The following is a 144,179-nucleotide window of genomic DNA, read 5'->3' on the forward strand; positions in this document are numbered from 1 at the left end:
TTCCATTTTTAGAGCTGTGACAAATTGCATTTTTAAACTAAATGTTTTTGTCATGGGTAGTCTATTATTATTGTTTTGCAGTTTTGGCACGACTTAATTGTAATATCAGTGTTATCAACAAGTAAGAACATATTGTAATACCTGTTAGTCCTATTGTAGATTTATTTGTATTGCCATTCTAAGTCAGCTGAACTATTTTACCCAGTGCCACCATACTAAACAGCTATTTGCAAAACTTTTATATTAATCCCTTATTTGAAATTGCATATATAAAATTGGTGTTTGATGCTGAATAAACAAATTTTTAAAGCATAGAAAATATGTATGAGAGATAACATAGCTAAATATGTAAGAAAGTCTACAGTTTTAAAAGATTTCTATAGGAATTTTAAGTTTTTCCTTTATTAAACAAGTTCATAAAATAATAAAATAAATATTCAAAGGGTTTGGGCTGAGATGTTTTCACATTGAAATACAGTAAGTCCCCTACAAACGAACGTTCAAATTGCAAACTTTCAAAGATGGGAATATGCATTCCAATGTCCAACCACGTAAGTTAATTCACATGTCTGGCGTACATTACCATGTGTGTGCATCCTCTACAAGCGGTTGTACTTTTGTGTACTTTACTGTACGGTACTGTATAGAGTACAGTAGTACAGCCTCTTTATTTCAAACCCAGGATGTCTGGAAGCAAGCGTAAAAGCAGCAGTGATGTAGCTGGTACTGTTAAGAAGCACCAGCTGTTGTACTGTACTACTGTACTTTTCAAGGTACTGTACTGTAAGATTAAAAATGTTTACTTTTCTTGTTTGTTTTTTATGTATTATTTGTGTGAAAAGTATTGTAAACCTATTACAGTACAGTACTATAGAGCCGATTGTGTTAGTTGGGTACCTAGGCTAACTTTATCAGACTTACAAACAAATTGGACTTACAAATGTGCTCTCAGAACAGAAGTCGTTCATGTGTAGGGGACTTACTGTATTCTTCCTTATGAAAATATCCAAGGTAAAAAAGATTAGATTGAGAGATAACAATAAAAAAGAGAATAAAATATATAAATACATATTTTATCAACTAAAAGTTCAGTGAGATAGCAATTTGAGGTCAAATGGCAGTTTCATCCTATGTTCCTATTCCAAGCATATAGAAATAATTGATAGCTTATAAAAAAATATAAATACACAATGGGGTTTCTATACCAAAAAGAGACATGACTGTGGATCAGAAACAGAGAGGGGGACTTCCCTGGTGGCGTGGTGGTTAAGAATCCTCCTGCCAATGCAGGAGACGTGGGTTGGATCCCTGGTCCTGGAAGATCCCACTGCTGTGGAGCAACTAAGCCTGTGCACCACAACTACTGAGCCTTTGCTCTAGAGCCTGTGTGCTACAACTACTGAGCCCGTGTGCTACAACTACTGAAGCCCATGGGCCTAGAGCCCATGCTCTGCAATAAGAAAAGTCACCGCAATGAGAAGCCTGTGCACCGCAACAAAGAGTAGCCCTTGCTCGTTGCAACTAGAGAAAGCCCATGCACAGCAACAAAGATCCAATGCAGCCAAAATATAAATTAAATTAAAAATAAAATAAAAAAGAAAAGAAACAGAGAAGGAACCCACGGTGTGAGTATGGACTGCTTACTGGAAGCCAGACCTTGAAACAAGTCATCTCAGTCTGGTCCCAAAGCCCAGGTGAACATGGAGGGAGCTGGATGGTCAAAACTGTAGGTGCCCCCATGAGGTCTCACTCTGTTTGCTTGTGAATAGGACCTAGAATGCCACCTACCAGGCTGGGGAAGAGACAGAGTCACCCAATGGGAATAAAAATCCATGCCAGGATGTCCCATGTTGCCACATCAGCAGCCTGATCTGCTACATGGTAAACCTGGGCTCTAAACTTAAAAACTTCATACAGGGAGAAGCACACTAGAGAAAAATCCCTGGAGAGATGAGTGACTAAAATGAATTAAAACCATGTGAGGAAATTCAGTAACATGAAAGAGAGAAGATGGACTCAACAGACTTAACAAATTCCTATCTAAGGAAATAATGATAATGAAACAATTTGGAAAAGACTATATAACATAGACTCTTTAAATTTTCTATAGCTATAATAGAGGAAGTAGTCCCCATGAAATAAGAGAAACACAATCCATCAAAAAGTAAGAAATTATTATTTTAAAAGTATAGGTTTCTGTGAAAAATAATCTGTTAGAAATATTAGTAATGAAACATATGGTCAAAATATTTTTTAAAAGAATAGATGAGTTTAAAGTCACCCAGAAGCAACTAAAGAAATAGTTATTAAATTAGAAGACAGGGCTTCCCTGGTGGCGCAGTGGTTGAGAGTCCGCCTGCCGATGCAGGGGACACGGGTTTGTGCCCCGGTCTGGGAAGATACCACATGCCGCGGAGCGGCTGGGCCCGTGAGCCATGGCCGCTGAGCCTGCGCGTCTGGAGCCTGTGCTCCACAGCGGGAGAGGCCACAACAGAGAGAGGCCCGCGTACCCCCCGAAAAAAAAAAAATTAGAAGATAGAACCTAGGATACCTGCAATAGTGTACCACAAAAAGATAGAAAATATGAAAGAAAAATTGATATTCTAAGATTAATTAAGAAGTTCCATTTCATGTTTAACATTTCAGAAAAAGAGAATGGGAATAAATTTAAATAGAAAATATTCAAAAGTTTCACAGCTAAGAACTGTCCATACTAAAATATCATCACATTGAAAAAGCCCGAAAGTATGGTAATTATGTTCAATTCACATCTGAACACATCATAACAAAATTGTAGGATATCAGAGATAAAAGAAATCCTAAAAGCCACAAGAAAGAAAAATTGTGTTGCTTACAATGAATGTCAAAAAGACCAACAGCAGATTTCTCATCAGCAACTAGGATACCCAAATACAGTAGAGTGATAGTTTTAAAACCATTATGAAGAAATAAAACACATAAACTTAAATTTTTTTACCCAGTCAAATAACTATTTCAGAGAGATAGGCATTTGTTATATTTTCTGACTGCCTCTTTGTTGCTTCAAGAAGCAAGAAGTAAAATGAAAATAGGAAAACTGTGAGGCAACAGGAAATGATGAGAAAAAAATTAGTAGAGTCCAATAGTAAACCGAAATGAATAGAGATCACAATAAATTAAGAAAATAAAATATACAAATTTGTGTATATTTAGCTAAGGGAATCTTTGTTGTTTCTGAGTTTTCTACTCCTTTTGCGAATTCTCAAAACTTGTATAATTGGATTTAAAATGAAATTAGAAACATTAATAACAGAAATAAAACTGAAGAAAATCAAATCAAACATTAATATCAGGTAAAAAGTACAGAAAATTGAAGACTAAAGTAAAAAAGTAGGTATTGTAAATAATGAGTAAGAAAAAGATTTAATGATGATAAAATATGATAACTACAGAAGAAAAAGATAGAAGATAGTCTAAACATTTACAAATTGGTGTCCCTAAACGAGATCAGAAAAAAATTAAATTGAAGTAATAATCAAGTCACAAGAAGAGAATTTACTACCCAAGTCTTCAAATTATGCAAAGAGAATTAAAATACATGCATATCGGTTACATTTTCTGAAATTCCAGAATAAAGAAACTATAAAGAAGCAAAAAGTTGTCCTTAAAAGAACAAAAATTAAGCTTGCTTGAGACTTACCTTTTATGACATTAAATACCAGAAGGTAATGGATTAAATAAAGGAGAAAATTGTAGGACTCAATTTTCAATATTCTGTGAAGTTGTTGGTAATAGAATAAAATAATCAAAAGGTACTTTGATTTATATAAAGATTCAGAAATTATTGTGCTTAAATATTTTTCCTGAATAAAGTCTCAAAGATTCAGTGTAACTGTTTGAGAAAGAAACCAAAATAAGTTGAAAATGGGAAAGCTGTATTAGAAAAGGACTGGTAATGATCATTGAAAGCAACCATTAAAATTTCAAAAAAGCTTAATTTTTATATATAATTTCAGACAAATTTAGTTGCTAAAACAGAGGAAGATAAATAATGTAAAATTAAAAAAAATAACATATTCCTCTGCGTCTGGAATCTCTAAGTGAAATAAACCATACCAGGAAATAGGAGAGGAGAGAAGAGAACTCATGTAAACAGAATCCAAAAATTCGTATTTCATTCAGGACCTGATAGGTAGAAAACTATTGTCTTAAGGTTTTGATGAAAAGGTAATCATGAAAAGAATGATAATCAAGATCTATTTAAATCAAATCCATATAAATCATAATGAAATAAATATTTGATCCAATTATCACAATTATGATCCAAATTATGATCCAAATCCATAATTTGATCCAAATTATGATTTGATCCAAATTATAACATAGAAATTATGTAAAATAGAAGGCATAAATATGTGACATACCAGTTGTGAAAATAAATATTATAGGGTTAACACTTCAATTATAAGTTAATAATTTCGGCCTCATTCAAAACCCAGAAATCCACCCATAACCTATCTATAGGAGGTAAATCTAAAACAAAACAGCATAAAGGTTAAAAGAAAGAGAATTGCAGTGACATATCATAAATGTTATTTTAAAAAAAGTAATTGGGGTTCTATTTTAATATAGCCAAATCTGATTTTACTTATGCCAGCTCTGGTGGGCCAGCACAGTCGGGGGATGGGAGGTGAACTCTTTTGTTCTTGTAAATGAAGAATAATATAACCATTGGAAGGAAAAAAAATGCAATATGGGCAGATTGTCTACCCAGAAACCTCAAGAAATCAATCACAAAAATTTTTTTTAAAAAAGAAACAAAACAGAGGAATGAGTTTAGTAAATTAGATGTTTCAGAAATCAAGAAGAGTTCTTAAATATCAGTAATAATACAATACAATGAGAAACATAATAGCATCACAGATCATTCTTCAATTTTCAAGTATAGGTGGGGATGCCCCAAATCTGTTTGCAAATTGCTGACAGTGGTACCCACAGGGCTAATGTGTCTGGGAAAATTTAACAGGAATGTGCTGTTGCCTGACCTGGCTGCTGCCACTGGTGACTAGATTTTCATGCAACACAGAACAGCCAGTATGGAGGAAGTTGCATGAACCTACAGAAAATTTTTTCCAGGTTTCTTGTCTACATGGCAGTTTTCAAATTATAATTTTCATATACTTTGGTAACTAGGAATTTTAATTTATATATTCTAAAACTTTGACATATGTAGGGAAATTAAGATTATACAGCACTGAGGTAATAGGGACTAAAGGCCAGTTTAGTTGATCAGTTAAGAAAAACATATTAAATTCATATATACACACTAATGGTATGGTAGATTGAAAACCATAAGCAGGAAAGAGAAGAGATTTAGATTGTGAGTCTCAAGAGAAAAAAATCAACACAAAACTTTAGTTCGTATCTCAAGATAGTGTGCATTTTGTTATTTAAAAATTTCTATATTATTATTCTGCTTTTCTATTATTTCTTATTAGTAGGATGGCAATTCCATTTGTAGTACTATATGTGAATTACTTTTGATTTTCTTTCCCTTTCATATAATACGTGCCATTAAACATAACAGAGATCAAAAGGGTCATTGGGATTTCTAGTCTTTGCAGTCAATTTTCTGGAGTCTTCAGCAAAAGTGTAAAGAAAAGGAGAGGACGAATATAGAGAATTCTAAACTTGGGGACAATTCACTATAATTTAATACATGATTTGGCATGACAATAACTGGGAATATCAAGGTTAGGGGATAAAAGGAAGAAAACAGTAGCTAAAAAAGGAAAGCTTTTTTTTTTTTTTTTGGCAATCAATTGAAACAGGTTGAGTTGCTTAAAGGAGTTGTGACTGGTTATTATAGAAGTGAAAGGTCAGGTACAATGTGATAAAAGCTTTTTGAAATACTCACATGAATTCCCTTACTGCAAACCAAAATGCCATGTATTGATCAACATAATGTGAGTAGCTTGAAGAAATTTTGGTCAACAACCTGGTTATCCATTCCAAATGGTGGACAAACTTGAAAAGCATGTGTTTCAAGTGTAAAATGAAGAAAAGAGCTAATCGGAAGATGGAAAATGTGGAAGGTGGGCTTTTTTGAATAGGGAGATTAGAACTTAAACATATGTAAAAAGTGATGTAATGTTGAATGACAAACATGAATACAAAGGAAAAATTTTTTCCTCCGGAAGAGAAATGCATTAGTCCAGTTAGTAGAGCTAATTCACACCATACAAAATAAACAGCAATTGGTTCAAGCAGTTAAGTCTAGAAAAATAAAAACATAAATATTTTAAAAGTACATACACCCATTATATTTTCTCAGAGAATGAAAGATATTTTAAAGGATATAAGATAACTATGAAAAAAGTAATCAGTCAAAAAGAGAAAAATATTAAACACTAAAATAAAAGACATAAAACACAATGGGAAAGTAATTTGCATTGTACAGACCAAAGTTACTTTTCCTACATGCAAAGCATTTACAATCACTAAAGCACACAGACACATATACATTGACATACAAGTGCAAGCATACACATAGAAAAATGATATATTTTCCAAAGAAAATATTCAAAGACAATAAACATGCAAACTATAGTTAACATTACTTGTAAGCAAAGAAATGAAAAGCAAAGATCAACAAAATGAGGTATTGTTTTTATGTATCAATATGGCAATACAAAATAATCAGCATTTAATGTTGGTCAAAACGTCAGGCTGCAAACATTCTTCACACCTGTGGGGTTGCATCTATTAATGCAGTTTCCCAGAAGAAAATATTTGAAAATCTATATCAAATGTAATTTTGTAACAGGACTATACCATAAGGAAACCAGAAGACCCATACAAAAATATGATCTACAATATCATACACAATAGTCTTACATAAAAAACAGAGACAATCTAAATAACTGTCAGCTAACTATAATTTATATCTAAAACAGAACATTCTGTATCCATAAATATCATATTTAGAAAAATAGTTACATGAAAGAATATTTATGATACAAACTTAAGTTTAAAAAATTGTACTAAAATATTTTGTAGAGTAAAATCCAAATATATTAAATGTATTTTATAGGTGTGTATAGTAAAATATTAGCATATTGGTAATAGTAATTGCTGGTGGTAAATTTCGAGCATTTATTAAAGTTTATATGATAAATAAGCAATTACTGATAATCCAGTAAGTGTTCTATGGTTTTTAAAAAGCTGAAATAACTTTGAATTGTATCCAAATAAAAATAGGTAGAAAGAGAGGTAGATGGATACACAGATACATGACACAGCAAATACAGTGAAATGCTAGTAGTAGAATCTAGGTGATAGGCATATGGGCCTTCACTGTAAAAGTCTTTCAACTTAGTGGTATGTTTGAACATTTTCATAATAAAATTTCACAAAAAATTAAAAGATATAGCAACAAAATTGTGATATGCCCACTATGATGTGTTAAAATTATATTTCTTTTTATTGCATTTATTGAAATATTGATGTATTTAACCTGAGCAAAATATTATTTTTATTAGTTTTAATACTCTGCTGGTTGGGAGTCAGAGGAAAAAAAAGAGATTTTCACAGCAGCAGATTCATAGAGGATGAACAATAACAATGTTAACCAGCAAATAGTTAAAATATAAGTTCATCTCTCTTTGAAAAAACTAAAATTATATTATAAGTTATATATTATAAAACTATATTTTACTAAACTCAGTTCTTTGTAAGAACTTAATTTTTGCTTTGTTTTCCTAGTTTTTCAAATCTGTTAATGCATATATGATCATTAATAGCTCTGAACTTTTACCTACTCAGGCAAGCAGGATAGTCCCTGCACTGGTATTTTCCTCCCTAATTACGTGGAGCATTCTCCCCAAGTCCCTTACATGGGACCATTAGTTGGTCTGGGTTATTGCATTCTACTAAAGCTAACCACTCCAGGACTCAGGCCCTGCACCTGAGAACATCAAAGTGCATTGAGGCTAGGTTGCCACCACTGTCTCTTTCTTATGGTGCCACTGAGATAGTACTTCACTCTTCACATCTATGTCACCCTTGCCAATGAGGCTATTGCAAAGTGAAAACAAAACTTCCCCTTGTTCTATTAAATTCAGTTGGCATGCACAGCAAAGATGACTGGCTCCATCTGAATTTCAAGAAAATGTTACCTCCACTTAATTCATTGGCATCATTCCTTCTGTAGCCTCTCTTGTTCACATTGGAAGTCTATTCCCCCTTTTACCAGGCACTGGTGTGGCTGGAACTTCACTAGTACAACCTGAGAGTCCAGAGAGCTGGGCTTCATTGCCACTGTCCCTGTCTTGGCTTTAGCATCAGTTTAGCTGTATATACATAACCACTGCAGTGCACGTTCCTGCCAACTCATCCTGACCAACCTCGAATTTGCAGAGACAATACTCCTTCCTTCTGTTTCACGTTTAAACAGCAAAATGTTAGAGACTTTAGGGAGAAAGTCCTTTGGGTTCACATTGACACAGTTATTTTCCTCACTAGCAAGTATCCACTCTCATTGAACCCAAAACCACCAGCCTCTTGTGGTCCTTCCATACTTGACTGTCGTCCATACTTGAATCTGCTGAAGCTATTGAGGGGTGGGAGGGGGGCAGGGATATTCATATGAAGGGTATTCAAGAAGATAAACACCCAAGGCATCCATTCAGAGAGGTAAAAATAAGTTGTATAAGGGTGCTCTGTGTAGATGTACCCTGTTGGGTTGAGTATACCATATACAGATGTGTTCTGTTAAACTGGAAAGACATACTTACTGTGAGTTATAAACTAAGAAAGGGAATACGAGGCAACTAAGGAATAGGTGGGCAGCCTCTCACGCTTAACAGAATCTGTATATTTGATGAGATCCATCTCAGCAAACCACTGGCAAGTGATGCCTTGTGAAATCTAGATGGTTAGTTGGTCAGCTAAACATCCTTTATGAGTTGTCTTTCTCTTTTCCATATGCACTGAGTAAATTTTGGAACTATTTTACATGTGACAATCTTCTCCCTGGAATGTAGCTTGATGGGAAGTCTCTTACATGTTTGTTACATGGACTGAAGTCCCCCGCAGACACTGCCAGCATCTCAGTCTCCAAGTAAATGGGATAATTCAGCTCCCCACACTAGACTTATCCAAGTGCCAATTCCAGTCTAGCTGAGACTTCCCCTCCTGGTCAGGTAGCTCATGTGTCAACAGGTATAAACTAGAGCTAAGAATTTTGTGCAAAGATCTCTCTGCTGTGTTCACCTTATTGTATTAAACCTACATACCAATTAATGTTTAGGAAATTTGATATTAGTGACCCAACTTTAGGATGGTTTATGTACTAATGGCTTACACATTTAGAAATCCTTTTTCTCCTCCTCTGATAACCAAACCTTCCCTCTTTAACATGGCTACTATAACCATTATCTCTTTTTTCCACTTGGCCTTATACAGGCTCTACATTTTTTTTTTTTGGTTATTAGGGTAGCTACCTGGAAGACTAGCCCTTCAAATGTAGCTCCCCAGCTTCTCAAAGCACACTAACTTGAGCCTCTCATCCCTCAAATAGAAGAACTCTACCTTGAAGATCCTAAAAGTAGAAACAATAGAGTTGAGTGCCCCATTGAAGTCTAGGTGTGGTTTCCTTGGTGACTTAGAAAGTTAGGTAAATAACATAGGTCAGAGCACTCCTATTTCCAATCTGTGATAAGAGCTTAGAGACCAGGTCCTCTTCACTCTTGCACCCAACACAATGCTGTTGATACATTCCTGAAATATAACCCTAAACTAGGTGTAGATCCCAAAGACTGAAGTGTCTGCTTTGTACTACACCTGATAGATGGAAGATCTCTAATTAACCTGGTTGGAATATCCAGGAGGCTCAGTATCTGACACTTTTGGATTATTTGCATTTAATACTAAGCATTTTTATATTCTAAAATTATTGTTTCTACAATCCAGAAGTTTTACTAAAATCATTAACACTTATTTTTGGTAAATGAAAATATCATTTTCAGGGGATTTTAAACTGTTAAAATATATTTTTTAAATGGTATTTTAGTCAAAATCTAACTTAGAGTTATACTTAAAAGTAAGTCTAAATTACTGAGTTAATCACTGTTCATTATTTTTAATGCAACCAGAGTACATTGTGCCAAAACAAGTTTTCTAAATCAGATAAACATTGCCATAAGCACTAAAACACATATTTTAAAAATTTATAGCCATGGCTATACTACTGTGTAATTTGTAATTTGTGTTATTTGTGAAACTTCAAAATAACACTTGATTTTTTTACTCTTTCCATTAAGAGAAGTCCTATCTGATATCAAAAATATTGACTTCAATATTGTTTACCAAGTATGCATTACACTTTTTTAAAAAATAATCAAATAATATGTGAATTTGAAAACTGATTGAAGCACACTAGAGTGGAGAACATTTCCAACCACACAGAAATAACAAATTGTAATGATTTTCACTATTCTCAATCAAATTGAAAGTCCATTTTCTGATTCTGCTTCATTTTTAAAGCTCATTTGACTCAAATTAATTTTTCTTTGCCCATGTGCATGCCCTCTAATTTGACCAATGGCTCTTGCTAATTCACAGTGACAGGTTTGAATGATGTCATCACTTTTTTATTATTTCTGAATTCACTGAAAAATATGGTGAAACTATCATAATAAGAGGTACAATCCCAGGAAAGTCTTAACAAATATCATTTCTAAGTTGTTTCCACTGAACAACTGTAAAATTTTGCTTCATCTTTTCTATATATTTATAGTTCAGTTAAAACCAAATAGTGCTGCCAGACCAAGGCCACAACTCATTTGGATAAGACACTGAACTCAGCAAGGTCAGACAACAGTGCTCAAGGTCATATGACAAGTTCATAGCATAACTGGGGCTATAATGCCCCTTACTAGGGCTGCCCTGAATACTTACCCAGTGGTGTTTCATCAAAATAAAAACAATTCTGGGGACAGGCCTGTATTCATCTGGTCATAACTGTGACAGTGGTTTTTCTGGTTCTGTTATTTTATTTTATTTTTTATTGTTTTAATTTTTATTGGAGTATAGTTGATTTACACTGTTGTGTTAGTTTCAGGTGTACAGCAAAGTGAATCAGTTATACATATACATATATCTACTCTTTTTTAGATTCTTTTCCCATATAGGTCATTACAGAGTATTGAGTAGAGTTCCCTGTGCTATACAGTAGGTTCTTATTTGTTATCAATTTTATATATAGTAGTGTGTATATGTCAATCCCAATCTTCCACTTTATCCCTCCCCCTACTTACCCCCTGGTAACTGTAAGTTTGTTTTCTACACCTGTAACTCTATTTCTGTTTTGTAGATAAGTTCATTTGTACCCACATATAAGCGATATCCTATGATATTTGTCTTTCTCTGGCTTATTTCACTCAGTATGACAATCTCTAGGTTCATCCATGTTGCTGCAAATGGCATTGTTTCATTAATTTTTATGGCTGAGTAATATTCCATTGTATATATGCACCACAGCTTCTTTATCCATTCCTCAGCTGATGGACATGTAGGTTGCTTCCATGTCCTGGCTATTGTAAATAGTGCTGCAATGAACACTGGGGTGCATGTATCTTTTTGAATTATGGTTTTCTCCAGATATATGCCCAGGAGTAAGATTGCTGGATCATATGGTAGCTCTATTTTTAATTTTTTGAGGCACCTCAATACTGTTCTCCATAGTGGTTGTACCAATTTACATTCCCACCAACAGTGTAGGAGGGTTTCCTTTTCTCCACACCCTCTCCAGCATTTATTGTTTGTAGATCTTTTGATGATGGCCATTCTGACTGGTGTGAGGTGGTACCTCATTGTAGTTTTGATTTACATTTCTCTAATGATTAGTGATGTTGAGTATCCTTTCATGTGTTTGTTGGCAATCCATATATCTTCTTTGGAGAAATGTCTATTTAGGTCTTCTGCCCATTTTTGGATTGGGTTGTTTGGTTTTTGATATTGAGCTGCATGAGCTGCTTATAAATTTTGGAGATTAATCCTTTGTCAGTTGCTTCATTTGCAAATATTTTCTCTCATTCTGAGGTTTGTCTTTTCATCTTATTTATGGTTTCCTTCACTGTGCAAAAGCTTTTAAGTTTCATTAGGTTCCATTTGTTTATTTTTGGTTTTATTTCCCTTTCTCTAGGAGGTGGGTCAAAAAGGATCTTGCTGTGATTTATGTCAAAGAGTGTTCTTCCTATGTTTTCCTCTAAGAGTTTTGTTGTTGTTGTTGTTGTTGTTGTTGTTGTGGTATGCAGGCCTCTCACTGTTGTGGCCTCTCCCGTTGCGGAGCACAGCCTCCGGACGCGCAGGCTCAGGGGCCATGGCTCACGGGCCCAGCCGTGGCATGTGGGATCTTCCTGGACCGGAGCACAAACCCGTGTCCCCTGCATCAGCAGGTGGACTCTCAACCACTGTGCCACCAGGGAAGCCCCCTCTAAGACTATGATAGTGTCTGGCCTTACATTTAGGTCTTTATTCCATTTTGAGTTTATTTTTGTGTATGGTGTTAGGCAGTGTTGTAATTTCATTCTTTTACATGGAGCTGTCCAGTTTTCCCAGCACCACTTATTGAAGATGCTGTCTATTCTCCATTGTATATTCTTGCCTCCTTTATCATAAATAAGGTGACCATATGTGTGTGGGTTTATCTCTGGGCTTTCTATCCTGTTCCATTGATCTATATTTCTGTTTTTGTGCCAGTACCATACTGTCTTGATTACTGCAGCTTTGTAGTATAGTCTGGAAAAGAGATTGTGATGTCTACTTCTTGTTTTCCTTTTTGTTTTGATTCCTAGGTACACTCAGCACTGGTGTAATAGTTAAAAATTTGACAACCCTTTCAGGATAAATCATGCTCAAACTAGACTATGCTGAGTCACTTATACAGCCTTTTACTCCTGCTTTCATTTTACTCACTCCTTCCCTTCCTAAATGCTCACAAACAGATATCTGACACTCTGCTAGCAGAGATTCTGATTTATGAGGTTTTAAATGGATGCCTCTCCTATATAGACACAGTCTTCAGGTTCTTGGTTTGGCTAGCAGAAGGGTACTCCCTGATTCTCCCCTGAACCCCCAAAAAATATCCTCCCTTCACTAGGCTGAGGCAGTCCTCTATGGGCCCACATATCTTAGCTCATCAGGTGAAAGGTGGTCGGATATCAATGCCCTCTCAGCTGCTCTGACAGTGACTTTTGATCAGTGCAAAACTGCACATCAACACACCCAGTCCTCGGGAAAGCTGTCTTGTTAATATCCTTACAGCTTTCTTTCCCTTCCATGTTTAAGTATGTATAATTAAGAAAAATGACCTTAACTATATGTAATTACTCAATTTCTATTTCCAAATATTGCTTTTCTAATAATAATAACAAATTCAGGAGAAAATTTGGTTAGAAATTAATGAGAATTTCTTGATCATCAGAATAACAAAATACTAAAACAATACTTTGGGAAATGTAACAAGAAAACAATTGACCCATCTAAACGTTTTAGCTGAAGTCTAGGTACTAAATTAAATAATCTGCTTAGATCCTTTTCTTTTAGGATTCTGCTACCTAGATATACTTCAGTCTATTGCAGTATCCAAGAAATGAGGGAGATGTGGTTTAGTTTTGAATGTGCTTGAACCAGTTCTGGGGACAAGCATTTTGATTATAGATAAAAGGGAAGTTTTTCAAAAAATTAAAATTTCAGGTCTTTTGTAAGTTCTAGTGTGATATTAACAGTTTATTTGCATAATGTCAATCTTTGTATTGAGTTTACTCAATTTTATTATTATATGAAAATGGTTTTTTGAGAGCTTTACACTCTACATTATTCCTGTAAGAAATTTGAAAGGGAGAAATATGTAAAAATGACTACTTGAGATTCGATAAGTATATATGGGTGATTTTCTGATTATATTTCTAAAATATTATTCCCAGATTCATGTACATATTTGGGTAAACTAGCTGCACATAGTTATTATGTATATTTTAAATGGGAGGCATACCATTAAAGTCCACAGAGTAAATATATAGTCATTTTGTAAATTATTTATCTGGAAACCACAAGAGCTTTTTGCTACTGTTTCATCTGTCAGTTAAATTTGTTTTAGTGGCATAATAGTTATGTGATATTATTGTATAAAGTAGCCATGAAAATATGTACAACTTACTTGTAAGAATGATCAAATAAATAGACACAAAGGTGTATCCTATCTTGATCAATGCATGTAATTCTGCAGTGTTAATCAGTTTTTGCTTGTTCTTCTATGTGAAATTGTACACCCTAATTTAACATATGCTTTTCTATTCATTTAAAAAAATGAATATATTTAGCATTTTTAAAGTTTGCAGATGCATACAATCTTATACATTCTTAACCAAGTTGGGTTTAAAGAGTTTTGTAGATTCCTAAAACAACTTATTATTGAAACATTATGAAAAATAATGAAACAACCTAAAAATAATCCATCAGCTTTTTAAATGCACCAACCAAAATACCTAGAGATAATGCATTTATATTAATATGTGTTAAAAGAATAAACTTAAGACTTATTGGTACCCTCTTTATTAACATAACCTAAAATTAGCAATTTTCTATTAAAGTTTTCCCTAAAAGATATAAAATTAGAGAAAATTAAGTAATAATTCACAGGTTATTCTACGGGAAGCTTATATAAGACAATTTAAGTGTATGACCTAGGGACTTGAGAAAGCCTATAGAAAATTTGTCTTTGAGTCTCAGTTCTTGTAGTTGTCCATTTCTTACCAAATCATCTGATTTCCAGGTCAGGAAGACAGAATGAGCATACCCAGAAACATCCCCATTCCAAACATATACAAATAGGATTTCCCTGGCAGTCCAGTCGTTAAGACACCACGCTTTCACTGCAAGGGTACGCGGGTTTGATCCCTGGTTGGGGAACTAACATCCCACATGCCGCGGGGCACACACACACACACACACACACACACACACATGCACACACACAAATATATATATATATATGTAATAAAAAGATAGTTTTAAAAATTATCTCCAAATACTTTATACAAATGGTGATAGCAATTAAGCAATTTGCTATATGAGTCTATGGTTCAGGCAAAGAAATGAGAGCTAGAGATGTAAAGTTGAGAGCCATCAACAAATAAATGCTACTTTATCTGTAGAATAGGATTAGGTTTTATAGAGAAAGTAAAAACGGAGAGGATAACAGGAGCCAGGATGGAGGCCTGGATTAGACCCATGTCTTTAACGTTTAATGCTTAGACGGTGGAAGAGGAGGAAATAATAACAACAAACACTGAAAAGGAATAACCACTGGAATTGGGGGGAAAAGTAAAAGAATGAGGCATCAAAAAACAAACACAGTAAAGCAACTATACACCAATTAAAAAATAAATAAAAAAAACATGCAAAGTGTTTCAGCAAAGAAGGTGTTTCACTATGTCAGGCATTCCTAAGAGGTTGAAGAAGATTACAGGGACAGAGAAATGACCACTGGGTTTAGCAAGATGGAGGTCAATGGTGAAACTAACAAGATCAGTTTCAATGGGAGCAGAGAGCATAGACACAAAAGTAGTATGACTGCTTGGCCAATGGTGAATACAAAGAAGACATGAGTATAATCATGAATTTGAGTAAGACCAGTTGACATAAGTATGTAATGTTTTATACATATGCAATATATAATTAATTTCTATAGAGATTTTTACCTGCTTGAGTGAAACCACATGCATTACTTTGCTGGCACTGTCATAACAAAATACCACAGACGGGGTGATGAAACAATGGAAATTTATTTCTCACGGTTCTGAAGGCTGGAAGTCCAAGATCAAGCTGTCGGTAGGTTTGGTTTCTCCTAAGCCCTCTCTCCTTGGCTTGCGGAGGTCTGCCTTCTCACTGTGTCCTCACATGACCTTTTCTCTATGCATGGATGTCCCTGGTGCCTTATTTCTTAAAAGAATATCAGTCTTACTAGATTAGAAACCCACCCTTATGACCTCATTTAACCTTAATTACCTCCTTAAAGGCCCTATCTACAAATACAGTCATTTTGGGGGTTAAAGCTTCAACACATGACCATTGAAGGGACACAATTTTGGTCCATAACACCACATAATAGTTTTAACTTTGTTGGTATTGGATATACCCCAGTAGCAGAGAAAAGAAAATAAATAAAGAAGTAAGGTTATTAATGAAGCTGACTATAGAATCTAAATTTAGGACTGGGCAAGAAAGTTTTGGGGAACATAAAAGAAGTAGGTTCAATGGATGAAATTCCCAATGAAGATGAAGAATTGTTACAACAGGTAGCATTATTGTGATAATAATAGGTAATATTTACTGAAAACTTTCCTACGTGTCAGCTGGGTTTGTGCTAATGCTATAAGGAAGAGCTATTATTCCCATTTTGCAGATGAGGACACAGGCACAATGTGATTGAGTAACTTGCAAAGGTCACATATTTAGAAAGTGATGAGTCAGAATTTGAAGAATGTCAGTCTGCTTCCAGAGACCACTCTCTTCACCATGGTGCTGTAATTGATTTGGAGGATGAGATGGAAGTGATATCCACAGAGAAGAATTCCCAAGTGGTAGCTTATCGGGCATGACAAGCTCCAAGGCTGATCCTAAAAATTACTGGCTGAATTTGGACCAAGAAAAAAATAACTTGAGGAGAACAAGTTGCTGAGGGACTAGGGGCATGGATCATGTATATGAAAGAGAAATCAAAAAAATGATGATAGAATGTTGGTGCTCTAAGTCAATAAGCAAGACCATTCAGAAAAAGTGTGTAGAGGACATGGCAGACAATTTACAAAAGAAGTCCCTGTGACCATTAAACTTGAAAATGTCCTATCACCATAATCATCAAAAGATCCAAATTAAAATCTGTATTTAGAAATTGATGATTTTCATAATTCATGAGAAAGACTTTCTCAAACATTGCTTGTGGGAGGATAGCTTGTTATGTATACCTGTTACCCTAGTAATTCCACTTCTAGAAACCCACCCTGAATAAAACAGTGATTTAGAAAAAGACTTATGTACGTGGATAATCACAACAAAGTCATTTATAATAGAAAAAAATCCTGAAAATAACCTAAAGATTCCCAAACAGAAGAATTATTAAATAAAATACCCTCTCATTTCAAAATCATAATTTTTTAAAACAAAGTACTTTTTTAAAGATTGTTTTGATGTGGACGATTTTTAAAGCCTTTTATTGAATTTGCTATACTATTGCTTCTGGTTGTTTATATGTTTTGGTTTGTTAGCTGCGAGGTATGTGGGATCTTAGCTCCCTGACCAGGGATTGAACCCACACCTCCTGCATTGGAAGGTGAAGTCTTAACCACTGGGCCACCAGGGAAGCCTCTTCAAAATCGTAATTTTGAAGAATTTTCATATCAGTGAAGAAGACACTTTAAAGACTGGGGTCTCAAATTATATATACCTGTAGTACTGAATTTTGAAGGAAAATAAACAAAATACACCAAAATGATTATTAAGTAAAGGATGATAAGTGATTTTCCTTATATTCATTTTGCTTCTCTGTATTTTCTGAATTTTGTACAATGAGCATATATTATTTAACTAATCATAAAATGTATATGTTTTTAAATAATAATTCAAAAATATTGACTAGGAATATGAAGAGCATCATGAGAAACCACCAATTGATCTATTAACCTCTATTGAATTAAATGTGAGAATAATTAGACTTTAAGTAATAGAGATGTCGAATAGGAGTAGAAAAAGAATGGGTGGTGGAGAAAGAAGAACATTAAAAGCATAAAAAATGTTAAATGCATAGGAAAGTATCTAATACAGGCAACACCCTCTTAATCACAGCACATTTTTAAAGAGCATGTTTGGAGACAGAAAATTATAAACCACATCACAATTAGGTCTGTGGGACATAAAAGATCAAACAAAACATTCAGAATTCCCAATCGAGTAGTACAATGTGTTGGCTGACAGGCTGTGGTGTAGGCAGGGATTTTACATCAATTATTCCAGAGATGACTAAGCCTTGTTACATTTTTCTCAATCTTGTTTTGCCTAAGAAAAATCTGTGTGTGTGTGTGTGTGTGTGTACCAACCTCTCCAGCTCCTCAGGTCTTCTCAACCTCATAGGCCTGCACATAGTGGGATGGGGAAACGACCCTGATTCACTCTCTAGCATACAGAATCAACAATGCTCCATTTTTCTCTTTTCTTTCCCATCTATTTTGTATGTTGTGGTCTTGGAGGAGAGAGAAAACCTAGTTCTTCTCGTGTGCATAGTCTTCTCAATCATTTGTTTTTCTCACAACTGAGATGTGTGAACTTTGGGTAGATGTCTTTGTTCCTTGGGGTTGGGGATATGGTGAATAAAAGTAGATGGAAAAAGTGGATGAAAACTGTATGAAATCTTCTCTCACAGTGATGCAGATCCTTAATAAAATGATATATATGGTAATTCTCAGAGAAGAGCAAACACGTATAATTGGTTTATTTTGTAAAGTCTTATTAAACTGAAGACAACTTTTATTTATACACTAAACAGATTACCCACAGGAAATCTGGCTTTCAAATTTGACAGTTTTTTCAAAACTTTTCTTTTTTATTCTAACTCACCTGTGTAAGGACTCCAGCTAATCTACCTAGAAGATTGCAAGGTATTCCCTCTTCTAATTTTGCAGGCTGAGGTGTTCACTGAAAACCAGACGTATACCACTTCTTTGCCATCTCTATTGAAACTGTTCATGTTCTATCACAGAGAGTGATCTATTTCCAGCTCAAATTTAAGTGTCACTGGGCATGATAGGCAACTGTCATGTTTGATGTCTTACTTGTTCTCTTATCACCAAAAAACCAGGACATAATGAATACTCAATAAATGTTTCTTGAGATCATTTTCATGATATTCCATTTTATTGAATTGACACTTCATGGATGGTCTCTTTTGAGGCTATATTATTTTGCTGGGAATGAATTGTCTGATCATCAGTTGTGATTATCATGATACAAAAATTCTACTAGATAAAATACCAAAAAATTATATACATGTTTGTATTATCCATGTCACTACTCTCATCCTTTAATATGTAATTAAATTTACCTTTAAATTATTTTTTCAGGGATAGGGGAATTTCTATGAACTCAAATTTTAAAAGGAGATGAAAATTTATTTTCAAAAGCTTTCATATGTTAACATATACTGATTCCTCTCTCCCTCTCTCCTTCTCTCTCTCTTTAAAGACTAAGAAAGAAGATTCCCCAGTATTAATCATATGGCTGTCCTCTACTGGCATGGTGGGGATAAATATGACAACAAGCAACTTCTTTAAATGGACGGGACTTTCTTGGTAAAAGACTGATTTGGAATGTTCAAATGAGAAGTTTCAATACTGGATTCACATCTTGTCTGGAATGGCAGACTTCTGTATAGACCTCTAGTAAGCTAAGATTTACTATGAAGAGGGCATCTTGCTCCTATTCATGTGGCACAATTAGCCACAAGCCAAAGCAGGCAGGTCCCTGACTTTGCTCTTCCAGTGCTGAAAGAGAAGTGCTTCATGGTTGAGCTGGCATAGTTTCCCGTCTATTTTACCCAGAGAACATTTCAAAATGTTAATGCAAAACGCAGCTCAGTATTAGCATCAGTTAAAATTGGAGATAAAATTTTCTACCAAAATGACAGCATAAAGGCATGATTTGCTAAGTAATTAATAAATTATACCAACTGCTTTTTGTCCCTTGTAGCAGTCACATGTTATGTACAAAGAGATATAGGTTAATGTAAAAATTTTTAAACAATAAAACATCATACAAACGTAAGTGACTATTATCACCATCATCATCATCATTATGACTGTATGGCATGTGAATAATCAAAGCAACCGCACTGCATCTCTGCCTATGTAGCTATTTTGTTCCTGAGGTTTGTGCCACCTGGGACTCTACCAGGTAATCAGGGGAAGGTCTCCTTTGCTCTTGTACCCCACACCCTTCTGAGCTTTGGCCCCTGTTCAGGACCTCACTGGAACAAGACACAAGACCCCTCTATATGGGGCTCACTGACACCTTCACTCAGTTTTTTATTGTCCACAGAGCAGAGACTAGTTTTCTGGTCCCTAAGTGGGTAGAGTGGTCTTATTCATGATGTTCTCCAAGACTGTTAACTTTAAAATTTTGGAACTCGAAAGGCAGGGACAGATTTCCTTTCTTCCACTGTTTTCTTATATCACATCCTTTTACCAAAGAATACGCAATGCCTACCTGCCGCCTGTATGGGGACGGAAAAAAATCAAGGGAAGAAAAGAGAAAATTGGGGGAAAACAACCCAAATTAGTATTTCAATAATAGTATCCTGTCACTGCTGTAATAAAAACCCCAGGATGCCATAAAATTGAGAGGATTTTGCCTATTATTCTGAGGTTAAAGGAATCTTCAGGGAGATTAGGGATTGGGTAATATATCCTCATAAATGGTTACTCTAAACCTACATAAATTTTTAATTTCAAGGAGGTCTTGATCTTTGTATTTGTTACTGGGTCTCATCTGGAGGCTCTAATCCATTCCAGGGGTTCCTAGAGGGTTTAGATTCAATTCAAGTTCTCCAGAGTTTCTCCAACATATCAACAATAATAGCCCCTATTAACATAGAAGCCAACTGGACATTGCAGTATAACCAGAACCCCATGACCCAACAGAAGCAACCGTTAAAACTGCGACTGTGGGGCTTCCCTGGTGGCGCAGTTGTTGAGAGTCCGCCTGCCGATGCAGGGGACATGGGTTCGTGCCCCGGTCCGGGAAGATCCCACATGCCGTGGAGCGGCTGGGTCCGTGAGCCATGGCTACTGAGCCTGCGCATCCGGAGCCTGTGCTCTGCAACGGGAGAGGCCACAACAGTGAGAGGCCCGCGTACCACAAAAAAAAAAAAACAAAAACAAACAAACAAAAAAACCCTGAAACTGCATATAACTAATTCACCTCTCTCCTTATGCGCCAGACCTGCCTTCCATATAAGGATATCCTCAGTATCTACAGCAGCCCCTGGAACATATTAGATTCTCAAGAAATGCTTATTGGATTATTTTGGAAATAAACTTAATTTTTCATGTCTTCCCTAAATCAAATCTTTACTGTCTGCACAGCTGTGCAGTAGTTTCTAGAAGTCTTTCTACAGTAATTTAGATTTGAAAACTTTGTGCTATTGGATTTTACTGGCATGGTCAACCAGTAAAAGTCTGCTGGTTCAGACGCTAGGATGTTTTCTGATTCCTGCAGGGGAGCAAAGTGATTCCCTGAATGTAGAATTGCACTATTATTCCAACTCCTTTTACTTATCCTGAGAGCAGCTCAAATCTAGATGTTAAAGGAAAGCCCCAAATTTCAAACACAAGAGTGACAAGAACTTCCATTTTCTTGACATTCTCCTGGTGGATTAGTGGCTGTTATTAGGTTGGATTTGACAGCATTGATTGATTGTCAATTTGATTTAAGAGCACAATGCCACCCCCCTTTCATTTTATTCTTGCCAAGGACCCTTTAAGATTTGACTCTTTTTTTTTTTTTTTAATGCAGCCTTTCTTTCACCCACCCCCATATCCCTCCTTCCAACTTACAGACTTGGAAAGGGGATAGTTTAATAATATGCCAGTTTGAGCGGAAGCCATTTTTTATTTTCTTTTTCCTGGGCTTTGTTGTTGGCCAGCCTTTAAAAACTCCTTTCTATGTTTCTCTATCAAATAGGAGCTAAGTGAAGCTCCTGACTTAAATTATTCTTTGCAATACCTTTGCCTCATCCCAGTCCCTAGTGACGTTCTGATCCTTAGTCCATATTTGATTTGAGTCCTGTAGCTTTCCAGTTCAGTGAAAGTGGCCTAGAACCAAGGTGAATCTCCAGAAGCCATTGAATCCAATCCAGCGCATGCAGAAAAGCTCAATTCTAGACGAATGGTGTCTTTTCTATTCTTTAAAATTTCAGAAAGATCTTCCAATGTTCATCAAAGTTATGCTGTGTCTAAATGGAGTACTATGTTCCTCCCTATCTTTTATTTGAAAAATTTCAAACCTACAGAGGAAAAGAAAGTGTATGATGAATACTGTATACCCTTCACCTGGATTCACCGTCTATTAACATTATGCCGTATTTGCTTTCTCTCTCATGTTCATTCTTTCTCGTGATGTATAAATTCTCTCTTATCTATCTATCTATCTATCTATCTATCTATCTACCTATCATCTACCCATCTGTTTGTCTATTCTGGTGAGCACTTTGAAAAGTCATTGCAAACATCATAATACTTTACCTCAGGAAGATTCCTACAAAATACTGTAGACATGTAAGCTGTTTCTCCAATGCCTGACAAACTTATTAAAAAGCAAACAAGAAACCACATATCAGTAGGTTTATATAGAAAAAAAAATTTTTCTTTTAGTGAATCACTCATGTGCGTGTGTGCGTAGAGCCATAGTCTCTCTCTATTGATTTGGGAGCATATGGAAATAAATAACACTTGCATGAGATACACATGCATATAAAAAGAGTTATTTGACTTGTGAATAAAACATGCATGAAAGTTAAAAAAGCAGGGGCATACAAGAAATGCATTCCTGAGTTTTAAAATGCATCCCTTGCCAATTGATTCTGGACCCAAGAGAATTGAGCCAGAGTTGAGCTGGCACTTTGCCATGACGTGAAGAAAACTAGGGCTGTGATGAATTTTGACATGGCAGCACTTGCACTCTCCCAAGGGACTGCCATATACTGCTTTTGCTTCCTGAGGTAATAGGCACAAAACCTGCATTAAGTTATATTCTCTGTCCCAATCTTCCATACTAGAGAAATGGAGTTAAAACACATTGCAGCCCAGAAGGGAGGAGAGATAGCAAAAGTGAGTCTGCTGTCTAAGAGATGTGTGTGGAAGGGAAACAGAATCTGGTCATCAGAAAGACAGCCTTTGCCCTTTGTCAGTGAAAGAATATGTTTTCGTTCTGAGAATCTGCTGGCAGCACAGTTCTTTTTTCAATAATTAATGGGTAACTAGAATTGTTTAACCCCCATAGCACCCTGGGTCTCCAGGGCTTTTCAGGATCTGGAGCAATCACCATAAGAATAACTGAGAAGTCAGTGAAATGAAAAAAAAGCAAGGAAAATGTAGGGCAGATCTGCACCAGGAACATGACTCAGACAGGTCGTGTGTGTCTGACCTGATGAAACTGACAAGCACCATCTCAGTGACAGCCTGAGCTTCCCCTAAACCAGTGGGGCTTCCTAGGCACCTCCTTGGAGAAATCCCCTGGCTCACAAGGTAAACTGGGAAAAGGATGGCTAGGAATGTATTTGATAGAGATAGAGAAAGATGCAGGAGTAGCCTGTTGTACCAGACACCATGTTCTTACAGATGTGTCAAAGGAGCGCTTTAGTCTGCAGTCTGCAAACTGGGGTGTTTAGTTATTATTCTCTCTCTTTCTTCCTCTCACTCTCCTCCAACGCTTGGGCTGCTCAATTAAAAGTAAACTAAAAGGAAGGCCTCCAAAAGAAGTTTCATATAGTATTAGAATCTCAAAAACAAAAGCACACACACAGACACTATCCTTTTGCTATAGCTCAGTTAAGCCACCTAGCACAGAACTTCATAGGTGGTAAATATTCATTTTCTCGATTAGTTCAAAACATGTCATCATCACCCACCACCACAAATGTTATTGTATATAGTTCCTGCCTTGAATGGACTCAAAGTATATTTTGATACACATTTACATAGACACAAATGTATATATGTATATATATATATATATGTGAAAAAAAGACAACACATTAAATTTTAATGACTAGATCATTTGCCTGTTGCGCTCTTACTTGCACTTCAAAAGTGATTTCTGGGGCTTCCCTGGTGGCTCAGTGGTTGAGAGTCCGCCTGCCGATGCAGGGGACACGAGTTCGTGCCCCGGTCCGGGAAGATACCACATGCCACGGAGAGGCTAGGCCCGTGAGCCATGGCCACTGAGCCTGCGCGTCCGGAGCCTGTGCTCTGCAACGGGAGAGGCCACAACAGTGAGAGGCTCACATACCAAAAAAAAAAAAAAAAAAAAAACAACCCACCAAAACGAAACAGTTCATGTGCTATCAAAGATCAATCTTTTGAAACTTCCAAATCATCCACTCCAATCTGTTCAGCCTTTTGTCGGGGAGTAACCCTGTATAGCACGTTTTTCAGGTTTTCTCAGTTTTTCTTGTTTAATGTCTATGATTTCTTCATGAAGTCTTGCCCAAACTTTTGCATTCAAAAATTGTCTCCCATTTCTGAGTTCCAATAGAATGTTTTGTTTGATACTATTCATTCAACAGCTGTAGTAGATTTCATTCTTTAAAAAAAAAAATTTTATGAAGGACCTAATATAATTGCCCTTGCATAAAGAATAAATGTGAATAAGACACCATAACTGCACTTTCAGAAATCACTTTTGTGTGTGTGTGTGTGTGTGTGTGTGTGTGTGTGTGTTATGCAGACCTCTCACTGTTGTGCCCTCTCCCGTTGCGGAGCACAGGCTCCGGACGCTCAGGCTCAGCGGCCATGGCTCACGGGCCCAGCCACTCCGCGGCATGTGGGATCTTCCCGGACCGGGGCACGAACCCGTGTCCCCTAGCATCAGCAGGCAGACTCTCAAGCACTGCGCCACCAGGGAAGCCCCATTTTGGTTTTTAATGAAGCCTAAGAAAAGTTCTTGAGAGAGAGAGAAAGAAATATTAGAATGTTTTAGGAACTCACATTGGGTGTCACTATGCAGAACAGATTAAGCAGAGGAGATAACAGAGCCAAGAAGCTTACAGATATAGACTAGGAAATAATTAAGTGCTATGGAGAGAAAAGGAAGGAACACGAAGAAGGATATAGCAGCAGATAAAGTAATAACATTTAGTGGACGATTAAGGAGCAAGACAGAAAAAGGAGTCAAAGATAGCTGAGAAAAAGAAAGCTCTGAAGTATGGTGATAACATTAAGCCCTACAGGAAAATATAGTTAGAGCAAGATGGCCTTGGGCTAAAGAATATAAATTTGAGTTGCTTTTGTTGAACTGTTCAGTAAAAAATAAAGGATTCAGGGCTATTCAACATAGTAGTCAAGGCTGGAATGTATTTCTTAGAATCATGTATACAGGGTTGGTGATCTAAGCATCTCACATTGAATCCCTCTATCACTGGCTGCTTTCTCCCTTCTCTCCATGGTGTTGTACCTGTAATGGTCTCCGTTAGCAGCATGTTGGCTCATAGACTGTACAAATGATGAGACAAAGTAGTTTCTTCCACAGTTATACCTTCTTGTTCTGAAATGTGCAGTTGAATTTTTAAATGGGCGTTCACAGCTTCTCCTGCCGGCCTCTCAAGATCATATATCTTATTATTTTAATAAACATATCACAGGATAAGCTTTTCCAAACAAGTGCTGCTACTCTTAATAATGTCTGCTTGTGTCCCTTGTCATCTTCATTTATTCAATTTTAAACTTCATAGTTTGGGCCAGCCTCCTTTCCCAGTTTGGCGTTTGGTGTTATGGATATCTTCTTGTTTAATTGAAAATGAAGGGATTTTTTCCCCCATATACAACTTTTTCCTTTTACTGCTGTTTGCCTATTTCAGGAGGGGGAAGTGAATCAGAATGCTTGTTGGAACTATGTTTGAACGAAAGATTTACTTCATTTTAACTTACCTAGAAGATATTAAACGGCATAAAACTGAGGTGTGAGAGGAATTTCTAGACCCTACTTCATAAATTTCTGTATTAAGAAATTGGTCTCCCTTGAGAGCTGAAAAAGAGGATCCAAAGCCCTTTTATATATCCAACCATATGAAACAGTCTGAGTATTCCCTGTTGATATCTAAATGAACAGATGTGTAACAGAAAAGTGTTGCTTTTTCCTGGGACTTCTGTCACATAGAAAACATTGGAAAGCTATCACAGCTATTTTTTGTGGTAGCAGGATTTCTCTTCTGTATCCTATAGCTGTTCCTATGGGATTTTTGAGAAGGAGGGCATATCTATTGCCATATTCTAGAAAAACACTCTCTCTATTCCAGTATGCAAATGTTCATAGCATCATATCTGGATTATTAAAGTGGCTCAATTCAGTATCTATTAATGAAAGGCCAAGAGGGTTAAAATATATTTTGGATGAGTTATAAACCCTTTCATGCCTTTTTTGAACAGTTGAATAAAATTTGTAATAATGAATGTGTTTATGAAAACCTGAAACTATTATCCTCTACTTAGACCAAGTTGAAACTTAAGAATCCAAAGGAAGCAGAAAGTTTTATAGTAAAAACTTGATAAATAAAGAATAAGAGAATCAGCTGTTAGAATAAAAAATTAACCAGGACTTTAATTAAATTGTTTTCATAGAGTAAGGTTATTATTTTCCCTGAGGACTTGCCTTTTCCACTATTTCATTTTACCTCCATGGTTTCCTTTTCATGTTAAATGGAGGAACACTATAGCTTATATTTTTCTTTGGCAAAGACTACTTATTCTTTAATAAGGACAGATAGTGGTTTTTTTGTGGAGCTAATTGACTTTCTTGCTGTGCACATAGACTCTTAGATCTAAAGTAATGAGTTTTAGATAAATAATGGAAGTTTCTTAACTTTATAAAAGTTTCTTTCAAAAGATGCTGGTAATTAATCTGTTAGAGATCCAGTAAAGAAATTACTTATTAGAATTTTGTAAAACAAACATTTATTTGTAAGTCTTGTTTTAAACTCAAGTGCACTTCATGCAAGACATATGAGTGGTCCATAGGTGTTGTCCAGCACTTGAATGGACTCCATAATGAAACTGACAAACATATTAATACTCTTCATCTTAGTTTTGGATCCTGGAAAAAAGACCCATGTTCCAGAAAACAAAAACTATATGTGGTAGGTACAAAGAGTAAAATGAAGCTTAGAAATGTCAACTTGTCTACAATCACACAGCTAGTAAGTTTTGAAGTGTGTAGAAATAGAAGGGGAAGTAGCAGTTGGGTTAGCCAAGGAGCATGGGTTACAAAGGAATAATGGATTTTATACAAAGCTGGAAGTTACATTATCTGGAAGTCACTTCGGACAAGAGAAAGATGTTTATACAATATATTGAGACCAAGAATATCTTTTTCATCAACCTTACAAATCAGGCTTAATAGCAAGTTAAATTAAACATGTGTAATAAAGGCAATAAATTCTCCAAAAAAAGTATTGCTACTAGTGAGAATGTCTAACACAAATGCTGTCTAGGCTCTGAGAACAGCATCCACCTACCCCAACAGCAAAAATGAATAATATAAAGTAAAATAAAGTATATGATTGGGAGTAAATATCCACTTGAATGAATTTGCTAGAAAAGTATTTTGCTTAATTGCAACTTTAAAAAAATATGCTGTTTAATTGCAACATCAATAAAGAAAATTGTATAGATATTCTAAATAATTATTTGAAGAAGACTCACTTGAACACCTAAGTCCTAGGATGTTTACAACAAATTTACTACATTATGCATGCAGACCTTATACTTTTTAAGAGTATTGTATAATTTTAATACTAATTAAGAGTTTCTAAGATTGCTGTTAAAATAATTTTGTATTTCCTGTTCATACTACAGTTAAATATAGAAGGAAAAGAGCCTCAGGAACTTTGAGGTATCATAGCCCTTACACAAAGTGGATGATGTATATGTAAAGAAATCATGATGGATAGTACTTAAAATTGATATATAACTAATATAGAGTTAATTTTTTTCCTATCAGGTATCACCCATAAATTCAAGGTATGACTAATTTCATAATTTTACATGTAAAAAAATTATTTTAAAGATCTGTTTATATCTGCTGACACTTTTATTGGCTTTTGAAGTTGTTCCAGTTGAAATTAGAGAATTTTACTTTAGCTTACAAAACATGCTTGGATACCATTATTATACATATTTTCTTATTTATAAATCCCAATTGTGTCCACACATTTCTTGATCTTAATAGTTCCATGTTCAAAGCTTTAAAAAGAGAATGTGTTTTCATTATAAACAACCCGCATGTCAAATACCATTTATGGGGGTCCTACAGGCTCAGAGACTCTTACCTCTACTGCGGTTCTAGAACAGAAAGACAATATATAGCCCTGTAGCTTTACACTTGCCAATAAGTCTCTCTACCTCTTATTCCAAGCCCTGACTGCACAGAAGAAAGCATCCAAGTATTCTCAAGTATTACACTTATCTCCTACTGAGAAAACACTATATTCTACTACTTGTGATGAGAGTAGTTAATCATGAAATAAAGTGAGGTTTCTCTATAAATAAAATGACAGTTTAGTACAGAGAATAGAAGCAAATCAAGACACTAGTTCTTAGTGTTTCTCCAGGAAAGAACTACATCCACATTCACTTTAAAATAGTACTCTATAATAATTATTTTGGGTCAAACACGTTACCTTCTTCATGGACTTTTTAAAATCAGCTTTCTTAAGTACACCTGTGGTAGGCAAAAGTTGACACCCATTTCCTCCCCCCAACCAGACATGTGCCACCTAATCCCTAGAACCTGTTAATACAATGAGATATCACTTCTCATGATTATGTCATATTATTTAGCATATTTGACTTACAATAGGAGAATTCTCTATGGGCCTGACCTAATCATATGTGCCCTTAAAAGCACAAAAGAAAGGCAGCAAGGAAAGGAAGAAAGATTTGAAGCATGAGAAGGACTCAACTTGCTGCTGTTGGCTTTGAAGATGGAGAGAGCCATGTGGAAAGGAATATGGGCAGCCTCCTGGGGAAAAGATGGCCTCCCCTGCAGCCAGAATAGGACTGAGGACTTTGAAAGCAGATGGTCTATTCAAGAGGTGTTGAGACAATCACCTATCCATGTGGTATAAAAAATAAAATTAGATCCCTTGTTCCCACCATGAAGCTAAATGAATTCCAGAAATATTGAAAACCTAAATGACAAACAAAACTTTAAACTCTTAGATGGAAAAGTAGGACAATGCTTTTTTTTTTTAATAGGATGAATTTCTCAAAGAAAGAATAAAATCACATGAAGAAAAGAATGATTTTTAAAAGTCTGGTGTCATAAAAGACACCACAAACAATGTTTAAAACCAAGGATATTAAAATATATTTGACACATATATAATGTACAAATATAATTTTCCAAAATACATAAATAACTCCTATAAATAAAAGTGAAAAAGATAGACAATCCAGTAAATAGGAACCTGGTTAGAGTGAAAACAAAAAGAAAAACATGAATAAACAGAAAAAGAAGACCTAATGGCCAAAAAAGCAGGAAAAGATAATTGACCTCACCAGCAATCACAAAAATGCAAGCTAAAACAACTAATTGTGTCATGCTTGCAACCAACAGATTTGCAAAAATTAAAAGCTGAAAATAATAAAAATTGATGATTATGTGCATGTGTTACAAAGGGAGAAGGGTAGAATTCAATTTCTCATTCACTGATTATGGAGTTAAAAATTGGTACAAGCATTTTAAGATGAATTTTACAATATTTAGGAAGGTTGAATTACATGAGCCCAACAATTACACTTCTAGATGTTTTTCCCAGTTGACCTACAAAACAGGTCACAAAGTGACATCTACAAAAGATGTTCTATGCAGAATATATGCATAATGAAAAACTGAAAAGTATCTATTTATTTATAGGCTAAGAAATAAATAAAATATAGTATGTCAGGTTCAGAAGTACTATGCTAGAATGGCCTAATTAGATTTCTATGATTAAACGTGAAAAAAATTAAAAAAAATAAAATACAGTGAGCTCAATATCTAGTCACAAAATATTCTCTATGCTATTTATGAGTAATTTTATATAAAACTTTGGCTTTGAATTGATACAAAACAAGCCCAAGATCATGGCTGCCTCTTGGGATGGAAGAAATGTTTAAGCCTCAGAAAGATAAAAGTAATTTAATTACAGTGTAATGGTTTGCTTCTTTCTTGTATAGAAAGAAACATTTAAGGCAAATATGACAAAAGTTAACTCTTATTTTGGGTATTTGGTAGATGGCTATTTTAAAGAGAATACACTTGCAGGCAACTGGCTGCTGTTTTAATTCAATATATAGGCTGAATGTGAAGTTTCTCACATAATTTATTTCCCTCAGGCTTTTGAAAGATTAATTCCCAGTTCATAATACCTGGGATGATCAAGTAATATATGATGATTATAAAATAGCCCCAGTTTCTAATCAAATGTTCAGAGGATAGAGCCTGACTAAATATGGGGACAGGAAGAAAGTATGGACCCCTTGACAAGAGGACATGGTACATACAATACCCCCCTTACATCTCAAGACAAAATTCTGGAGAAATACCATGATTTTCTGTAAGAAAAAGAATGTATCATTGGAACATTCATCTCTAGTCAATATTCTCTGAAGCAGAAAACACATCAGCCACCTTCATGAAATTGGCAGGAACTCAACTATACTCTGGTAATTAGCTCAGGTTGAGCGAACACAATGGAGAGGATACAGAAAGGGTTTTTATTCCTCTCTAATCAGGGAATAGCCAAGGCCCCCTGTACAGGGAGAATCACGCTTTGTCAGATTTGTAGGTTCCTAAGCACAGGATACAAACCTTATGTCCTTGGGCAACGCTAAGCTCTTTATCTTATCTTTTCTTTCACTGACGCTGGAATGTCTTTGTCCCAATTGCTATTGCAATAATTATGAATGAAATTCGGTACAAAATGGTTGTGGAATTTCTGATTTATTAGATTCTAAAAGCATCCAATACTCTGTCATAATAGTGAATAGAGAAGAAATTAATTCTTTGCTGAATAGAATTGCTATTTAGCTGCTTTGTTTCTCTTTAAAGTATCACCCAAATTGGAGTAATTATCATTGGAAGTCAGGAACCTAAAGTGGCCCAAATTATTTTTCTTGTTCAATTCAGTAATTGTACTTGCATTAATAAGAGTATTTGTCTATAGAGCTCCAGACATTTCAGTTTGTTAGGAATTGTTTAAGCCAAATCAAATATTATTAATGTATGCACCAAAACAAAGGGGTAAAAGAGGTTTCAAACAAGAGAATTAGAGAAAGAAAAAAATTTAAAAAAAGGCTTTTATAGATTATACCTTTGGGTGAAATGTTACAGGCATAATGGTTTTAATATTTTTGTTTTTAACCCTATCTCGACTTCATCTTCACTTTGAAAAATAACCTACATGAATTTTTCACTAGCCCTTAATGTTAAATGATTTCAGATACAATTTCTTTCAAATTGTGAAAGCAGACTATTTCCTTATATTAGCTAATGCATGTGAGTGTGACCCATAATCATGTTTGGCAGCTTCTTGGCTCATCTGCATAATGAAAAAATTTAACGTAATACCTTGAATTCTGAATTGTGTCCTTCCTCTTGTGCTGGGAAATTCTTTGCATCACCCTTTTATTACTTAACTGATCATACAAATTTCAAGGTGTATGTTTACAAATATTTTGTTGTGTTTCTCATGCTATTAGCATTCTGAAGCTTTTTCTTTCCAGGTTTCTATGGCAACAAGGGTATAGCACATTCATTAAAGAGAAGTTCTGTTTAATTGATCTACTAATGTATTGCTTAATAGTAACTGTTAAGCAGTCTTTTGTTTCCAGGTCATATTTAGGGTTCACCTATTTGCATAAAAACATTTCATTAGCTGAAACCAATTATTAATAGTAATTTTCTTTCTTTAGTTTTAAATAACTAAACGCTCATTGAGGTTTTCTGAATAGCAAATATTTGTAGCTTTCAGAATACACTTGCTGTATGAGTTTGGCTTGCTTTGTTTCTGTGAGCAGCAAGAAAATTATAGAGCTTGAAAATTTTGATCCAAGAAGACAAAAATAAGGTGTCTCTTCTTTACAATTGAAAGTTAAATATTCAGGGATGCTAACTCTAGGCCACATCATATATTTGATAACAGTGATAGTTATTTGTTACTTCCGGTGTTAAAATACTCTAGGCATGAATACAAAATTTATATTAGAGGCTTTTATGGTACTCAAGGGAAAATCTGACACTGCATATATATTTAAAGATCTATGAACATATTTTAGAATTAATGCTTGTAGGTGTAAAGACTTTTTAGTAAAAGGGAAGTGCTGTTTCATTTAGGTTGAGATAATAAAGTATCTTAATGCAAGCCAAAAGCACTTATAATTGATACTTATCTCTGAGTAAAGTGAGGTTAAATTGTGTCTGTACATAGCGTGTGTACCAGAGTTTGTAAATGTTATGCATTTTTGAGTGTGAGACAGTGATTTGGATATATGTATCCATATGTAGATACGTATTAGATGCTTACTCCAAATGTTAGTTCTAATCACTTTGATAAATAGACACATTCTCAATTATATATATTAGTTATAATATTAAAGGATGTGATTCAAAAAATAAACTAGAAAACATAATAAAATGCCAAGTATACACCTCACTCACCAGATCTCTTTCTCAATATTATCAGTTCAATTTCTTTATGTTTACTTCCTTATAGTTTCAAAAAGTAATCTAAATCTTTTATATATTATCCTTGGAGTACTCTTGTCCAGCCAGTCTCTTGAATTATTTATATTCAAGGAATTGTCTTAAAATCAGATCATGTGCCAATAAATACAGTATTAATATAGTTTACTAAACGCAGTTACATCATCTTTCCAAACTCTCAGAAAATATAAACACACACCTTCTCTTTCTCTATTGCTCTCTCTCCTTGCATCCTTGACCTCTGTGTGTCTTCGCAGATACATTAATAGCATTAACATTATGCTACTATTAAAAAGCTAGATGGTACAACAATGCTGCTTGACAGGATATTTTCACAATTCTTTTTGATGTCATTCAGTTAAGAAGGGATATCCTTTGAACCCTTATAAATTAAGTGGATATTCTCTATGGATACCCTCAGATATCTGGTAGATGTTTCTATTTTATAGGGTGAAGCATTAGTCTCAGCTCATACTCAAGTCAACTCACCAACAATCTTGCTAAGTAATAATCACATACATATCACACAGGTTTCAAATTAGTTTAAAATTAAAAATATTTCTGAAATTCGTGAGAGTTACATTTGCAATTTTTTAGTGTGTGAGGTCAGTAAATAAATTAGTGAAGAATGTAAAAGCTTTTCACTCGGCTTGATTAAAAATATTTTTATACACAGCCATTAAAGTATAATTGTGTAAATGACAAAAAACTCAGTTACTGATTGTATTAGATAAAAATAGGGATTCTCTGTAAAGATGCACCTTGGGGAACATCATGACTGAGAAGAAGTTTAGCTTAAAATGACAACATGGGTGTAACTTAATGTAGCAAAAAAGAACAATATATCAGTATTATCTGGAATTTTCTTATTTATGGAAGATTAATAATACTCTTGAAAACATCCAAAATCTAAATTTGGACAATTATTTTTCCCAAGTTTACCATAAAACTAGAAGCAGGCTTTAACTCTAGAAGTTTCAAAAGTGAAATGACATCCTTTAAGTTTGTGTTAAAACCCTGAATAATTTCTGATCTTGAGATTTGAGTATTTCTTTTCCTTTTTTTAAAGCAAAATTATATTCAGTACATATTTATTTAAAACATGCTTTTGTTATGACAAATTAGTAATGTAAAATTTTACTAAGTAGACTTTAAATTTCAAAATTCTCAGGGAAAATTTAGAAAAAAAATAGATTAATCTGAAGTAACTCTGATCTTCTAATATATTTCCCATTAAAAATTCTTTCTATATTCTTTATTTGTGCTTCAACAAATATTTATTCAGCCATTTATATGTGTCAGGCATTCATTGTTACAAGCATTTGGGATACAATGAGATATACACATGCACACACACACACAGATGCCTCTTCCTTCATTGCTGTTATATTTTAGCAAGGAGAGATTGAAAGTGAATGATAGATATAATGAATACATATGTTAGAAGATGACAAGTGCTTAAAAAACTAAAAATAGAACTACCATATGACCCAGCAACCCCACTACTGGGCATATACCCTGAGAAAACCATAATTCAAAAGGAGTGATGGACCACAATGTTCATTGCAGCTCTATTTACAATAGCCAGGACATGGAAGCAACCTAAATGTCCATCAACAGATGAATGGATAAAGAAGATGTGACACATATATATAATGGAATATTACTTGGCCATAAAAAGAAATGAAATTGAGTTATATGTAGTGAGGTGGATGGACTTAAAGTCTGTCATACAGAGTGAAGTAAGTCAGAAAGAGAAAAACAAATACCATATGCTAACACATATATATGGAATCTAAAAAAAAAAGTTCATGAAGAACCTAGGGGTAAGATGGGAATAAAGACACAGACCTGCTAGAGAATGGACTTGAGGATATGGGGAGGTGGAAGGGTAAGCTGTGACAAAGTGAGAGAGTGGCATGGACATATATACACTACCAAACATAAAATAGATAGCTAGTGGGAAGCAGCCACATAGCACAGGGAGGTCAGCTCGGTGCTTTGTGACCATCTAGAGGGGTGGGGTAGGGAGGGTGGGAGGGAGACGCAAGAGGGAGGAGATATGGGGATATATGTATATGTATAGCTGATTCCCTTTGTTATAAAGCAGAAACAAACACACCATTGTGGAGCAATTATACTCAATAAAGATGTTAAATAAATAAATAAATACCATAAAAATAAAAGATAAGTGCTATAAAAAGTAAATAAAATGAAGAGAGTGCAGCTGGAGGACCAGGAGTGCCATAGATGAGGGACGGAGAGGCTCAGAGCAGACTTCAATAAAAGGTGAGATGTTATAACACAAAGGATGTATAGGAACTAGGCAAGTAGACGTTTGGATGTAGTAAGTTCCAGGCAAAGGGAACAGCTAGAGAAGAGGCCCTTGGGAGGGACTATCGGGGGCAGAATTTGTGAATAGTATGGAAGCTAGTGCAGCTGTAGCTGAGTGAGCTCAGGGAAGAGAGGAGCTAATGAGGTCAGAGAATGGGACTTTTCAGGTACAGTCTTGCAGCCTATTGCAAGAGTCCTGACATTTACTCTGATGAAATGGAGAGCCACTTTATGGCAGGTTCTTCCAGTGTAGATGTAACATGGTCTCGCTTAATTTGTAAAAATGATCATTCTGGCTGCTCTCTTGAGAATAAACTCTAGGGAGGCTTTCAGGTTCCTATTGTTTTATAACAAATTGTCCCAAAACTTAGTGGCTTTAAGCCATTTTATGTTGCCATAATTTTGTGGGTCAGAAATTCAGGACGGTTTCTGTTGGTTAGTTTCCACTTGTGGTTTCTCATGGCATTTGCATGCATAGAATGTCTGGGAAGGCACTCATGTGAAGGCTCAGCTAAGCAGGATATCAAAGAATGCCTCACTCACGTGTCTGGAAGATGATTCTGGCTGTTGGCGGGAGCTCAACTGACAACCAAAGCACTTCCATGTGGTCTTTCCAGAATGATGGTCTAAACTATTTATATGACATCTGGATTGATTCACAATAAGTGTCCCAAGAGAAGGGGACAAAGTAGCATCTTCATGGCTTTTATGACGTAGCTTCAGAAGACATATAGCATCAATTCCTCCATATTTTAGTGCTCAAAGCCATCCCCAGCCCAAACAAGCTCAAGAGAGGAGCGAAGAGTTTTTAGCCATTACGTTAAACGCTCCAGCTGGCCCTATGGCTACAAATTATTTACGTCCTCACAATATGTAAAATATGTTCACTCCTTGGAAGACCCTGCACTCCCAAATTCTCGTTGTATCACAGCATCAGGCTCAGGCTTGAGATCCAGGATCTTATCAACTAAATCTGGTCTGGATGCAGATGAGATTTCTCAGGTATAGTTCCTTGGATACAGCTCTTTGGGTATCATTCAAGTTGATCAGAAGACTTGTGAATAAAAAAACATGTTATTTAACCTCTGCCCATGTACTCACATACAGGTTGGGACAGGTGGAGGATCAATATAACAGGCATTGTCATTGACTGTGGGGAAAGGAGAGGCATACTGCAATCACTGAGCAAAGTTCAATCCCTTTTCTTTCAATCATACCACTGGGCATAAAGTGAAGAATCTTGTGATAGTGTGTGCATGAGGTCCAGATATGACTTCTCTTAGTCCAGAAATCTATGAACAATAATGAAAAAGACAAGTTATCAGCTCCACTTAGTCCCCTCCCCTCCCACCACTACCACACACACGCAGCAAATATACGGCTGTGGAATAGGAACAAAAACACTGTCAGAAATGGGAAGAAAGAGAGCAACACAGTGGTCACTAATCTGAAAGAATTTAAAAATCTCCCAGGCAGAAATTGTGAGAATGGCCATTGTTCTTCATGGTCCTTACCTTTAACCTTAAATAAGATCATTCTTTATTATCTTCCCAGACTACATATGGAATGGGTATTAGGAAATATGCTGTCCTTGGGAATTGAACACCTTTATTAGTCTGTTTCCCCATCATTTTCCCTTTGGCAATACCTTCTAAAAACTTATTCAGCTTCCTATGTATTTTATTTCATCCAATCCATGCACTAGTCACTTCCGCAACTTTTTTGAGACCTCTCTTCCTATCTATCTATCTGATCCATCTATGGATCAACTCTTTTTCTTTCTCTTTTTTTCCTCTCTCTCTCTCTCTCAGCTTCATTTTATTACTTTGACTGAATCAGTTGTCTGAAGAGAGTGAAGTCTTTTTTCTATAAGAAACTTTTTTCCCTGAGAAATTTTTTCCAACTGCAAGGATTCATTGTGAAGCATCTTAAGTTATTCAGCAATTGTAACAAGATGTGTACCATCAATTTTATCATTGCCACAAGACTAAGTTCTAATTGGCCTTTGTTATTCAAAGATGTTCTTAGTTTTATTCATTAAGGTTGAGAATAAATTCTGACTTGCAACTGCACAATTTTGGACTCTTGATATTCCCTTTTATATACACATGGAAAGCAGACAATTTTCTTTGACTTCCTCTCTTCCTTGTAGTACTTTCTCAAATGTAAGTAATAACAATAAACTCAAGCTATCAATATTTTATTTTCTGACATCTTTGACTAAAATGACAAGATATTTATGTCATTATTTGCCTTTCAAGTTATTATAACAATGTAATCAAATATTTCAACTTAGCATAAGATGAATGGTTAACTTAACGAGCCTCATATTTCTCTCCATCTCTTTCCCTACCCTAAAGCCATGCCACATATTTTAATTTTTTAAATGGTAGAACTCCACTTCTGAACAAATTTCTGTATGAGTCAGAAGAGACTAGATTATGCTTCAGTAGCAATCAGTTCAGAAAACTCAAAGGCTTAAAGTAACAAAGATTTATATCTCACTAACTCTATATGTCCCTTGAAGGGTAGCAGAGGCCTCTGTTCCATATTGGGCTTGCTTTCACTCTGAGACATGGTTTGATGGCCTAGAGTAATTGTTGGTCACAGTTTTATTTAGTTTTAAAAATAAAAGCAACATTCTGGGTCTCAAAGCTTCTGTCTTTAAATAATATGCATCACTTCTATTCATATTACTTTGGCCAAATCAAGTCATATAGCCACATTGAGTTCAAGTGAGTGAAATTCCCTAATATGTGCATAGTGATGACTTTTTTGACACAAATAGATGAAAGATATGACCCATGAAAGGAAGAATTGATAAATTGAATTTCATTTAAAAACTTCTGCTCTGCAAAAGACATTGTCAAGTGAATGAGAAGGCATACCATGGACTGGGAGAAAGCATCTGAGAAAGAAATATCTAATAAAGGACTGTTTCTTAAAATAGACAGAGACCTTTTAAAATTTAACTATAAGAAAATGAACAGCCTGATTTAAAATGGGCAAAAGACCTGAACAGACATCTCACTAAAGAAGATATACAGATAGCAAACAAGTATATGAAAAGATGCATGATATCATGTCATTAGGAAAATGCAAATTAAAAAAACAATGAGCTACTAATACAGGTCTATTAGAATGACCAAAATTCAGAACACTGACAACACCAAATACAGGTAAGCATGTGGAGCCACAGGAACTTTCATTCATTGCTGGCGGGAATGCAAAATGGTACAGGCATTTTAGAAGACAGTTTGACAGTTTCTTATGAAACTAAACATATTTTCACCATATAATCCCACTACAGATTTAAGACTCAGTTTTCTCCCTTGTGATAATAGAGAGGAACCACTTGCCTCTCAGCTGAAATCTTGACCCTATTCTCTCTGCCTTTGTTATTGTTCATTTATATGTTTGTTTTGTTTTGTTTTGCCTATTAAAAAATATCTTGCCAGTTTAGTGGTGTTCTGGGAAAGAGCAAGAGTAATAGAATCTTATGAAATTGATTATTTTCACCATTTTTATCTACAAAGAGATTTTTTCAATGTTGCACTTAAAAATTATGATCTCTTCAATCCCAGCTTTACAAAATTTCCAATTTTTTAAAATTATCATCAGTGAAAATATAATATTTTACACACTAGTTAAGAAAAAGCCATCATAATTAGCCATGTTATGCAATATAGACTGTGTAATTAAAAACACAAATCATTCATATTCCTCTTTCAAGGCTATATTTTTTTAAATACCTGATTTTTCCCAGAGATATTGTTTATTTGCTTCATTTGTTTGATTTAAGTAATATATCTCCTGAATATTTAAATAAGCATCACTGTTGACAGGTTTTGACTAGCCCAATCACAACCAAAATAGAACCATAGTGGACTAAAACCAGACTTGCTTTGATTCTCCACATCTTTTCTCAGATATCCAGTAGTGAGACAAGTTTGAACATTCATAGTCTAATCCAGATATGGAGCAGCCAGACAAAATTTGAGAAATGTTAAAAATGACCTTCTATTCCTTCAAAATATAATTTGTTAATTTAATGATATTCATTGGGTAGTGTCTACCACTTGCAGGGCAAGGTGCTAGGCATGAAGGACACCACAACAAAGAAAGATTGGGTCCGTATTTTCAGGGAGATAAATAATCTACCCGTTTTACAAGTACTTACTTAATAACACTTGAACTCTGCCCTTTATTAATACAGGGAGAAATAACATATTGCATGACATTAACTTGCTTGACAAACAGAAGTAGAAAATCCTGTGCACTGTCCAAGCTGTTCCTTCCTTCGCATATGAGTCTTATATACATGCTATACATAATCAGAAGTGGGTGGAGGGAGACACAAGAGTGAGGAGATATGGGGATATATGTATATGTATAGCTGATTCACTTTGTTATAAAGAGAAACTAACACAACATTGTAAAGCAATTATACTCCAATAAAGATGTTAAACAAAAAATTTCTTTCTCCTAGCAATATTTTGTAGTTTTTTCTTTTTTACAGATGTTGCACCTATAGTTGGTTAAATCTGCTTGTAATTATTCCATGTTTTTGGCATTTAAAATTTTAATTTTCAACAGTTTTTATTAATATATAGATATATAATTATTTTGTGTATATTTTATAATTTTGAACCTCTTTAAATTCACATATTAGTTCTAGTAACTCTTTATAAATTCCTTAGGATGGTCTACCAGCACAGTCTTACCATATGCAAATAAAAACATTCTGCTTTCAAAAAAAAAAGAAGTGGGTGGAGATTCAAATACTTGATTCTACTCCCCTGCACTACAATGCCTCAGCTCCTTCAATGGGCAGGCCTTAATTCTTGATTCTGGGGATGCTCCCATGTAACAAACACATCATTGTTGCTAGAAAAAAAAAAAATTCTCCGGAGCTCTCTCTATATTCCTTTCCTCCTTATCACTTATTTCTTCTAAACTCCCACTTCTTTTATGCTCAGCTTCTTATATGAGTTATCATTTATTTATCATTTCCACCAACAGATAGGGCCTCAGCATAGAAGACAGGAGAGAAGGAAGACAATTTCTCTGTAATTTAGCCTCAGGGTGAACCTTTCACTGAACCAAGATTAGCCTCCCATTGGCAAATCTCTCTGGCAGTTTTGTGCTAAAGAAATTTATATGTTTTGATTAGCTTGTCTTTCATTACCAAACCCTCTTCTCTTACACTGTAAATGTTAGGATGCAGGAAAGTGTACAAGATAGAAGAAAAACAAAATGTATACAACTTACACTTATGAAAAACATTCCAGAGGTAAAAGAGGGTGTTTTGAGGGTCTTTTTATAAGGGAAACTAATCTAATATAGGTGGTCAAGGAAGATCCCTGTGGAAGTGAGTTTTGTTCTTATCTTAAAGAAAGAGTACTAATTGATGGGCCTGGTAGATAAAAGTCAGGGAAGAGTTTGGCAAGCAGAGGTAACAGCATATTTCTACCCATAATGGGGGAGAGGTAGCAGGGTGGCTGGAATATGGTGATTTAGAAAAACAGCTAGTATAATAGGACAAAAACCAAAAAGGAAAAGTAAATAAGATGAGTTTCAAGGATGACACAAAATGAACAGTGCAAATATATGCGGGGTATGTTAGTGGGTTTGATCTTTATTGTAAGAATGACTAAGAGATCCATGGTGATTTTTATTGTGTTTTCTTTTTATTTTGATTGAGATGCAACTTAAATACTATAAATTTTCCAATTTTAAGTGTACAGTTTAATGAACTTTGATAAATGTATAAAACAATGGAACTATCACTAAAATCATGATGTAGAACATTTCCATCTCCCCCAAATTCCATTTTATAGTAATTTCATTTTTAGAATCTCATATAAATGGAATCCTATAGTATGTTGTCTTTTGTGCCTGGCTTAATTAACTTATCAAAATGTTTTTGAGATTCTTTAATGCTATTAAATGTATCATGACTTATTTATTATATTAATATCTGGATTAATAACAATTTGTTATTAATTATTCTCTAAGATTTATTTAATTTAATTTATTTAATTTTGAGTTCTTGGTCTGGAATTCAATCTGAAATTACAAAATTGTTTCTACAGAAAATGCAATCCACTTAATGCAATCCACTTTATTCTGCTCCAATTTTATGATATAGATCCCAGAATGTATAAAATGCAACACATAAGAAGTCAACATCCCAAAACCAAATCTTTTGCTGAAATATTAAATAAAAATCAATGTAGTTCTTCAACAAAGATGTCAAATTTTTTTTTCAACTAAATACAAATTTCTTTTTTATGTGTTCTAATCCATTTTGCTATAACTTTGTCACCTAAATATATTCCAAAAGGTTTTCACAATTTATTCTTTAAAAGATTTTAAACAGCATGATCTATTGAAGGGCAGATCCAAAGAGAAACTTGATTATTTTCCTACCTAGAGGATTTACAGAATATTTTGTAAAAATATCATCTATATTAAATCTATATTTTTTATTCCAGATCATTGAAGCTGGACTTTTCATAATTACATTTTTGTATAGATGTGAATGAAGAAATAAATGGTTGTTGAACTGTGCTTTGAAAACATAATGACAATCATTAGTGATGAAATGATATCTGTTTGCAATCATTGACTGTGATTCTGCTGGTGAGAATGACCCTCTGTGCATGAAGGAGAAATGAAAAGCTAAAATATTTTATTGGTTTACTTAGTTGTTAATCAATATTAAATATAACAGTCAGAAAAATCCAGAAATTAAAAGTGCTTCTTCATTTGGGTTACAAAAGTTTCTTAACAACATATTTATTTATTATTGGGCACTTGTTTTAAAGAACTTTTCTGTTGCCTTTCAAAGATGAATCAAAATTTATTTTCTGATGATGCTTATTGAGCACAATTATTTAACCCCTTTCCTCTCTTAAATCCTATTAAGATGACAGGATCAATATAAAAAAATGAGAAGAAAACCATGTATTTCTGCAAAGTCAAAAACAGTGCCAAAGGCAAACCTGAATATTAAGGGATTTCTGGAAGATATAATGCAAATGGACACTGACTAGTGGTGAAACTCCACAGAGCTCAGGGACTTAACAACCCTTACATAGGGAACAAAGAGATCTTCCAAATGAATGGATTTTCACAGGAAACAAAAACATAAAAATATTCCATGAGTGAAAAGCTGATGAGATAGTGATCAGTGATAAGTGATGGATTCACATGGAATTAAAGGACAGTGTAACAATTACACTAGTATCCATTTTCACAGGAGTTGCTATGGCATTTGCCTCAAGATGAAGTACAGTAATAGAGTTTTTAAGTGAATTGGGGCATGTGCTAAAGGCTGCAGATAGCAAAAAGGAAGGCAGAAAGAGCTCACACATTTAGAAGTCAAGCTACTTGCATACCCGACTCATTTGCACAGTCCCTAAAATTAGGGTACCTATAGTCATAATCACTATTTATCGATTGTGCTTAGCTTGTGCTGAGAAAATACTCTCCAGCTACCAATACTGATTAATCTAGACTTTTACTTAAAAATAGAAATAAATAATCAAGAATCAGGAAACATTAGAAGTTTTTAAATATCATTTAACAGTCTGAACAGAAGATATTTACTAGCCTGAACAGATAGAAATATCTTCAAGCAAATGGAGTTAAAAATAGACACCATAATAGTAGGTAAATTCAGAGAGATTCACAAAAATACAACACCTTTATAAGAACAATAATTAAAATCATAATAGCTGAAATCTCAAATAAAGAAAGAATCTGCAAGGAAACAGAGCAAATAAAAGGGACCAAATAATAAGAATTATAATAGAAATGATTAGTAAACTCAGAGTGGTACATTAAGGTATAACATTTAGAACACATGAAAAAGAATTTTGAAAATGATTGCTGAATTTAAAATCTCAATTGATAGGCTGAATAGGAGAATAGACATGACTGAAAATTATATTATTGAGCTGAAAAACATAGCTGAAAAAAATTTCCCAGAATCCAAGAATGAATGAAGGTGAAAGAGAGGAAAGAAACGTAGAAAACACAAAAGCGAGAGGCAGGAAACCCAACAATGCCGTTATATTTATTCCAGAAAGAGATGACTAAAAGAAGATATAATCAAAGAAAGAATACAAAATTTCCCTGAAATACTTGATTGTTTAGGTAGCAAGGACCCACCCATTTCTTTATAGAAATATTTTAAATATCTTTAAATATTTTAAAATAAATAATTTACATATTTTAAAATAATTATTGATAAATCTAAAAAATAATACTGATCTTTAAAAATGTAGAAATACAAACAAACAAAATCTTGAGAGAGTGTCAGAGTCAGAGAGAAATAGAGAAATTACCCAAACAGGTTTTATTGTTGTTCTACATTATGTCCTTTTTTTTTTTGAGCACTTGCCCTTCTACATGTGTTTGTTAATCAGAGTTCTGCATCCATTGAGTTTGAGCACCCAAATAAATCTGTCTGGCCAAACAGCCCCAATCCTTTGAATAAAATTATTAGTCCACAGGTGGGTATTTGACCCAAGTGGGTTTCCACAAAGTCATTTTGAGGGATAGATTAGAGCTCTGGGAGAGAAACTGTCTCTCTTCTTCTTTGATTGAAAGGTACAAAGAACTGGGTGTCAAGTGCCATGATTAGAGTTCAGATGTGTGTTGCTCTTATCTGATTTTGCTGGACCTAATTCTTTGACTTTCCAGGTTTCCTTGGCCATTTTTTCTGTATGATGTTTCTATGTTCCTCCGGGAAGATCACCTGGTACCAACAACATTCTGGTAGCCACACAGGAATGGTTTTGTTCTTTACTGAATGGAGGCTTTGGAGGCTCCTTGGTCACCATTGTTGGACAGAGGGGATGGAATGCCACTTGCTTAACAGATCAGGACTAATGTGGTAGCTGCTCCCATTCCCTCACGTCACTTAGGCTAGGGCACAACATGTCAGAGCCTTATCTCCACCTTCTAGACCTCTTGCCTTTTACCTCAGGCTTCTTTTGATTCTGAAGCTTAAAATGCCCTATAACCCACTCAACACCCACTCATGGATACGGGCTCACCAGGCTGTTCCCAGATGCAGGCTGAAGGCCAGAAGGAGAGAGCTACTACTGGCTTACTGGCTCTCCTGTGTCCTGTGACCCATACTGCTGTTGCTACTGCTAATTGGGAGGTTTCCCTATCAGTGCCCAAAGTGGGGGACAGATGGTGCAACCCAGGAGGGTTCACATAATGTATAGGAAACTTTGACCAAGGCAGTGCACATGGCAGTTGTCTCTTCTTCTCCTAATGTCATGTCTAGAGATGCAGTTCATAAGGTCTCCCTCAAGAGAGAATCATCACAAGAGAACAACTATGTTTTTTGTAAAGTTTTATACAACTCTTTAGTATAGAACCCTTTTATTGCTATATTTTCTTCCCTCCCTTATTTCCTTTTTTCTTTATTCTTATTTTGTTGACTCTCTCCCCCCCAAATAAAGCACTATCATGTGGAATCTTTTCTCAGACTCTGGATTCTAAAAAACCTGGGTTGAGATACTCTTGGATTTCAGTAATTCAGAACTAACAATAGTGATTTAAAAAATAAAACAAAACAAAACAACTGCAACACCAATAAAATAATAATAATAGGAGTAATTAACATTTATTGAGTACTTCTTATATATCAGACATTGCTTTAAATACCTTGCATATATTAACTCATTAATTCTCACCCATGAGTTAGGAACTGTTGCTACCCCTGCTTGGCAGATGAGGAAAATGAGAAAGAAAAGAAGCTGAGTCCAGGCAATGCTACAATGGCAGGGTGTATGTAGGAAAATACCACAAATGATTTGCGCAAAAGCGTTAGTTCTCAATACCCTCTGGTGAATGATGATGAAACTAACTAGAGCTGGTTGGCAGTGTGCACATGCCCTGAAGAAAAAGGGGTCATGTAAGTGGATTGAAAGAGTTGCTTCCCCAAAAGGACAAGAGCACTCAGATAACCTTGCAGGGGGCATCCGTTCACATTCTAACTACACACAACTGAGAACATTATAGTCCTTAGACTTCACAAGTGAAATGAAGTCTACCACGGATCTCAAGTACAGTGGCAGGTTGCCAACTCAACAGTCCAGCACCACTAGCTCTCCACATGCTGGAGGAAGAGCTTCTGCTCTGGGGTAGTCCCTCTGCAGAACTGGCAATCCTGGAGGCTTTGGTCCAGCCAGAGATGGTGGAGTGTTGAAGTGCTGCGTCGTCACTAACACTGGAGGAGCTGGTGCTTTAGAAATTCTTCTGCAGAACCACCCCACCCCCAACCAAGTGCAAGGCCAAAGCAGCAGTTCTGCCTGTGCAATTCCCCCAAATGCAGATCCAGATCTCTGGCTCTGGAAACCAAAGGCAGCATTCTGGTTTTGTGCCCTATTTACTGCCCCATAGACATTTCGGGGCCTGGCATAACAATCCTACTGTTGTGATTGCGAGGGTGATGGGAAAGGAGCAGATTTCCAACTCAGAACTTCACCTTTAAGGGAACAAGAGCTTCAAGCCATGGGTCTTGCCTTAGTTTGTTGATAGGAGTGAGCAGTAACCAGGACTGATTCAGGGGCACACAGGCACCCTTCTTTGTAATTCCTGAAAGCAAAACAAAACAAATTTTGAAAAGAACAAACTGATATTTCTGCATTTTTAAATGTAGGTGTTTATATGTAGGTAATAATGGCTTGAAGATTTAAAAGTCCAGAAATTTTCTGGCTTCAGACAAGTCTGGGCCAGTTGTTTAAACATTTTGCTGGGAATCTCAAAATCTTTCTCTCTCTCTCTCTCTCTCTCTCTCTCTCTCTGACTTTCACTCTCTCACTCATTCGCCAGATTTTCTCATTTCTCAAGTTGGTTTTGCTCTATGTTAAGTTCACATTTCAAAATTCAGAATTCAACCCCAAGGTTCTAGAATAATATAAGTAATTTAACATAGTTACTAAAGTAATTTGTCTCTTAAGAATGAAGACTGGGAAAGCAGGAGCAGAAAACCACTCAGGAAAAAATTTATTCCTATACCCCTATCCATACACTCTTTGAGAAAACGAGTTGACTTTAGAGTTATTTGAATTTTAACTTAATTTTATTGTGTCTGCTTGTGTTTGCAAACACTCCTGAGAATCTTTCCATAACTCTTGCTTTCTGTCAAATTTACAGGTGAAATTAGTGTGAAAACTCTGAATTATAGGTTCTGATTGAATCAGCATGTAGCAAGCTAGCACTAATTGATTTGACTGTAGATTAGATTTGGAACGTTTTTCAGAAATGTGTTGCTATCCATGTAAACATAGCCTTAGTGTGAACTGACACTGTATGTCAAGGTCCAGCACACTTATAAAATATGGTCTGATCACGAAATAGGAAAGGAAGTTTTTGATAGATGAAACACCTAAATATATTCATGTTCTTCAAAAAATAAATCTCTAGATAGGTCATTAAAAACCATACTTCAAAATGGAAACTGACAAGCTGAGAAAAAGTAAGCGTGGCTTGATTGTTAAAGCTTGCTCTAGCTCTCAAACCATTAAAAATGGAATTTTGATCTGCTAACGAAAGTGACGTTTTGATTTTACTGTCTCTTCTCACCATCCTTCTTACATTGACAATTTGTAGTCAAAAAAGAACAAATCACGCAGATAATTTGAATATTGGCTTTTGTCTTCCCTTCTGTCTACCTTTTCTAAATAGATGAACTGACAAATGATGCCTTGGTTTATCTAATCTCAACAAATCTCTTTTTGCTCTGCTCAATAATATCACTTGACACCTTTCGCAAGCTCATTTGCGTTAGCATGAAGATTGTTCCTCTACACAGATTTTATATCATATGAATAAGTTATTTAGTGTGGAATTTAAACGTATAATTAAAATGAAACAATGTGTTAGCTTCTGCTAACCTTTAATAACTTCTAATAAAACAAATGGGCATTGTTGCAATATAATCATTTAAATGATATTTTTAAACTGTCCTTCTGTTTAACTTTCCTTTCTGTGACTTTTGCTGTTTTGCATAAAAGTTTGAATACAATCTTATGTAATGTCTTCTACCAGAATGTAAAATCTAAATAAGTATTTCTCTGTGTGCATGTGTGAGAATATATACTATGTTTTATGAAACTGATTTCTTCATAAGGTATTAGCAAAGTAAATTTTAAAATTTAAAAATCATATATCTGTGTATATAACATTTTAAATTATAATATATATATGCCATTTTATAAAGACCCTACTCCCCCTAAAAAGGTCAGCACAGTTAACTTTTATGGATATATGTTAGATAATAAAAAGTATCTTCATCATTATATATGTATCTTTTATTTTCCATATTTATCATAATGTTCTGTACCTGGATTTTTTTCCCCTTTAGTAATGTTTCTTGAGAGTTATCTATAGTAACTTGGATATCTAAATTATCTTATTCCAGTAAATGGATGTAATCTAATTAATTTCACCATACACCTACAGTTAGATGTTTAAATTGCTTCTAGAGTTTTCTTTTTCTATTTCACAATAATGCTACAAGACCTATTTCTGAGTGTGTGTGTGTGTGTGCATGTCTCCACGTGTTTAATGATTTTCAGTTACTAATAAGAATATTATGCCACAGACTGCTGACTCTTCTTCTCTAGTTCAACCTAGAAATCTCACAGAAGTAAAAGTATATTGATTTGAAGAACTAAAGTAAAGCTCTGATAAATACTTAAGGAAGTGGACAGGGGAGAGTGGTTGTTAAGTCCCAAAGGAAGAGCAATGGCAGCCAGAGGCAGAGGCAGATGCAGGCTTGGTGTCATAGTCAGCAGGAAATTGGATGGGGGAACGTCTTAGTGACCTTTTCACTATCATATTTCCTATGTGGATAAGCCCCTACTACCTCACTACTTAAGAGAACAGTATCAGGCCAATACAGCCTTTACCAAGTAGGTAACAGGTGAGTGAAGACCAGCTGCTTACTGAGTGTTCTTTCCTTTTCCCCTCCTTCCAAACTATAGCTTGGCAACCATAGTGAATGAGAAAACTCTTTCAACGTAGAGCAGTGTCAGGCACGGGTAACCAAATTCCCTGAGGGACAGACTCACTTAGTGAGGAGAGAAGAAGCTTGTCAAACCCAGTTTATGACATTTTGGGAACATTTTCCAGGGGCATGCTTCACCTCCAAATCCATTAGATACTTCACAAGCTAGGGCTTGGTACTGCTACCATTTATAATCCTAGTCAAAATGACTGACATGTTCAGGGGAAATAATCTTACAGACAAAATAGTCAGACACAGAAGAGCACAACCAAAATAAAAGAGAAACACAAAACACTATATACTGTACTGGATAAACCAGAATTAACACAGCAGGTAAGTCAAGAATTGTTTAAAAACTATATCTGTGGAGCTACTGATATATTGAAGAAGAAATAGTCATTAAGAGGGTACACAGGTATAAAAATTATGATAGTTGAAATAAAGAACCTAATATGAGCTAAGTGCAAACAAGATAAGAGCCAAAGAGTGAGTTTTGGACCTGGAAGATAAAACTGTAGAAGGCAGTCAGGAAAGGCAAGACAGAAAATATAAACAAAATGTTAACAAATGTGGGGTATAGGAGTAGAAGTAGCAAAGTTAAAATAGACCCAGAATAATAGAAAAATATAACAAAGGATCAGATATAATGAAGAAATAATGACAGAATTTCAAAGAATTAAAAGATTAAAGGATGAATATCTAATATTGATGAGATACAGTGTCAAGCAGAATAGATGGAAAAGCTCTCATGTAGACAGATTAGAGTGTAATACAAACACAAGAAAAAACAGGAGAAATTCTAAAATTTCTAGTAAGAAAGACATCACCTAGAAAGAAGACATAATTAGATTGATGGCAAACTTCTCAACAGAGATACTACAGACAAGAAGACTTGGGGGCTTATTTATAAAGTTTCTAAAGAAAAGACTTTTGGAGCTAGAATTTTATATATATAGCCAAATTTTCCTTTAAATATAATAAGGGCTCAACAATGTGAAACCATGAAAGATTTAAAGTTTACTCCAAAAGTCTTTTTTTAAAATATCTTTACAAAAAGAACTGCCATAAGATGAGAAAAGCATCTACAGGAATGTTATGAGACATATGGAAAATTTATAAAGTGCCACCTGCTCCAAATAAGGTGGTCCATCAAATATATTCAGTCTATCCCATATGCAGAACTGCTCTAGCCCAATCTACCTAAAGCTGAAACCAGAGAAGACAGCTGTACTTCCTGTTGACCTGATGTAATCACTTTCAGCTTGGAGACTCCTGGGTCAGGTTTGGATCTCAGAAACGTAAATCATTGTCTCCCCTAAGGAATATTGCTACATCCTGTATTTTGGCTGGGCTGACTTCTTTCCGTGTTCTCTAAAAACCCTACTTGTTTTGTCAAAAAATGTCCGTGTTTAGATTTTACTTCCTTTAACCTAATCTGATATTCCTTAATTTTCAATAGCTAATTTTAAGCCATTTATATTTATGGTGAGTGATTACTAAAATTTTGAGTTTATTTCTGCCATATTATTTTGCATTTTATTTATTTATTTATTTTTGTGGTATGCGGGCCTCTCACTGTTGTGGCCTCTCCCGTTGTGGAGCACAGGCTCCGGATGCGCAGGCTCAGCGGCCATGGTTCACGGGCCTAGCCGCTCCACGGCATGTGGGATCTTCCCGAACCGGGGCACGAACCCGTGTCCCCTGCATCGGCAGGTGGACTCTCAACCACTGCGCTACCAGGGGAGCCCTGCATTTTATTTTAAGTGTACTTTCTTCTTGACATTTTAAAAAACCATTTTCTGCATTCTGTATGATTGAGATTAAATTTTTTTTTATTTTCTGATAAATTTAAATTACATATACTTGTTCTTTTCAAAAATACATGAGTTTATGTTTATAACAAGATTCCAGTGTTAATCACTATCTTCATCTTCCTCCCTGGAAAACAGAAGGAAGGCATTCTGGAAGCCCAGCTTTGATCCCATTCCTGTCTGAGGCTCTTTCTAACCTGTTCCCTCTCAGGGTGAAAGCTAGCTCCCACCAAGTGGTCTGGCTTACTCTAGGACTTATTTAGATTTCCTCTCTATTTACAGTTTATAGAGATTTTTTCCTTAGTTTTGGAACATGGCTATACACTTTTTAATATTTTCAATGTTATATTCAATATATTCAATATTTTCTTTCATTTTTTTAATGTTTCCAGTTGAGGTAGGCAATTTCAGTATATGCAAACTATCACTTTCACATGAAATTTGAAGAATTAACATCTCTATATTTTTTCAATTTCCCTACCCCAGGATGGTATGACATCTGTATATTTAAGTATCATTTTTCTATAATACATTTTATACCTTTCTTAAATATATGACTCTAACTACATTTTTATTAAAATATTATAAAAAGTTAAATAAGAGTTTTTGCACAAGACTTAATAACTTTTTAAAAGGAACACATATTAAATAAAACCAAACTACATATATAAAAGATATATATATATTCACACATTATACTAAACACATTAAATTAGTTGCCTATAAATATAAATGGAAAAGATATGAGAGTTGGGATTGTAGATAAAGGAATAAAATACATAAGTAAAACAGGAGAAGGACCTTGAACAATGATGAAAATAAAATGGGAACTACGGAGACTGTTTACCTTAATTCTTTGCAACTGATGCTTAGCATACATTTATATTGAATGTATGTGTATAGCTAGCAAACCTATGTTATTCCTGTATTCAACTATGTAATTCACCAGTAGTATAACAAACAACATTGTATTTAAAGGACTCATTAACAAGAAGTGTTCTGAGGTAGAGTTAGTATTTCTATGTTCATAATGACTTGTGATTATGGTTCTATTTCACATAATAAGATTCAAGGAACCTGAACTTGGTGTGGAATCTTGAGCTATCAATTCATTATTCATTTATTTCACTAAATCATGTTTTAAAAACCAACTTGTCAAAAGCCTAAGCAACTTACCCAGTGTTAATATCAATGGTCATTAAATAGAACTACAAAAGGAAAAATCTTAAATATTTTTCGGGTCCCTAAGTAATTACAAAGCCTCACCATTCTACAACTGAATAATATAAACAATGCACATTCTTTGTCCTGGAAAGAAAATCTCGGACTTTTCAGCGGTGTTCCATACGCCTCTATTTGTCTAGGTAACACATTTTTCCTTTAGTTTGAGTTCAAAAATCACAATGTCAGAAGTATCTCCTAGACATTCTTCTGATTTCCATAAGAAATTTGAAGATCACATTTATTTTTTCTCAGCTTAAGATTTTAAAAACAATTTGTCCTCACTGTGTGAGTCACAGAAGTATGACATTTAAGTGTTTAGCAGTACAAATTACTTTTCCCGTAAGTACATATTGGTGGCATCAGCATACACATCCTAAATTTATTAACAAACAGGAACAAGACCCAAATCACATTTTGTACTTCTAAAAATAAGTACCTTGGATAATATGGAAGAAGGACATTTGTGAAAGAGAGACACTTGCTACATTGGGAGCCAAGAGAACTGCATTTTAGTTTAGCTGGGCTAGAAATTAACTTGTTAACCAAAGATAAATTTGTTTCTTTAACACTTCAATACAAGTGAAGGGACTTCAACATCCTTATTTGTAAAATAGAGTGACTGAGCTGGTTGCTTGCTAAGGAATAGTCTCTAGTTCTATTATTTCATGAGATTATACATTCAACTTACAAATCTTTGAGCTGTGAACATTTTACTGGAGATTTTCTTGCCAATGAAATATAGATGATAGCTGGATTTCATTCTTAGCTCTAATATCCCTTAGCTCTAATACCTTAGATATTCATCTTCTCCAAGACTCTTTCTTCAAGAGTTAAAGATAATAATATCTAACTAGCAGAGACGATTTGAGCACCAACTGTAATAGTCTACACCATAACTATAAAGAACATATTGCATGTTTCTCGGCCCATAACATGTTCTCAATGTGTTATTAATAAATAATTATAATTTTATCATCCATATTCAACAAATGATAGAAAAGGTACTTTTTACAGTTCATTTTTGAAAAACAAGGTTAATTAATATATATGGCTTTTAGAATTATACAGCTAACCAGAAGTTGTGCATATTACTTAATTACAGCAACTGCTAGCTATCTCATAATTTCACATTGAGGATTATCAAGAGTAGAAGTCTCATGGAACTAGAAGGAACAGGGATGGTCACATATGTATGGGTGATTCACAAATAAATTACTGTCAAATAGGAATAACAATAAACAAAACATAAACCAATACATTTTACTTTAGCTGACATTCTAGACTAGAAATCCACATAAGGAAATAAGGCAAATTGTCTTTCTCAAAGGGATCCAGTGACATTTAGAAAAGTCTTCTCCAGTAGGATACTTATTTATCAGTAGATTTCTAACCCACTGAATTAGTTTATAGTTAAAGGAATATATTGCTATAAATTTTTCTCAAACACACATGAATGCTCAATCATAAACTACAAAAAATGAGAACAAATTCTTTCCAATATTAATATCAAAACTAATCCATTAATAATTTACATTTAGAATATACCTCAGAATGGCTTGTAGTAGCATAGGTTGAAAATGAACAGTTATATTTTTCTACAAATTGAATAAATGACCATAACTTGAAGAAATGTTTGAGTCTAGTTTATTCACTAATTATAAACTAAAGCAAACATCACATTCTTGATAGTCAGTTCAATTACCACTGACCACATCATTTATGGATGAACCAATTTGAAAAAAATTAATACTGAAGAAAAGGAGAAAGCCAAGAAAGGCATACTGACAAAAAATATTCATAATTATAACTGCATGAACTAATTTAAAAGCAAAATGAGTTGCTTCAAAGTAAAAGTCTCTGTATAAATGTAATAAGATGTTTTATTAAGTAGCATTAATTATAAAAACAAGAAATATTATTACCTTAAATTATGGGAAAAATTAAGGGAAAATTTCCTGAAATTTTTGCAAATATACTAAAATATTACCCTGATCAAGGCATGACAAAGTCTTCTTAAAACAAGGCTTGATGAGATTCAGGGGTTGAAAAACTTTTTCCATTAAGGGCCAGATAGTAAATATTTTTGGCTTTGTGGGTCATAATGTCACTGGGGTAACTACTCAATTCTGTATTTCAATAAAGCTTTCTTCACAAAAAGAGGTAGGCTGAATATGGCTCAAGAGCTGTAGTTTGCTGACCTAGGATGTAACTGATTCTTCCTGGAGTAAAGTGAATGAATACAAGGATAACTAAAAGAATTTATTGTCCGTTTACTATTCTCTCCTAATGTGGAAAAAGAAAAAACATCGAGTTTTCTTCAACTTTTGTACTTTACATTAGGTGATTATATTATTTAATGGTTGAGGTTATGAAATGAGAACTATTATTAGCCTCTTTCTCAGTTTTTGAAAGGACTCATTCTTTTTAGTCATTCCTTTCTTTTTCTTTTGGAGGAAGCCACAAAAGGAATGGACAATGAGGAAAGAAGCAGTGGATTATGAAGCTCCAGTAGCAATGGAAGAGAATCCTGAAAGGAAAGGAGTAAAATGAAAATGTATAGACAATAGTATGTACAAGTTAGTGAGTGAGAGAGAAAGCTACTAGAGAACAAGCATACAGTTTATTATTTCTTCCTTGGGTAGCTGAAACAGTAATGCAAAACCAAAAGGCTCTCGAGAAAATCATCTTCTCTAGGCCTTTGTCTTCAGACAAATGGATGTCTAGACCATTAACGACAGAGAGTTAAAAATTCCAAATCCCTCTGGAGATTTAACAAGTTTTGAAAGAAAACTGCAGAAGAAATGCATTTAAATATAAACCTCAGTGGTTTGAAAGAGTTAATGATCATCATATGATCTCAACATGTTACTAGGAATGACAGCTATACTTGACAAGTATACTAGGGAGAATTGGGCTCCCTAGTTGTCAGCTCTTCTTATGCTTTTATTTTTTTTTCACATCTTAATTTTTTTTCTTAAAAAACAATTCTCTATCCTTCATCATAATAGGTTTAAAATGTAATATAATTACTACAGCATAATGCAGTTTGATTAAAATATTTGCTAAGAAACTGCATTGCCATCTTTTCTCTACTGACATACACTAACATACTTCAAGGGAAATTGAAGTGTCTAAGATGGCTACTTTGAAACTGTAAAACAAAGATAAGTCAAGTCTACAATTACCACTTCAGTAATTGTTTCAAACTAAGATATAAAAAAAGTAGATATAAAGTATAGGTGACTATGCTTGTCAAACAAATGAAATCATGCTTGTTTAAATTTAGGTGACTATATAATGTAGTGTTCAAACTGGGACAATTAATAATGATATCAAGACAACAGATTTAAACAGCACACATGGCCACTCTCCTTGAACTGAAGAAGATGATGATGCTGTACACATTGGTGACCAACACATGCAACAGGAGAAAGATTATTCATTAAGGGTAAGCAGTTGAAAATACAAACTTTGTTTGCTTCTAAATCATATATACAGATATATGTATAATCACATCTTCTAAAGTAAATACACATGGGTATTCAGTTAACTGCAGCTGTGTAGAAAATACATTATCTATGCAAATAATCAGTAACTTATGTACGTAATAAGGGACTTACTAATCTTATGCAAAGGGGTATAATTAATATTCAACATACCAGAATAAAAGATTTATTTATATTAGTTAATTTGAAGTACTCAATATGATAAGAATGTCATAGGAGAAATTTCTTTACTAGAAAGAGGAATGGACTAGAATAGAAATCTTTTCAATGCTAAGATTTTGTGATAATATGTTGCATCTGTTGCTATAAGAAGATTCACAAGTCTGGTCACAGCACCAGAGACTCTATTCCCCATGGGTTACAAGATGCGTTTCTGTGAGCAGAATTCATGGTAGTACTGTATCTCAGCCATATGTACGCCTTATGGCAGGACCACCTGTTGTGAGTCCTGGAGCAGAAACTTGAGTCTAACATTCTGCTTCATGCTCTACATTTTTTCACACCCACCCAATTCTTCTAGAAAGACATGCTGTCTATTAACAGTTATAAAACTCTTGCAAAAAGTACTAGCTTTAAGGACTGCATTGCAGTCCCTCAATTTCTGGTCACTATATACATCTTACACTTAATCCCTAATAACAGGTTTTTAAAAGTAAAGAAGCAACTAAATGTACAGACTTTATGGGCTCTCCAGTGACCACCTGGACAGGTTTATTGTACTTAGTATATTGACTCTGGATAAAGACCACATAAGAGGAATATAATACTGGCAAATAGTATTCCCTAACAAGAAACTGGTCAATTCACTGGTGCTTGAATTTTGCCAAAACATCTTGAACTATTTTTTGAACATTTTAAGGCTGACAATCCTGAAAGATAGTTTTCCAAGTATTAGTCCACATGTATATTTCAATGGGGCTTTAATTCATAGGATTTTAATTAATTTACGTTCAAATCATCAAGATATTTCAAAAGAGCTTTTGGATGTTCTTTAAAAGTTCAAGATTATTTTCATTAGCTCTTTTTTGTATGAATCAGAAAACTGTGTTTCACCTTAGGTACAATTTCTAAAAGGGGTTTCAGTTGAGTTTTAGGTGAACTGAGATTTTAGAGAAGGTTCTTAACCTGCCACAATACTTCTAATATTAAAATATTATCAAATGAAAAAGTATTTATAAATCTAGCACAGTGCTGAGAATTATAGGGGCTGCATGTGCAGTACTTCTGCTCTGGGAACTTATAATGTAAATGGATAGACAAGGCCAAAGTTCATGAAGCATATACTAAAAACTTGTAGAATTCCTTTCTACAGATGTAGTTTTTGAATTCTCTGTATCAGCATTACTTGTGTGTTTATTTAAAATGCAGGTTCCTTGGGAACTTACTCTGAGCTTTGGATTCTCATGTATATTGATATTTGATAACACATTTGCTAATTAGTGTAATGAAGATAAAATATTCTAGAAAATCAGAGGTAAGTTAAATGCTTAATGATGAGAATAATTTGGAAGATTTTGTGGAGAAGCCCAACTAGGGCTAACCAGCAGAAGATGGTTCTAAATATGCAGAAAAGAAGATAGATCACATTTTTTAGATTTAACCAAAACTGTGAACTATAACATGGTGTTAGGATTCACTAACTAGTGATAATGGTGAGACCAGCCTAACTAGAGTAGAGGATTCATGTTAGAAACTGCTAGAAATCGTATAGAGAAGAGCCAAGTTCTAAAGGGAGATCTGTGCCAGACAGAGGAGCTTAGAGCATGAACTACATAACAGAGGCCAGAATAATAAAATGGTATCTAGGATAATCAGTCCCATAGCTCTATGTAGGATGGCTTGAGGACAGAAACCCCAGTTTTAGGGGCACAGCTGAGGTGATGTTTCAGTAATTCAGTTGGAAGATGATGATGACCTTGATCAGTCAGGACCAGCTACTTAATTTGTAGGTTTTAACTTATTCAAAACTTTAAATAATTTCAAGACGGTGACAGCAGAACTTTCTAAATGTAAGTGTTTTCTAAATGTGGGGCACTGAGTGTCCACACAAGGCACATACCCAGGAAGCAGGTCCTGTAAGTGGGTGCAATACAATGTTTCCACACAACGGAGCCCCTGAGAGCTAAATTCACCTTTCAAATAGGTTTTGTTTGTGGAAAAAAAATTGAAGTTTCAGTTTGAATAAAACACGAATTGCTCTTTTACATGGACTGGATTACTCATTATACTGGCTACTGGGGGCATTTTGGTGTGCAATCTTAGGATGGTGACAATTAATTGGAACCATAAAGGAGGGAAATCAAGAGCTCTTTTAAAGGAAGACATAATACTAGAGATAGGAGTTTGAGAAAAAGAAATTAAGAACACAAATGTACAGTTTTCTAGTCTGAGTGGCTTGATCAAAAAAATTATTTGGCAGAAAAAAATAGCAAGTTTGCTTCTATTCATTTTAGATTCGAAGACAGAGAGCTACATTCATTGAAAATATTATTGTAGTTAATTAGAGCCATGAGACCAAGACCTGGTAAGAGATAAAGATTTTATATGTAGATATGATGATAACATCTACAAAGATGAGGTTGAGGTAAGAAAAGTAAATAATTTTTTTTCTACTAAAATTGAAAAATTAGATGCTTCAGTTTAAAAGGTGAATTCATACACAATCCATGTAGAGTAGGGCGCTTGGAAACAAGACCCTGATTGAGCTAACTTGTGGAGGATGTGAAAATCGTCTTGGCATCCTTCTTTATTGTATATCTGGGTGCCTGGCCTCTCTCTGGCACCAGGTAACACCCTCTACTCTCTACAGCATCTCCCCACCTAAAATGCACACACACCTCACTCTGACTGCCACCTCATTTCTGCAAATCCTTGCTGAGGCATTAGCTGCTAAAACTAAACATTGAAGTGTTAGCTGAAAAGGGACTGGTGTATGAACTTTCTCACCTTACATTTTGACAGAGGTCTCCTAAAAATCCAACATCCATTATTTGAACCCAAGGAATGGAACTTTAATGCTGCAGGTATTAATAAAGGGCATGGGATCCTCCCCCAAATTACCTCACAGAAGGGTGAGGTTTTTTTTGTTCACAAGGCCAGTAAAGCCTGAAAGTGTCAATAACCCACATATCTATCACTGTCATGTTTGTCATCTTAAGCTCATAACTTGAAGACACAAGTTCTGTTGGTTTGAGAAGAAATAATTTGTGTTCATTCAACAAGTATTAGTCAAGTTGTTCTATGCTCCAGACGATGCGGTACTTCCCAGGGTCTCAAACAACAACTAATGGACATGAGCTTATGTCCTATTAGAAGAGATAAACAAGGAAAGAGGTCAACTTGATAGGCTGACAGAATATGCAGTGGCTGCCATGGGACATTAAGGAGGGACAACTCCACACTGAGATGGAGATGAGGGGCAGGGGCCAATCAGAATGGGTTTCTGATAGGAGGCAGGGTTAAAATTGATATAATGTCAAATTTTCTATCCAGAACTCAATCAATGGAGAGATTTACTGCTGGAATTACCAATATATGGTTCCAAGACTACTCACTCAGATCATTAAGGCCAAATGAAACAGCACTAAGAACAAACACTATAGGTCTTCCATCTCCCGATTGCCTTTCCTTCTGCCTTTGACTCCCTCTTACCTAACTCAGGCTATGCTATTTGTCTCATCCTTGGTTCATTTCTTTGGGAGTCGATTCCCCTAAATCATTTTACATACCAGTCTCTTCCTTTCAGTCAAATTCCCAGTGCTTGTTCATTCTAACCAATCCAACCATCTCTGATATCCCAGTCTACTAGGAATTTAAGACTTATTTATATTACTTGAATTTAATATAAGTACTATCACTAATTGAATGCATGATTTATTAATTAGCATTTCATGAATCTAAAGGTAAAGATGGAGCGTTCTAAATGTTTTAGTCCTACCTGTTTATTAGTATAACATTCTTTCTTTTAAGTAAAATTTAATCTTTATTCTTAAAGTTGGTCCACCTCTACTGATATTTCTTCAATTTTAACTTAATGATACGTGTTACAAAGGGCAAGTTGTTCAATCAGTTTTGCGTCATTATAAGAGCTAATACTTTCTGTGGGGTCACTCTATGCCAGGTACTATCTAAGCACATTATGGGTATTATCTAATTTGATACTTTCAGCAATCCTCTGAGGTTATCTCATTTATGTTCATTTTACAGATGAAGAAAGTGAGGCATAAAGAAGTTAAATTATTTATTTGCAGATACAGTAAATGTACAAGCTAGCTTTGAGCTCTGACAATCTGATTCCAGAGACCATGCTCTTAATCTCTACATTACAGTGCCTCCATGACACAGAGGATACAAATCATTCATAGGACAGAGAAACTATATCTTAAGGAAGCATACATGAATCAGCCAAAGACCTTGCACCCTTGTTCATTCAGAATGAATTCACTACTAAAATATATTCAATATAACGTTTATAACGTATTCCCAGTCACTTCTAAAATGTGATATCACATATCAATCAAGTATGGGAGTAATTTTTTAAAATATAAATTTTTTATAAAGACAAATTGTCACAAATGTTTTAGTGATACTTCGGAGATAGAATATTATAAATTTTACCTTGATGACTTTTTTTGCCAGAACAAAAGTAACATAAAGCTACAGTTCTATGTGTCAAGTTCTTAGTGACAATCATTTCCTACTGGTAATTAAGGCTTTAAATCAAAGGAAAGATAAAAGGCATCCATATGGCATCAATTTAAAAGTCATGAATGTGGTACAAAAGTAAAAACAACATTTGGAGCATTTGGAGGGGTTTATGTAATATTAAATTTTAAGGCAAGTTAATATGTACCTCTGTAGAAAAATAAACATCAGTAGACCCTCACATTCAGGCCATGGGTAAAAAAGTCATTTATAAAAATTATTTTTAAACAATTATTTAAATCTTTACTCTGACACAATATGGCATGAGAAGTATGCTTTTAGAAGAGTCCAGCCGTAAAAAACCTCCCATCATCCCAGATAGTCCTTACACTAAAAATAAAGTTATGGCTCTTATATACCTGCTTAAGTATCTCTCTTTAATGTAATTATATCTTTTTACTCAAAGCTATTTTTAGAGTGTAGTTTTAAAATAACCAGACCCACATTCACCCAGGTAGCACCCGAATACAGAAAATTTTATCACAAATTTTGAGTTTAAAATTCATATGCTGAAACTCTAATATGCTGGCATCTGGAAGTGGGACCTTTGGGAGGTAATTGGGTTTAGCTGAGGTCATGAGTGGGGTTCCATGATGGGATTAGTGTCCTTATAAGGAGGGACTCAGCCACGTCTCGCCCTTTGTCAGCTATGTGAGAATGACTATCGGCAAACCAGGAAGAGGGCCGTCCCACAGCCTGAACATGCTGGTTCCCTGATCTCAGATTTCTAGCCTCCAGAACTGTGAGAAATAAGTATCTCTTGGTTAAGTCATCCATCCAGTCTATGGTGTTTTGTTAGAACAGCCTGAGCAAACTAAAACAATTTACGTATTAGGTTTACCCCAGTACTCCTCGAAAGAAGATAATATAGTTTAAAATTTTTATTTTTATTGAAGCATAGTTGATTTACAATATCTTGTTAGTTTCAGGTGTACAGCATAGTGATTCAGGTATATATATATATATATGTATATTTCAGATTATTTTCCCTTATAGATTATTACAAAACATTGAGTATAGTTCCCTGTGCTATACTGTAGGTGAAAGAAGATAATATCAGCCTCGCTCTTTCTTTCTCTACGCCTCATTTCCCAAATCTTCAGAATGGAGACCATAAAATCTCCTGATGAAGATTTGGTGAGAAAATTAAACACATAAGTACATGTAAACTGCTTAGAACTGTGCCTAGCACAAAATAAGTAATAATTGTGTCACTTGGCTGTAATACCAGCAAAATGTAGAAATTTGGAGTAGTTTATGAGTTAGGGCTTTTTTGGTTTGTTTTTATTTTTGTTTTTGCCAAAAGCAACTAAAAAATAGGCAAATGGAGTGTTGCAATTTCCTAGTTTTCATGACCAGGGAATTCCCAGGAATAAAGTCCAGAATGATTCTGTTAAGCGATGCTGCTTTGGAACATTTTCAATTTTATGTTCACACCTTCATTTATAAGTAGTTTTCAATATTTATTATTTATTTTAGATTATGAACTCCTAAAGTTCAGAGTTTTACCTACGCAGCTTTACACAGAGTCCTATTCAGGACTCTGAATAGACTCATGAATATGTAATGTTTAAATACTACTTGAGAGCAAACACATCTATGTTTGTATATATCACAAGAAAGAAAGACACAATCTATAAGACCTACTTTTACAGTATTGATTTATGTTGACCTGGTAAAACAAATAGCAGGAAGAGTGACTAAATGAGAGTGCCTATAAAACCAGAAAGATTCTTTTTATTCAGAACACAAACTTTCCATAAAAAGGCATTCTGGATCTTCAAGATCCTTTTACATAGGTATGGCAAGTTTTATAATGTATTAAAACATTTGAAGAGCACATCTTAGAAAGCATTTATTTCAACCCTAGTATATAATCACTATCGATTTGACCAGAGAAAATATAAGCAGAGAAAAGATCCATTGGTATGCTTTACAATTTGATTCTTTAAGCTGTTTATGAGTCTTTTTAAACAAAACCTGGCTGTTCGGAAATGTGGGTAAATAAAGTCAAAGCTTGAAATGCTTTAAACCTTTTTGTTTTGATTTATTTTATCCCAATACTTTTTTTAATATTAAGGTGCAATTTACATGCAGTAAAATGCACAGATTTTAAGTGTACAGTTTGATAAATTGTAAGAAATGTGTACACCCATGTAACCATCCCTCCAGTCACTACAGATTTCTATCAGTCCTACTTCTTCGATGTCAGTAACAATCCCCCTTCTACCTGCCCCTGATAGCTACTTTCTGATATCTATTATGTAAATTAGTTTTACATATTCTAGAATTTCCTAAAAATGGAAATCAACAAATTGCACTATTTTGTGTCTGTATTCTTTCACTCAACACATTATTTTGGGGACTCACTCCTAGTATTGAGAATATGAGTAGCTCATTCTTCTTTATTGCTAAGTAGTATTCCATTTTATAAACATACCATGATTTGCTGATTAATTTTCCTGGATATTTGAGGGTTTTTTTCAGTACTAGTCTCTTATGAATAAAGGAACTATAAGCATTTATAGTGTAGCCATATGTTTTAATTTTTATTGATTAAATATCAGTGGAATTGTTATGTCACAAGGTACTCGTACTTTTTACTTTATCAGAAACATGCAATTTTACAAAGTTATTGAATCATAAACTTCTAGTAGGAACATGTGAGAGTTTTTGGTGTTCCACATCCACCCAACATTTAGTATTTTCAGTTTTAATTATAGCTACTCTAGTTGGTATGAAGGGGCATCTTATATTATTTCAGTCTTTTAATAGAATAAAACATGAAGTCTTTCCTTAAAGGATTGCTCTTTTTTTTTCTTTAATTCCTCTTGATAAGTCCCAGGCTAATGTGATATATTTTAAGTCTATGATTTCACTAATAAACAAATGTCACTATCTTGTATATTCCCATTCATCTTTTGAGTTGAAGTTTTCCATTCAGGCATTGTGTTTCAAGATTTTTTATTGCATTGGGAAATCTATGGAGAAATACTTCTCCACTTTGAAGCTACATTATTAATGTCTTCTAATTGTTTTAATTTAACATCTATTTTAAAATGGAGTTTTTTAATTACAAAATATAATTAGACATAGCAAATCTGATCCTCTAAATGTAGAGGTTGTAATTGAGCATGATATAACAAATAGCAAAGGTAGTACTATGACTGGGTTTGAGACTCATTTGTTGCAGAAAGTCACTGAGAAAAAGAGAGAAATACCTCTATTTGGGACAGGTCATAAATATCAATAAATAAACCCACAAAAAAATCAATAAATTCACTATAGAAATTCCTAACCAGTAAATATGGTTGCAGCTTTAGTAAATGAAAATACAAGACCACCAGTTAAATTTGAATTTCAGTTAAATGACAAAAATTATTTTCAGTATAAGCATGTTCCATGAATATTTGGGTCATAGTTATACTAAATATCTGTTTGCTATTTATGCATATTTAACTAGATATCCTGCATTTTAGCTGGCAACCCTATCAGTAATATGTATATTATTGTATGTGTATATACACACACACACACACACACACGCACATATATAGAGCGAGAGAGAGAGAGAGGAGTGTTAAATTCCAGTTGTGGCTGTTTCTGTAATGTAGAAACTACTAGTAAAGATACTTTTTAAGTGACACTGATTCTTTTTTTAACGCACACAATATGGTAGATGAACTCTGAGGGACTCATGAACATATGTATTCATAAAGAAAAACACAAAAGCATCAGTTGGTGAATTAGCTTGCCACAGACTGGGTTGCTAAAACAACAGAAATTTGTTATCTCACATGTTTTGGAGACTAGAAATCCCAGATCAAAGTATAGGCAGGGCTGGGTCCTTCTGAGAGCTGTGAGGGAAGGCTCTTCCCAGGCCTCTCTCCTTGGCTTGCAGATGGCCATCTTCTCCCTATGCCTTCACATCTTCTTTCCTCTGTACATGCCTGTGTCCACATTTCCTCTTCCTATAAGGATACCAGTACAGGCTCCGGACGCGCAGGCTCAGCGGCTATGGCTCACGGGCCCAGTCGCTCCGCGGCATGTGGGATTTTCCCGGACCGGGGTATGAACCCATGTCCCCTGCACTGGCAGGCGGACTCTCAACCACTGCGCCACCAGGGAAGCCTGTCAGTATGAGTTTTAAGAGCTAGTTACTCAGGACATTTAGCAGCTACTCTTAAATTTAAATTTGAAAATTTAAATTTACTTGAGATTTCAGTGGAGCCAAGATTCCCAGTCTCTGTGAACTGTATCTCAGTGTAACGAATAGAAGAAAGCATGTGTCAGATGGCTACGCGTCTAGAGGTGTTATTTCAGCTTCTTCTCTAATATTCAATGATGACTTCAAATGTAGACCAAATGTGAAAAAAGAAAGAATAAATTTCCAATCATATGTTAAAATGTTTTTCAATCCAGAATGCCTAATGGATGCATTGAAATTCACTTTGAATAATGAAAGTGATTTTTTTTCTAAAATGCTCATTTAAAGTCTTGGTTTATAAAGCAAAGCTCTTCTTCAGGGGGCTGGTCTCTACCCTCTTTGGAACAATCATCCTGGTATTACACAGAATCCTGGTCCTGCTCATTAGGACACATTAAGAATCAAATCATTGTTTATCTCCTTATACTCTGTGAAAAAAATGTTAAAACAATTTGTTGCAGATTTAATAAGATTTCAACATTAATTACCTTGAATGTAAACTCTGTGTGTGTGTGTGTGTGTGTTTACAACTTAAAAGTTCTATCTTATACAATTTTCTGGTGTATCTATGTTTTTTATTCTACACGTAACTCACCTACAGCAATGCTCATCTAAAAATAAGAAAATGCTTCACAAAGCAGAATATAATTTACATCACAACGAAAAGAAAATATTACGAGGGAAAAGCAATTGTTCATATAGCTCACAGATTCTCACGTTTTAAGTACAGAGTGGTGTAGATCGATTTCCCTAGAATCTTCAGTAAAATATATCCATCAAATTTGTTCTTGTGATAGCATGAAACATGGATTTTAATTTTTCCCCTTTTTCCATGATTTCTCGAATCAAGAAGTGAACTGAATAAATCTATAATGTTTCCAGCTGGTTTACCCATTATTCAACCTGAGAAAATGTACAGGATGGGAAACCATATAAATATGCCACATACCATATCAATGAAGCCTTCTTTGGTGTTATCAGATGTTTGAATTTCTCTGCTATGCCTGAATACATCTATCACACTATCTAATTGCAATTAATTGTTTACATGTCTGTGGCCCCTCACTAAACTATGAGCCCACTCTTATTTACCAAAGCTTAACACAAACAGATAGCATTAACTAAGTAAAAAGTATGCTGAACAAATAAATGAATACATGAATTAAAATAATTATAGTAGTAACAGGTATAATTTACTGAGATCTTACTATGTGCCAGGTGCATGGTAATATGGATTATTTTGCTTTCTTTTCACAACAACCTATAACGGAGATATTATCATTACACATTTGACAGGTAAAAATAGCAAGACTTGAAGTGGTTAGTAAATGGCAGTACAAGGATTTGAACAGAAGTCTTTCTGTTCTCAGAGCCTGAGAGTTGGGATAGTGTGTTGGCTATAGCCTAGCCTGCTGACCACACAGCCTAGGTTGGACCCCTAGCACTGCCTCCTCTCAGCTGCCTGGACTTGGGCAATTTATGGAATAGCAATAAGATTCAGTATTTTAACATTCTTGTGCCTTAGTCTCCCACCTGTAAATTAAAGACAGTAGCAATTAACTATTCATGAGATGGTGTTGAGTTATAAACAATTTATTACATTCAAAGCACTTAGAACCAAGCCCGGACCATAGTTAAGTACTATGTAAGTGTTAGCATTTTTATCACTATAGATTGCATTCATATTATACTATATAGCTAGCATTTCAACTTCATTGCTTAATTTACCACCTTGCTTTCAGTTCTTGAATACACTGCAAACCTGCTGTATCTGCTTTACTCTGCAGTCACACTGGTACAATGTTTACATGGGCCCTAGGCACTTTTTCTTGAGAAGATCAAATCCCTCTAATACAAAGGTCAGGTTAAAATTGGTCAAGACCCTGCAGGTGTAACGAAGTACTACCTAAACAGAAGAGCTGAATGGAAGAGGTGGCCGAGTATTTCTAGGCAGAAACAGAATCAAAGAAGTGAATGGGCTAGGGCATCATATGTCATGCTATTACAAGGCCAATTTGTTAGTATAGTATATTTGGTGTAATATTGGGTTTTGAGCAAAGAAAGGAAATGTAAAGTAACATTAGCTAATTCACTGCAAGCATTCTCTGCATTAGGTTTAAAGCAGATTTAAATAATAATAGGATGCAAAAAAAAAAAAAGGAAATAGAGCTGCATTTCAATGACATTGAATAGCAGCTCTGTTTTTGGAAGGTCTTTTTATCTTTCAGTGGTTCCAGGTGTAAGATACATAGAAGGTGTACCTGAAGGACATTGCAAGAAACAATGGAAATTCTTAAACAGAGGGACTTCATGAACACTAGGATGATTTGTTGCCTTTCGATACACAATATCCATTCATTAACTATGAAAAAGAATTAGTTCCACAAGTAATTAGTGCAATAACTCCCACTAATCTTGGTCTGTTAGCCCTACAATTTGCTCTTAATATTAAATAAAATATTAAAACGTGTGACTGTTTTTATATCATCGGCCTTAAAAAACCTCACTAAGTTATTTTAATCAATATACTTGTTTTAAGTAAAAGCCACTTAATCTCCTGACTTATACATTAACCTTCCATTAAGTATTAGTGAAGAAGTTAAATGCACCTTAGTCAATAATGGTAATGTGGGGACTGTTGTATTACCTATGGAGAAATGCGTATTCATATTATGTTAAAGTGGCTCTCCTTAACGATTAGCCATTATGTGTCAGGAAAGTGATAATGAATTTGAAATATTCCATGAGAAAATGAATTATAATGTTGAAACTGAGTTCTCTGCACTGTAATAATTTTGAAATGAGGTCATCTGCTTCTTCTGGTCAGTGCCTTTTAAGGCAATGATATTGAAGTGATGAAGCCACCCTGGATGACACTTTGACCTCACCTTGCTGTCTCACTTCTTGGTGGGTAATAAATGAGGCTGCTAATTGAAGCTGAGATGTATGAATCTATTGTACGGTAGTGTTTTAACAAGTGCTCATTTTGTGTAAATAATGTGCCAATATCTGTAAGATGTTTACAGTAAAGCAGAATTTCTTCAGTTTCCAAAGCATATTACATATTTTTGTTTATACCTTTAAGAAAAATGTGTACTAAATAACATTTTTCCAGATATCTTCTTCCATTGTCGCAGTTAAAAATGCAGATGCTTATTCATCATCATTTTCTGTATCCGCATATTTTCTTCCATGTTTGTATTATTTGATGTATGATCCCATGACTTAAGAAAAATAACTAGACATTGGGAAGTATCACAAATCAGTTCAAATAAATGGTTTATTGTTCTTGTCTTTGCCACCTGTGGATGTCCTTGCAGTACCTTAGGAAAGAGGATAACATTTTGAATATATATATATTCTATATATTTTTAACTTCTTAAGGAAAATCTGTAAACTCTAACTGGCCACTAAAAACGTGTTCAAACTTTCTGGAGGCAAGAATAGCCCTTTGATTTATTGCTGTTAGGGAAAAAAACAGAAATTAATGCCTAACCTGATCATTAATAAAATATTTTAAATCCTATGGTGCTATTTTATGCTTAACAAGCAATCTGTCTAAAACTGTCTGCAGGCTGATATTAACTCAATACTGGCTCTATTTTCCATGCTAATTGTTTCAAATCTCATTTCCTCCCTCTTGTAAAGTATCATTTCCATGCTTTTTGTATCATCAGTTAAATAAAAGTCATTACTTTTGCAGTTACATTATAAATGTTTTAGTCACTTGTTATATATTATAAGCATAGCTCCAAAATTAATTATTTTATTAATCATTTTAATTATTTTATTTTTGTCATATTATTTTATGAACATCTTGCTAACCTATAGAGAATTTATTCTGGACACCCTAGTTCATAACCATCACTATTATAATTTTTATTCTACTTCAAGGTGAGTTACATTATTTTTTATTTAAATATACTCTTGTCAATAAAATACCCTGGAATACTCTCGAAATTTCACACTTGGAAATATTTTTGTCTATAAAAAGGAAATAAAGACAACAAGGACATGGAAATTGTATACATGGTATTCATAAATATTTTTATTCTATAGAGTTAGTCTGTAGTATTCCATTGAACTAGTAAGAGCTATAGTTATTGAGTGCTAACCACGTTGCAGACAAAGTTTTAAGCACTTTCCATGTTTTAATTCCTTTTAGCCTCATAGCGTCCCTATTCATACCTACCTCTTTCTCTCCTGTAGATGGGGAAATGGAGTTACAGGGAAGTTAAGTAGGTTCCCCCCTCAAAGATGCACAGTGATTTGGCCAGAATTTGGAGCTGGGCAATTGACTCAAGTCCACACTTAAACAAAACCATGTAATCCCTTGATATATTGTAATGAAATTCTAAGGAGAAAGGTTTCATAATAATATCAAAGATTCTTCTTTAATATTTAGTTCTTTTTACTGAAGGACACATTTGAAAAGAGACAAAAGTATAGAAATAGAGAATCTTTGTGGGTAAATTCTTAGAGTCATCTTGCCCCACAAAATGGAGTAAGAAAAGCAGATAATTCATTCTGTAACATATAGTCTTTATCATAGAATTTTATTCAACATAATTTACCATTTTAGAATCTTGAGAAAAGTCAAACTGATGGAAAATTTTCTTTACTACATTCATTCATGAGGATGCTCTGTGAACAACAAGATAACAGAAAATAAGATCAAGGTGGGCAAAAGTCAGGGTACATATTCAGGGGACTAAAATTCAAACTTCATTCTAACTTGATAGGGATCAAGTAATCAGTTACTACCTAGGAAACAATGGAGATAGGCTACCCCCAAAGATGTCAGCCTGTTTAAGTGAAAATGTCAGCTCTCTAACTCCTAGGCAGCACTTGGGGAAGGACGATAGAAACAGAAGACAAAACATTGCTCTCCCATGATGCCTCTGCACCTAGAATAACTGGACACATCCCAAGGAAAAGCAAATAATATGACCAATGAATGGAGAACCGTTCATGAAAGGATAGGTTTATCATACTAGGACTCCAAAGTATGGAGAAGGCAAGGATGCAGACGGGCTACCACCAGAACCTATAACATTATGAAAGGGGATCCAGTGTGACTTACATATCCTTTCCTGGGGAAAAGTAAAGTGAAGAGACATTTGTATCAACTCAAAATAGCCAGATGGAAAATAAAACGAACTAACAGTTTAAAGAGGCAGGTAGATGCAACTCTTCACCTTATGAAATAATGAGAAAAATGTATATACATAGGATGACAGTTATTGACAGAAAGTAGGAGGACTTTAGTGATATAGTCTTAATTCTTAAATGATCATGAATATCTATCTGGCTTTCTACAAATCAGCTGTATTACTTCCAGAGACAGAATATCAAGTTGAATGGGCCACGTTTATTCAGTATGAAATTAACTATGCCCTTATGCTTCATGTCTTTTTTAGTTTTACCTCCATCCACAGTTCTGTGAGTTCAACCCCAGGAATTCTATTAGATTTTTCACAAACTTACAGTTGCTTTGATGAGGTGGATTACATGATAAAATTATTAAATGATGGTGATAGAAAGATAAACAGATAAGACATAAATAATTATAAATGACAAAAGTGACCAATCAATTGACGAATATCAATCTTTTCTATGAGCAATGAATTTTATCTTTATTACCAATAAGATGAGCAAATTTATATATATTTATATATAATTGATTATCATCACCTGTCAAGTTTTGGAAAATTATGTAGTTTTCCTTTTTTTATTTCTCCTAATGAATATTTTTTTGATAACATATGCTAGCAAATTCTTCTAGCTACTTCCTGGTTGTAAGTTAAGTACTTTTGCAGGCTCTATTGATTTTCTTTCAGATCACTAGGGTACTATTTAACAAATGGAAATTCATTCCATAATATTCTAAATGGATTTAAGTATGATACATTGAATGATGATTTAAAGGTATGAAAACAGTAACATCATGTTGACATATATGTGTATATATATATCCATCAGCATTCATACATATAAGAAGTATATCTGTTAATCAAAGGAAGATTCTACATAAAAGTATATCGGGCCGACTCTTTGTACTGCCTGTGTAGACCATTAATCTTGACACGTAATTTTCCTGTTAATAGCAGTTAGTGTGAAGTTACACAGTTTTACAATATTATTGAAATGATGATAAGACTATTTATGAAACACTAGTTTCACTCTTATCCTCCACAGTTTCTTCCACTGCTGCCCTCTGCTTTTATTATGCTCTCTGAGCCCAAATTTAATTTTAAAAATAATATTTCCTTGATTGTCACTGTCCTGCCAGACTACCCCCACCAGCTCCTTGTTTAACTGAAGCCTAGCTTGTTCTGAGGACCTTTCCCTACCATAGAGTCAGGATCTTCCTCATTTCTCAGTACGGCATCTTATATTTACTCTTCTTCCCTTATTTAAAACCTCCTTTCTTGTTTCACTATTAACTCCTCTGTATTATTCCCAGCCACTTACCCTCATTCACGTCAGAGTGGAAACACAGCCACTGGTCTTTCTCTTATTGCAAAGCCGAGCATTGTGTGAGAACGATTGCTAAAAAGGGTACTCAAGCTCTAGGAGGGAAGAGCTTTGGGGTTGGTTTCGTGAGACAGAAGCAGCTAAATCAGTAATTTCAGGGAACATTTGTTAGAAAGATATAGAACTTTGAGGGACCTGTTAATACTCCCTCTGACTTTATCTCAAATTATTTAGGTAATAAATCATATGGTCTTTTCTCCATTGTTTTGATATGTCCATTTCAGCATTACTAGTTGAAGACAAGCCACAGCACCCAGGAATGCAAGACTGAGATTGAGCAAGTGCCCTTCACCCTGGTGCCAAAAGGCCTGGAGCCATGTACCAGGCTGCCGATTCCACTGCTCTCCCTGCTAGGCCATCACTGGACAGGGCTCCTCCTCTGCCTTCCACTGCCCTTCATCCTGGCTGGACTTATGCTCCAGTTTTTGACTTTCTGGACACCAGGTTCCTTCCTTCCTCTCAATCCCACGTTCACCATAGCATTACTTATTGATTTCCTTCACTTTGTTTCCTTCTGAAATCTTTTGATCCAACACCAGTTTCTAACTACTGTCTCCTATCTTTCCTGGTCTCCAACACTGGTCTCCAACACAACACTCATAGAATGCCCTTTTCTATGTTCATTGCTCCCTCCTTAGTGTTTTTCCTTTCTCATCAACCCTATACCATAGTCCTTCAAAACAAGAACCAGTATGTTCAATATCCTCATCTTTGTATTCTCCAACTGCCCCATCAGACAAAGCCTCAAAGTTGGATCAATCACTCCTTTAGCCTTGCCATTTTCATACCCCAACTGCCTGCAGGTAGAGAAAATAGAATTTCAATTGAGCAAATATTTGCCAATTACTTACAGCGTGCAGATATTAGCTGACTTGAGCATTATTTTACAGCCCTTTTTTTTTTTTTTTTTTTTTGCGGTACGTGGGCCTCTCACTGTTGTGGCCTCTCCCGTTGCGGAGCACAGGCTCCAGACGCGCAGGCTCAGCGGCCATGGCTCACGGGCCTAGCCGCTCTGCGGCATGTGGGATCTTCCCGGACCGGGTCATGAACCCGTGCCTCCTGCATCGGCAGACGGACTCTCAACCACTGCGCCACCAGGGAAGCCCACAGCCCTTTTTACTTTTAATCAATCTTTATTAAACTCTCTCTTCCATTCATCACAGAAACATCACCTTTCTTGAAGCCATCAAGATCTCTCAGCAAATGACCTTTCACCTTTCTTCACTGAGAAAAATCCAGGCCAGCAGGTATAAAAATATTTAACTTTTTCCCCATCTTTTTGTTCAAGGTTAATTCCTTTCAGGTATCTTTCAAGTTTCACCTTCTTCCCTCCACCCCCTACATCAACCTTTACTCGATCAGTTATTTCTTAGCTCTCTTCAACTTCTTTCTTGATACTGATTTTTCTCATCAGAATATAATTATCTTTATAAATTTCACATAAAATGAATCCATTTTGTATCAAATGTTAATTGAGCACCTAATACATGCCAGGCTCTGGAACAAGTCCTTTACATATCTTATTTCATTTCATCCTCACAATAACTCAGAGATGTATAATATTATTATCACTTTATAGATACTAAAATGGTCTTGTAGAAATAAACCACACTCACAAAGTAGTAAAACTGAAATTTGAGCCCATTTAATATTTATTTGGTATTTGTACCACTTATTTACTCTTTTCTCTCCTTGATGATTTCATCTGTCACTTACATAGGTGATGATTAGTTTTATGTGTCAACTTGGCTAGACTATAGTACTCAGTTATAGTACTAGTTATAGCTAGGCTCTAGTACTCACTCTAGGTGTTCTGGCGTGGTATTTTGTAGATGTGGTTAACATCTATGATCAGTCAACTTTAATAAAGGAGATTACTCTAGAAGATGTATGTGGGCCACATCCAAACAGTTGAAAGGTCGTAAGAGCAAAAACTGAGGTTTCCTGGAAGAGAAGAAATTTGACCTCAAGACTATAGTATCAACTCTTGTCTGAATTGCCAGCCTGCCAGACTGCCCTAAAGATGTTTGACTTGCCATCCCCCATAATTGTGTGAGCCAATTCTTTAAAATAAATCGCACACACACACTCACACACTACTCACTGTTTGTTCTGTTTCTCTCTGCAGAACTCTGACTGGTTCGTATAGCAATGACTTTCATCTATAGTTTCGGCCCTTACCTTTCTCCCGTTGCCATATCTCGATACTTAACTGTCTATTGTGCTTCTCCATACAGATGATCAAGTGGAGACTCAGGCTCATGTCCAAATTGCTTTCCTTTCCACTCCCTTCCCAGCCTGTTTCTCCTCCTGTGCTCCAATGCAGGTGAGTGGCTCCACCAGCTCAGCTGCCAAACCAGACACCCTGCCTTTCCCCGAATCACTCATGCATAGTTTGGACAAATATTTCTTGTCTATTTTTAATCTGTTGTCAGCCCCTCAGTCAATTTGCCATTAACTTCACTCAAACCACCACCATTTTGGTCTACGTTTTGCCATGACTTGTTTTTTCTTAGAATAGTTTCTGTTTTTCTAATGAATCCAAACTAACACACTTCTCAAATTATTCTCAGTTTGAGACAGCTGCTCCTTCTATGTAATCTCATATCCCTCATGGCTTACATCTATCATAGTAACTATCACACTGGCTTACAATTGCAGCATTAAGAGCTACTTTTTTCCTAATACAGTAGTCCCCTCTTATCCATGGGGGATATGTTCCAAGGCCCCCAGTGGATGCTTGAAACCTCAGATAATACTGAACCTCATATATACTATGCTTTTTCCTATATGTACATACCTATAATAAAGTTTAATTTACTAATTAGGCAAAGTAAGAGATTAACAGAAACAATAATAAAATAGAATAATTATAACCATACACTATAATAAAAGTTATATGAATGTGGTGTCTCTCTCCCTTACAATATCTTATTGTGCAAATTTAACGTCTTTTTCTTCCTAACTACGCACTTATCACACATTGTGGCTGTAACTTTTCCAGTTGGAGGTGTGACAGCAAAACTAGCATGAATTTCTTTACCTTTCTTCACAATTTCACAAATAGAAGATTCATTCTCACCATAGATCTTAGCAACCTCCCCATACGATTTTTTCTTCTTTCCTTATTAAGTCTAGAACTTTCACCTTTTCATTTAAAGGAAGCACTTTATGGCTTCTCTTGGGCATAACAAAATCGCCAGCATCACTACTCTTGTGCTTTAGGGCCATTATTAAGTAAAATAAAAGTAGTTACCAGAACACAAGTACTTACCAGAACAATCCTGGGACAGTAGATCTGATAACCCAGATGGCTACTAAGTGGCTAGCATGACTAGCAGGGGATTCCTGAGATAGCTGAAAAAAAGATGATTTACGTATTGGGTGGGATGGAGCAGGAAAGCACAAAATTTCCTCATGCTACTCAGAAGGGCACACAGTTTAAAACTTATGAATTGTTTATTTCTGGAATTTTCTATTTAATATTTTTGGGGCAGGTTGACCGCCGGTAACTGAAAACTTGGAAAGCAAAACTACCAATAAGGGGGGACTACTATATACAGTAAGCTTCGTGTTTTGTTCATCTTTGTATCACCAACGCCTGGTAGAGTGCCTGGTATATAGAAGGCACCAAAAAATAAAAGTAAGCAATGAAAGAACATTATTTAATATTTAAATGAAAATTGCAGAACAGATTATACATTTCAGTGAGTCTCTGTGTTAAACACAGCTAGCTGCCCTCCAAATACTCATTCTCCTCTATTATTTAGTCATTGCTGGGAAGTGATTGGCCAGACAAACATTGTATTTTGAAGCTTCCTTCTCTTATAGATGTGGAAATATGACTAATTTTTCCAATGAATTGAGGTATTTTTAGAAATGGGTAAGATTCCTCTACACTCTTTTTCTCCTTGTTTTCATTAAATGTAGGCCATGGGTCATGGCAGAGCTTCCTGTTAGAGGGAGCCTAGGTCTCTGAGTCACCACATGGACCTCACTATATATTATGTGAGCAACAATCAAACTTAAGTGCTTGTTATGACACTGAAGTTTTAAAGGACTATTTATCACAGCAGCTATTTTTTTCTAATTAAGACAGTGTTCAACCTAAATTTTTAAAATCGTAAATTTAGAATATGTGATTCAATGGTATTCAGGATATTGAATCATTTCCAAGTTATGAGCCTTTATAGTGTACATATTATGATCTCAGTCAACTTTACCTAAATTCAAGTTTAGAAGTTGAAAAGTCACTGATTTTGGTGAGAGCATTTGGATATATTCTTACTTTTTCTCCACACCATGTGGCAGTGTTAGTTTTTGAGATCTAACACAGGGAGTTCAGCCAACATCAAAAAACAGTTTAAAATTCAAATTTTGTCATTATCAAAAGTTAACTTATTTCTAATGCAATAATAGTTATCATAATTGGCTACCCCCAGAAATGTCATTTTTAAAGTTCTATTTGGAAATTTATTCTGAGGGAATTTATTTAAATCTTTTCTTTAGTTTAAGGGACACTCCTTTATTGAGTTGTAATCAAAAGCTAAAAATGAATTTCACAAATTGAAGTAAAAATTACAAACTATTTAGAATGAGTAATTTATTGGAAAGATCATTTAACTTCCTTTAACTGTCATAAATTTTTCATATCTGAGGAATATAAAAGGCAGAAGACCAAAAAATGCTATCAACATAGTTTATATGTATAAAAGTTTATAAAAATCTATATGCACATACCATCAGTACTCATAAGTTATGTTAATGATACATGGTTCCGGGGAATATTCAAGCCAAATAAAAAGATTTAGGAAAAGATGTTGGTGGATCAGGACGTTCTACTTTTGGTATGAAGAATTTGCACCATAATCCAGTGAATACCTGGTGAATCATTCAATCTTATCTTTAAACAAATTTTAAAAGAATGTCAAGAAAAATAAGAAATCTTATATGTCTGTTTCTTTGACTGAGTCAAAGACAATTTTTTTCCAAATCAAGATGGTTGGATTTCTACAACAGAGTTCAAGGTAGTTTTTAGTGAAGAGGTACCTGGAAAGATTGTATATGTTTTACTAGAACTACCCACAATCCATGTTCAGGAAAGGCTCTTGAGAACAGCGTGCCAGAAACTTCTCGTTCTACAAACATCTTACTTTTCTCCTAATCGCTTTGTGGTTGAAGCCAGAATGGCAGCTCTGACGGACATAGGCAGCTAACTAAGGTATTGATGTAGAATAGACCAGTGATCCTGTGCTTTACCTCTCTTCTATTGAATTTAAAAGATAAATGCATGTAAATCCCTTAAAACTGTTCTGGCAGAGTAAGCATTCAATACTGGAAGAGGCCATATATCATAAAGTTTAAGTGCACCTGCTCTGGAGCCAGACTGCCTGGGTGTGAGTCCCAGTTCTACCACATCTCCCCATGTGACTCTGAGCAAGTACTTAACCTCTTTGTGCCTGACGTTATTTCTTTTTTTTCATCTGTGAAGTGAGGATAATAATCAAGCTACTTCATAGGGTAGTTGTGAGGATTAAAATACTAAATGCATGTTAAATGTTTAGAGCAGCACCTGTCCCATTACAAGGGCTCGATAAATATTAGCGATTCTTACTTAGTATGAACACGGTGCTTAATAAATGTTAGCCTTTTCCTCCTATGCCAAAGAGAAGTCATGTAATTAATTACCAGGGTAAACTCTTGGTTTCTTTTATACTAGTTAATACACTTAAATGCCATTTTTCCCTCGGATATTTCACATTGGTCTTTTTTTAAATCACAATTTAAATTATTGTTATTTTTCTATACATAAAAGATTTCCTAAACCTCCATACATTTAAAAGAAATCATTCCTATTTAGAATCTTAAAAAAATTTAGTTAGATCTACTTTTTTTTGACTTTATTTATTTATTTATTTTTTTTTTTTTGCGGTACGCGGGCCTCTCACCGTTGTGGCCTCTCCCGTTGCGGAGCACAGGCTCCGGACGCGCAGGCTCAGCGGCCATAGCTCACGGGCCCAGCCGCTCCGCGGCATGTGGGATCTTCCTGGACCGGGGCACGAACCCACGTCCCCTGCATCGGCAGGCGGACTCTCAACCACTGCACCACCAGGGAAGCCCCGAAATTGTATTACATTTTTAAAGCAGATTATTTCTGCTTCAGGATGATGATCTAGAGAATTCATTTTGAGCCTTTAGGGTATAAACAAAGACACTATTCAAGTTTCATAAATTCTTTTAACATACCAGATGTAAAATCAATTAGCTGTAGTAGAAATATGGCCTCATATTTTAAGGACTGCAGCATTCTAATTGCTTGGACTGCAGTTTTTTGGTTTTTTTTTTTTAACAGTAATATAAGGGGATTTGGACTTAAACATTCTTCATTTCTAGAATGTTCCTGGTTGACTTTTGAAAATACCCTAACATAAATGAACCAAGAATCTCCTTTGGAAATTTTAAAACAGAAAAACACATCTGTAATTTCAAAAAGACATCTCAGAAAGGTCCCTCACCCCATAATAAATAAAAAGCCATCAACAGGATTAATCTATGATCCCTAAATATTTGTTATGAGTGTTCACAATTGGAAATGCCTATACTAGAGATGCTCTAAAATTTATGATTTAAAAAAAAAAATTAGCAGGCTGAGATTGTTCAGTTAGATTAAATATTGCCTAAGAAAAGAGAAAATAATACTCCTAAAAATACAGTCGCAGGCAGTAATATGAGATAACAGACAGTAGCTCACTGAGTGGCAAATTAATGACTTTAGAAGGGAAAGGTCAGCTGGTTATACTGGACTTAGTTTCACTTACCTAGTCTATGTAAACCTCAGTCACATTATCAGAAAAATAAAGTATGGACAAATTGCTTGACTCAAGTGAGGAGCTCACAACTAACATCTATTAGCAAAGACTGTTCTATTGGGCAAGTATGTTAACACTAGCTTTTTGTCAGCTCCTCACTGCCCTTTTCCAAATCAAGTACTTGCTGATTTTCAGACAAAACTAAAAATACTTTCTACCAAAGACACTTGTAACCATGTCTCTAATCTAGATCAAAAGCAGAACAGTTCTTTTTCTTGCTCAAACTTGATATATTTGGCAATCACTTACCTGAAGACTTTGAGGCCAGATACGTTTAGAAATTTGGGGTTTTCTATATTTTAGACATAAAATGTGTTTCATATCTACTATACTTCAGAATCCCCTCAGCAAAGTGTGAAGAAGGATATTGTAATTAAAAGCAGTACTATATCTTTAGCATATAGACAGATAGATAGATAGACATCCACACTAACTAGAGTAAATAAATAACATAAAATAGGGCTTCCCTGGTGGCGCAGTGGTTGAGAGTCCTCCTGCCGATGCAGGGGACACGGGTTCGTGCCCCGGTCCGGGAAGATCCCACATGCCGCGGAGCGGCTGGGCCCGTGAGCCGTGGCCACTGAGCCTGCGCGTCCAGAGCCTGTGCTCCGCAACGGGAGAGGCCACAACAGTGAGAGGCCAGCGTACGGCCAAAAAAAAAAAAAAAAAAAGTAGAGGACCAACTAGGTGAGATGCTCAATTATACATTTTTTGGCATCTAGGGATACTTGCTAGTTCATATATGCATACAGAAAGAGTCTGAGGAACCAGAGGTGGAATTTGAAGTAGCCGTGATGGGTGGAAAATGGAAATGGTGATGCCAGAAAAAAGCCAGAAAGAGGAAGGGATTTGCAAAAATTCTCTCTTCAAATTCAAAGCTAATATACCTGAATGATCTATACATGAGGTGAGACACCAAGAACCAGATAAAATAATAGCTGGAAACCTGAATGAGTTGAAAAGAAATTTCAAAAATCTGTTGAAAAGACAGAGCTTAGATTTAAAGTTTCACTAAGTTAGACTTTACATTGAACTCTGGAGGCACAGAAGTGAGAAATAAAGTCCAAATTCCAAGAAAAAGGAATTTGGCCTAAGAATAAAGGCACAATTGAAACAGACACTCTCTAGTAAAGCCTAAAGCAAGCCTTCACGTTATTAAGGCAATCTGCCAGTAATTTAATGGTCTTTTAGAACAAAATTCACTATTTTCCAAAGAAAGATAATAGAATTCACAGTTTCTGTAACATATTCACAATGTTCAGTATATAATCAAAAACTACTAGACATAGGAAAAAAACAGGAAAATTTAAGCTATAGACCAGAGTGGAGCAGGGTGAGAAGTAGAGATAGGAGCAGTCTGAGAGACAACAAAGATATTGAAATTATCAGACAATATAACTGAGATGCTGAGATTAGAAGACAAGATTTTATAATAACTAAGATGAATATATTAAAGAACCTACAGGAAAAGATGGATATTATGGGTGTAGAAACTGAATTTCAGGGCAGATATGGAAACTGTAAAACAGAACCAAATGAAAATCTTAGAACACAAAAATGTAATATTGCAACTGAAAAATTCTTTAGGTGGGCTTTATACACACACAAAGAATCAATGACCTAGTAATACAGATCTATAGAGATTATACAAGTGAAAGCACAAAGAGAATAGAAGACTGAAAAGGAAAATAGAGTTTTAATGATCTGTCAGATTGAATCAGGAGTCCTAATGCATGTGGAAATGGAGTCCAAACTATGACAATGTCACTTAGAATACACTAGAAGGGAAAAATAAAAGTGCTATTAACACACCAGTGTGGTCAACAAAAATGTCTTTCATGCATTTATTAAAAAATTTTTATTGAGTACCTATTGTGTACAACTACTCTAGACTTTGGAGATGCAGTGGTGAGCAAGAAAGACAAAGTTTCTGATTTCACAAAACTTACATCTAGCTATAGCAAACAAACACTGAACTAATTGATGACTTTTACATAGTAGTTTCAGAGTATGGTGTAGATGGAGTAGGTTGAGGAGAAATTTCAAAATGAGAAAATACAAATAGTTACAGGAGAAAAATCTTTTCAAGATTAGTTTGCAAAGCAAACAAAAAAGTGAAGATATTATTGAGGAAGCCTGTGAAGCCAAGGTAACATTTTCTAAGGTTGGAAGGTACAAAAAAGGTGGGTATGCTACTGGGAATGATCCAGTGTGGAGAGAAGGAAATTGATGGTGCAAAACAAAAGAAAAATGTGCAGGAACAAAGCTGTTGGGAAGGTGAGAGCAGTTGATATCTCAGAGTGTGGTGAAGGTGATTGCTTTGGATCGGAGTTGACACAAGTCATCCACTAACCATTGTAACAGGATAGAAGGCAGAGATTTTGGCAAATTTGGGTAGGTTGGTGGGTATAGTATGGTTGGAAAAACTAGATGAATTTCATTTTATTATTTCTACTGATCCTAAGGGCCAGGAATGTAAGCCCCTGGTTTAATTTCAAGAGAATTCCATGGTATGCTCATTAGGTGTCAGTCATACTTCTTCTCTTCTGGGTTCAAACCCAGGAAGAATAGAAACAAGAAGTCAAATAGGAAAAGAAGTATCAGCTTTATTCTTTCTGGCAGTAGAAAATCAGGGAAATTGTAGAGTATGTACGGTTAGATATTTGGATCTAGAGCTCAAAGAGAAGCCTGAGATGGAGACAAAGATTTCATAGTTAGTGGTTAAAACTTTGAACTAAATGAGATCATCTAGGGAAAAGCTATAGTGTGAAAAAAGTAGAGAACTGACAATGAAACCCTAGCGAAAACTCCTATTTGAAATGCAAGGAGAAAAAGATGAGCTTCCTAAGAAGTAACTAGAACACAGGAACTCAGAATTCAACCTCCTTGGTTATGGTGTCAAATACCAAAGAAAAATTAACTAAGGTAAGAAGAGAGAAGGATATGGATGTAAAGATTTTAGTGACCTGGATCTAAAGCTGGATTCTAATAGATTGAGGACTGAAAGGGAGAGAGAAAATGTAGTGATATTGAGGTTCATCTACTATTTCAAGAATTTTGGCTGTAATAGGGAAGAAGGGGAAATGAGAATAATTGGAGTGGACTTTTCATTGCATAGGTTATATATATATATATATATATATATTTTTTTTTTTTTTTTTTTTTTTTTGCGGTACACGGGCCTCTCACTGTTGTGGCCTCTTCCGTTGGGGAGCAACAGGCTCCGGACGCGCAGGCTCAGCGGCCATGGCTCACGGGCCCAGCCGCTCCGCGGCATGTGGGATCTTCCCAGACCGGGGCACGAACCCGTGTCGCCTGCATCGGCAGGCGGACTCTCAACCACTGCGCCACCAGGGAAGCCCAGGTTTTATATATTTTTAATGGTAGAAATTTAATCCAGTTTATTTAACAAGAGCAATAAAATGTCGTAAGGGGAATTTGCAGACCTAGGAAAGAGGAACATCAACGAAAGAAGTATCCCAAAGGTAAAGAGGAATGGTGGCCATAAGAGAAGATGGCAGAATGAGTCTCAGACAGGTCAGTGTACATAACTTGGAAGGTATTGATAAAGGAAACTCTCACCTGAAATTCTCAGTTTTCTTAGTAAAATAGGAAACAATGAAGAACTGAACAGATTAATAGAAGGAAAATAAAGTCAATTGAGGTCGATTTCTCCAAATGGCTTACCCAAGCCTATGAAACTGTTGCAATGAATACATGAAAAACTGTTGTAGGAACTGACAGTGACTAGCTTCAAAAAGGGAAGTTGGAGAGGACAAGAGAACTGTCTTCAAAAAAGCAACTGTCTGCATACTTGAATATTTATTGTTTCAAGTATCATATATATTAAAAGTTAGTTTAGATAGAAACAATGGCCTATAGAACAATGGGTAATATATCACAGAATAAAAATTTGGACTCAAGATTAGGAAAATATTTTCTGACAAACAGAATTGTCTGGGGATATTTTGCAGGGGATGTAGTGAGGTTACAGTTATTAAAGATATTCCAGCTGAAGATGGAAAAATACAAGGCTGCATGTATAGGGTGGAAGATGGGGCAAGATAGCTGTGAAATTCCTTTCTACCATTTGATTTTTTTATTCTACAATTACAATATAATTTCCCTCTTATTTGGTGTAGTTCATATTAGAGATTGAAATTTAAACTGTATTTTTATCTTAAAACAACTGCAGTATCACCATGCACCTCAGACAGAAGGTTTGATCACAGCTATGTCATACATTTGAATTAAGGAATTTTGATGCCTTTCAATTTTTTTTAAATCATTTACTCACCAGATGCACACATTCACACACACACACACACATATTAAAGCAATTATTTTAACCTATTTGACACATACACCTCTCTCTGAAAAGACTATCATATTACTGATAAAATCAGAAACAGCTCTTTGGCCTTGTTTTACTTTGGGAAAATCTTAAAATAGAGTATTATCTGTACCACCTAACATCTTTAGTCTGAACTCACCAGGAAGGCATGGACTCAGAGTCCTATTTTTAAAGCTTGTAAATACATATTGAGAAAAGAATAGAAATGAAGAAATCTCTACTTTCTTTTTCAATTTTTTTTCATTTAAATTACTCGTCTGAGAAAAAAAAGTCACTGCTATGCTTGGCATTTCTGCTTTCTGATCCATAAAAGGAAATTGCGTTGAATTTTTTTCCAGACTGAAGTATAACAAATCTATAGCTGTTTTTCTTCTTCTGTTTACCTCTCTTTTATGACAAGAATGAAGATAATGACTACAATATATGCAACGCTTAAATGTTGTCAGATATTCGTCATATTTATATTCCTTACCGACTCCACTGTCCGTAGTGATTTAATACTACATTAAAGTCAAACCTGCGAGGACATCATCAACAGCTCTTGTTTAAAGGGCATTGTGAAGGAGAGCCTTTAATCTGATTGATGAAATAAATGGAAAGTAATCTATCCTCTATTCAACAGCTTGTTGATGATATGAAAGAATTCCTACTCAAGCAAGCAAGGCTTTAGAGAGAAAGACCTCTTTCATCCTGTCAGCTTCTCATTTTTAGAAAAAAGTTAAGTTTTTCATCATGGTTCAGGGGAGTCCTTGTAAAACGTTCATTGAAAATTTAAGAGCAATTACAGTGTCAGACAGCTAGAAAAATTGCTTTTACTGAGTGAGAGTTCTCTGACAGATGCATTGTGGGAGAATTGATTCTTTCTAAAGGATAAGTGAATTGTCATTGTTAGGCTCTTCTCGTGACATCTAGCTAGATGTCATCTGCTTTGTAACAGAAGATTTGAATCAGACAACTGTACTCAACACTAGACAGTGTCTAGATTAGTTCTGCAAAGAAATAAGGCTTTGCTCTGCATGGCATCAACTGAGCTTTTAAAGATTACAGAGGAGCAAGGGTTTCAAAAAAAAAGTTAGAAAAATCAAAAACAAAGCTTTATAGCCACTTCAGAAAGCCTGGATGATTAACCTGTAAGGAAGTCTGTCAAATCCTTGTGGAAACCATATAGAGAAAAGATCAATAAGATACCTACTGGCTCCATTAGCTTGATGTAAAAAAGGGAGAGGGAAGCTGCTCTTCCACAGAGAAACTACATTATTCCAGGGATTATGCGGGATCAGTTCATTTTGCAGAGAAGAAGAAGAGAAAATGACGGAAGATTCTTGGTGGGCCAGGACTGGAGAGAAAGGGCTTGTCAGGTAATATAACTGGCGATAAGAAAGTGGCTTATTGACTGGGAGGTGTCTCTAATTAGATGTTCATTTGCATAGGGGAAGTTGCCAGTTCTAATCTGGAGTGAGACTGGAGGAGAGAGACTCAGAAAAACGGCTGTCACTCAATCGGCTGCAAGCTAAATCTAACATAATTAGAGAACTGAGTACTTGCTCATTATTTACACTGACTTTTAGAGTGAAGGACTATACTTGCTGTGGATAAATATGCATTTAAATCAGTAAAATGACTCTCATCCTAAATTTTCACAATCTCATGCACGTTAACCATTGAATTAGGACTAAAATATTCAGCTATGGATACACATGGATAAAAATATTAAGTATGACTTGCTGTTATAAAAGAAAAAAGTTCCAATGTTTTTAGAAAGATTATTTCCAGAGTGAATTTATTTTTATTTATTATTTATGGTTTATTATCAATTTTATATTTAAATACATTTATTTTAACATTTATTTTTAACAAACACTTTTCACAAAATTAGCTTTTGAATATTTTCAATTAAATTAATATGGACAATACTATTGGGTAGGTAAACCATGGATAATTTATTTTGGATGAGATGGTTGGTGTTAGCCAAAATATATCTGATTATTCATAGAATGGTTCAAAATTCTTGAATTTTTGTAATTGTGTTTCTCATTCCCAGTAGCAATTGTGCACTTAATGTTCAATGACTTTAAAATAATATTTTTAGAAATTTACCTCAGCTTTAGCAAAATAGCAAGAGATTAACTCTATCCCCTTGCTTTAACTTTTAATTTATCTTAAGATTTTTTTTAAGCCATTAAAACATTCTTAACAATCTGCTGAAGCACAAACTGTCAGCACAACCTTTGCAAGAAAAGCTTTGTCGTCCCAAAACAGTGGGGTGCATCTGTATTCCTGTTCCGAGCATTCTTGCCATTTATGTTTCCCTGGAGCCCTTTATCAATGTTTATTTGAGTCCTCAAATGAATTGATAATGATTTCAATAGGGCAAACTCTCATCCTGCTAGTAGAGTGCAGTTAAAATTAAACAACACACAAATCTGATTGCTTTCATTTCTGGTATTTTCCTTTTAACATCTCTAACCATTTGTTTCACTCAGGTTGGCAAAGTGCATTTAAGTAGTTTACTAACAACTGAATTATTTCATGTGTCTCTACCCTAAGCAGTAATACATTATTCAGTGCATTGCATATGTGGGGAACAGTATGTTATCCAGTCAATGGTGTTATAATTCAAAATGTTTGGCATGATGAAAATCACACTAGCTTTAAAAAAGCTTACTTGATTTCATAGAATTTTGTAAGTGTAAATCTGACTGTGAGCTAATGCAGTTAAACTGAATGCCATGAACAAACAAATGTTACATCTATCAGATATTTAGAAACTAATAAGCAAAAAAAAAAAATCTTTTTTTCAGCTTTCCTAACGAGCATTCCTATAGGGTGCTTGTGTAACCAGGTGGCTTACAGTTAGCAAATGGCAGAAGTAAACTAAATTTAATATTTTACAATATATTACAAAAGATAAGCCAATTCAAAAGTGTATAAATAGAAACATACAATTCTTGTACATAAAATTTATTTTTAACTTATTAGAAAACATCGCTAGATATTCCCAGTTCCAAAGTAAAGGCACTTGAAACGGGGTAGAGCTGTGCTTGGTCATGTGATCTAAGTGCTCCTTAATTCAACAATGTGAAATAAGGAACAAACATAGTCAAGAGGCATTTACTCATCAACAATCAAGCAATTTCAGGTACTCGTGAGAAAGCAAATGAGTGAACTTGTGAAATCTATTTTATCAGTAGTCTTAGGAATCCATAAAAAATACATCATGTTCATGCGGTCTGTTAAATAACATCGTTACTTTCCAGTGAAAAATCTATTTCACTTCCATTTTACTTACTAGCTCATTTTACCCAAAATTATTTCTGGCAAAAATTGACAGTAATAAAGGAATAATATTTCTCCTTTCAGAGACATTTAAACACACATAGATGAATAGAATTCTTGAGCTTTAAACAATTTATAAGAAAAAAATCAAATTTTTTCATAGACAAAAAAATGAATAGGAAATAATGATTTTAATAGGTACATTTAAATTTCAGAAAAACATAAAATTATTTTTCATCTATCACCCTTAATATACAGAAAGAAGCAATAAGTAACAGTTGATGATTTCCTCTCTTATAAGTCCAAAGTCCTATATTACAGTAGTCACCATTGAGATTAGATGTGTGGCATCTCACCATTGGTACTGACAACCTACTGTATAATATTGGGGAGAATTCTGCAATTTCTGAGAAGAAAATCCCTAATAACTACCGTGAGATTTTTATGGTGACTCCATATTTATAAAGAAACAAAATAAACTCTATGTAATATTTATGGTGGGAATGAATGGCTTTCCTCTAGCATTCAGCTGCCTTAGCTGAATATGAAATAAGTCATCTGTATCTATGTTTGTGTAACTTTACCATCTGTAGCAAAGTATATTATCTAGTGTCACATTATGAAAGTCTCAGTGGAACAGGCTTTTTACTTCCCAATATGTATAGAAGAATTACTTTAATCTTTTTCCTCTATGAGAAAAGATAAATGTTATCTGCTGTATATACCTGATGAAACACTTATCTATTCTGATAATTAATGAATCCATTTTAAGCACATGTTATACTATCCATCTTTTGTGGTTCAAAAATGGATGACAGTGTGATTATGTCTTCATGAGATAAGTAAATGTGTGTATTCTTAGATCATCTGGCTTTTAAAATACCAGCAAAGTAAAATTGTGGCAAATTAGTTGTTTTTCTTAATTTGGACTCCAAATATGTAGTTCTGTCTATATTATTGAATGAGGGTATATCATAGCTGATAATTTTAGAAAGATCGAATTGCACTGGAGTTGAATATACTAATGATTTAATATTTTATATGTTTATATATTTTGTAAAATGTGTAACATAAAGCATTTCTCTGGGCAGGGTTGATGTAGATAGGAGCAAAAGATATAGTTGACTATTTACTCATCTGGGAATAAAATGTTGAGAATAGAAGACACATGGACCTCCTCGGAGTGCCACTCATGCCATTGGTTCTAATGAGCAGTGAATTAGAACAATCAGCATTTCTAACAACCTGGCCTTCCACCCTAAGTGCAGCTAAAACTGCACCGTTTGCCAGCACAGCCGTGACCTCAGTTCTGAAGAGGTCTGAGAAACACTTACAGTGTGTTTAAAAGAAATTTTTATTCTTAAACTTAGAAAAATTTAAGATACCATTTTATAGTCCTATATTTTACTTCACTTAGAAGGGTCTAAGAAACCTGCTTTGTATAGTTAAGATAAGAAAGCCCCCAAAAGCATTTTTCTAGCATACTCTATCCCCATCCCATCCATTTAAGCATTGTCCTATCTAAAATCTTGAAAGCTCTTCCCTAAGTCCATAGAGAAACTTTGCCTCCGTATCATGTTGCCCTGTGCTTGAAGTTGAAAAAATACTAACTTCTGGAAAGCATTATAATAATGTTCCAAAATATAATAAAAGTGGATAGTGTAAGAAGTGAACGTATTTCAGACTAAAAATTGTACCAAGAACTGGACATCAAGGTTTGAATAGGTTGGAATTAAATACATCTTTAAAAAATTTTTTTTTTCTTTTTCTCATATTTCTCAGTGTGTAATCTGGAGATTTCTAGTGATTTAGCCACACCCAGGATATAATACACATGTCTACAGGAACTGACAGAACAGCTTTCACATAAATCTGTGGAAAGCAAAGACAAAAGGCAAAATACGCCCAGGTTGTCGATTTGTCTTTGATATATTATGGAAGTTGCAATGTCTTTTCATCGGAATATATTTTATGTGGGAGCAGGACAGAAGAGGACTTAATATGCTCCAAGACTCACTAAATGTCTCTTTCAAGTTGCTTATGTTGAGCTCACTCACTTTTTAAAAAAAAATTTAAGTAATATAATGGATTCCTTCCCTTTGAATCAATTAGTTGTTTTAGCAACATATAGGCAGTAGAGTGAGAAAAAGTTAGAGTAAAAGCAGTTTAAACTTTGAGCTTTCTCTACTTGAGCAGTTTTGTTATCATCTTCTGTTGTAATGGTGTGCTACCATTGGGATTTGCTTTCCCAAAGCGACTAAAGAATTAGAGAGATAGAAGGAAGGGAACTGGTTACAGTGGTGATAACAGACTATCTCTATGGGTTATATTTAAAGCTGTGATGGCACTAAATTCTTCCCTTAAAAATACGTTGTTCTTTGTGATATGTCTTCCAGACTTTAAGTCTGACAAATAGTGTGTAATATCAAAAATTCCTTATATGATCATGAATTAACTTTTTTCAATGAAAATTAGTCTCTAATTAAAAAGATTTTTGCCATAGTTTTAAATTATGCATGCTATCATATTAGAGGATGTCAAACATTTTAAAATGCTGGTCAAAGAAAGCTTAGGTTATGCAATGTTTGCCAAAGTCATATGACTTAGAGACTTTATTCAAAGAATGTCTACTTGGACAATATTTCAATGAAACACATGTTGGAAAATGCTATCCTATTACAGCAGTAGATGACAAGGTCTATATCTTGCAAGAGACATATTGTACATACAGAAAGCAACTTGGGAAAAAATCAGAGCTTTAGACCACAGTGCAGATGGTTCTAAATTTCAGAGAAAATGAAGTTTTCCTAAGGACTTGACCTTGCTATGGAAAACATTCTAGAAGTTAGTTCTGAAAAAACTGACCAGCATGGTTTAAATTCTATATTTCATGAATAGCAAGAATTCATAGAAATACTCTTTTTCTCCCTTCTTCCATTTCTCTTCATCATGCATTTGGCAACATATATTTTAAAATAGTCTCTTTACTTCAAATCATTCCCTGATCAAAAGCTGTCCCACCTACATCATATTAAATTTTGAAGATACCACATATTTTAAGACAACATATAAACGAGGACTAAAATAAATAGTGTGGATCATAAGATCTCTAAGGAAAATAGAAATCACTATGTCCTAGAGTGCTTTGAAAAGGTCCCTAGGAGAAGAGGGACTTGAGTGAAGCCATTACACAAATGCCAAAGTAAAGGAATGTCATGGTCAGGAATATGCATGAGGAAATCTTCTCTAAAGATTCTAAGTATATAAACTAAAATGATATGGTAATGTGACCACCGTGTGGTTTTTGGTGTTAATTTTCAATATTTGCTCACTAAAGCGTTGATGAAAATCTGAGCTAACTATGGATGAGGAAGCTGTCTCTATCCTGCCCATTCCCTGTCCTTTTCTGCATTTAACACTGAGTCTCCTTCCTGTTCTTCTTTATCAAAGAAGATCGTAATACGTTCCTATTATACAGACCCTTAACTTGTGTCAGGAGCACAATGCCCGATGGAAAGGATTCTTGTCTCTAAGTCTACAAATGCCTATGCTTGGACTTGAACTATGTTTCTATGGCCTTGCCCATTTCTGTCCCCAGAATTTTGCAAAAGAGGTATGACGATCTATGTCGGACCCAATGTATTCAGAGAGATTTATAGAGTTGCCTTGGCTCTTTGGAGCAGAATACTATCTTGACTGGATCATACTTTAAAGAATTTCTATTAGTCTGTTTATTTATTGTGGCACACTTTCAAATGCTACTCACCCTTAACTCCACCCAGTTTAACACCCTGCGATTTTGTTGATGAATGAGTTCACTTTTACCTATATATCGTTTTATAATCACAGCATTGCTTTGTCAACTATTGGCAATTGAACTGTGTTTAAATGAACCACGTGAATTAAAGAGGTAAATAGTTTCCTGGGATTTAATCAATCTATTAATTAAGACTTGAGTAATCTTGGTCTTAAATCCCTAAATTTCCCATCCTTTTTTTTTGCTATGCTTTTCATTTTCTGTACATATTCACACACACACACACACACACACACACACACACTACTTGCTATCTAGACTTCAGCCTTCAGAAACCCTCTGGTTTCCAGAATTAGTCTGACATGAAGACAACCTAAGAAGAGTCTTAATGGGTCAAGTGGTCCTAATGTATCTAATAATTACAAGAGTTGTTCCAAAATGGTGGAAAAATAGAGGCTGAATTCTGATCCTTATTCTTATGGAATAATGTGGGACCCATTGCATTAGGTGGTGAAATCCACTCATATACAAAAGCTACATGGTAGACAGAAGTTTCAAGAAGGGAGGAAAATGATCATTTGATACGGTAAGCGATGGAGGTGAGAAACAGTGGTGGCAGCTCTGAACACAAGGAAAATGATTTATAATAAGGCTAGTGGCTGCAAGAACAGCAACTGTTTCTTATTCCAACCAGTGCCAGGCAGCAAACTGCAGACACTCTGACAATGGAAAGTGTTAAAAAGATAAAGGATAGAGCAGCTTGGCACTTGAGTAGATAACTGGATGCTGGAGGAGAAGCAGCCAATTGCAACCTGATACATATCCCTTAAAGGACTTCAACGTGTCATTTGCAGGCATGCCAATCACTGGAATTCAGAAGCCTTGGAGATATATGGCAGTGCAATGAGAGACAACATAGGGCTTAGTAGTACAAACCTAGGTTTGGAAATAGGCTCACTACTTGGCTAGCTTTGTGACTTTGGGCCAAACTCTCAAGCCTCTCCTTCCACATCTGTAAATAGGAATAATATGATACCTGCCTCCTATGTGTATTATAAATATCAAATGAAACCACCTATGTACAGTACAAAGTGAAAAGCACATAGTAGCACTTGGTAAACAGCATTGTTGTGCTGTTTAGCTCTGGGTTCCTGCCATTTACTAGAACCATTGATTTTTATTATGAAAAATACTTTGGGAAATGTAGCAATAAATTACTGTTTAATGAATGAGTTACTTAGAAGTAATATTGAACATGTACAATGGAAATTATTATTTAAGCAAAAATTGCAGAACTTCATTTATCCATTCAGTATCTTGGAGAAGGTATCCAATGTGAGTGACTTAGCAGCTAACTGAAGGTTATCTCTTAATATTTGTAATATATTTTGGTCAATTGGTGTCAAAAATCCTTTTTAAAATGGACATTTCCACATTTTCTTGGAAAAAAGTCAACATAATGGATTGGATGCCTGTTTGGGGCAGATATAAATGGCTACAGTTTACTGCCATTTGAGAGACTTTTTTTGTTTGTCTGATTTCAGGATTTTTTCTTTGTCTCTAATCTTTGCTTCTCTCTTGTCATCAGTACTGTTTAGTCTATGCCTACAAAATACAAATCAATAAAAATCCAAAGCACACTTACAGTCATCCCCCAGACACAAATGTACTCATTCACGATCAGAAAATCATAAATACCTAACTTGTTTAGATTTTTGGTAAAACACACGAAAAGTGGGACTTGATGAAAAGATGTGAAGACTTAGGAAGCTACACAAGCTTTGCAGTAGAGCATTAGGATATTTATTTGACTTCTCAGGAGAACTTTTTTTCTTATCTGTAGGTTCTTAGCTGTTCCAGGCAGGCCAGATAAATGGCCTCCAGACAAGTGAATTATAACTATCTACTTGCTTTAGTTTAATTAAAAAGTTTTGCTTGTCTGAAAAAGATAATGTTATTTATTCATTAAAGCAAACAGTTTTTTCCTGTTATATGTGCAGAAAAGGCTAAATAGTTTTGCAAACATTTCTATGCAACAGCTCATAGACATGTTTTTCAAAGTGTTTCTGGGGGAAAGCAACTGGCAAAAATTCACACTTGGAGATCACCCAGAAGGTCTGGAAACTTACGTGATTCTTCACAATAGGTCAGTTGACTATGTTGACATCGACTAGAACAAAAGATAAGTTGTTTAAAACTCTATAGAGCACACATAGATTATATAATACTCTGCTGAGCTTTTAGAGTTTACATCTGCTGCTTACAGAGGCCCTTGACCTTGGGGTTTGACAGTCACCATGAATAAGTTTGTATCATGTCCATAGTGAATTGTACAAAGTGAACCTGTGTGGGTGAAACAGGTCAGTGTCTCCAACCTTCTCAGACACATTCAATACAACCTGAGTAATGCAGTGCAAATTTGTTTCTAAAACACCCATCTGATTGCATTACTCCCTTTCTTAAAATCTTATTCTTATAAAGGTGAAACATGGTGAAGTTTCTTCATTATCAGGGCACAGATTACCATCTAGATCCATTTCTTTCACCATGACCCCCCTGCCTCCAGCACCCACCATACATATGTCAAACCAACATCCTACTCTCCAGACATATCCAAGTGCTTAGAGTCCCCTGAACACACAGCATTATGTCTCAATGTTTTTCCGCATGTAGGTTTTTATTCCTAATCAGAACCCTCCAAAGATAAAATGGGCTTTCATGGGAATTAGAGAGTTCCCAGTTTGGGCAGGTTTCAAGGAAAACTTGACAAGTAAAGAAGACTATACTGGATAATCATATATCAGGGATATTGTAGAAGAAATTTAAGTATTTGATGGAGTAGAAAACAGAAGAGTTAAACTAGATGACCACTAAGAGCTCTCCAGCCCAAGAAGATCTTGTTTCTCCATAAATGACTGTAGCGGGAATACAAGTCATAATAGTAGTGGGAGTGGTAATAGTAATCATAGTTTTCTTTCACTGAATAGTTTTTGTTTTCCAGGCTCTGTGCTTAGCATTTTATAATCCTCTCAACTAACCCATGAAGTCAGTATCATTGTCATATTTAGTTCATAGAAGGGGAAGTGGAGGTTCAGGGAAATTTTCTAACTTGCCCTAGAACACCTCGAGAGAATGAGTCCAGATTTAAACACAGCTATGCATGACGAAGACCCCTCCCCGTCCCCACTATTCAGTGAGAAAGAGCTGAATTAGTAGTCAAAACTGCACTGCACAATGATGCAAAGTCAAAATCTGTGCAAGAGGGAACGTTCTCAGTCAGCTACATCTAGAAATGTTTGCCCCTAATCAAGTTTACACATTGATCTCCACTCTGCCGCACTTACTGGGGAAGAGGGCAATAAGTGTGCCATATGTGGATGTGAACAATTTACTCACTTGAGTAAGTTAAGCTCCTTAGAAGGTCCGTTAATTAGTTTTAAGAGCCTTAAGAAAAAATAGTTAATGAATTATTACTAGACTATACTAATAGGGCCAATGTGGACTATAAAATTAATTTTTCTCCCCAAGAGCTTAACCTCTATTTGGAAGTAGTTGATGCAATGGAAGAGTCTGTGTAATTTCCCTCCTCCACCTGTACATCCTCACATATACCCAAATAGGAAACATGTTATTAGAATAATCATAAAGCTTTATCTGCAAGGTAGCTAACAAATATTACTTTAGGGATGTAAAAACAGAAATATGTAGCAATTAATTAGTGTCCCCTACTTCACAAAGCAAATATCTAGCATGTTTAAGAATAATATACAGGTTTGCCTGTGCATTCAGTAAGATTTTATGACATCTTCTCTGTGCTAAAAAATGTGTGAATATCAAAACATAGAATGTCCTCTCTGCTCTCAATGAACTGAGAGAAACACACACATACACATACACACTAGCAAAGCAAGAGAATGTATAGTACATGTGTGTGACAAATGCATTTGGAGTTATTAGCCTAAAGTAAGAGAAAAGACTCTCTGGAGAGGATTTTGATCTATATCTGAAGAAGAAAAAAAATGGCTGTGAGTGGGAGAAGGCTAATAAAGTTTTCTAAGCCAAGGAAATTAAATGACAAAGATTCTAAAAAGTGGAAGAAAGTTGGTACAGAATGAGATGAAATTAGTTGCATGGTGAAGATGGGTGAAAATTCCTGATCTTTTTCACTCTGTTTCCATTCTTATAAAACTCACTTCTATTCATTGTATACTCAATGCATATTCCACTAGATTATTACTTATTCTGTTCATCACTCACAGTCCTGAAAATCTTCTGGCAGTACTTTTATATAGCTTAAGGATGAATACTTATTCTAACAATGAAAATATAAAAAAGGAAGACCATGTCATATATAAATATTTTTGTATTCTGAGGCAAAATTAATACAGGTAACGTTAAGGTCCAGAACACTAAAGGAAGTTGATTAATATACAGAAAATTTTTGACACAGTAAGCATAAGATATGCAAAAGCTATCACATGCGTAATCCCCTACCCTCTCTACCCCCAAATCAAAATCTTTTTCAAAATTAAAACCTCTGTATTTCTGTGTTCTGGAGCCATTCCACTCCATGTCCTCCTGGAAGAGTGGAAAGTCCCCTTAAATCATAAATTTTGGTAGCTCACCCCACCGTGACAATAAACTGCCTGGGAGATTTTCCTTTCTATCTCAGACTGGTTTCAAGTGGCCACTTTCCAGAAATTCCCTGCCAGGACAGGATCGCCTCACACTCAAGTCAGGACACAGAACCATCAGACCCAAAATTGCTCAAGAGAAATGGTTGTTATCTGGTATCAATCTCAGACGGAGGAAACTGAGCATTGCCTTTTATGTTAGGAGAAGAAAATAATTAGAAAGAGAGGCAAGCCAGTGGTTTAAACCCAAATGATGTCATGAGCCATTGCACATTTGAGGAAGTAGAGGGGTAGACTGTGGGGCACAGAGAGGAAGTCTTTCCAGAGAGAAAACCTGGGATAGGATAAGAATCAGTAATGACCCTGAAGGGAAAAGGGAGTCACAAAGTAGAAGCCCCTGGAAGCAGAGACAGGAAGTCACTCCTCAGCTAAAGACCCAGGCTTGCTTGCCTCTTAATACAGATGAGCAGCTGCTTACATTTCTAGAAGCAAACCTTGCCAGTCCTGCCTCTGTGCTTTTCCTTTCAGCCTTATTGAAGTCTTGTCTGTTCCTAGTATGTGGCCCACTTGTTTATCTCTGGGCATTTGCTGTTCCCCGAGTCTGGAATCCTGGCACTTTCCTCCTTGCCCTCTGACTAGTCGACAGCTTCACACGGTCCATCACTTTCACCAGAACGTTTTTTTGACTCTGGCTCCCACCTTCAAAATCTGGGTTTGGTGTTCCCCCATGACACCCTGTCCCTCCTCCATAAGGCACCTTGTTAGGGTCATGTTGGTATATTTCTGTATCCTGTAATAGACACGGTAGAGACCCTGTTCATTTTGCTCACTTTTGTTCCTTCACTGCTTAGCACATCACCCAGCGTATGGTAGCTGTTTAGTAAATATTAAGTGGATGAATGAGTGAATGAAGGATATCCCTTAGCCTGTGGGTGGCTCTGTTATAAAAAATTATAGTGATAATCATAATGATAAGCATTACTCACTGCACTCTTTTGTGTACCAAGCTATTGTATGTTAAGCATATTCATGTATTTATCTGATTTATCCTGGAAACCATATGTTAAAGACTATTTTTATCCCCACATTACAAATGAAAAGTTGAGATTTAGAGAGCTGGGAGAAATTTCCAAAACCACACAGCTAATAAACTTGAAAACTGGTATTTCGTTTGAGGTCTGTATAATTTCAGAGGCCAGTTTCAACCTTAATATAATACTAATTTTCTCCAGCAATTTCTTGATATCTTTAGAATGCACATAAAATCAATTAATTATTGGGAACTTACTACACTTGAATAGGTGTGCATGTAACTTTATTCCAGCCTTGCTTGCTTGCTTTCCTCTGTTATATTCACCATAATAAAATTAGGAACTGTTGTCATAAACCAGGGCGAAAATAAACCTGTCATAAACCTGAGATCATCAGGGCGAAAATAAAAAACAGTTCACAGAGCAGATAAAGTATAAACTCTTTTTTTTTTTTTTTTTTTTTTTTTTTTTTCGGTATGCGGGCCTCTCACTGTTGTGGCCTCTCCCGTTGCGGAGCACAGGCTCCGGACGCGCAGGCCCAGCGGCCATGGTTCACGGGCCCAACTGCTCCTTGGCATGTGGGATCTTCCCGGACCGGGGCACGAACCCGTGTCCCCTGCATCGGCAGGCGGACTCTCAACCACTGCGCCACCAGGGAAGCCCCTAAACTCTTTTTATAAAGTATAGTTGATTTACAATGTTGTATTAGTTTCAGGTGTACAGCAAAATGATTCAGTTATACATTTATATTTTTTCAGATTCTTTTCCATTATAGGTTGTTACAAGATATTGACTATAGTTCCCTGTGCTATACAGTAGGTCCTTGTTGTTTATCTACTTTATATATAGTAGTGTGTATTAAAGTATAAATGCTTATTCACTAAAATTATTTTAATTTAATTTATTTTTTTATGCAAAGGTTCTTATTAGTTATCCATTTTATACATATTAGTGTATATATGTCAATCCCAATCTCCCAATTCATCCCACCACCACCCACCCACCCACCTGCCACTTCCCCCCCTTGGTGTCCATACATTTGTTCTCTACATCTGTTATTCACTAAAATTTAATTCAAGATAAACATACAAACTGCCAAATTTTTGACTAATGAAGGGAAGACACTAAGTGTGAGTTCACTGTTGACTAAGTCCTGAGTAGCATTCAAGGTGTGTGTGTAAACAAGGTGGATTAAAGTAGTGGAATTACAGCCAAATCTGGGTCCCAAAGTGAAGAGAATAGCTATAATCCATACTTAACCATTCTTCCTGGTATTGGAAAGGTGGCATGAGAGCAGGAGGTGGGTCTCAGTGGGAGCAGCCCCAGCCCTGCTCCGGGCTGGTCTTTCAAACTTGTGGTCTGAGGGGAAGTGTGGTTTAATGGCTCATCCACCACCTGTTGCCCTCACAATAAGTGATAGCAAGAGCCTTACAGAGTCTGATTACTAACTCTCTTCAGGAGGAAGTATTGTGAACAGAACTTTTTTGTTGTGTTTACAAAGAGATCTGTTCTGTCGATTCTGATGGAAACGTACAGAAGAGACTGGGTATCAGGATTTCAAAGAAACAGAATCTTCAGGTCTGGATGAAATAGGTAGGGGATAAAGAAGAGCAACAGGGGAAAAAGAATCTCAGAAAGCAAATTTCCCTATTTCAATCTAGAGTTTTAGGCACCCAGGATGTTAATGGCTGTGGTAATACCATAGCCTCTAGCCAGAAGTAGCTCTTGAAAACTAGAAATGTGGCTTGTTTGAATTGAGATGCATTTTAAGTGTCAAAAACACACTGGGTTCTGAAGACTTAGTATGAAAAAGAGTGTAAAGTTTTCATGAATAATTTTTAAGTTGATTACATGTTGAAAGAAGATTTTCGGTAGAGTGGGTTAAATAAAATATATTATTACAATTAACTTCACTTGTTTCTTTTTTTTTTTTTTTTTTTTTTTTTTTTTTTTTTTTTGCGGTACGTGGTCCTCTCACTGCTGTGGCCTCTCCCGTTGCGGAGCACAGGCTCTGGACGCGCAGGCTCAGCGGCCATGGCTCACGGGCCCAGCCGCCCCGTGGCATGTGGGATCTTCCCGGACCAGGACACGAACCTGTGTCCCCTGCATCGGCAGGCGGACTCTCAACCACTGCGCCACCACGGAAGCCCCACTTGTTTCTTTTTAACTTTTTTATGTGACTACTATAAATTTTAAATTTACATATATGACTTTCATTAGTGGTTTACTTTATATGCCTATTAGATAGCACTGGTTTATAGGATGGTTACATGCATTACATCTATTTAATCTTACTTTAGCGGGAACCTTAATCCTCTTTAATCTCTAAACTTTAAAGAGTCTTTAAGTCTTTAAATGAATTGCAAATAATGTTGTTATCAATCCTGAAAAATTCTACTTTTTATACTTCAAAATGTTACATAAGAAGGTTCTTCTTGTACTACAATATTTTTTGCTCAATTCAACTTTTTAAAATTTAACTCAGCAACTGTGAACTAAAGAGTGATAATATCCAGTGTGAAAAAGCTGGAAAAGTAATGGTGGCCCTTAATACCAGCAGCAATTTGTTTTCTGTGAAAAAGAATGATCTGAAGTGGAACCAAGATGGGGGTGAAAGCACAGAAATCTATGAAATCAAATATTGATCCCTTGTGATTGCTATTACTTTATCATAAGGTATATTTTACCTGAGAAGGTATATTTATCAACACAAGTCAATATGAAATACTGGGTTTTGTGAATATCTGCATATGATGTACATTTAGTTTGAAAATGGACCACATATTTTCAAGATTTTTAAAATTAAAATTATATTCTTATAGCTTTAGGGATGTTGATTTTTTTTAACATTTTGTATCAGTCTGGGGCTCTGTTGGAAGCAGAATTTTCCCTGGGTGGTTTAAATAAAGAGATTGAATAAAGGGCTAGTTTAAGAACAAAACAAAACAAGGAACAAACACTCGAGGCAGCAAGATGTCATTACCACTGCCAGGACTAATGCAGTAAGGTTGTCAAATAGTTTTACCAGAGATAAAAAAACAGCTTGAGCCAGGAGGAGGGTGTCCTCTGAGCTACCTGTGGTCTGAAATGCAGGGCCAAGTAGGAAAGTAGACAAGAAGTATCCTGAACTCTCTCTCCTACCACCTTACAACCTACTCTATTGGAAGAGCCCAAGTGGAAGCCACCACCTTCCTGCACAAGCATTCAGAGAAAGGTAGAGAACAAAGAGCAGACAGGAATGAACTAGAGAATAAATAGCACATTTATGAACCACTTCTTATTCAAATTATTTTGCCTAAGATCTAAAGCACTGTGAATAGGGATAGTGGCCAATGGGAAAAATAAAGTGGTGTGATCAATCCTAATAGAAAGGTTGCTAATTAAATAAGAGATGCTACATTATATTAAAGAGTGTGGATATGGAACAAGTTATGCAGTAGTAATGAAATCCAGGAGAGTCATAATGCTATAGAAGGATAAAGGAATAGATGTTAGATGTAGAAAGATTGTAGTGCTTAAGTTTCTCTTTTGGTTAATTTATGAATACAAATTGTAACATATTGTAATGAATAAGAATTAAATTAAAAGACAATGAGACCTTAATTATACATCTTGAAAATGGGAAATGTATAATTTGGGAGAAACTGCCAAAAGATTAGAATTTAATAATTAGAGAATACTATTTTCAACTTCTGACACTTGACATCTACGTTGATAATATTAGTGATTTGGGGTTCATTAAAACTGTGGAGAAAATCTGAAGTCTCTAAAATAGCATAGATAATTCAATACTTCATCACATACCAGTACCCTATATAATCGAATTTTATAGACAAATAAAATTAATTTTAAAAACATATGCATAATATTATGTTTAACACTGGTATCTCAGCATTTCTCATGCTGTGAATGACCTGACCTAAACTTGAGAATGGCCATTGTCTCCCATTCCCTCAAATAAATTGGTGGCCCGCTCCAGAAAGCCTTTCCTAACTCTGCTCCCACTCTTAGCTCATTGGGAGTGATCAGCATCTTAGAGTAATATATGCCATAGATTGTTGAACTAAAATGAAGACTTAGAAAAGTCGATGAATAACATATTCTTTCTGCCAGGTTGAGATTGTGTTATCAGTTATAGTTGCTGACCCAGAAAAAACAGTGCTATAATCTACATTATTGAATAAGGGAATGTACATACCATTTCTATATTAGGCAGAAGGTGAGGGAGCTAACAGTCTATTTTGAAAGGTCTAATCCTTGTTCTTATTCTGGTAGAAGGTCCCAGTTATACTTGCTGACTAGGCCACCATTTTTGTCAAGGTTTCCTTCAACTACCCAGAAGAGTACACCATTGGATCCCAATTTCTCATTCCATTAAACATAAGAGGTTATTTTAACTTGGGCAATTTCAGTACATGTACCAGCAACACCCCACCACCTGTAGAAGACCTCAGTCATGCTGTATGAAATATTTGGTTTAAAGCAACATCACAGGTTTATCATGCAACTACCACCTTTGAAATGTAATTCTGAATAACAGGACAATTAACCCACTGAATGAGGTGATCTAGGAGAATAGTTCTTTCCATTTCTGATATTTTAAAATTATTATTTCATATCTGTAGCCATATAACTTGGGTGTATATTTCTATTCAATGTTCCCCAGACTTTCTTAAGCTTAAAATATTCTAGAGATATATAATCCTCCCCCCACAAATAAATTTATAACCCAAGGCCAAGCATCTCAAGGTTCTTCTTCAGTGAGTGTAGAGTGGAGTCCAAGACTTGGTATTTCCAAGAAACCCGCTTGCCCCCAACCCAGAGGGCTTCCACGATTAGGCAAATCTGGAAAACAACTACAGTTGAACAACCGTTGGCAATATTTGGATTATATTATTTTAAAGATGTACTCTGAACCCCTTAATTTTACTATTTCTTAAATGAATCCCTTTCTTAAATAAAACTTGATATATATTTACTACACATGCTAGGGAATAATTATATGACTAACAATTTCCATTTTCAGAATAAGATTGCATATATGTGCTTTCAGTTAGCCAAAACTACTGCTCTAGCATTTTTGTGTTTATAAACAAATTTTAAATGGTTTTTCTTGCATTTTATGGGAAAACCTCCAAATATCTAGATCATTCAGAGCAGCCACCATTTAGGGAACATGGTCTTTATATGAAATATTCTTCACACATATTTGCAGTTATTCCTCACAAAAAGTGTGCATTGTTGTACTTATATTTACAAATGAGGAAAACAATGCTCAAAAATTTAATTAACATGTCCCAAATCCCACAGTTAATATCAGAACATTAGTCTAAAACAGACAATTCCTGTGTATAGCACTGCCTCACAGGGAAAAATACTGTAACAGACTAATTTACCCGTAAAGCTAAATCAATAAGGGATTTTTCATCTGTACATTTCTTTGGGCATTCATTTTTATTGTCTAACTGTAGTGATTTGATATTTAACTTAGATATATAAATATATAAATAACTTAGTTATATAAATATATATGTCAAGAATATGACAACTGATAGCTTTTTAAAAAATTCAGTCATCAGTAAAGAAGAAGTGCTGATGATATCACTGAGTGTGAATGGCTGTTAGGATGCATACACCATAGAGAAAAATATATGCTTAAATTGATTCCTAGGGGAATATCTTTCTAGAAAATATAAGAATGTCCCCAGGGTTCATAACCAAATCAATGAATTTACAATCATCTCTTGAGATGTTTAGAAACACAAGGAAGGAACCACACTGTTTAAATAGTGTCAATTTTTTAAATCGCCATGCTTTTCAGATTTTCTTCTGCTAGTTATATAACCATTCCCTCCTCAACAAAGTAAACAGAGAAATAGTCTTGACAAACTTTCAACTTGTCAGCAAAAATACTTCAAAAACATAGAATAACTGAGGTATGTAAGCTTATACACACACGTATAGTAGGTGACAAAATCTAGCTTTTATGCACATATTTAAGTATAGTTATTTGATTCTAAATTGGTTATTGACATTTATCTACTGTTTTGTTATTGATTTGGAAGAGCTTTCTTGGTACCAACTACTAAAAAACATATTTTCACATTAAATAAGCTAATTCTTCTGTAAGAGAAATTTCTGGATAATTATATAGAAAATACAAAAGAAAGTCTCCCTAACTTTATTTATTCTATTTTCTAACTTGTTTTTAATTTATTTATTCCATTTCAGATAAAATATGTGAAACTTAGAGAATTCATTTGGAGGTGAATTTTGCCTGCCTTACTAAATTAAATTGTTTCCTTAAGTTTATTCAATATAATTGAAATTGCTGGATAAATCATGACCATGAAGTATGTCTGTAACTCTACCTAGAACCAAAGAATTTTAGATAGAGAAAATAACTTAACATTAAATTAGCGCAAACCCCTCACTTTTAATTACTAGAAAAACTGAGAGTTTTTGATATTAAACTACTCACGGGAGGACATATTACTAGTCAATTGTTCAGAAGATTAATCATTGAATCCAGCAGCAGGCCAACCTGAAGATCTCTTAATGTAATGTGAAGTTACTCAGACCAAAAATGAATTAAAAGTTTAAAATCAGTCTTTTTTTGTGTCACTGATTTTGCTATTTTCCAGGACATTGTACTGGTTGAGGAACGTCTTCCAAAATTTATGTCCACTAGAACCTCACAATGTGACCTTATTTGGAAATAGTCTTGCACATGTAATTAGATAAGTTAAAAAGAAGTCATACTGGATAAAGATGAGCCTTATATCCAATAACTGGCCTCGTAAGAAGGTCATGTGAACACACAGACATAGAGAGATACAAGCTGCCACAAGCTAAGGAAGGACTAGGGCACCAGAGTTGCACAGGGAAAGAAGGGATTCTTCCCAGAGTCTCTGTAGGGAGCATAGACCTACTGACATCTTGATTTCACATGTCTAGTCCCTGGAACTGTGAGAGAATAAACTTATGTTGTTTTAAGCCCTGCTATTTGTGGTACTTTGTTATGGCAGCCATAGGAAACTAATATAAATGTATCACACAGAGTAATATTTAAATATGGTGGATAATGCCAAAAATTCTGTTTACTGAATATATTTTTGTTTTACTTGATAGTTTTATTGTGATACATTTTTCTGTAGTCTTTGAATTTTGAAGATGCTAAAACATAAGGACTGCTAAAATGATACTTCTTCAAAATAAATTATATCATTTACAATAGTGTATTTCTAGAATCATAGTCCCTTTAGGTCTAGGCAGCATAGTTACTCTCTTAAAAATGAATAGCAAAAATGACCAAAAATGAGCTAAAAGTTTAAAATCAGTCGTTTTTATATCACTAATTTTAATGAGTGACACAAATTAGATTAGGTAAGAGGCATCACAGACTCATGGATAATAACACGAGACCTGTTGGATAAATTTCACTATAGGAAAGAAAGTCTCATGTCAGACTTGTGAAAATTTATCATAAGATGTCACAAAAAGAGATTCTGTGGTATTGATTTTTTATATAGTCATAACAGTAAATCTCAACTATATATATATATATATATATAAAAGAATTATTATAGCTATAACCTCGGTTTTATTATTATTTAAGCATATAGACAAATATGACCTCTATCTCCCACAACCTTCATTTTTGTGCTGAGGTATTTCCAAAGAACATATATAAATTTAGTGCTCCATGAGGGAGCATCTTCATAATTCTCACCATGGCCCATGCTTGGGAAGACTCCCAAAAGTAGGCTCACTTTAAGGTTGGATTATCCTCTTATCAGTCTGTGTCAGAATCCAGAACAATAGCTGTATCTCAATTCCCCTCCAGCTGGAAAATTTTATGTAACACCTGCTACATCAGAAAACAAAAAAGACTATTATGGAAATACAGTAGAACAAAACAAAATATACAACTACATTGAAGCAAAAATATAAGTTAATTTAAAATTATGTTGAAGGAAATAAATGTTAAGCTTGATAAAAAAGAATGTACTCATGAAATGAAGGTGGGTTCATGGATCTACTACTTAGTCAGAAACTGAATACAAAATTACCTTTGGGCATAGTTGTGTGTGTGTGCTTGATAGAACTGTTTTAGAAAGTCCACTTAAAAAAACACTCTCTGGGAAAGAATATTTGCAAATATTTATCTGACAAATAATTTGTATTCAGATTATATAAAGAACTTCTACAAATCAACAATGAAAATGTAAAGAACCATTAAAAAACTGGGAGATAACTTGAAAAGAAACTTCACAAAAGAAGATAAATGAATGGCAATAAGCACTCGGAAAGGTGGTCAAAATTCTTGACATAAGGGAAATGCAAATTTAAACCACACTGTAAGAGCAGTCAACACCTGTAAAATGCCTGAAATGCCCCCTCCCCACAAAAAACTCTGACATTAAATGGTGATGGTATAGAACAACTGGACCTTTCATACACAGTCAGTGGGAGTATAAAGTGGTACAATATTTTAGATACTTGGAATGGCAATTTTTTATCCACACTATGAGCAATTTCACTCCTAGGTATTAATCTAAGAGAAATGAAAACATACGTTTATAATAATGACTTGTACAAGAATGTTCCTAGAAGATTCAGCCATAATAGTAAAAAACTACAAAATTCTACGTGCCCATCAAGAGGTAGAAGGATGAACAAGTTGTGGTATATCATACAATGGAACACAACTCAGGAGTGAAACAAAATAACTTACTGATACAAAGATCAACATGAATGAATCTACATACATTATGCTGAGTGAAAGAAGCTGGCCCCGAAAGAATACATTCTGTATGATTCCACTTATATGAACTTCTGGAATCAACAATATAACCTATGATAATAGTTGTAGGAAAATTGTGGGAAGTGGCACAAGAGAATATTTTATATCTATTGTGAGTAGCAGTTAAATTGAATTAAATGCTAATGAACTGTGCATTTTAATTTTATTTTTTTAATACAGCAGGTTCTTATTAGTTATCAATTTTATACATATTAGTGTATATATATTAATCCTAATCTCCCAATTCACCCCACCACCACCACCACCAATTTCCCCCTTGGTGTCCATATGCTTGTTCTCTACATCTGTCTCCATTTCTGCCCTGCAAACTGGTTCATCTGTACCATTTTTCTAGATTCCACATATATGTGTTAATATACAATACTTGTTTTTCTCTTTATGACTTACTTCAATCTGTATGACAGTCTGTATGTCCATCCACCTCTCTACAAATGACCCAATTTCGTTCCTTTTTATGGCTCAGTAATATTCCATTGTATATACGTACCAGCATTTCTTTATCCATCCCTCTGTTGATGAGCATTTAGGTTGCTTCCATGACCTGGCTATTGTACTGCTGGCTATTGCAGTGCTGCAATGAACATTGGGGTGCATGTGAGGTTTTGAATTATGGTTTTCTCTGGGTATATGCCCAGTAGTCGGATTGCTGGGTCATATGGTAATTCTATTTTTAGTTTTTTAAGGAACCTCCATCTGTTCTCCATAGTGGCTGTATCAATTTACATTCCCACCAACAGTGCAAGATGGTTCCCTTTTCTCCACACACTCTCCAGGATTTGTTGTATGTAGATTTTCTGATGATGCCCATTCTAACTGGTGAGAGGTGATACCTCATTGTACTTTTTTTTTTCTTTTTTGGCGGTACGCGGGCCTCTCACTGTTGTGGCCTCTCCCGTTGCGGAGCACAGGCTCCAGACACACAGGCTCAGTGACCATGGCTCATGGGCCTAACTGCTCCGTGGCATGTGGAATCTTCCTGGACCAGGGCACAAACCCATGTCCCCTGCATCAGCAGGCGGACGCTCAACCACTGTGCCACCAGGGAAGCCCTGTTGGAATATTTTTAATCACATTTTCAATTTCATTACCTATGATTGGTCTGCTCATATTTTCTATTTCTTCCTGGTTCAGTCTTGGGAGGTTATACCTTTCTAGGAATTTGTCTGTTTCTTCCAGGTTGTCCATTTTATTGGCATAGAGTTGCTTGTAGTAGTCTGTTGTGATGCTCGGTATTTCTGCAGTGTCTGTTGTAACTTCTCCTTTTTCATTTCTATTGATTTGAGTCCTCTCCATCTTTTTCTTGTTGAGTCTGGTTAAAGATTTATCAATTTTGTTTATCTTCTCAAAGAACGAGCTTTTAGTTTTATTGATCTTTGCTATTGTTTTCTTTGTTTCTATTCCATTTATTTCTGCTCTGATCTCTATGATTTCTTTCCTTCTCCTAACTTTGCGTTTTGTTTGTTCTTCTTTCTCTAGTTCCTTTAGGTGTAGGGTTAGATTGTTTAGTTGAGATTTTTCTTGTTTCTTGAGGTAGGATTGTACAGCTATACACTTCCCTCTTAGAACAGCTTTTGCTGCATCCCATAGGATTTGGATCATCGTGTTTTTGTTGTCATTTATCTCCAGGTATTTTTTGATTTCCTCTTTGATTTCTTCAGTGATCTCTTGGTTATTTAGTAATGTATTGTTTAGCCTCCAATGTGTTTGTGTTTTTTTATGTTTTTTTTCCCTGTAATTCATTTCTAATCTCATAGCATTATGATCGGAAAAGATGCTTGATATGATTTCAATTTTCTTAAATTTACCAAGGATTGATTTGTGACCCAAGATGTGATCTATCCTGGAGAGTATTCCATGTGCACTTGAGAAGAGAGTGTAATCTGCTGTTTTCGGATGGAATGTCATATAAATATCAATTAAATCTATCTGGTCTATTGTGTCATTTAAAGCTTGTGTTTCCTTATTCATTTTCTGTCCATTGGTGTTAGTGAGGTGTTAAAGTCCCCCACTACTATTGTGTTACTGTCGATTTCCTCTTTTATAGCTGTTAGTAGTTGCCTTATGTATTGAGGTGTTCCTATGTTGTGTGCATATATATTTATAATTGTTATATCTTTTTCTTGGTTTGATCCCTTGATCATTTTGTAGTGTCCTTCCTTGTCTCATGTAACATTCTTTATTTTAAAGTCTATTTTATCTGATATGAGTATTGCTAATCTAGCTTTCTTTTGATTTCCATTTGCAGGGAATATCTTTTTCTGTCCCTTCACTTTCAGTCTGTATGTGTCCCTAGGTCTGAAGTGGGTTTCTTGTAGACAGCATATATATGGGTCTTGTTTTTTGTATCCATTCAGTGAGCCTGTGTCTTTTGGCTGGAGCATTTAATCCATTCACATTTAAGATAATTATCGTTATGTATGTTCCTGTGACCATTTTCTTAATTGTTTTGGGTTTGTTTTTGTAGGTCCTTTGCTTCTCTTGTGTTTCCCACTTAGAGAAGTTCCTTTGGTATTTGTTGTAGAGCTGGTTTGGTGGTGCTGAATTCTCTTAGTATTTGCTTGTCTGTAAAGCTTTTGATTTCTCTGTCGAATCTGAATGAGATCCTTGTCCAGTAGAGTAATCTTTGTTATAGGTTCTTCCTTTTCATCACTAAGTATATTGTGCCACTCCCTTCTGGATTGTAGAGTTTCTGCCAAGAGTTCAGCTGTTAACCTTATGGGAGTTCCATTGTATGTTATTTGTTGTTTCTCCCTTATTGCTTTTAATAAGTTTTCTTTGTCTTTAATTTTCATCAATTTGAGTGCTGTTTGTCTCATTGTGTTTATCCTGCCTGGAGCTCTCCCTGCTTCCTGGCCTTGGGTGGCTATTTCCTTTCCCATGTTAGGGAAGTTTTTGACTATAATCTCTTCAAATATTTTCTCAGGTCTTTTCTCTCCCTTTTTTCCTTCTGGGACCCCTATAATGTAAATGTTGGTGCACTTAATGTTCTCCCAGAGGTCTCTTAGGCTGTCTTCATTTCTTTTCATTCTTTTTCTTTATTCTATTCCACGGCAGTGAATTCCACCATTCTGTCTTCCAGGTCACTTATCTATTTTTCTGCCTCAGTTATTCTGCTATTGATTCATTCTAATGTATTTTTCATTTCAGTTATTGTATAGTTCATCTCTGTTTGTTTGTTCTTTAATTCTTCTATGTCTTTGTTAAACACTTCTTGCATCTTCTCAATCTTTGCCTCCATTCTTTTTCTGACGTCCTGGGTCATCTTTACTATCATTATTCTGAATTCTTTTTCTGGAAGGTTGTGTATCTCCACTTCATTTAGTTGTTTTTTCTGGGGTTTTATCTTGTTCCTTCATCTGGTACATAGTCTTCTGCCTTTTCATTTTGTCTATCGTTCTGTGAATGTGGTTTTGTAGTTTTTCTTGCTTCTGCTGTCTGTCCTCTGGTGGATAAAGCTACCTAAGATGCTTGTGCAAGCTTCCTGATGGGAGGGCTTAGTGGTGGGTAGAACTGGGTGTTGCTCTGGTGGGCAGAGCTCAGTAAAACTTTAATCCATTTGTCTGCTGATGGGTGGGGCTGAGTTCCCTCCCTGTTGGGTGTTTGGCCTGAGGCAACCCAGCACTGGTGTCTACAGGCTTTTTGGTAGGGCTGATGGCAGACTCTGGGAGGGCTTATGCCAAGGAGTACATCTCAGAACTTCTTCTGTCAGTGTCCTCGTCCCCTCAGTGAGCCACAGTGATCCCCTGCCTCGGCAGGAGACCCTGCAACACTAGTAGATAAGTCTGGTTCAGTCTCCTCTGGAGTTAACTTCTTCCCCCTGTGTCCTCATGTGCACACTACTTTGTGTGTGCCCTCCAAGAGTGGAGTCTTTGTTTTCCCAAGTCTTGTGGAAGTCCTTCAATCAAATCCCCTGCTAGCCTTCAAAGTGTGATTCTCTGGGAATTCCTCCTTTCATTGCCAGACAACCAGGTTGGGAAGCCTGACATGGGACTCAGAACCTCCACTCCAGCGGGTGGACTTCTGTGGTATAATTGTTCTCCAGTTTGTGAGTCACCCACCCAGTGGTTATAGGGTTTGATTTTAGTGTGATTGTGCCTCTCCTACTGTCTCATTGTGGCTTCTCCTTTGTCTTTGGATGTGGGGTATATTTTTTGATGAGTTCCAGTGTCTTCCTGTCGATGATTGTTCAGCAGTCAGTTGTGATTCCAGTGCTCTCACAAGTCGGAGTGAGCGTACATGCTCCTACTCCATCCTCTTGAAACAATCTTGAACTGTGCATTTTATTTATTTATTTATTTTATAACATCTTTTTTGGAGTATAATTGCTTTACAATGGTGTGTTAGTTTCTGCTTTATAACAAAATGAATCAGCTATACATATACATGTATCTCCACATCTCCTCCCTCTTGCGTCTCCCTCCCTCCCACCCTCCAGATCTCACCTCTCTAGGTGGTCACAAAGCATCGAGCTGATCTCCCTGTGCTATGCAGCTGCTTCCCACTAGTTACCTGTTTTACATTTGGTAGTGTATATATTCCATACCACTCTCTCACTTTGTCCCAGCTTACCCTTCTCCCTTCTCCTTTCCTCAAGTCCACCCACTCTCTAGTAAGTCAGAATGTTTATTCCTGTCCTGCCCCTAGGGTCTTCATGACCTTTTTTTTTTCCTTAGATTCCATATATATTTGTTAGCATACGGCATTTCTTTTTACCTTTCTGAATTACTTCACTCTGTATGACAGATTCTAGGTCCATCCACCTCACTACAAATAACTCAATTTTCTTTCCTTTTATGGCTAAGTAATATTCCATTGTATATATGTGCCACATCTTCTTCATCCATTCATCTGTCAGTGGACACTTAGGTTGCTTCCATGTCCTGGGTATTGTAAATAGAGCTGCAATGAAAACTGTGGTACATGACTCTTATTGAATTATGGTTTTCTCAGGGTATATTCCCAGTAGTGGGATTGCTAGGTCGTATGGTAGTTCTATTTTTAGTTTTTTAAGGAACTTCCACACTGTTCTCCATAGTGGCTGTATCAACTCACATTCCCACCAAAAGAGCAAGAAGGTTCCCTTTTCTCCACACCCTCTCCAGCATTTATTGTTTGTAGATTTTTTGTGTGTGTGGTACACGGGCCTCTCACTGTTGTGGCCTCTCGCATTGTGGAGCACAGGCTCCGGAAGCGCAGGTTCAGTGGCCATGGCTCATGGGTCTAGCCGCTCCGCGGCATGTGGGATCTTCCCAGACCAGGGCACGAACCTGTGTCCCCTGCATCGTCAGGCGGACTCTCAACCACTGCGCCACCAGGGAGTCCTGTTTGTAGATTTTATGATGATGCTCATTCTGACTGGTGTGAGGGGATATCTCATTGTAGTTTTGATTTGCATTTCTTTGATGATTAATGATGTTAAGCATTCTTTCATGTGTTTATTGGCAATCTGTATATCTTCTCTGGAGAAATGTCTATTTAGGTCTTCTGCCCATTTTTGGATTGGGTTGTTTGTTTTTTTGATATTGAACTACATGAGCTGCTTGTAAGTTTTGGAGATTAATCCTTTGTCAGTTGATTCATTGGCAAATATTTTCTCCCATTCTGAGGGTTGTCTTTTCATCTTGTTTATGGTTTCCTTTGCTGTGCAAAAGCTTTTAAGTTTCATTAGGTCCCATTTGTTTATTTTTATTTCCATTTCTCTAGGAGGTGGGTTGAAAAGGATCTTGCTGTGATTTATGTCATAGAGTGTTCTATGTTTTCCTCTAAGAGTTTGATAGTGTCTGGCCTTACATTTAGGTCTTTAATTCATTTTGTGTTTATTTTTGTGTACGGTGTTACGGAGTGTTCTACTTTCATTCTTTTACATGTAGCCATCCAGTTTTCCCAGCACCACTTATTGAAGAGGCTGTCTTTTCTCCATTGTATATTCTTGCCTACTTTATCAAAAATAAATTGACCATATGTGCATGGGTTTATCACTGGGCATTCTATCCTGTTCCACTGATCTATATTTCTGTTTTTGTACCAGTACCATACTGTCTTGATTACTGTAGCTTTGTAGTATAACCTGAATTCAGGGTGCCTAAATCCTCCAGCTTCATTTTTCTTTCTCAAGATTGCTTTGGCTATTCAGGGTCTTTTGTGTTTCCATATAAATTGTGAAATTTTTTTGTTCTAGTTCTGTGAAAAATGCCATTGGTAGTTTGATAGGGATTGCATTGAATCTGTAGATTGCTTTGGGTAGTATAGTCATTTTCACAATGTTGATTCGTCCAATCCAAGAACGTGGTATATCTCTCCATCTGTTTGTATCATCCTTAATTTCTTTCATCAGTGTCTTATAGTTTTCTGCATACAGGTCTTTTATCTCCCTAGGTAGGTTTATTCCTAAGTATTTTATTCTTTACGTTGCGATGGTACATGGGAGTGTTTCCTTAATTTCACTTTCAGATTTTTCATCATTAGTGTATAAGAATACAAGAGATTTCTGTGCATTAATTTTGTATCCTGCTACTTTATCAAATTCATTGATTACCTCTTGTAGTTTCCTGGTTGCATATTTAGGATACTCTATGTATAGTATCATGTCATCTGTAAATAGTGACAACTTTAGTTCTTCTTTTCTGATTTGGATTCCTTTTATTTCTTTTTCTTTTCTGACTGCTGTGGTGAAAACTTCCAAAACAATGTTGAATAATAGTGGTGAGGGTGGGCAACCTTGTCTTCTTCCTGACCTTAGTGGAAATGGTTTCAGTTTTTCACCATTGAGGATGATGTTGACTGTGGGTTTGTCATATATGGCCTTTATTATGTTGAGGTAAGTTTCCTCTATGCCTACTTTCTGGAGGGTTTTATCAAAAATGGGTATTGAATTTTGTCGAAAACTTTTTCTGAATCTATTGAGATGATCATATGTTTTTTATTCTTCAATTTGTTAATATGGTGTATCACATTGATTGATTTGCTTATATTGAAGAATCCTTTCATTCCTGGGATAAACCCCACTTGATCATGGTGTATGATCCTTTTAATGTGCTGTTGGATTCTATTTGCTAGTATTTTGTTGAGGATTTATGCATCTATGTTCATCAGTGATATTGGCCTGTAGTTTTCTTTCTTTGTGACATTTTTGTCTGATTTTGGTATCAGGGTGATGGTTACCTCGTAGAATGAGTTTGGGAGTGTTCCTGCCTCTGCTATATTTTGGAAGAGTTTGAGAAGGATAGGTGTTAGCTCTTCCCTAAATGTTTGATAGAATTCACCTGTGAAGCCATGTGGTCCTGGGCTTTTGTTTGTTGGAACATGTTAAATCACAATTTCAATTTCAGTGCTTGTCATTGGTCTGTTTATATTTTCTATTTCTACCTGGTTCAGTCTCAGAAGGGTGTGCTTTTCTAAGAATATGTCCATTCCTTCCAGGTTGTCCATTTTATTGGCATATAGTTGCTTGTAGTTATCTCTCATGATCCTTTGTATTTCTGCAGTGTCAGCTGTTACCTCACCTTTTTCATTTCTAATTCTATTGATTTGAGTCTTCTCCCTTTATTTCTTGATGACTCTGGCTAATGTTTTATCAATTTTGTTTATCTCCTCAAAGAACCACCTTTTAGTTTTATTGATCTTTGCTATTGTTTCCTTCATTTCCTTTTCATTTATTTCTGATCTGATTTTATGATTTCTTTCCTTCTGCTAACTTTGGGGGTTTTTTGTTCTTCTTTCTCTAATTGCTTTAGGTGTAATTTTAGGTTGTTTATTTGAGATGTTTCTTGTTTCTTGAGGTAGGATTGTATTGCTCTAAACTTCCTTCTTAGAACTGCTTTTGCTGCATCCCATAGGTTTTGGGTCGTCATGTTTTCATTGTCATTTGTTTCTAGGTATTTTTTGACTTCCACTTTGATTTCTTCAGTGGTGTCTTGGTTATTAAGTAGTGTATTGTTTAGCCTCCATGTGTTTGTATTTTTTACAGATATTTTCCTGTAATTGATATCTAGTCTCATAGCGTTGTGGTCGGAAAAGATACTGGATATGATTTCAGCTTTTTTAAATTTACCAAGGCTTGATTTGTGATGCAAGATATGATCTATCCTGGAGAACGTTCCATGAGCACTTGAGAAGAAAGTGTATTCTGTTGTTTTGGGATGGAATGTCCTATAAATATCAATGAAGTCCAGCTTTTTTAATGTATCATTTAAAGCTTGTGTTTCCTTATTTATTTTCATTTTGGATGATCTGTGCATTGGTGAAAGTGGGGTGGTAGTGACCCCTACTATGATTGTATTACTGTCGATTTCCCATTTTATGGCTGGTAGTATTTGCCTTATGTATCGAGGTGCTCCTATGTTGGGTATGTAAATATTTACAATTGTTACATCTTCTTCTTGGATTGATCCCTTGATCATTATGTAGTGTCCTTCTTTGTCTCTTGTAATAGTCTTTGTTTTAAAGTCTATTTTGTCTGATATGAGAATTGCTACTCCATTTGCATGAAACATATTTTTCCATCCCCTTACTTTCAGTCTGTATGTGTCCCTAGGTCTGAAGTGTTTCTTGTAGACGGCATATATACGGGTCTTGCTTTTGTATACATTTAGCCAGTCTATGTCTTTTGGTTGGAGCATTTAACCCATTTACATTTAAGGTAATTATCAATATGTACGTTCCTATTAGCATTTTCTTAATTGTTTTGGGTTTGTTATTGTAGGTCTTGCCCTTCTCTTGTGTTTCCTGCCTAGAGAAGTTCCTTTAGCATTTGTTATAAAGCTGGTTTGGTGGTGCTGAATTCTCTTAGCTTTTGCTTGTCTGTAAAGGTTTTAATTTCTCTGTCAAATCTGAATGAGATCCTTGCTGGGTACTGTAATATTGGTTGTAGGTTTTTCCCTTTCATCACTTTAAATATGTCCTGCCACTCCCTTCTGGCTTACAGAGTTTCAGCTGAATGATCAGCTCTTAACCTTATGGGGATTCCCTTGTATGTTATTTGTTGTTTTTCCCTTGCTACTTTTAATATTTTTTCTTTGTATTTAATTTTTGATAGTTTGATTAATATGTGTCTTTGTGTGTTTCTCCTTGGATTTATCCTGTGTGGGACTCTCTGTGCTTCGTTTACTTGATTAAGTATTTCCTTTCCCATATTAGGGAAGTATTCACCTATAATCTCTTCAAATATTTTCTCAGTCTCTTTCTTTTTCTCTTCTTCTTCTGGAACCCCTATAATTCAAGTGTTGCTGTGTTTAATGTTGTCCCAGAGGTCTCTGAGACTGTCCTCAATTGTTTTCATTCTTTTTCTTTATTCTGCTCTGCAGTAGTTATTTCCACTATTTTACCTTCCAGGTCACTTATCCATTCTTCTGCCTCAGTTATTTTGCTATTGATTCTTTCTACAGAATCTTTAATTTCATTTTTTGTGTTTTTCTTCATTGTTTGTTTGCTCTTTGGTTCTTATAGGTCCTTGTTAATCGTTTTTTATGTTTTCTCCATTCTATTTCCAAGATTTTGGATCATCTTTACTATCATTACTGTGAATTCTCTTTCAGGTAGACTGCCTATATCCTCTTCATTTGTTTGTTCTGGTGGGTTTTTACCTTGCTCATTCAACTGCTGTGTATTTCTCTCTCTTCTCATTTTGCTTAACTTATTGTGTCTGGGATCTCCTTTCGCAGACTGCAGGTTCATATTTCCCGTTGTTTTTGGTGTCTTCCCCCAGTGGCTAAGGTTGGTTCAGTGGGTTGTGTAGGCTTCCTGGTGGAGGGTACTAGTACCTGTGTTCTGGTGATGAGCCTGGATCTTGTCTTTCTAGTGGGCAGGCCCATGTCCGGTGGTGTGTTTTAGGGTGTCTGTGACCTTATTATGATTTTAGGCAGCCTCTCTGCTAATGGGTGTGGTTGTGGTCCTGTCTTGCTAGTTTTCTGGCATATGGTGTTCAGCACTGTAGCTTGCTGGTGGTTGAGGGGAGCTGGGTCTTGGCATGAGATGAATATCTCTGGGAGATTTTTGCCGTTTGATATTACAGTGAGCTGGGAGGTCTCTGGTGGACCAGTGTCCTGAACTCGGCTCTCCCACCCCAGAGACACAGGCCTGATGCCCAGCTGGAACACCAAGACCCTATCATCCACATGGCTCACAATAAAAGGGAGAAAAAGAGAGAGAAAGAAGAGAGAAAGAAAGAAAAAAAGAAATAAAGAAAGAAAGGAAATTTATTAAAATAATTATTAAAAATTAAAAAGTTTTTTTAATTAATAAAAAAAGAAAAAGAAAGAAAGAAAGAGCAGAGCAACAAAACCAAAAAACAAATCCACCAATGATAACAAGTGCTATATACTATACTGAAAAAAAAAAAAAGGAGAGACAGAACCCTAGGTCAAATGGTAAAAGCAAAGCTATACAGACAAAATCACACACAGAAGCATACACATACACACTCACAAAAAAAGAAAAAGGGAGAAATATACATATATCGTTGCTCCCAAAGTCCACCGCCTCAATTTGGGATGATTTGTTGTCTATTCAGGTATTCCACGGATTCACGGTACATCAAGTTGATTGTGGAGATTTAATCCGCTGCTCCTGAGGCTGCTGGGAGAGATTTCCCTTTCTCTTCTTTGCTCGCACAGGTCCCGGGGTTCAGCTTTTGGATTCGGCCCCGCCTCTGCGTGTAGGTCGCCGGAGGGCGTCTGTTCTTTGCTCAGACAGTATGGGGTTAAAGGAGCAGCTGATTCGGGGACTCTGGCTCACTCTGGCTGGGGAGAGGGAGGGGCACGGAGTGCGGGGCAGGCCTGCAGCAGCAGAGGCCAGTGTGACATTGCAACAGCCTGAGGTGCACCGCGTGTTCCCCCGGGGAAGCTCTCCCTGGATCACAGGACCCTGGCAGTGGCGAGCTGCACAGGCTCCCGGGAGGGGAGGTGTGGATGGTGACCTGTGCTCGCACACAGGCTTCTTGGCGGTGGCAGCAGAAGCCTTAGCGTCTCTTGCCCGTTTCTGGGGTCCACGCTTTTAGCCGCACTTCGCGCCCGTCTCTGGAGCTTCTTTAAGCGGCGCTCTGTATCCCCTCTCCTCACGCACCAGGAAACAAAGAGGCAAGAAAAAGTCTCTTGCCTCTTTGGCAGGTCCAGACTTTTCCCCGGACTCCCTCCCGGCTAGCCGTGGCGCACTAGCCCCCTTCAGGCTGTGTTCACGCCGCCAACCCCAGTCCTCTCCCTGAGATCTGACCGAAGCCCGAGCCTCAGCTCCCAGTCCCCGCCCGCCCCGGCGGGTGAGCAGATAAGCCTCTCAGGCTGGTGAGGCTGGTCGGCACCAATCCTCTGTGCAGATATATCTCTGCTTTGCCCTCTGCATCCCTGTTGCTGCGCTCTCCTCCGTGGCCCCGAAGCGTCCCCCCTCCGCCACCCGCAGTCTCTGCCCGCGAAGGGGCTTCTTAGTGTGTGGAAGCCTTTCCTCCTTCACAGCTCCCTCCCACTGGTGCAGGTCCCATCCCTATTCTTTTGTCTCTGTTTTTTCTTTTCTCTTTTGCCCTACCCGGGTACGTGGGGAGTTTCTTGCCTTTTGGGAGGTCTGAGGTCTTCTGCCAGCATTCAGTAGGTGTTCTGTAGGAGTTGTTCCACGTGTAGATGTATTTCTGACGTATTAGTGGGGAGGAAGGTGATCTCCGCGTCTTCCTCCTCCACCTTCTTGAATCTCCTCCTCATTCTCAAGCTGTGCATTTTAAAATATCCAATTGATACCTCAATAAAACATTTTCATTCCAGTAATAATAAGAACATTTAAAAATAAAACAGAGTACACATAAGTTAAATCATTAAATATAAAAATATAAATAAATTTCACTGGTCTCATCTGCAAAGACTTGAGATATATATTAATAAACTTGTTTATTATATTAAGGACAAAATTAAAGAAAGGGAACATCACTTTGCATTAACCTAATTAAATGTTTAAATTGTGAAGCTAAATGTTTCTTCCACACTCAACAACCATAAAATAGTCACAAGATATAGAAAATATCAGGTTGGTTTCCAATTTTTGGTGCATAATAAATACAATTTTAAAATGATACAACTGAATTTATTTACAAAATAAGAATAGACCCACAGACATAGAAAACAATGTTGTGGTTAACAAAAGGGGAAAGGGGTGGCGGGATAAGTTAGGAGTTTGGGATTAACATACACACACTATTATATATGAAATAGATAACCAACATGGATCTACTGTATAGCACAGGGAATTATACTCAGTATTTTTAAAACCTATAAGGGAAAGAATCTAAAAAAATAGATATGCATGTATGTATAACTGAATCACTTTGCTGTACACCTGAAACTAACACAACATTGTGAGTCAACTATACATCACTAAAAAAAAAGTGAAGTAACATCAACAAAACTTTAACAGTAATATGTTCTGTGTTCTATACCCAGCCACATTATAATTCCTGTAAGAAAAATATGCAAAGATATTCTCAGATGTATCTGAACCCAGAGTATACTCCATTCTGGCATTCAAAAAACCTCAAGAATGTTCTTTAGAACTTTTTTTTTTTTCCAAACAAGTAGTGATAACAAAGAAAAAATTATTGGGGTTGATCTCCAAGTTAAATTACTGAGCACGGCATTAAGCAGGAGTGGGATGAGGAGTGAAGAAAAGTTATATTCCATAAAGACAGGTACATTTGTATAGTGCGATTCTTTTATTTATTTTATTATTATTATTTTTTTTGCGGTACGCGGGCCTCTCACTGTTGTGGCCTCTCCCATTGCGGAGCACAGGCTCCAGACGCGCAGGCTCAGCAGTCATGGCTCAGGGGCCCAGCCGCTCCGCGGCATGTGGGATCTTCCCGGACCAGGGCACGAACCCGTGTCCCCTGCATCGGCAGGCAGACTCTCAACCACTGCGTCACCAGGGAAGCCCTATAGTTCTATTCTTGACTTTGATAAGTTGGTTTAAGAAAACTTTACAATTTCAATATAATTACATATACCTTTTTACCTTAATGACCATATCCCAAGTTATTTAAGGAGGTCAAAGGAAGAGAAAATAACATCAACAAAACCGAAACACTTGGAAATTTTTATATTCATTTTATAAATAACAATTAGTCAAGGAGAAAATTGGGTCAATGTTAACAGAAAGAGTAGAGAAACACACTCACATCAGACTTATGAGATGCAGCTAAAGCTATATTCAGAGCAAATGTCATTTTCATTATTTTTAAAATAAGTGAAATATTTTAAAGGTTTACTCAAGAAATAGGAAGAAAAATAAGAAAATCTAAATAATTCAGAAGGAAGTAATTAATAGAGCGTCAAGCAGAAATAACTGTGAAGCAAAACTATGGAAATGAAAAATATTAGGCTTGTATAAACAATGATATAGAAAAAACCTTTAATTAATCAAATTATTTCAAAAAATAGAAAGGATATATTTTAAGAGTTATAGCACATATTTTAAAATGAGATTCTTCTAAGAACAACTGATGCTAATATATTTAATAATCTCAAGAGAATGGACAAATTTTCTAAAGAAAAATTTATAAATAGTCAAAACTAATTCAATATGAATTTTTAAGAAAAAATTTAATAAAGCAAAAAAAAAAGGGAAACTGTAAAAAACTTAGCACTAACAGAAAAGCATCTCCAGAGATAGTTGCTTTTACACTTGACTTTTCTAAGTTTTCAAGACACATAATATCTGTGTTACAAAAATTACTGAAAAACAGATTAAAAAATGGAAAGTTGCCAAATTCACTTTTTTATAAAGCAAGAACTATTCTGCAAATAAAAGCTGACATAGATACACGGAATGGAAATCTGTGTATCCAATTCTTTAAGACTGCAGACTTGGAAAATCTTAGACAACAGCAAAATGGTCTTTAGTCCAAGAATCAAACTATTCATCATGAAATCTATTAATAAAATTTATCACATAGACAAGTTAAATATAAAAATATAATATAGTCTTTCCAATTGGATACCCCAAAAGGCTACAAAAAAAAATCCAAGAACCATTAACTAGTATACGTTTTTAATATATAGAAATAAAAATGCTTCCTGAACATGATGGATACTATCAAGCTTGGTCCAAGAGACAATGTGGGATTTAATCCAAAACTGCAAGAAGACAGCATTACTATTGAACACTGTCCTAAGTCCAACTAGTGAAACTTGGAAAGGAGAAAGCAAAATAATTATTTGCAGATGATATGATGTTAAAGCTGGAAAACCTAAACGTATAAAAGATGTAAAGCAATTTAACACTTGAAACTCACTTAAAATGAAACATGCATTAAAAATGCCTAGAATACAAAGGATATCTTTGGATAGAATTGTAGAATCTACTTTTTTTTGCCATCTTTTGCTGATTTCTAAATTTTCTTATGCATATGTACTCTTAACCAATGGAAACAAACATACAAACAAAAAGTAACAAAAATATCTGTAAACCATAACACTAAGAAAACTGGCAGGGGGGCGGGGTAGAGTTCATTCCCATGATGCTGAAATCATTAGCGGCTTTGTACATACATGTTTATGACAAACACACACATGCACACACTTATCTATTTAAACGTTTCTGTGTGTGTGAATTCATACTATCTATAATGATGTTTTCAACGTAGAATGTTATTGACTTCATACATCACGGACATTATTTTATATAAATACATATATTTATCTCAGTCATTATTTCAACAGCCAGATACATGGTGGTATCTTGTGTCGGTTTGCTACAAAATTCTTAACTAGTCCCTTGTTAATGGAATTTAAATTGTTTTCAAGTCTTAACTTCTACAACTAATGCATTCAATGACCATTTTTGCACTTATGTACTAGTGTAATCTATTGCTGTGTAACAAACTACCACAGAATTAAGCAGTCTAAAATAGTCATTTATTTTTTCTTAAGGTTTCGAATGTCAGGAATCATGGGTGATTCTTCTGTTTCTCACGACATGAACGGACATTACTCAGTGGTATTTAGATGCCAGATATGCTGGTCTTGGGGGTGCAAGGTGACTTTCCTCTTATGACTAGTGCCTCGACAAGGATGACTGGAAAGCTGAGCCCAGCTGGGACAGGTGACAGGTGTGCCTTCATGTACATTCTTCCACATGGCAAGTCTCACAGTAGTTAGCATTTCACATAGCAACTCAGGGCTCAAGAAAGCGTGTTCCAAGAGACCCAAATGGAAACTGCAAGGTGTTTTAAGACCTAAACTTAGAAATTCTATAACATAAATTTGCCACTTTCTACTGGTCAAGGAATCCACTACAGCTAGCCCAAAGTTAAAAGGAGGGGAATTAAACTCTACCTCTCAATAGAAGTAACAGTAAATAACTATAGCCACTTTGATATTTAATAACACAGTGAGTTTACCTAGGGTACCTTGAAGTGTAATTGCAGGGTCAAAGTGCATGCACATTTTAAATTACTTTCCAAAAAGTTTATACCAAACAAATTTTAAAGAAATTTTAGAGTGCGCTTTCAAAATAGACATGTGCACTAACAAGTTAATTGTTCTTGAGTGGTCCTCAAAAACACTTACTATGTTCTATTGTGCTGTTCATTAAGAGTCAGTTGGTGATGTGAAACACTCAGCTGAGCAAATGAAATATGACTTCTGATGTAACGTATCAGAAACTTAAGACCTTCAAGATAAGCAATTAGGGATTGATTCTCCCTTATCCATAAAGCTCATTGAAACTCTAAACACACAGATTTTTTAAATGGTTTGCAGTATTGTTCAGGACTATCTCTTAAAGGCTGATAATTGATTTATTATATTGGGAGGTAAAACTTCTAATGGTAGGATTTACCATATTATAATTAGACCTATACTGAGACAATAAATCTCTTTGCTCTCTGAATTACCTCTAAATCATCTCCATGAATTATTTTGTAGATTTCCATTTTTTTCCCCTTCTCTGAGGCTGGTGGGGTAAGAAAAATGTGCAAACTTCCTCCACTTTGGTGGAGATGCCACCCACATACCTAACTCTCTCCATCTAAAGGAATCATTTGGAAATAACATTGGCTACAAGTAACAGAGAACTCAACTAATAATGACTTAAAACATAACATTTGTTGTTAACAAGACTGGGGATGTGTAGTCTCAAGATAGGTCAGTAATTCCACAATATTTTTAAGGATTCAGTTTCTTTCTATCTTTCCACTCCATTATTCTGAACTGTTGGCTTATTGTCATCATGATTATTGCCTCATGGGGGAAAAATGGCTGCTTTAGCTCCAGACACAATATTCATATACAAAATTTTCTAAAAATGGAGAATGAGCTCTCCTCTCATGTGATTCCCTTTTATAAGGTAGCAAAAACCTTCTTTAAAGCTCCCCAGTGGGCATCTCGTTGGTTTTACTTGGTCACTCTTACCCCCAGGGGGGCTGGGAAAGAGATTACCTGGCTTTCCAGTCTCTGTTGTGAGTTGTTAAAGGAAGAAGAGATTTCATGGGCATGGCTTTCTGTTAGTGAACAAACAGTTCTGCCATACAAGACAAAACAGAAAGCAGGTTGAATCTTGGAATAAGATTGAAAACTTCCACTCAAGAATGCTTCTAGAATAGAAACAAAAAATCTTTGCAGATTACATATGATCCTAATTTCCAGTACAGACCTAGCAAGTAATGGAACCCAAGACATCCAAACTCACCTTTCTTGGAGACCTAACAAGGGTAGATTTTAGTGAGCTTGCTGCAGATTAGGGAATTTAGAATTCTTTCTCTTCCCTTCGCCCCTCCTTCTCCTCTAAGTCTGGCTTTAGTGTCAGCTTTCTATTTGTAAAATTTATGTTTTTTATCGTTGGAGCAACGGACAAAAGAAGTTGTCAGACAGGGAAATGACAAAGAGTAGAGGAAAAAACAAGAATTTGGGAGACCCTGGGTAAGGAATCAAGGTTTTATTCCTGGACCTGCTGCTAGTTATGAAATCTGAGGCTCTTGCTGAACTTTTTAAAGTCTTAGTTTCTGCATCTGTAAATGAGGAAGTGACAAAAGATTGCATTCAGGGCTATGGTCTATTATTTCATTACGACTTTGTCACATAGCAGCCAAAAGCAGAATAAGCTTAAGGAAAGCTGGTTTCTTACTAGTTGGAGCCACATCATCAATCACCATCATCAGCTTCATCCCCATCTTCGTTGAGCATAAGGAACCAGGCAATATCCAAAGTACTATCTGTGGATTATAGCATATAGTTCCATCTTTACAATAACCCAATGCTGTAAATTTTGCTTTCTATCCCCCTCTTTAGAGATGACACAGTTGAGATTAGGAGTGGCTATTTGCCCAGAATTGCTTGAAAATTTACAAGGCCAGGAATTAAACAAAGTTATACTTGAATACAGATACTAAATACCTATCCATTACACAATTGATTAGCTGAGGAAAATCTCAATGAACTATGAGACTGGTGTAATTGTTTTGATTTTCCAATAAAACTTGTTCATTAAAATAGTACCAAAATAAGAATGCACAAGCTTTTGACATTTTGCCAACATGTTCTTATCAGAATGATCTAACTCTAGGATCTGTGTTCACTTTGAATGCTTGTAAGCAGTCCACACAGATTTAGAAGACTCAAGGGCACTCAAGAGTGGCATTTACAATGTTGCCCAAATATTGATGAGTAGTATGACAGACTGATTTTTTTGATAGTTTTCTAGCTCCAATACCTGACAGATAAACTTTAAAACAGAAAAAAGAACAGCCTGTGATAAGATAAAGTAATTGAAGGATTTATCCTATTCCTGTCATGCACTAGGTAGATTAAAAGTAGCCTTGCTTAGAGCAGAATTATAGGCAACAAATCGATAGAGTGGATACAACAGGAAGCTTGTAATAGCCTTAGGTGCGAATGAAACGGTTTGCTTTACCAAAGCAAACTCCTGCCAGTGTTACTTCTACACAAAATGGGTTGGCAGTCAGCCAGCCTTGTGTTGTTTGGGGCCAGATTCCCGTGAGAAGACAGTGTGGAACTGCTACTTACATGCTCAGAAAGTAGTAAAAGCAAGCCTGGTTCTTTTCTTTTGTTACTATAACTGAACAGCAAAATATTTTTATTTTCTGCACAAGGCTTGGAAGGGTGCTTCAGACAGCTGTGCAGAGACATTTGCACCTGAACAAAAAGAAACCAAATCCCAAAGAGAGAAAGGGTACTGAAGTGAATAAAATTCACCCCGTTTAATGGCAACTTGGTGAAAATGTCTGTTTTCTGAGACAGGGCCTCTTATAAAGCTTAGAAACCAGCTGTTCCCAGAAGTGGATACCTGAAGCCTAACAAGCAAAGTAGGAAGTGGAATAATTTGTGAATAAAGGTTTTTCTTCCCTGCTTAAATGTAGAGTGGCAAATATTTGTATTTCCATGAAAAAAAAATACGCATTCACTGAATGGTATTTCGAAACATACCAGATAGAATTGCAAGTTTAAAAGCCTTTTACACCCTTGCACATCAACAGAGCAGTTCTTTTACAGCAAGAACCACACATCTTTAATGAGTTTGAATTTGAGGATGAGCGAACAAGCAGAGAATAAAGTTAATATCTCCATTGGCATAACCATAGTGTAGAATCTGCCAATGCCAGCAGTTCAGAGGTGTATCTAAACAGTGACTTCACTTGCCAAAGGCTTCCTGGAATTAGGGTGTGAGTTTTTGACTCAAGTAACAATCAGATGTGCCTTGAACAGTGAGGAGAGGAGATGGAAATGGGGAGAAAAACATCCAGGAAAGGTGAGAATGAGCTTTCTCCTGTGATTTCTATCAATTCTTTGTTTTTGCTGAGTTGGAATCTTCTTGTTGGAAAAAGAAATAAGAAATGAATCAAAAGAGCTCATTTTCTGTAAATAAGGATAACAGTAATTAATATCTTTAGACACTGAGCTACATCAGCCTCCACTGCTTGTTGAAGAGATGCGGAACAGAGCAGTGCTTGTGAGAATGGTGGCTGAGATCTTGAGGTAGAGTTAGGTTGCTAAAAAGATGATGCAATGTCAGTGAGCTAAGTTGTAATAACCTTAATAGGTATTTTCCTGAAATGGAAATCCTGCAAACTAGGATTATGTAGATAATTTCTAGTGCTACTTAATTTTTTACAACCTGCATTGACATTTTCTAGTTACTGTATTTCACAGCCCTGTTGGAAACTGAGGTGATTTCTTTTTCAAAAACAAAATCCATACATTCTAAAACAATTCTGAGGTCATTAGATTTTTTTTCAACAATTAAAATACATTATTTCGTGGAAATAACCCTATGTCTCCTTTTTATTGGAATGTCTCAATTGGAGAACCCAAAGCTGCGCCAGTCTTCTATATATATTAGACAATTAATCACCTAAGGGGTATGATTTGAGGGATGCTGGAAGACTCCTCAAATAAAGATGCTGCCTTCTGTATTGCCCGAGTGTCCACAATTTGGTGATTCCATGACTCACATGATTCCACCTCCAAATGTCCTCTTTTGCATGGCAAATACTATTTCTGAGATAGTAAAAGCCCTGGCATAGCACTTACCCAGTAATTTTTCTCCCTACATGATCAGTACAGAAAGAAAAAGCCCTTCTCCCACAACTGCAGCAGGCAAACTCAGTTTTGTTTTTCAAAATCCAGTTCAGTTGCATGACTTTAGCATTTCTACCTTAGGGGAAATCAATTGCTCTTTTCTTTTGGTCACCATAGACTTTTTACTCACCATTCTCACAGCATGCATCACCATATTTTATAATTTGTTGTTTATTGGTGTCTGTTATTCCTATTGGATTAAGATTTCCCATAGGCCAGTGAGAAGGACTGGGTCTGATTCTTATTTATCTTTATATTCCCAGAATATAGCAGTTTAATATGTAGCAGATGTACAAAACTGTTTCTCAAAAGAATTAGTTTACTATCTTGTCTAGGGTATAAGTTTGTCCTGCATCTTACCGTGTGTGAATTCATTCAAAATGGTTGACTCGTTAATTCCACACACATTTACTGAGCAAAATTCAAGAAAACACATGCCCCAGATATTAGATAATCAAAATATAATAGTGTATCAGAAGGGGAGAGATGCAATTAATCTACCTGTGATCTACCCATTAAAGGATTGCATTATCCATATAGGATTTTAAAACAGTAATAAACCGTCTAAATATAAGTCTGTATTTTATTATTGCCATGTGCTGGTAATTCTAAACGAGTTCAGTGATAACATATACCTTCCCTCTAGGCGAGACTATACCCATGACCACTCCTCCTTCGTGCACCACTGCCAAAGTGTATTATCCTCTTTTACATTTATTCTTGTTTTCCAAAGCCTGCTCTAATTTTCCAAGTTCATCACCAATATAGAAATCACAGATTAGGCTTTTCGGTATTTTATTGGCTTTTCTGTTCCATTGGATATAAAATTTATTTGGGAAATAATTTGAAGCTCTAATTTTGGTCTTAAAGTAGCTCCATTTTCTACTACAAATTGAGTCAATTATACAATTAATTAGAAAATACAAGTTAAATTAGTTCTCATTTGGTCCCACTAAATTCACCATCAGCAAGTCAGGGGTTATGAATCCAACATTTTTTCAATGATATTTTTAATTAGAATCTGACTTAATTTTTTAAATTTTGCAATAAAACCACGTCTTATTTATATTGACAGGACAAATCTATCAATTTACAGTGTTAAGTATAAGAAACATTTGTCATTAGTAGCTGCCCAACTGTCCCAACTTGTACAGTCACTAAACTAACAGCTGACACCATAGGAGAAAACATGCAAAATATTTTCAAGACCCTACATATACCTGTTACTGAATTATGTGCTTAAAGAAACAAAAGCAGTGTCTCTTTACCTTCAAGAAATATACAGATTGACAGTACAGAGAAAATGTATCAAATAACTTCAAGACAAAATTTAAATAAAAGGGAATATGTGTGGCTCATAAGAATTGCCAAACTGAAGACACACAGACAATTGGTTGCCAGCTATGTCATGAGAAGAATATGGCATCTTCATTGATGATAACCTTATGGTTTAGAAACCCCCACTTTCTTTGCAAGCCCTTCATGTATCTTTCCTTCAAAAAGTAGTCCAAACAGTGTGGCAGGTTAATATTTTGATATATTAGCCAACAGGATTTCTCCCTGTAATTATGTGTACCTCATGACCTTTCCCAGAGCTCACACAGCGAGGGTCTTCCAAGTTCATTTCTCAGGGAAAGGATGTAACAAGAGAGAACCAGAGCCAATAGAAGAGTCAAATTACTGGTTTTTGAGGAAGCCTGGATTTACAGGTGGGAGTAAGAGGCATGAGTCCAGAAACTTTGGAGAAGTGAGAAATGGCAACTCGTTTGGTCCAGCTGGAACAGAAGACTTGTTCTGGAATAATCAAAGTTGAATATACTATGCATCAGTGTTTGAAGGCTGATGTAGATAGATTCGGATCTTGCAAGAAATGAGAAATAGCATCAGATAAAAAGGCAAGTGTATTTATGTAAACAAATCATCTAGTTCTGAAAAAGTCCAAGGGCAAGTACAGTGCTCACTCTTGGCCAACTCTCCCTCCCTAAACCTTCTGGAACTATTCTATCATGAACATAACTGTGATCGAATGCTGGAGTGTAGAGGAAAGTTCAGGTATATCTGAAACAGAGTCCTACTGGCTGCCCAGATTTGTACCTGGGGTGAGGTCTGAGAACGGACTTCTGGGAAAATGCCTTACAGCAGTGATGACAAGCTACCTCTGCTGATTAAGGTATCATGGAGAAGAGTAAGTGATGGCTGAGGACAGCTTTACCTGTTTAAACTCTGAACAGGATAGCCCTTCAACCAGATGCCTGGGTCTAGAGGTACCATTTACCACCAGTTCATTGGTGAAAGAACCTCACTTAATTATACACTGATTGCTAATCTGCTATTCTCTAAGGAACCACAACAGCTTGAAAAGAACAGCCTTCATGTCAAGAGACACTAGAGCAACGTTGTTAACCCAGGGCTTCTGGAATCTGATTGCCAGACTTAGAATCCTAGCTGTTCTCTAATATCATAGCAGTGTGGTCATAAGGAGGTTTATTAACCTCTGTGGCTGCCTGAATGCCCACTAACAACACAATTACATGCAGTTGGTCTAAGACTTGATACAGAACTTGAGGGAGCTCTTGCCTGTATTCCTGTGCGATATCATTTCCTGTGTAAAGAAAAGATACACAAAGTCATTTTAGGCTGTAAATACACTTTTAGGGCATCAAATAAGGAAATACATTCTTCTAAGGGTCAGATGGAGCCATTTGGACCTGGGAATGGCAGCTTTGTTCAAAACTCAAGAATTCCCCAAATCTTCTGAAGATTTAATAAAGAGACAGTTTGGGATGATGAGACATTTTTGTACCAGCATCTATTTTCATTCGGGAAAAGTTGACATGTCATTACCAGCTTTGATTCAGGCAGGATGTCATGTCTCTTGACGATGCAGCAAGCAACGTGCGAAGATGACTGAACAAGATGTTTGGTTCAGTCCCTTCACCTGCAGTAACGTGTCTGAAAGCATCACTTCTGACTGAAATAATCACTTAACCTGAAGCATTTAGTGGTAATAGAAATCAAGTGGTTAACTCATGTGTCTGCTGAGACCACCCACAACTTTTTTCTCTGTTTTGTAGACAAAGCAATAGTGACCACCATAGACTATGAATCCTCCAAGAGGCAATATTAGTAAGCAAGTTAACAGAGTTCAATAAAATGACATTAGCTGGAAATAAATGAATTTTTTTTCAAGCCACACTTAGGAAAATGTATGGAAACTATCTAATTCTTTTCCTACAGCAAAGTTGACTATTATACAGAGTGCCAGACACAAAGTAAATAAAGAATTGGACAATCTGTGAGCAAAAAAAGAAAAATTTAAGTTAATTAGACAGAACATATAAGAATGGATTTTGTCTTCATATGGCAGTGTCTAAGGAACAGTCAAGTTCGTAACAACAGATTGTGGCCTCTCCCGTTGCGGAGCACAGGCTCCAGACGCGCAGGCTCAGCGGCCATGGCTCACGGGCCCAGCCGCTCTGCGGCATGTGGGTTCTTCCCGGACCGGGGCACGAACCCACGTCCCCTGCATCGACAGGCGGACTCTCAACCACTGCGCCACCAGGGAAGCCCAACAGGGACCTTTTTAAAATCAAAGTTTTAGAGGTATATAAGAGAAATCAAAGAGTGATACTACAAGTCTAAAAACGGGCAAATCATAATCATATGTGTGGTTGGTTTGAGGAATGAGAAGGAAACTGTATTGTAATTGAAATTATTTATGATTTGCACACTCTGGTTTCTGTGTGATGAGAAATAAACAGCCAAATGAATATTTGGTTTAATGAACTCATTCATCCACTGTGAAACTTGCAATCCTCTAAAAAGTGTGAAAAGTGAAATTGGAAAACATGCAAAACACATTTTTTTAACTTTTCAAAAGATACACATGCAAAGAAAATATAAACTTAGATTTTCTTTTGACTGCAAATGGCTAAGATTTTTTTTAAAAATATGAAAGGCTGTGAGTAAGTGCAAAGCTATTTTTCTTTCCTCCTAAAGCAGATTAACTAGTTGGGTTTTTCTTTGAATAGCTTAAAAGGTTCAAGTTATATCTGGCAGAGTGAATAGGTAATGATATATGCCTCATTCACCAAAGAAACAAATGTTTTGTTTCCCAACTCTAATTCTGTATTTTGTAGTAAGCTAGGGTGATATAATATACACTAGTATTATTGTAAAACAAGAGTTTATTACTTGGCTAAGTAAGTTGATCTTTGGAAAAGTGTACAAGTGCTTTGAAATAAAATAAAAACTACTTAATCCAATCTTCTCTCATACAATTTCTTTCAAGGAGAACAGACACAGCCTGTTAAAATCACAAAGAATGTAGAGTTTCCATTCATGGACAAAGTGTCCTCATTCAAACTCCCACTCTAAGCTACCTTGCCCCTCTTCTCAACTTTCTTTGCAGCAGGGAAATGTGATTCCATGAAACCTCCGGGATTTTGTTTTATGTTAACTGGCAGAGCTTTTCACGTCTCACAGAACTGGTGACACCTAAATGACACACACTTTGGATTGTCCTGTTGTGTGGAAAATGCAGAGAAAGGGAGGAGGAGAAACCTAACACAGGTGGGCGAGGGCAACGTGGCTGTCACAAATGTTCCTGAGATCAGGGCCAAGCTTAGGATCGTTAGGGAGATGATAAAACAATTGCTTCAGTAAAATGATTTCTTAAGAGGTGTTTTATTACAAACCAAGTCCTGAGAATTCTCCAAAATCTGGCTGGCCTAGACTGAAGCTTTGCAAAGGAAAAAGTTAAATCTTCAGAATCTTTAGCCAGGCTGTGAACAGAAACTAGCAATAATTTAAATGTAATTAGTAGACCACGTCTGGCTTGCAAAGTGACTCCGGAATTGTGTCCGCGTTTTATACAAGAGGGGGACTGGTGTAAAATGCCACCATTTCCAGCAGCATGGGGGATACGATCAAATATTTTGGAATGAAATTCTATTTGGTCACGTGTCTATGTTTTTCTAGAATTCAGCTATAGATGATTATTTGGTGGTATTTATCTATTTAGATGCTTTGTAAGAAGTCATGAGCGATGCATGTTGTCTAATTTCAGTGATTTACAGCAGTTGATTTCATACTGATTTGATCAAAATACTCCTATGCCTTCTGACTTTCTAGCAATATGTCTTTAATGTATTCATTCCCGAAAGACTTTTTTTAAAGTGTGTTCAAATAAAAAAAATCATAAAAGGTTGAGATGTGATTTCCACAAGATTACTAAATGTAAAACAAATGTCAAAGTAAATTTTTGCAATTGCTTTTGATTACAGCATTTTGAGATTCTAGAGCATTTTAGGAAATCCTTAAACCAGACTTTTTTTTTTTTTTTCCAAGCTAAACATAACCTTCATTGAACCTAACCACATTTCTTTCCCCTCCTGTCAGTCAGTTCCTTGTACTTCTTTTGAATCACCATTTGTAAGACAGGCCCCTAGGGCAGAAAGCATTTGTTGGGCTAGCTCCCATTATGAAAAGACTTCTCTGAAAACTGGGATCCTCTTCAGTGTTAAGAAAGCAAGGCTTCTTCTAGGAGGTCTGTTTTATCAGCCTCCTTGTTCCTACTGTCAATGTGAGTAGCTCATAACTTCTGAGAAAAAGAATGAAATCAAGTGTGAACCAAGGAGACAAACCAGAGCTTTTACAGTCAATGAGAATATTCCTTTCTTTCTCTGAAGTTCAGTAGTGGCTAGAGTTACTAATGGGACTGATCGCTACCAAAACATATCTGTATCATTGGCTGTTTTTTTCTTTTTTTCCAGTTCTGAACACAATTGTATTATACTACAACAATAAAATGCCTCCTTTCAGCTAATGAGTTCAAAACTGAATCTAATCTTAGTAGTTATATGAGTAAAGCAGCATGGCTCATTCCTATTTAGGAGAGTGTTTCTGTATAGTATCACAAAAGGAGGGCCAGGTGGGAATAGAATGCACAGCTACTGAATCCCTTTTCAGTATTCCACCTACTAGAAAGCACTGGCTCCATCCAGTTCCACTCAGTCGGCTGCTGATTTGACATCATGATTACATACATAAAGTTATAACTTTCTGTTTATCAAACACCATAGATTCCATGAGGATTATAATTTTGAACTTAGTCTATTTGTGCCAAATTGCCTGAAAATAATAATTAGAGATAATTTAACATAATGAGTACAGTACTTTCAGATAAATTACCCCTACAGAACATTAATTGTATTCATTATACAGAAAGGGATAAAATTCCAAGGCCGTATCTATTATGGTTTTATTTTTAGAAATCATCTTCAATTTCTTTCTTTTTAATTCATAAGACAATAATTTAGACAGAATGAAGACATATTTAACTAGTAAAAAGATCGTATCAGGATGTTATTTCTAATTAAAGTTCCACTTAAATTCACCAAAAATAACATTCTAGTTATGTTCCTAAGATGTTTCTTCTTGCATTGCTATGAGTTTAAAATCTCCTTAATATCTAAGCAGTAAAAGAATATTTGTTTGAATTTTTTCCAGTTTTCTAGTTTCGTTATCCTAAATGAACAAATGTAAGAGTAAATATAGAGAGAAAAGCACACTGAATTCTCCGTTGGGAAGTCTAACTGGGACATTTTTTTTGGAAATTAATGAGTAGTAAAATTTAAACAGAATAAATGTCCCTAGACATCTATGAAATTAATATACTCTTTTTGTTATTGTAATTGTTGAACCTGGAGGATTTACGAAAGTTTAATCAAGGGTGGGATATAACCTTAATGACTGGACTGAAATGTAATTTTCATAGAAAAAGCTGTGAATTGTATGTCTTTTTACCTGAAGTCAATCTGTGGTGGCACAACACAAAGAGATAGTATATATTATAAATTGAATATGGTAGGCACTAGGAAAGTTTAGAATATTTGGTGCTGAAGCAAGACTGGCGATTCATATATTTCCTAATGAAAAACCTCATAAAATTATGAGATTCCCTTTTCTCACATTCCAGGTTCAATATGTAGACTTCTAATTACTAATTCAATTACTGTTGCTCACTAAAAAGTGATGTCTTGGGAGATTCCCACCACGTCTTCAGCTTTAGAGTTCGATCCATTCTTCCCAGTTGGGTTAATATCTACTGTATCTACCTAAACACTTAGTCTTATAAACTAAGATTGAAGTGTTAAAATCAAAATTTTACTATTGGAAACCTAGAGTTTTATCTCTATTAAAATGTCTCCTTGCTTCTAGTCTGAATATACTTATCTGCTTAAGTAATAGGCATCACAAACTAGTACAGCAAAAATAGATGTTGACTTTCAACTCCAAATCTATCTCTCTACACAATAAATGGTCCAACCATCCAGCCAATTGTTCTAACAAACAAACAAAGAAACAAACACCAGAAGCCATCCTTGATTCCCCTCTTTTTCTCACTCTCACCACACAGTTAAGCAGTCCTGAGTGATTCACCTCAAAAATATAACTCATTTCAGTCCCCTTGCCATCTCTATTGGTACCCTAGTTCAAACCACCATCATCTGTTGCCTGGACCCCTACTATAGGCAACCAATTAGTCACCCAGTTCCCTTCCGGTCCTCCACTCTACCTACTCTATGGGATTGTTTTTATTATAAAATAAGTCATGTGGTGTCTTCCCTCTATTCAAAAACTTCCAGTAGCTGCCTGGTAAGCTCAATAAAGCGAAAGGCCTACAGTTCCTTACGTGATCTGCACCAGCTCTATCTCAGATTTTCTCACTCTCCCCCTAGCTCACCACACCTGGGACACTTGCCTCCTTGCTCTTCCTCCAGTAACCCAGCCATGTGTGTGCTTCAAGGCTTCTGTCATTGCCATTTCGCCAGTCAAGAACGTTCTTCTTCCGGGACTTCCCTGGTGGTGCAGTGGCTAAAATTCTGCGCTCCCAATGCCGGGGGCCTGGCTTCGATGCCTAGCCAGGGAACTAGATCCTACATGCATGCCGCAACTAAGAGTTCACATGCCACAACTAAGGAGCCTACATGCAGCAACTAAGACCTGGCACAACCAAGTAAATAAATAAATATTAAAAAAAAAAAAAAAGTTCTTCCTCCAGCTTGCTGCATCTTCCTCCCTCAGTCTCTTCTGGTTTTTACTCAAATTTTCACCACCTCAGAGAGCCCTTTTATGATCACTCCGAGTAATACAGCAATTTCTCTCTCCCACTGCTGTCTGTTCCTTTACCTGCCTTGTTTTTCCTCAGAACATTGATCATTGCCTGAAAGAGTAAATACTTATTTGCTTGTTTTGACCAGTCTCCCACACTAGACTATAAGGACAATGAGAGCAGGGACTTAGCCTGTTATGCTCAATCTTCCATCTCCAACAGTCAGAATAGCACCAAGGATAAAGTGTAGATGATATCAATATCTGTATAGTAAACAAAAGAATGAATTGTTCAAGTGGACCCAGTGAGTCTGGTCTGGGCATAAGAAATGCATTTCTAATCCGATGACATCTCTTGACCCATAAAGTTTGGGTTTTGGTTTTTGTTTTTTACTTTTCTGTGTTGTTCATAATAAAGTGGAACAATAGACCCTTTTTAGGTCTAATGCTTTGGTCAAGCCAGGCTGAGTGACTGTGTGTCCCCCTTCTCTTGACGAGGCTTCAGTCCTCTGTGAACCTCAGGAAGGACACCACCTGCCCCCAGTGCCTCCTAGATCTGGGCCTTCCTGGCCAATGTCTCCCAAGTTCTCTTCTGAAACGTAATTCAATAGACATCAAGTAAAATTGATTACTCCCCTTCGTAGCCTTATAACCTCTATAAATAGTCTCCTCATACCACCCGGAACATTTATTGCTCTTCTTTACTGGTGCATCAATTTCTACTAGACGATAAGTTTGTGGAGATCAGAACCTGTACATTAGTCATCTTTGTGTTCCCCAGATCAAGTACTTCATTCATCCCACAAATAATCATTATGAACTATGTTCCAGACATGAGTTCCATGTGTTTAAGTGATAGAAAGAAACCCAGTGTAACTAGAGAGGAGACAACAAAGCAGAGGTGGGAGGAGATGGGACAGACCAGGAATCAGTCATATTGGGTGTTGCAGGCAAAGATAAGAAGTTTGCATTTTATTATTCTAAGCATCAGTTGTCTGAAGAAAGGGGAGATATGATCTGATTTTTTTTTTTTAAGATCGTCTGGCTGCTGTGTGGAGAATAGACTTTAAGAAGAGCATGAAGTTAAGAGGTCTGTTAGGAAGTTCCTAAAAAAATGAAGCCAAGAGAGATACCAGTAGGTGGGACTAGGGGAGCAGCAGAGGACACAGAGGTAGGTGTGATTAGATGAGGGAAAGAAAGGAATCTAAGATCACTGCTCAGATTTTCATCTTGAGTTACTAAGTGTATAGTGTTGTTTACTGAGGAGTTGGTGAGGAGAAACAGGCTGGGATGGAATCAAGAGGCCTTTTTGTTTTGTTATATTTTTGCTGCACTTAATTTTAACTGCCTTGTAAACTTCTAAGTGAAGTTGTTAAGTAGGCAGTTGCATATACAAATGTAGAGCTCAATACTGATGAGTGAACAATTAATGAAAGAACATCTTTTCAAGATTCTCAAACTATTCTTTGTCAGAAACCAAGATTTTATGATTGCACAAATTAAATCAATGTGGTTTTTATTCAATAAATGGAAAAATGTTAATGCAAGAATTATCTCAAGTGTGAATTTTATCCTAATATATTTTTTTCTTAAGTTCTCACTTATCAATAGTAGAATCTGGGAATATAATCTCACTTATCAATAGTAGAATCTGGGAATATATGCATATATATATACACACACATACATACATATATAATTATATATATAAATATAAATACATACACCTATATAATATTTAATGCTTTATTATATGTTTAATCTTTAGCTCTTTATGGCTTTCTACCAAGATGGCAATGTCTTTCAATTTGAGGACCACTCTTCTGGGGAATTTAGGAGGTGTTCCAAGTACCCATCTGTGATAATCTCCAAGATTGTGACATTTTACTTTCTATTTATCCTCTTTAGGGACTTTGGAAGCAAGTTGCACCAGATCCCCAAATATGGAATAATTATCAGCACCGTTAATGCCAACTGTGTCCTTTCTAATTATCCTTACAGTGAAATCATGGAGCCTTTGGGCTAATTTTCAGAATGTCTGTAATTGAACTTACCATTAGAAAATCATTGCTTCGGGCTTCCCTGGTGGCGCAGTGCGTGAGAGTCCGCCTGCCGATGCAGGGGACACGGGTTCGTGCCCCGGTCCGGGAAGATCCCACATGCCGCGGAGCGGCTGGGCCCGTGAGCCATGGCCGCTGAGCCTGCGCGTCCGCAGCCTGTGCTCCGCAACGGGAGAGGCCACAACAGTGAGAGGCCCGCGTACCGCAAAAAAAAAAAAAAAAAAAAAGTCATTGCTTCAATCACCAAGATCTTACCAATCACATGCTACCATCAAGATAGAAGAATTATATACAAAATTGGAAATGAAGAAAGGATTTGCATAAAGGAAAAAAAATGTTACCTAAAAGGAAAATGAAAGTAACAAAGAGGAGATAGATTTTTTTTTATAGTACATTGTTAATTTTTTTTTTTTTTTTTTGGCAGCGTCTTGTGGCATGCAGGATCTTAGTTCCCTGACCAGGGATCGAACCTATGCCCCCTGCACTGGGAGCATGAAGTCTTAACCACTGGACTGCCAGGGAAGTCCCAGCATATTGTTAATTCTAAATGAAGCTGTTTCTGACCTCATAATGTTCACACCTGGTACTGTAAAATATTCATAGCATTTTATGGCTGTGTCTGTCAGTGCTGCAATAATTTTGACTCACGTGTAGTTGATGCTATTTTGAATATAATTTAGGAAACATTTATCTTTTATTCAGCAAAATTTTATTTTCTACATGAGTTTTCTGATGGCCTTAGACTGTTTTTAATTTCCTTGTTGGAAATTTCTAAAAACTTTCCCTTAAAAAAAGGCAATTCCAAAATTACTAGACATTGACAGTGATCTCTTTCGCCTCAGTAAAAAAGCATAAATCCAGGTAGTTTGATTTTGATATTCTAAGAAAACAATTTAGAAGCTATATTGACAAAAAAAAGAACAAAATGATGGATTACACATAAAGATCCTTCAAACTGACTTCTGGCTAATATGCCCACATAGAAGAATTCCTGCTTCTTCATTCTCTGAACAGCAAAATTATGTACCTCATTCTCAGATATACTTTAAATTATAAAAACAATTTTACACTTGTTAAAAATTTTTATACATATCAAAAAACAATTCAAACACTAAGGAATTATGAAGATTAGTGGTAATATTACCATCAAATTGTACTCTATCTAATTTCTCTCCCCAAAAGTAATCACCCAATATTTTCATGAGTGTTCTGATTACTTTTTAAATATATGGTATATACATAGTATAATACATTTATTTGTATATATATTATATATACATGTATACATGTATCACAATATATGTATATATTATATATAATATATATTTATGAAGGGATTGTATTGTACATATTGGGCACCTTGCGTGTTTTCAGCTTAGCAAAATATCTTTTTAAATATTTTTGCATACTTCACTTTTTGTATTTATCACACAGCTTAAGTAATGCAATTTATAAACTACTGTTTGCAAATAGTTTGTGATTCCAAACTTTGCTGATGTGCAGTAAACAATACTGCTACCATTTAAATCTGTTTACTTCCTGATCTATGGAGACAGACTTGTAAAGAAATATATGTTATTCTGTAACCAAAGGCATATGGGCAAACAAACAGATGGACAGATACACAAATAGTCAGGCAGCCTTTGCAAAGGATTCAGCAGTTGCCTTGGCTTTGTTGTAAAATATTTCTGGAAAAAAATGGGATTATACAAAGGGTCCCAGATGGAGTGGAATTAATCACTTTTTTTGATATCCCGTTAGATGTTTGCCAGCACAATCATGTTGTTTTTCTATATATACACAAGAAAAAGTTATTAATTAATACTTGGTCTAAACATTTACACTTGTCATGATAAACCCAATTATTAATTCTCTTTGTAAAGGAAGCAACTGCCTTGCTTAAATGTCATGGTCAATAAATGTCTACCCAAAAGAGCAGAATTTCTCTATATCACTCTACAGTGTCAAACACATAGTGTATACTGATTAAGATAATGTACTATCTAAAAGTCATGCATGCGTAGGAATAAGCCACATAAGCTTATTCACCAAGGAAACTCTGTGATTCAATCTTACTCCCAGAGCAGGACACTTTGTAAATAAAAATTTAATCCAGAAATTGTTAACAGGCCATTCCCTCCAAATTGCGTAAACATTACTAAGATGAGAAAGCCAGGAGGATATAGAAGTACCTCTTTTAACTCCAGACACAAGCAATGCTGAGCAAATCAGGTTAAAAACAAAAGATGAGACATTAGTTTAAAAATCAGGAATAAAGCAAGCATTGTCACTTGAAATGCTTTCTTTATGCAGATTAGTTTTATACTTCCTTCATATTTCTTTTTTTTTTTTAATGTTTATTTATTTATTTATTTAGGTTGCGCTGGGTCTTAGTTGTGGCATGCAGACTCAGTTGCAGCATGCATGCGGGATCTAGTTCCCTGACCAGGGATTGAGCCCAGGGCCCCCTGCATTGGGAGTGAGGAGTCTTACCCACTGGACCACCAGGGAAGTCCCTCCTTCATATTTCTTATTTGAAATGTCAGCTCCTTCACATTTCTTATTTAAAAGTAGGTAGGAAGCCATTTAGGAATGTGTTGGGGGTGAAACAATATAGCATCATTTTGGGATGGATGTCTTCATCTTGAAAACAGCTTCTATTGTCCCATAATGTTGTAGCAATCTTCGTCATGATCTCAACACTAATGTAAGATTTTTCAGGACAAGAACTATGAAAACAATACAGATGAGAATGTTTTATGTGTATTTTGTATGACACAATCAAATTAGGTCATCCACACCAAATGTGAGGTGACAGAAAACACACCAATTTCAATGATTTCTCAGTTAAGATGATGAAAATTTATTACAGGCTGCTATATGGATTACTGAGAGCATTAAAGATATAAAATTAAGAAATGGAATTCAACTGTCATAGAGGGTTTTATTTAAGATTGATGGCAAAAACTATTAAATTCTGAGTTTCTGAAAAAACACTTGGATTTTCCTTCCTGAGAAATATTTAAGTACATGGTGGATAGGTGTTTGTAATAAGTATTCTTACAACATCCTTGCCTGTGAATGTCACTTCCTACTTTATCATTATGGTATCTTCTGATTTCTCTCCTTGTTGTAAGTCCTCTCAACCTAGCAGCTAGTACATTTTAAAAAATCTTTTATGTTTATGGCAATCCAAATTTACACAGTTTTTAACCATCCAGGGACATAGATTACCAGCAATATCCATGTGTTAGAGGGTAGAAACGCTGAAAGTTCAGACACTCTCACAAGAACCAGAGTTCTTTCTGGTTTTGCTCAATGGACTAGAGGGGGAGAAAGGAACTGTTTTCTAGAGCATGTTCAAAGTTAAAAGGCTGAGTTAATATCGTGTGAGTGTTCCTAGCACTAGAAACCACAGATTTTATTTCCTAAAACTTCTGGCGATTAGTTATCTTTGAACCATTAACTAGCATTCTCAGAATTTCCTTAAGAACTGCCCATCAATATACTACCTTAATCCAAGATCAGAAAGGATAACATTACAAGGTGATATGGCTGTAGGCCAATTTATATTCTTTTTGTCTTCTTAAAACTACAGATGCACACCTGTTTAAGGAACTAAGAAGGTAGTTAAAACACTAGTCTACAGATGCATAGAGTATCTTTGGAAGAACGTCTTGTAAACACTGACTAGTATCATTGCACATCCTTCCCAGTCACACTGCATTTTCACAAGTTTATGTACATCTGCAGGCTGTTAATCATGAGTTTGGTTGTAATCTGGGAGGATTCCAGCCTCAGTCGGAATCAATGCTCTTTCATAAGTTTAATGTATTTATCGTGAGGTTTAAAAGCAAGGGACTTCTTGCTCTTATTATGCTCCCAATAGCAAATAGTATAAACACTGGATGTTTAATAAATCCATACTGAATTGAAATGACTTCAGTTGAATTTAAGAATGTATGCAATAAAGTTATTTATCATAAACATGAGCATTATTAGTTCTCAATATTTTAGCACACATTTTCTTCATTGTTTCTCAGATGTCTAATGTATCTATTTGTCTTAAGTTGGATTCCCTGGGAGGAGAGTCACATACAGGATGTTTATGAAGAGGGCTTTCAAGAGCAACGGCAGAGAGAGAGTGAAGTTAGACTGGAGAGAAGGAGTAGTTGATCTGCAATGCAGTCACAACAAAGACCTCATTGGACACCGCTGATGGTTCCAGAGCAGATCCCCACACTTGTCTCACTTTAAGGCAAGAGACTTGGATTTTATACCTGTTCATTGCCCGGTCTTGGATGCAATCTGCCTCCAGAAGAGGGGCCATGACCTTGGGTGAGTGAGCATTCTTCAGCCAAGGGCAATTCTAGGAGAGTGACTCAGCTAAGAGCTGTCAGCCACCACCATTACCAGTAGCTGGAGGAATGAGAACTTCGGTCCAGAACGGGGATTGGGGTGGTACATGTCATCATCTGTTACACTGTTTTTATTTTAATCCTTTGCAACCTGATTTCTTTACTCATTACTTTACTAAAATATATATATGGGGCTTCCCTGGTGGCGCAGTGGTTGAGAGTCTGTCTGCTGATGCAGGGGACACGGGTTCGTGCCCCGGTCTGGGAAGATCCCACATGCCACAGAGCGGCTAGGCCCGTGAGCCATGACCACTGAGCCTGCGCGTCCGGAGCCTGTGCTCCGCAACGGGAGAGGCCACAACAGTGAGAGGCCTGCGTACCACAAACAAACAAACAAAAAATATATATATTTTTTTTTTTTTTCAAACCTCATTGACGATTTTGTTTTTTAACAGGCAATATTTCTAAATCTATAAAAGTGAGAAACTAGATCTTGAAAAACTCTCCACCCTTGCTTTCCATACTAAATTGATTTTCTTCCTGCCCCAATTGCTACCTTATTCTCTTTTCTCTTTACACTCTCTCTGTCAGAACATTCATCCTCTTGCAGTCTCAATTCTTAGAGTACTTGTAGAGTACATCAAATCAATGTCTCCAACTTGCCCACATTTCCAGATGATTCTTGTATCTCCAAACATATTTTGGATATTTTTACTTGAATGTTTCTCTCCATTACTCCAAAGGAAACACTGACAGTTTAAAAATAGCAAACCAATGTTATTTTATTAGAAGTAAAAACTAATGTTCTTTTCTTACTATTACTATTATTATTACTTGATGTTACCATGTCAGCTCATACTTTTGTCTTGAGTTCTTTCTCTTAATATCTTTATTTACTCCAATCCTCTATCCCCTGTATAACTAATCTCACACCCAAATTTATTTTGATTTCTTTCCCTCTTATCCAGTAACCAACCCTTGGATATCAATTCTTTGTTTGTAATTAATCTCTTCTTTGTTGTGTTCCATTTCCTTTTGCCCACAAGATATTGTAAATTACTGTAATACACCCCGAAGTGGTCTTCTTTTCTTAAAACTTTGCAGCTTTTGAGAATTCTGTGTATTCAAACCATAATTTGGGAAGTTAATCTTCCTACAACACATCTTCAGCATAATCTTTACTGTCAGAAATCTTCCATCCTCTTCCAAAGCCAAGTAAACACAATTCTAAGTCTTCAGCTTAATGCTCAGGGCTTTCAAAAAGCATTTTAAAATTTGTTTTATGAATCAGTATGGAGCAATGGCTACAGGATGGGAGCACTTCTGGGCACTGGAGTACAGCAATGAGCAATGTGAATTACATCTAACAAGGAGATGAGCCAAGCCAAATAAATTAATAAATTTATACAGTATGCAAACGATACATTTGTAGTGAGAAGTGCTAAGGAAGAAAAATAAAGCAGGGAAAGGGATATTAAGTGTTGAGATGAAGGGATGTGATTTTATACAGTGTAGGATTGGCTGAAATGGTAACTACTGAGTAAAGTCCTGAAAGAGAGTGTGTGTCATATGGGTATGTGGAGGGGACAGCAATTGCAAAATTGATGAAGGACTTTGTCTTCATGTTAGCAAAAACAAGAACAATGTGATAGGAGTAAAGTGAGTGAGGGGGAAAGTACTAAGATATGAGGTCAGAGAGGTGCCTGATCAGTAGAACTCTGTGGGTCATTGTAAAGAATTTAGATTTTACTCTAGTTGAGAAGGAAGTCATTGAAAGGTTTTGAGCAGCGTTGTGACATGATCTGACTTTCATTTTAAAAGTTGCCTTGCTGAGAATGCACTGAAAGGTGGAAGCATGAGTTAGGAAGCTATCAGAACCCAGGAAAGGAATCAGGGTGGCTGGGATCAGGGTGGCAGTTGTAAAGGAGATGAGAAGTGGTTGCATTCTGAGTACACTTTAAAGGTAGATCCAACAGGATTTACTGATGGATTTCAATCCATCAGTGTGGCAACGAGGGGAAGTGGAAATCAAGAATGAATCTAATTCCCTGTGCAACTATAATAATAGAGCTATAATTTAATGAAATGTAGAATCCTACAAGGGAAAAAGATGATGGTGATGGGAGGTAAAATAGGTAATGGAAACATTTTGGGACATATTCAATTTTATATGCTTTATTAAATATACAGGAAGTGATACCAAGTAGGCAGTTTATAACTAGATGTGAAATTCAGGGAAGTAGAGAATGGAGATATGTTTGGGAAATATCAGCTTATATATAGCATTGAAAGCTATGTGGTTGATATTATACTACCTCTGAAATATGTATAGGAAATCAGTTTAAAAAATTAACAAAGAGCATCCAAGAAAGAAGAATAAAAACCATACATGCAGAGTCAGGGAAGCCAAGTGATGAATTTGTTTCAAAGGGGAGGTAGTGATCAGGCTGATGAGAGGTCAAGTAGGATGATAACTATAAATTGATCATTTAATTTAAACTGTGGAAGTCACTAGAGGCCATTAATGACAAACCTTATTTTTTCTTCCAAATGACTATTTTGTAAGCATTTACGAATAGTTGTTTTTCAGTCAAATTTGCCTACTCAATGTCTTATGAAAATGACATATTTGCTTATAATTTTTTGTGCACTCTTAGGTATACATTCTCCAATTAAAATAGTTGCTTCTTTGCCTATTCAAAAGCTATCATCTTTAAAATTCTAATTTTATCATCCATTAACCATTCTCTCCAGCCTACTTTCTATTCAATATCTAGGGCTTGCTACCACTATCAGAATCACATATTTATCAATTATCATAGAAAATATTGCTTGATGGAGTATAGGCTTACAAAAGAATTTAATTAGCAAACTTCAAGGATATAAATATAAATGTAGGATTCCTACATGCTTCTGATCTTGGAGTCTTTTTTTTTTTTTTTTTTGCTAAGCTTGCATTTAAATCAGAAAACCCATTCCATTTTAGAATTTGTAAATTTAAAGGAGTTGAGTTCTCATTTTTATAAGTCAAGCCTTGCCTCCTTTGAACTTAATCAACAATTACTAGTGTGTCTTTTTGTGACAACAACAAAAAAAATCCTCCTCTTTATTTTGTTGGTCCTGTAAATGTTTAAAAATAGATGGCTATCATGTTCCTCCAACCAATCCTCAGCCCCATCATTCTTTTCTTTTGCAGACTAAACATTCCAGTTTTTTCTAAACATTCCTTATGTGACACCATGTCTAGCCCTTTTACTATCTTGGTTGCCCTATGTATTAGGTCCAATTTGTCAATGTCTCTCTTCTAGGATGGCAAACAAAACTGAATCCAGCACTCCAGGGTGCTTCACATCCATGTACACTGCAGTGGGAATATTTACCTCAGTATTCCAATCGCTAAATTGGTTAAGATAATGTAAGATATCTTACCATGGCTTGCTAATAACTTATTGTTGGATATTTCCACTGACTTATAGTCAACTAGCATAATGACTACATTCCAATACACATAAAAGTGAATTTTTAATCATAATTGGATAAAGTTGCACTCATAGCCATTATTAAGTTTCCCTTTATTCCATCTTTACTCCATGGTACTTAATAACAGTTGTTAGCTATTTATAAATTCACCAGGTCAAAAACATTAAAAATGTTGTAAACTGAAAAAAGTTAAATGACATATTAAATTAATCATTCTTAAAGTCATAAAACATAAGGTCAATATAAAAATAATTTCTTAAAAAGGACATTAAAAATATGTAGATGAAAAGATGTAATACTCATAGTTTAGGTTCAAATCCAAAAAATTTTATGTGATAAAGAGAGAAAAGGAGGACATTAAAATATGCAAAATTCTTATCTTCCAATGAATGGAGAGCTCCATATTAGTATCTATAAATATCTTTAAAATAAGCCTGATGTTTTTAACTACAAACTAATAATAATAATCACACAACTCTAGAAATTTACCAAGAATCATTAAATTGTACACTTACAATGAGTAAATTATAGCACAATAAATCTACCAAATAAAACATTCCTGACAAAGGACTTGTATGCTAAATATATAAAGAACTGTCAAATTTTATAATAAGAAAACATTCTAACTAAAAAAATGAGCAAAAGATTTGAACATACCCTTTGCCAAAGAAGATATACCAGTGACAGATAAGCACATATACACATCAAATGATGCAGAGTCATTAGTCATCACAAAAATGAAATTCAAAAAACAATAAGATATCCCAACACACCTATTAGAATGGCTAAAATAAATAAAAACTGAAAACCAAGTGCTGGGAAAAAAATGAAGAGCTACTGGAACACCTGTACAATGATGATGAGAATGCAATATAGTATAAACACTTTGAACAACAATTTTGTGGAACTTATGTCCACACAAAAACCTATACGTGAAGACAAGTATAGTTTTACCATTTATGCAATCCAACAATTTTGCTCTTAGGTATTTGCCTAACTGATTTGAAACTTATGTCCATACAAAAATCTGCACACACATGTTTACAGCCGCTTTATTCAAAAACTGAAAGCAATGAAAATGTCCTTCAGCAGGTGGATCTATAAACAAACCGCAGTACATCCATACAATGGAATGATATTCAGTGATGAAAAGCTATGTACTCACAAACCAGGCAAAACATGGATGAATTTTAAATTGATGTTGCTAAGTAAAAAAGTCAGTCCAAAAATGCTACTTATTCTATTATTCCATTTATACAATATTCTGATAAAAAGCAAAACTAAAGAGATTGTAAACAGATAAGTGTTTGACCTGGATCTGAGGAATAGGAAGGTCTGAATAGATGAAGCACAGATGATTTTGTAAGGTGGTGAAATTATTCTGTATGTTACTGTAATGATGTATACACAACACTATGCATTTTTCAGTGCCCATAGAAGTATAGCGCAAATTATCAACTTTAAGGTATGAAAATATTTTTTAAATCAAATAATGTAGGAGGTCAGAGGATTTCAATATGGACTGCAGAATGGAACAAAAGAATCTAACAATATTACATATATATAATATAACCTCACTGGAAGGGGTGGGGAAAAGTTGTTGATCTCAGTAACTTTGGAGATGAGTGGAGATTATAAAACTAAAGGCAAAAGGAACTGTACGTAAAAACTGTATCCCACTTGATAAAGTTGTTTCCCAAAAGCATACAAATTAACAGTTCTGTAACCACTATACCCATATGGAACTTACCAGTTAAGTAAATGGATGGAGAATGGTGGGAGCCAGATTTCTCACTATTGGAATGAGACGGTATAGATAAACCAGGGCAAGAGGCTAGAATGATTCATGTGATAACGTAGGATGATAGTAGAAGACATCATAATCAACTATATTTAGCATAATACAGAGATAGTTACATAGAGAAGTATTTATAGAGAGTCTGTCAATACAGGGATCAGTATGCATACATAGATCTCCTTGCTCTTTCAGCTGAGAGGACCTATGAGCAAGTAGTTCACCCAGCACCCACATTTTGGTTTCAAATACCATTCTCCAATTACAGGAACTAGGCTTCCTTGGAGAAACACCTGAATCTAAAACGGGGCAAGGAATATACAAAGTGAACCAGGAATATTTTGTAGTGCCAGAAAGCAAGGAAGTACTGAGGAAAAAATTGTACAAATCCAAAAATGGGAGTATGTCAAAGAGACACAGGAGCCAACTGAAAGAGCTCCTAATGGCTAAAGCCAGAACAATATGAACGACAAGACAATGTAGTACTGGATTACAACCTAAAGTGTAAAATAAATGTTCATGAGTTCTTAATAATATAAATAAATAAATGAAAGGGGGAGAATGGACAAATCTGTGCAGAAAAAAAATCTCTAAATAATTTATGTAGATCCTTCCCTATCAATGAGGCTAAGCATAACTGCCCCACTCCTTAAATGTGGGTTGTGGACAGTGACTTCCATCCAAAGAGGACAGCATGGGAAGTGGAAAAAAGAGAAATTTTATAGTGAAGAAACTCAACAAACACTACCTCAGCCAGGTGATCAGCTATGATGTCATACTAATAATCTGTACTCTTGATATGATATGATGAAAAATGACACTTTATCTCTGAGGTCTTCCTCCCCAAAACCCAACAACTCCTGTCTAATCATGAGAAAAACATCAGACAACCAGAATTGAAAGAGATTCTGTAAAATATCTGACCAGTACTTAACAAAACTGTCCAGGTTATCAAAAACAAGGAGTCTGAAAAACTGTCATAGTGTAGAAGAGCCTAAGGTGACATGACAAGTAAAACTAATATGATATGCTGGATGACATCATGGGTCAGAAAAGGACTTTACATAAAAATCAAACACAGGGTAGGATAGTGGAGAGAAGGGTGGTGGTGAGTTAATGATTATCCTTAGAACTTCTGAGCTTATGGTTGTTACTGGTGTCTCTGGAATCACTTTGCCATTGTGGGGAGTGGAGGATGATCATTAGAAACTGGCATTAGAAACTGGCAAGTCATTCCTTGCCAGAAGTTTTTTAATAGCCAAGTTTCAGAAAATCAAACCCTATTCTTTAATGTAGTCTGTATATACCACTTATACCTCAATTAGAAGGAGAGAAGACAAATGAAAAGTTGTCCATTGTTCTTCTCAACCCATTGTCCTAGCATGATTAGAAGTCAAAATGCATCTTCAGGTTATACTCAATTCCTTCCACATTCTCAAGACTTCACAAAGTGTCCTACAGTTAGAATAGCCATGGTTTCAGAAGAGAAACTGAATATTTTATGAGTTGACTGAAATGTAACAGAGAATAAGATATTGTTTTTCTATCTATGTGAAAATCTGTCCTAATCAAAGTTCAAGTAATTTTGGTTGAGTGAAAAAAAAATTTCCATTTGACAACTGTAGAAAATTTTAGTTATTTTAAAAGTTCTAGATGACTTACATACTCTTATATAGTGCAATACTTGGAAAGCATTAACCAGAAGGAACAAGTTCTGAAAAGGTTACCAGTTTTGTCCTAATCACTATTGAAACTTCTGGATTCCAGAATCATCTCCACAGCAAAATGGTGGAAGCTCCTGATTCACTCTGTGGTCCATTCCCAAGACCTCATGACTCAGAAAATACACCAGTCTATTTTGTTTATAATATTGTGTTCACCCACGTTAATCAATACTTCATTTATAGGATTCTTCCAAGCCCAAACTAATCTTGCACATGTTTTTCAAATCAAAAAGTGTATATCTTTGTCTGGGACATTTTAATTTGGCTTTCACTGCAAGTAACAGAAGTAGTATTCCAATAATGGCATGTAGTCCTAGAATGGGAACAACAGCCAGGAGCAAGCAGAGACTTGAATAGTGCAGATGGAAAAAAAAAAAAAAGGCTTTTCTCCAAGTAGCAAATTTCCTTTAAACATATTCTCTCAG

This window comes from Orcinus orca, chromosome 3 (genome assembly GCF_937001465.1).
Source record: "Orcinus orca chromosome 3, mOrcOrc1.1, whole genome shotgun sequence".
NCBI classification, from domain to species: Eukaryota; Metazoa; Chordata; class Mammalia; order Artiodactyla; family Delphinidae; genus Orcinus; species Orcinus orca.